The sequence below is a fragment of the Paramormyrops kingsleyae genome, chromosome 15, assembly GCF_048594095.1.
Source record: "Paramormyrops kingsleyae isolate MSU_618 chromosome 15, PKINGS_0.4, whole genome shotgun sequence".
Lineage (NCBI taxonomy): Eukaryota > Metazoa > Chordata > Actinopteri > Osteoglossiformes > Mormyridae > Paramormyrops > Paramormyrops kingsleyae.
The window spans coordinates 11,816,633-11,919,335 of NC_132811.1; the positions used below are offsets into that span (position 1 = coordinate 11,816,633).

The 102,703-nt window shown below is 42.5% G+C and overlaps 3 protein-coding genes and 1 pseudogene across 7 annotated transcripts; 2 read left to right on the top strand and 2 right to left on the bottom strand.

Moving 5' to 3' along the window:
• Positions 1-224: 224 nt before the first annotated feature.
• On the top strand, positions 225-64,291 carry LOC111854986 (aryl hydrocarbon receptor repressor-like). 3 transcript variants are annotated; one of them, XM_023833534.2, is made up of 10 exons: positions 225-706; positions 842-883; positions 1,298-1,389; positions 3,087-3,268; positions 46,174-46,286; positions 49,102-49,191; positions 54,047-54,182; positions 54,573-54,706; positions 56,651-56,850; positions 60,888-64,291. In XM_023833534.2, exons 3-10 carry the CDS (start codon positions 1,328-1,330, stop codon positions 61,972-61,974), a joined length of 2,004 nt encoding a protein of 667 aa, XP_023689302.2. In that variant the 5' UTR covers positions 225-706; positions 842-883; positions 1,298-1,327; the 3' UTR covers positions 61,975-64,291. The 3 variants fall into 3 exon arrangements, with proteins under 3 accessions (XP_023689302.2, XP_023689301.2, XP_023689300.2); XM_023833533.2 differs by having other exon boundaries at positions 225-883; XM_023833532.2 differs by lacking the exons at positions 225-706; positions 842-883 and adding an exon at positions 952-1,092.
• Positions 64,292-66,535: 2,244 nt separating this feature from the next.
• LOC111854988 (exocyst complex component 3-like) lies at positions 66,536-78,019 on the top strand. 2 transcript variants are annotated; one of them, XM_023833536.2, is made up of 13 exons: positions 66,536-66,639; positions 67,550-67,703; positions 69,267-69,486; positions 71,401-72,082; positions 72,332-72,449; positions 73,644-73,769; positions 73,865-73,965; positions 74,182-74,292; positions 74,490-74,631; positions 74,839-74,961; positions 75,068-75,229; positions 75,787-75,908; positions 76,484-78,019. In XM_023833536.2, exons 2-13 carry the CDS (start codon positions 67,563-67,565, stop codon positions 76,650-76,652), a joined length of 2,217 nt encoding a protein of 738 aa, XP_023689304.2. In that variant the 5' UTR covers positions 66,536-66,639; positions 67,550-67,562; the 3' UTR covers positions 76,653-78,019. The 2 variants fall into 2 exon arrangements, with proteins under 2 accessions (XP_023689304.2, XP_023689305.2); XM_023833537.2 differs by lacking the exon at positions 66,536-66,639 and adding an exon at positions 66,727-66,747.
• Positions 78,020-80,250: 2,231 nt separating this feature from the next.
• LOC111854989 (leukocyte elastase inhibitor-like) lies at positions 80,251-88,322 on the bottom strand (annotated as a pseudogene).
• Positions 88,323-93,071: 4,749 nt separating this feature from the next.
• Positions 93,072-99,823, bottom strand: LOC111854996 (serpin B6-like). 2 transcript variants are annotated; one of them, XM_023833558.2, is made up of 8 exons: positions 99,387-99,823; positions 98,642-98,816; positions 96,446-96,541; positions 95,348-95,488; positions 95,038-95,155; positions 94,470-94,612; positions 94,175-94,330; positions 93,072-93,847 (listed from the first exon to the last, which is right to left on the bottom strand). In XM_023833558.2, the coding sequence occupies exons 2-8, from the start codon at positions 98,804-98,806 to the stop codon at positions 93,434-93,436; spliced, it is 1,233 nt and encodes a 410-aa protein (XP_023689326.2). In that variant the 5' UTR covers positions 98,807-98,816; positions 99,387-99,823; the 3' UTR covers positions 93,072-93,433. The 2 variants fall into 2 exon arrangements, with proteins under 2 accessions (XP_023689326.2, XP_023689328.2); XM_023833560.2 differs by lacking the exon at positions 96,446-96,541 and having other exon boundaries at positions 99,387-99,822.
• Between the last annotated feature and the right edge of the window lie 2,880 nt (positions 99,824-102,703).

Consider the following 102,703-nt stretch of genomic DNA (forward strand, 5'->3'; position numbering starts at 1 on the left):
CAAAATGCAGCTGAAAAGTAGCCCTTTCCCTTTATAAACCTCAAACGTTTTTTAAAATGTAACCTTACAAGTTTAAAACATTAAACAGGACAGAAATCACGCAGTAAACCTATCACTTGCGTATTTCAGCTTGAACCCGACAAGTCATCTGGCCGGAGGATGTCGTGACCGCCCGCTGAACTCCTGAATTTACTCTGTTTTCATACGCCGTCTCCAGTCACCAAGTTCATTTTATTTTTGTCTTCAAATGCGAATTCATAACCGTTTCCATAGGCTATATATGCACTAATTGCGCATCGCTTAAGGCAAATCCACAATCTGGAAGCTCGTCTATAACAAGTTTTCCGGGCGCAAGGAAGACATTAAGGGGATGCATCGCTAAATGTCACGGATGGCAAATCCAGATCGCTCCCACACACGCATTTGGCTTGTCCGCTTGACGCTTTGAAATATCCGCTTTCGGACAATGAGAAAGAAACGCTCCGTGGGCAGCAGCTGCGGCGAAGATTTTTTTTAAGGGATTAAATTGCGTGTGATCCCTCCCATCGTCCCCGTAGATCCTTTCTTTAAACCGAAATGAGCGTGTATGTGTGTGAGTGTGTGTGCGCACGATCGTGTTTGCGAGGCATTGCGTGCGAAGAGCTCGCCCTGTCATTCAGAGGAATCCGCCACCTGAAACACAAGGAAGTAGAGGCGACTCAATTGGGTATAAAACATGAACCACATCTGCCTCTAGAATTGCTAACAGCTAAAAAACATCAATTAGGAGTCGGACAGGGAGTTGTTTTCTCTGGTTATTCTGAATGAATAAGCAGCCGCGTTTATTTCGAATTTATTGCAGCTGTTTTTCGGCTATATTGGAATAAAATATATTTGCAGCTCGGTAAGTCTCTACAGCCCACTTTTATATGCCACAGAAATTGTTTTTAGTTGACATTGATAAAGATGATGTCATTTTAAAGTTATTTGTCTTCTGTATTAAGTTTTAGTAGACGCCTGATGCTGGTTACAGCACTTGTTAACTTGTTTGTGTTATTGTTTTTTTCTGTGTATGCAATATCAGCAACAGAATGCATTTGCATGTATAAGCAGGTAACTTGCATATAATTTTTAAAATATGATTTTGAATTCATTTGCATTCGGGATATTTGCATCAGGATATGTAGTAAATGTCACGTGAATTTCTGTCTTATGTGATGTGGTTCGTAAATATTTTTTGTGTTTAGCACGCTGAAACACTTGGGGTAATTTAACTGTTTTCATGCCTTTTGTAATGTTTTTCTCTCTTTCTTGAAAGAGCACCTGCTACCTTAACGGTCGCTACATCATGATTCCGCCGGGGGACTGCATGTACGCCGGCAGAAAACGGAGAAAGCCCATCCAGAAACAGTTAAGTATCACCCTATTTTCTCTGATACTGTGCTTTACGAGGTCGTCAAATGCATGTTTACCGTGCCTCAAAGCTGGGGGGAGAAACATTTTGGAACTTGCACTCTCATACAACTTAACTTATTAAAGCTGTTAAAACAGTGTTTGGTTATGACTATGAGACGATGTCTGTGTCCATGACCAAGTGACGATGATTTAACTAATAATCAGTGTTTCGTCTTTCCGTCAATATGCGGTAAATTGTAGTGTTTTACCATTTGCAAGACTTGAGCCTATATCTTGTTTGAGTGACAATCTTTTTAAAGAGGCAAATAATATGAAAACTTCCTATAAATTACTTAAATGACAGCACGAGAATATTAAAACGTACAAATATATTTTAGTTAAAAGTGAGTGAGTGAGTGACTACCAGAATTAAAGTGTCACTGACACACATGGGCATACTGATTAATGTGGTTGATGTGGTAGGTATGCAAATTTTCAAAGCACCAAATGCAATAGCTCTTCCTAACTATGTCTCATGGAAATATATTCCTCAATCTGAGGGCCAAGTAGTTATTTTGTTCAGTTTCACAGTTAATAGTTCAAAACAAAAGAAAAGCATGTAAACATACCAAATAGTCCATGAACAAAAGAATTATGGTGAATTGGTTTCATTGGTTTCAACCTGTTAACTTAGTTTATTTTTTTCAAGGCTGGTTTCACGTCTTTAAACTCATGACTGGAAATGCGAAGAGATGAAACGGGATTTTTTTCCAAGCGGTCGCGGCAACTGAAATTTGTCTTTGGGGTGTATTTATAGGCAAGGCTCTTGGGTGCTGTTCTGGTGGCTATCTAGTCTGTGGGAGCAGTTGCCCTCGGGCAACTACAGGAAGTTCAGGTGGTGCCGGCGTAATGGCGGCAGAGGGGCTGCATTCTCGGAGTCGTAAAGCACCTGTTTTTTGTCCCAGGAAATCTGTCCTGCGCTTCACCCCTCTGACAGGGCGATACTGTGCAGCTGCAGGCATCAGAGCATTTGCATGGGCATCCGAGTGAGCATGGTGTGCGACAGTTGCCCGCTTGAATCCGAATCCCTCTAGTGGCATGTGCTTTTTGTGCCTGCTAGCTGCGCCACCGACTAATCGAAAGGCCTTTTATCGAAAGGCCGGCTGCGATGGGGCGGTGAGCCTGCTCTCGCTGAACATACAGGGCACCCGAAACGAGCGCTCAGTACAGGCTGCCGACAAACACAAAGTGAAAACAGAGCCCATGCTTTTTATTATCCGTCAGACTAAATGTAACATGTGTGTTTACTATTAGATTTCTGGACAACCACTTAACTACTCTAACTATGGAGCGAAACAGGGGAAATGTTTATATTACTTAATCGGTGCAATGATATCATCATTGCATTTTTTTTTACAGATTTTGAGGGAAAAGGGGATATGCTGTCTTAATGTGCATTGCACACAGTGGCCTTATTGGCAGTTTCTGCATGTGACCTGTCCAGAATCAGGACTAGACTTCCTGAAACAAGATTATAACTTTTCCAGACACGGATGTGCAGGATTGTTTCAAAAGTCATACACGCTGAATAATGGCATGTCTTGCCCTCGACCTGGACCTGGAACGGGATTATGTTATATTTCTCTTGTGGATGAGATGGATGACAGAGATGAGGTTGTAAGTGTTCCGAGCTTTCGCTGTCACTCTTTCAGGAAACCGGCGGCGGTGAACGAGAAGTCAAACCCGTCAAAACGGCACCGTGACCGGCTGAATGCCGAGCTGGACCGGCTGGCCAGCCTGCTTCCGTTCCCCCCGGACATCATCTCCAAGCTGGACAAGCTTTCGGTACTTCGGCTCAGTGTAAGCTACCTGAGGGTCAAGAGCTTCTTCCAAGGTAAGGCCCCCAAACAAGTTCCTCGCTATCCTAAAAAAAAAACCCAGTAGTTCCTTTTTCACGTGTGAATAAAATAAAGGGCTATTGAAAGTTCTGGAGACAGTAGCAAACCTTTAACTTGTGGCCTCGTTTCTCACAACTTGTTTATTCATTCGGCTCGCGATATATTTCACGCAAACTTAGTGGATGACGGTTACACAATAACCACTGTAGGACATTCGTGTGAAGTTGGGGAGATAAAAATAAATATCTCAGCATCCCCAAACAACTGTGGTTTGGTAATAAGTCATTTTCATGAGTAGAAGTATAAGTGATGAATGAGAGGTACGTTTTTTATCCATGTGGAAATTTAGGGAGAATTCACTAGTCCCACCCTGCTCTCGGGGAGAGACACAGACACACATATCTGCACAGGTGTGAGCACAAGGATCAGCCAGCATCCAGCACTCTGAAACAGTTGGGGTGATATGATTCCTGGAAACAGGCAGAGATCCTTAACCTGCTAAGCTACGCTCCACGCCCAGAAAAAATGTAGTTTGGAAATCATTTCAGAGAGTTGGCACCCCATGTTTAATACAGGAAATGCGTTTTTAGTTATTGTGTTGGTAATTATTCTCCATAGGCTCACAAATGGAAAGTGAGCTCACGGTGGACTCCTGTTCACACAAGTCTGCCCTGGTAGTATTGTTGTGAGGAAAGGATAGGAAGGTTTTAAACACAGTTTTGTTAGGGATGAAAGATTTTTACAGAATGCAGGTTATTTTTCTGATAATGCTTAAACACAGCTACAACAGATGATGGACAACAGTGCTTACATCAGGTATTTGTAGAAATATTTTCACTTAAAAAACTGTGCGCTACTAGTTACTGAAATCTATGTTCCGCCGTCTTCCTGTGTATTATTGTTGTATTGAAATGTGTTATGGGTAATCAAGCTTAAAACACCTCAGTGACATCATACTTCATGGAAAAGTGGTGCAGTCTTGGTTTAAATTGTTTTAAAAGAATGTGAAGAAATATTGGACGAGCTGGCCTTCCTGTTCTCGGCGATTTCTTCACCCGGCTCCCTTGTTGCACCAATTCCAAGTGTTTCGTGAGAAGCCGATGCATGATTTTTGAATTCAGTCGCCTTTCAGACAGCTCTGTAAAACCGAACAATGACACGTGGCTCTTCAAAGGCATCCTGCCTTTTGTTTGCGAAGCTCTCATAACTGGGTTTAATTATAAGGCATCAAAAAATCCACACCCCCCGCTACCAGCTAAATTCCAAAAAGTTTTATCCATCGGGGGAATAAAAAAAAAACTGGGAAAACAGCTTCCTGTTGTATATAAATATACAGTATAAGAGTCGAAATGGTCAATGGTTTAAATAAATTTAAAAATTAAATGCGTTTTCAAAGCACCACCATGTTACGTTCCGTTCTGTGTCCAGAAATTCTGTTTTCAGGGACACTCATTCATTTTTTTTGTGTAAACGTCGAATCTGATTACCCCATGTCCTGGACAGATTGAAGGTTTGCAAACAATGCCAGACATGGCTGAGCAGCATCTTGGAAAAACTCAGTAACCCACATCTTTGCGTTTCCATCCCTAATAAGATTCAGGCGTTACTGGCAATAATAGAAAACATATCTCGATAAAATTAGTATGCAGCCGCAGTGCAGCTTTTTCATTATTGGCTCCTTGTGAAGTGTGATAATTGACACATTGCGGCCCCTCCTTCAAGATCCCCCCCCACCAAAAATATTTTTTGTTACAATTTGTTTCCAGAGTTTTTATTTTCTTTATACCAATCTATATCCCTGACTCACACATTTAGCTGCTTACACATAGCAGTGCAGTAATGAAAGTGTTCATTTATGCAGTTGGACTTATTTTTCTGCTGGCTTATGAGTTTTAAGCAACTTGTTCGAATTACTACAAGGGGGCTCCAGTTCTGGAACTTGCAGGGACTCGAACTCTGGACTCCATGTCTTAAAGCACCACATTACATGTACTGTTTGTGTTTAGGTTGAAAGTAATCTAGGACTGAGACTAGGTTTCCATGACCTGGTTACTAGATATAGTCTTTTTTTCCTTAAAGATATTAAATCTTTTCTGAAAAAGAAACAAGTTTCATTGATATAGAAGCAATGCTGTTTAATTCCACTGGTGCTAATTGATGCTTTTGCCTCTGTTTTCCTTATTCTCGGGTTTCCCTGTTTGCTGCACGGAATGCCTTGGATCATGGATGCTATAGGAGAAGGTGACCATGAGGGTTTAAGGGGTTTCCGTGCTGAGAGACAGCACTGACTTCCCCGGGCTCATGTAGGAGAGACACAAGCTGACATTTAGGATTACCGGGTCAAAAATTCAGGCTCTGATTTCACTGAGGATCAAGATATGTGATAATGCAGCAAACGCATGCGTTACTGACTGCAAGGTTTCATTTTTCTGGGCCGTGTATCGCAGGCAGGGTTAACGCCGTTATACTCACTCTGAGGCATTTGATGTCCACATGTCATTTAGCCTGATCTTTGTTGGTCATCCTTCCATCTCCCATGAGGCCACAGAAACAGGAGGGGGCATTTCTGCATATCGGTGTTGGATTTGTTTAAGCAGTTCAAGACTGTAAATATTTGTTCTTGGTAAGTTTTATGCCCAAGTTGTGGGACAGAAGTTGCCAAACCTAAGTTGACCCATCAGCCTTGAAGGGTTACCTAAGTTGTGCTGCTACTCGTTCACGCTGCTTTCATCATAACCAGCAGTGTCGCCCGTGGTGCGGCGCTGGATTGGTGTGGAGTGGCAGAATTTGGAGGAGTTTGACTCCACAACTGATGGGAACCAAAGTGAACAGGTCTCCAAGGAACTCTGACACCGTGGTCCTATAGGAGCTTGTACCACAACTGTCAGGGCACTGGAACAAGATGCGTCTGCCCAAGGCAGCTTATGAACTTCTCAGAGAGAAATCTGTTTGTCATCAAAGTACAAGTACAGTATACAGTGGGACAAAATAACATTCCTCAAGGGCTATGATGCAACATACATACAAGATGAACTGCACAGATTACTACACAAAGTGCAATAAACTACAACAAGGGTGACAATGCAATAAATACACATGTTACATATATATAAATTATAATTACGAAAGAATCAACGGTGGAAGAGGTGGAAAATCATAGGCGTGGAATCTTAAATGAACATGGAGCATCTAGTATATATGTAACAGTGTGTCTGGATATATGTAAACAAGGGGTGCAGGTGGCCAGTGCAGTTGGGTGGGGGAGGGGGGTTCAGTTTTGTTAGGGTGGGGGTGGGGGGTGTTAAGGCAGGAGATGGGGGGGTGGGCCAGTAGGGTGTTGACGTGGGAGGTGACAGGGCATTAAGGCTGGCAGTGGGGGGGCAGTGCTGTGTTAAGGTGGGAAGTAGGGGGACAGTGCAGTGATAACCTCAGAGGTAGGGACAGCACTGTGTTAGGGTGGGAAGTAGGGGGACAGTGCAGTGATAACCTCAGAGGTAGGGACAGCACTGTGTTAGGGTGGGAGGTAGGAAGCTGATGCTGTGTTAAGGTGGGAAGTAGGGGGACAGTGCAGTGATAACCTCAGAGGTAGGGACAGCACTGTGTTAAGGTGGGAAGTAGGGGGACAGTGCAGTGATAACCTCAGAGGTAGGGACGGCACTGTGTTAGGGTGGGAGGTACTGTAGGAAGCTGATGCTGTGTTAAGGTGGGAAGTAGGGGGACACTGCAGTGATAACCTCAGAGGTAGGGACAGCACTGTGTTAAGGTGGGAAGTAGGGGGACAGTGCAGTGATAACCTCAGAGGTAGGGACGGCACTGTGTTAGGGTGGGAGGTAGGAAGCTGATGCTGTGTTAAGGTGGGAAGTAGGGGGACAGTGCAGTGATAACCTCAGAGGTAGGGACTGCACTGTGTTAGGGTGGGAGGTACTGTAGGAAGCTGATGCTGTGTTAAGGTGGGAAGTAGGGGGACAGTGCAGTGATAACCTCAGAGGTAGGGACAGCACTGTGTTAGGGTGGGAGGTGAGGGGGCGGCAACATATTAGAGTGGGACATGGGGGGGGAAGTAGGGTGTTCAGGTGAGGGGTGGCAGGGTATTAAGGCTGGCAGTGGGGAGGGGGCAGTATTGTGTTAGGGCGGGAGGTGGTGGTGGTGATGTGTTTAGGCAGGATATTTGGGGGGGGGGGTAGCTGGGTTTTGTGGAGCCTGACGGCCTGGGGGGGAGATGAAGTGCTGCTTCACACTTTCTTCTTTAAAGATCCAGATCCAGTATACTGTCATTAGACAACATTTAGCCGCCGTTAATGTAAGAAAACTTGCCATAAACACTGTAGATACTTGGAAGTGGAACTGATTATTTTGAGAAAAATCGTAGCTAAGCAGCAGCCTCTGTGGAAGGAAGGTGTGCCACACACTAACCGGTATTTCACTATGAGCAGTGGCTGATATGTAGACTTGCAGTTCCACTGATGGCCACAGTACCGAAGGGGGAGCTGTCTGGTAGCTTTTAACGAAACGGACGTCTAACTTCCAGGACTGGCCGTCGTCTTGTTGATATTGATCCTAGGATGTTCGTTAAGCGCTGGATGTCTTCTTCCAACAAATGTGTAATTATGCTGTATGTTTATCTTGCTGTCACGGTGTCTATTGTAATTGGTCAATTCTTTAAATATTTATGTTGCGGATGAGCTGCCTTCCCTCCTTTTGTGTTTCTGCTCCAGCTGTCACTGAAACCGAAGAATCAGTTTATTCATGTCCGTATAACTCGCCTGAAATGAAATAAAAGGATTTTTTCCCCATGTGAAATCAACCTGTAGAATTAATCAATCTGTAGTAGAGTAACCCTTCTTTGCAGGTTTTTAGTTTTAAAGTTTCAAAATCAGTAGAGTCAGTAATATTTATTACTTTTTAACCTGTTCTGTGTAGTAGAATTGAAGTTTTAGCTTCTCCTATCCTATGAAATTTATCTTGAGAGCAACGTGGCTTCATACTTTTATTTGCAGTCAGTTCCAGACGTGTCGTTCCAATAACATCTTAGTTATCTCTACTTTACACCACTAACACTGACATCATATAGCCGTATAAAGCAAATATTGGCACTTTCAATTACTTATCAAGATAGTCATACAAAATGGGATACCATAATCCCAGAATAGACAAAGAAAATTGTTATGTATGGACAGTTTGTTATATCTAAGCGTAGCATATTATTAAGCGTTTTCTTATGTAGCTATTAATTTATTTATGTTCCAAGAAGCTTTATTTATTATCGCGATTGTTTTGCTACATATAAGCAATAAAGCCGTATTAAATGTTCATATATTTGCCTGTTTTTTTTTTTTTAAATCGTGAACAAGCTGTGTTTGTTTTAAATTAGCCGAACACTGGATACATGTGACCTCGGGAATTCTAGCCAGATGGAAACATATGTACGTGAAACATGTTGAGAAATCGTACTAATGTGTTGGTACTGTTCCTCATATATCTTACGTTTGGGAAGCTAATACTTTGGCTTAGTGGGTAGCACAGTTGCATCACGCTGTTTCTCTGCCCAAAATGTAGGCTTGGTGCTGACTGATGGAGCATGTTGTCCACTGGCTGTTTGCTAGCTTTTGAACATCATATATTTTGGTGCTGGGATCCGGTACTAGCTCTGTACTCAGATTCGGCTTGACCACTGCAAGCCAGGGCCTCTCTGCTTCATCTCTGCAATGGCATGATGGAGTGTGTCCCAGTCTGCTTCTCTGAGACCTACCAGGAGCTGGGAGGGATCAAGAAAAATGGGCTGTCTAGGAAGGAGTAGAAATATGGACTTCCTGGAGGTCCCAGAGGACCAGATTGGGAAACACTGGTATGATAGATTTTCATACTGCATATTTGTGCATATGTGTATATGTGTTGTTTGTTTGTGGTAGTTTGAGTCTAAAGGTACTATGTTACCAGCTGGCCTCATATTAAGGTTCACCCCTGGTTCATATGTAATATAATTTCATAAAGTATATTATTTCCCCTCTAAAATACACATTTCCTCTGGGTACCCTGCTGAAAAAAGCAGTTTGACCAGCTTAAGCTAGTTGCCCAGCTTAAGGTATGTTTTCGCCTGATGGTTTGATGGTCATACAGTACCAGCTTATAATTGTCATTCTAGCTGGTTTAACTGTGACCCACCCAGCTAAACCATCAAAGAACACCAAGAGCCGGGAAATGACCAATTAAGACCATCTTAGATCAGCTAAAACCAGCTACCAGCATAGGCTGGGTTTTAGCTGTTACTCTCAGCAGGGTATTGTACCAGTCTTTAAACACCTTTTACTATTTTGACATTTATGCAGCTAAATATTTACTGAAATGAAGGAGATGAGGTCAGACACAATCAGATTAACGGAAATAACCATTAATTCCCTTCCGTAACCAATAATTACAATGAAATATAATGAGAATATTCTCCAGTTACTTGAGAGGAGAGCTATTTATTTTCCTTGAGGAGTTATTGCCGACTCTCCTGGTTTTTCGCTGAGTCTGGGGGCTGACCCGTCTCTGGCGAAGTGATGTAACCGATTGTTTTGACTTGGGTCTGTCACCGCCGCTGTTCTGCTGTCCACGCTTCCTGCCCCCTGCCGCCGCTCTGGCTTCCTCCTCGCCGCGACGGGCTGTGTCGGGGTAATGTGTGTGCCGGGGACTATCGGCCACACTCAGGTCCTGTCACGTCCCAACTGCTTTAAGCTAATGCGACGGGGGCCTGATCTGGAGCTGTTTATCAGCTAAGCAGTGGCCTCTCACCCTCTCTGCTTTCAGCTCTTTGAGAAGCAGCATGGCGTTCGAACATCTGAGTGCAGTCATGACACCCTACCCTACAGTAGAATGTTAATGTACACCTCAGTTGTGTTTTTTATATTTTGTTTTCCTGGTACAATTGCACAAATCTCTAATATTCTGCCCTTTTCTTGGATCTTTGAGATGCAAGAGAACCTTGGGTTTGTATACGGGCCATGAATTTGATGCATGCGTTTGTTCTTCTTCATTTCCCACAATGCAGTTCTCCACAGGGAGTGGGAGGTGCTTTCACATGAAAGGGATGTGTGGAATAAGCTCCTTTATTTTATTGCCGCATGTGTTTAGGGTGAAATAAGTGGGCGGACATAGTTTTGCCCCCCAGGGTGGTCTCTGAGTCAGAGGTACTGATGAGAGATATTGTAAGACAAACTTAAACCAAGCTTTTTTTCCCTCACTAAAACATCCTTTTTGGTGCATTGTATGCATTGCATCTTTAATTTCATTCAAGGATCCCAGTGGCAATTGATCAGGAGTAGAAGCAGCATGTTATAAATCAGAATACTTCAAAGTTTGCCGCCTTTTTTCCTGCAAATATCGCATTTCATGCTTGCCTGGTCCTCTGCCGCATTTCCCATTGATTAAATCCTGCTGGCGCAGTGGGAATGCAGCGATGCCCCGTGTTTTTATGGATGAGTGGATGGAGGCTGTTGTTTCATTTGGCGCATGAAAATGCTGCCGGGGGGGGGTTGTGCTGCGAAGAGGCTGAGGCGCATCGCGTGTGTATGCACTTTTTGACAAGAACACACACTTTTCTTGTAGGAGGACTAAAGATTTCTGAAAGTGTGTTATGGTTTCTAAAAGGATGCTGAAGTCAAACCGACGGGGAACCCCCCAAACGTGGATAAAGAAATATTAGTGCACCGACAGTCCACAGCCAATGAGGAGCACCGAAAACCTGGTTCAGGTGTGCTGGGAGCTGGGAGACTGCAGAAGTTTGTCTGGGGATCCCTGAGGACTGGTTTAGAGGTAGGAAGTAATGCTTAGTTGTAAGTGTCAATCTATGCTCTAAATATGGATTTTGAATGAGGGAAGACTCATATGGATTTTGAATGAAGGAAGACTCATATGGATTTTGAATGAGGGAAGACTCATATGGATTTTGAATGAGGGAAGACTCATATGGATTTTAAATGAGGGAAGACTCAGCAGCAGGAAGTCAAATATGCTACCCTGCACTATAATTTGAATGAGGGAAGACTCATATGGATTTTGAATGAAGGAAGACTCATATGGATTTTGAATGAGGGAAGACTCATATGGATTTTGAATGAGGGAAGACTCATATGGATTTTGAATGAGGGAAGACTCAGCAGCAGGAAGTCAAGGCCGCTCAGCCTCATCAGTGACTTGTCATACAGGCAGCTTGAGGTTTCATAGCCCATAAGGCTGTTTCTCTGCGGGAATTTTATCAGCATTACCCAGGGCCAGCAAAGGCGTCAATGTTGAGAATTGCTGCTAAAGTTGGCCGATAGGAAGCCTTTGTGATGTGAGTGGTATAGTGCAGGGTAGCATATTTGTTTAGCTAACACTTAGCTAACAGTGAAGAACTAAAACAAATAAATCTCACTCAGTTCGCAATGACTAGTTTTATTGCCTGACTGAACAAGATTGAACAAGACACAAACACAAACCACCCTGAACTGGATTGTTCCTCCCAATCTGCCAGGCTTTCTGCCCGATGGTCTGGACTGAACTCCACTGGAAAATGGTTATGGAGTCGGGGAGGTTCTAGAATGAGGTGTCCTGAAAGAGATGGTCAGTGTAGCCCAAGAACCAGATGAGAGAACCAAAAGTCTAAGAACTGACATAAGATAGACCAGGCAGGAGCAAAGACTGGGCACCAAGCAAGCTGCCTACTCTGTACATAATGAGCCTAGAATCACGTAGGCTTGTACTGTCAGAGTAAGAGATTATATAATGTAGCACAATATGGAAGACATCTTTTTGAAGTGGTTATCAGAGGTTCTGAAACGGCAGAAGCTCAGCAGCAGACGTCTAGCCGTTGCAGGAAGTGTTTATCTGTGGTATTCCTGTGGACTGGCATACAAATACTACCTGTTCAGCAGCGGCACCATCAGCCAAAGAGAAGTACCATGAATTGAGGTCATCCTAATTCAACCTGCTTCTCTGCAAGACCACCCCCCCCCCCACCAAAACCCGTAAACGCTTGGAATGCCCTGGTCTGCTTACGCCATATTTTATATCTTGTCATCAAAAAGAAAGTGAAAGATAAAATAAAAACAACAGCACATGAATCAGGAACTAGCAGGCCTAAAGATAAAAGAAAATGGTAAATTTAATTTTTGGGAACATTTTCATTAGGTTGCTTTTGATTCTTTTGAGTGTTATTACATCCGGAGGTGCAGCTAGACATTTTAGGCCCCCTGACAGCATGTCACATTGGGCCCCCAATCCAGACAAATCCAATTATGTCCCATTTTTTTAGGGCCCTTGTCACTAAAGCAACTCTAGGCTTTTCTCCCAGAGGGTGTAAGATGAGTGAGCTCAACCAGTAATTCATCCAGATAAATAAAAAAATGTATATTTCAGATGTCTTGAACCCATCTCCTCTGCAGTCTTATTGGTTATCGCCTTGAACCAATCGTTTTCCCTTCTGTCCTCGAAACATTTGTGTGTAAGTAAAACCGCGATGCATGGATAGATCGCTTTAGTTGAGCCTTGTGTAAAAGATGCAGCGTTCTGATTCTAAAACCTTGGACATGAAAAACAGCTGTAGCGGCGAAATGGGTGAAGAATTTCACTTCATCTTACGTTATTTGTTGGTGTCCTACATTTACGCTGTTTACTTTTCATCCCAACAAAACTTATCAATGCATTTGACTGATGCCATCACTATTTCTTACATGGTTGTGTGGCTCCATGGAAGGTGCCCTAAAGCTGACCCCCAGGATAGGGCCTGATGTGGGCAGGGGCATAATTAAACATTCAGGGCCCCTGGACAAAATGTCATCTCCCCCCCCCCCCCCCAATTTAACGTATAATTTTACACATTAAAGGACCCTGTCAAGTGCTGGGCCCTTGAATCTGCCAGGGTATCCATACCTTTCTGACAGCCATGATTTCATATCTGCTGTTTCATACATCTGAAAATCCAGTATTCCATCATTATACTCAAGGAAATAAATGCATGCTTGTAATATGTTTTCTTTTTATTTTTCTTGGCTTATTCGAGAGATAAAATCCTGTGTGGAAATGAAAGTGTTTTTTGTGACATGAGGAATTCCCTTTAATCTCCAAAATCATAACATAATCAGAAATTGCTTCTCAGAAAGGCTTATTCAGCCTGGATGGTTCACCTCATGACCTCTGGTGCATTTTCCTGACAAGTTTCCCTTGGAAATTGAGCACGGGCTGCCATAAGAAAATCGTCTGATCTGTATCTGATGCAGACACGGTATTTGCACGTGATAAGGCCGCAGAGAGCATTCTCCCTTTCAACCCAGGGAGAGGAACGTCACAGATCTGAGCTGCCCCTGTCCATGAGGATTAGTGAAAGGTAAGGAGTGCTGGCGAAGCAGTTTGTCTGGTGGGGGTGGATGTCATTGTGCGACTTTAGGAACAAGCTAGCAGCAAAAACGAAAATGATGAGATCAATGTTCTTGCAAAAACAAATGAAGATCAGCAAGTGAAGATAAGCAAGTGAAGATAAGTGATTTTATCTATCTGGGTAGGTTTCGTACAGGTTGCATAAAATAAACAATAATAAGTATTAGACAAATATTTCCTGCAGTCTGTATATACCCCAAATGCTTAGTTTTTCTTTGCTTAGTTACTAAAAGTAGGAAATTTGGACACGGGCAAAATCTCAGCTGTACAATCACAGGGTGTAGCGGGACCGAGGAGCCATTCTGGGCCCTGGTTCATACCCAGTCCGAAACAAAAGGTCTCAACTAACAACCTGTCATCGTTCCATCTGAAAGTGCCGTTTGCTGTTTTATTTCCTGGTAAACCGCCAGAGAACTGTGGCACTTTCAGTTTTGTGTCGCGCCGTACACTTCACCTCCTGCAGGATGGTACCTAGTCATCTGCTTCCGCCACGACGTCTGTTGTTTCTTTGAACATTTTTTTTTTTGGTTTGACATTTGCCCTAGTGGCCAATCAGCCTCTCCACATGCGGCATTCTGTCAGTATTCAGTCCAATTCAGGTAATACAGATGCTCCCTGATATTTTGACTTTACGATGGGTAAATGTTTTTCACTTTCAGTACATTATTCAGGTAGGCTAGGCTAAGCTATGATGTTTGTTAGGTTAGGTGTACTGTATTAAAATGCATTGTCGCCTTACCGGCGGAGAGGCTGTGCTTCTTTAGGTCCCAAACCAGCTGCCCCTGGTACTTAATAAGTCCAGCAGCAAGAACAGCATGCAGCCAGGCGGTTGCCCAACCCCAGGGCTGGCATGCTAGCAGAATGCAGGGCCTAAATCAATGTGTTAACAGAGCTAGAGTTTGAGCGCATCCGATAATACTAATCTCTGGTAGAGTTCCAGATTTCTTTCCTGACCCGTAACATTTAACATAACACTCGTCTGAATAAAGTTAGCAGCCTTTTTTCTTGGGAGACTTGGTATTTATTGGTGGCAGTGAGGGGCCGCTGCTTGATGTATGGCTTACGGTCATGTTGGCAGAATCGCTGACCTCTTGTTTGGGGAGCATTAGCTGGCTTTCGAAGCCGGGAAGAGAAGCAGACAGCTGGAAGGATCAGCACGAGGATTAATGTCAGTTTTCAGCTGCTGAGGTGTTGTCGAAAAATTTACACATTCTGTAGAAATAATGCTTTGCGTCTGCTCAAGATTGATCATGTAGAAACAAGTAAAACGAAAGCACTTAATTATTTCACAGACGTGGGCATCAGCTAAAACAACACAGCAGTTCTTTTAGAGGTATTAAAAAATGGTAAGTTCTCCTTGATATGGGGAATCCGTGTAAGGAACCTTTTTGACGGCAGTGTTTACAGAACTGCTGCCGCGATAAGAAGGGAGACCCGAGATGTGCCAGAAGAGCGACGTGCTACCAGCCATTCTGTCATCGCGTTCGCCCCGCATGACGATAGCCCTGGCAGGTGTGGGCCCCGTTATTACTACTATTATTTATTTATATTTTTATGGTCATGCAAACGGGCATGACGATCTGTATTTTCTGTCAACATTCATGAAATAGGAATATTTTGTGGGGGGGGGGGCAAAAAAAATGAAAGCAGTGAGAGTGATCATGGCAAGCCTATTGTTTCACACACATAAGAGAGTAATTGCCTCAAATGCGAAGTGGCATAGGACAATTATGGGTGATTTGCTAAAGGCTGTTTGTGTGACAAGTCCTTGGCAGGTTCCGTTAGCCCAAAGGCATGGGTATGTCTTAAATGTTCTATTGTAAATATTGCCACTGTGACCCTAATGCTGCAAGATTTGGGGGCTGATTTCTATAAGGTCACAATAATGGCACGTCATTCAGTTCAGGCTTGATGACCAGGAATGCTGTTGTAGCTGTAAGAGTTAAGAAGCAGCAATTAAATTTCAAATCCACATATCTTTCTTTATTCCCCAATTTCAAACAATGAGAGTTTTTTATTTTACTTTTTAAAATTTTCCTTTTGTTAGCTTTTATGTCTGTCGTAACCCCGAAACCAGTGGGGGGAAAAATCTGCATCGTTGTAGCACTTTGTATAGGTTTTATGGTAGTGTTTGGCATAGGTTTTGTGTATTGTAGGTTTTGTGTAGTATAATGCATACTTACATTTCTAGTCCAAAGTTGAGGGGAAGGTTGAGGTCCTGTGGTAAGTGAAGTGCCTTTTCCAGTTTACTGGGTCAAATATGGAATATGTGTATTCAGTAAAAGCAGGCGTAATTAAGAGATTAGCGATAAACTGTGAAGACACTGGAGATGCCTGTATGTTGTCTCGGTGATTATCCCGACGCAGACTCTACTCGGCCCTGCAGCGTATCAATAGCTCGCACTTTATTGGATGTTATTAATCTCCACAGTGTCTAAACCTTGGTCAGTAGGAGGCATTGATGGGGGGTGTGGTCCGTGTGTTTCTCATCTGCGTGGTTCAGGCCACTCCCTGCTAGTATCAACGAAATTATGGCTCCAAATTGCAGCTTTTACTTTTGGGGATTTGCGATCCCGGCAATGACCTTTGCAGACACAAAAACAAAGGCGTGCATTTGAGTGGAATGAAACCACAGACATTCACATGAATGTCCCATGCAGTCAATGAGTCAGTGTGCCGGCCTGCAAGAAAAAGACAAACTAAAATCAAGTCAAATCAAATCAAATACCCTGTAACAATCTTAGAAATGATAGATAGATAGATTCTGTCTATTACTATCTATCTATCTATCTATCTATCTATCTAGCTAACCTATCTATCTATCTATCTATCTAGCTTATCTATCTATCTATCTATCGATCCATTCCCAGTTAATACAGTAACTATTGGTTGATAAGAAACCATTGGAATGTGATTCCTTCATTTATTTCAACACTGTTTTTTAGGACTATTACTTGATAGTCAATAGTTCTGACCTGCTGGGAAATTCGCTTATTGTATCATACAGGAAGACAAACGCCATCGACATGGTGCATGAATTGAATGATTAGCAGAGTGAATGGGCTGTTGCTGTGCCTGAAGAGGCAGACGCGAGATGGTGATTCCTTCATTTATTCTAGAAGGGTACCTTCTGTATGGTTGGCAGCAATCAATACTGAGCTGATAGCATTTTAGTAATGATAATAAAACTGAGAAAATATGCTGGGGAAGCAAAACCTTATGTGGAAATATAAACAATGGTATTAATTTAAACGGGGATGTTGAGACTCCCTGACGTGTGATACAGGCCTCATACCTGTAGCTGTTTTTGGTTAGTGAGGCTCAATGAGCATTTTTTTCCAAGTTTAGGCTTTTAGTTCTCCTTCTTTTATATTTATTTCCATGTAATTTCCATCTACGTATCTCCCTAGACTGACCCCTGGTTATGGAGGAGGTCTGATTATTGTCTGGATGTGAATGCTTCAGTTGTTCCTCAAATAGGTTTAGCAGCTTTTTTTCTTCTTTTTTTAAATCTGCATAACATGGAAGCTTCGAGCGAGCGAGAAATTTAATGCCGAGCTCTGTTTACATGCCCAAAGTATCATGTTTAAATAGGACGTCAGTGGGGCCCTGAATAGGACTCGTGTGTTTGGCATCTGCTAGTGCTTCTCTGGCAGATCATTCTGGAGCTCGCGTGCCGAGCGACCAGATTCCATTTTCCCTGCTAATGCTGGAGTGTTTGATTTTATCACATGACATGCTTTAAATATGCAGCGTTCCAATAAGCATCAGGCAGATTTCTTTAATGAACTGCACAGCCTATGCGACTTCCGTTTCAGAAAATATGGTCTTTAAACGGGGGGGGGGGGGGGCGGTTGCTGCTGTTTTTCTGCTTTCTTCCATTAGTAGAATGCTTTCTTCTTCTGCTTTCTTAGACAGTAATGTCTTTAGTGCAATTAGTAATAAAATGTAGAAGACAGGTCATGCTGTGACAATGTCATCTGTGATAAAGTCCTTCCTCGGATGTGGCCTTTTTCATGAAAAACCCCAGCTCCAGACCACATACAGACACACACACTCACACGCACATGTCACACACATACACGTTTTCTTATATATGGTAATTACAGTATCAATTAATCTATGAACTTTCACAACAGCTGAAGCGTAAGGGTATAATGACACTATTCTAAAATCATAGGCTCGTTTGGTACAAATTCATCTCTATTTCTGGGGAAAAAAAATAACATGTCTGTTGTTTCATCCTGATCTGAAAGAAAACATTCATGGAGACTCTGCTTTTCTCTATGGACAATTGGATCCACAAGATACTGATATGTTTGCATGCAATATTGTGAAAACTCTGAGAAAATGACCCCAGCGTGTCATAAGGGAATTTAGCAGCAAGATCCATCCTGTCACACCTCATGCTGATGACTGTATTGTTCACTCTGAATGTTAGGCAAAAAAGCAGCATCTTTCTTTTATTAAAACCTTAGAGTAATCATTTATGGCTACTCTGTTGTCAAGCATGCTTACAACGGATGGAATTAACATCTTCGTGCCCAGTGGTGACTTACAGATAGGCAGACTTTTAATTTTGATGACTAACAGTAACTCTTCTACTGGTTGTAGTAGTTTCAAATTTACTTGCAGAGTCCTCAGCTAGATGTTAAGTGTTTTGGAGCAACCAACGTAAATGGCAGAAGGATGATTTAAAAAAAAAAAATTATTTGAATCGAAGAATTGAATGTCAATGCCACTGAACCTCGCCACTGTTTTCATTCGATAGCCCATCCGCTGAACAGAGCCATGGGTAATTGAACTTCTTTTTGTTTACGTGTGCAACCAATCATTTGCATGTAAGTAACCACAGCTTAGTTACAGACAGTCAGTATCTGTGGAGGCCATGGGCCTGTTTCACGAAGCAGGATTACTTGCTTAGCCAGATAACTTGCCAGATTTAAGGTAGTCTGGGCTAAATAGACCTTATTTTCATCAGCTTACATTTAGCTCAGACTACCTTAAATCTGGCAAGTTATCTGGCTAAGCAAGTAATCCTGCTTTGTGAAACAGGTCCCAGGCCCAGACAACAAGAATAGTAAACACCCTGAATAAACACCGACGCGAAATCGAACTGTTGACGTTATTATTAACCAGTATTTGCAATGTAAACTCTTGCTGAAGACACACAAGTCTAATGGATTATCTTTTTGCAAAGTAAACAGACATTTCTTTCTTAATATCGAGCAGTTACCAGGAGCTCAAATCTCTTAAAATGTATTTTCTTCACTGCCTAAGCACGGTATTAAGTATTTTGACGGCAATCTGCAGTGTAGCCATTGCAGTTTTGAAAGTGGAGGGATTCTATGGGACAGAATAAGACCATTTTACCTTTAATCTTGAGGTGCATAAGCTCCCTCCTTCCTACGTGCCCCCCCCCCCCCCCCATTTCCGCCCCTATTCCCTGCTTCTGATGTTCAAATAGGAGGGAGGCCAAACGGTTCATCCAAGTGACTATGGGCGATCCAAATGACTATGCCGAGGATATCTACCACTGTACACTGTGTACCTTCCTACAAAGTGCTTTATGCAACACATGAAACTTAATCTAATGCTTCATAGGGCTCCACTGAGATTTGCCCCCTAAGCTGTTCGACATAAAAATATACAACATTTTGACATCTGGAAATTTGAGCTTATAATTATCATGGACTACTATTCTCTTGTAATATTTTAAGTATTACTTCTTATTACTGTATATGCATTTAGAAGATTTAGTTTTTGTAATGTCAATATGTCATTCATGTAATATTACTGGAAATTGAAGGAAATTTAGGACAAATTGTTCTTAATATTGAAGGATCTCTTCCCCTTATTTCCTGTGTTTGGCTGGCTGGTCCTCAAATCCTACCCTTTGCATCTTTAAACTCTCACTTGCATTTGCAGTCTTACACTCCACTAATTCTTATTTTTGGCTTCATCTGGCCGCTATTTCATAGAAAGATCATCATTCTGTACCACAAAATTTAAACAGGATATGGCGCATAGGCCAAGACACACAGACCGTCCTGTGGATAAGTTTAGGATATACTTAGCTTCCCTAATTCATAATTACCTTAAACTGGGAGATTAATTGTGAATTACATTAAAATGCATTAATTGTGAATTACATTAAAGTTCAATACTCTCACTGATGTTTATATTTTATTATCAACCTATCAATAACCTCTGATTCATATCAGAATGCAAGAAGTATTTTCGCTTAAAATAAATAATTATCTTAATACTAAAGCTGGGCTCACGTCAAATCATAATCATATGCAGTGGAATGCCAGTTAGCGTAGCACCGAGCCAGCATACACTGCGATAGGTGGTTTAAATTATGAAATGTTTTATATTAGTGATGTTTCACATGCTTTCTGACAGGGCTTCAGATGTTCCAAAAGCCACCCAATGTCTCTACCATGCGGCACAACTCCGGCATAATCACTGGGGAAAGTGATTCATGAATCCTGTCACCCTCTGGGTCACGGCGCCAGAAGCAGTTTCCATGTTTATTTTCTGGTTTGCATGGGAATAAAATTTTTAAAAAAAACCATGTTGACTAATGGAGAACACACGTCTTTCCGGGTCTTCTCGAAGCTCTTCACCTTTGTCAGTAGCAGTCCAGTCAGAACAATGAAGAGTATGGCACAGTTGAGATCAGTGTGTTTGCGACACCACTTCTTTGTCTTGGAGGTCATGTGTGTCGCTCTTGCCTGAGAGATTTGGGATGATTATGCTCTCCGCATGAATCTTCAGTAGCCTTTTAGAGTCAAATAAAGTGAAGAAACCTTTTAAGGTAATATAAGACACTTCAAAGTCTTTTTTAAAATATTATTTTTGGTTTTATTTTTGTTTAACTTGAACAATTTGGGCTTGGTGTGGAGATATCGAGCTTGCCAGTAATAAGCAACCGGATTCAGCAAAGATGCAGATTGACATTTTAAAGCAGCCAGAACAGCATGTGGCAAAACCATTGAATTACAGTGTTTCTGAAAGCTGGGGAAATTAGCACACTAAGAGCAAACATTAGCCATCCCGTAGGCCTTTAAAGTTCCATTCGACGTTTTGATTCAATTAAGCGGTTTAATTCGACCACATGTGACAAATCTAGTCGGCCTCTGACACGCAAAGGGCTCGGAACTGGCACCAGAGTTCCAGCCCCCACTCTGGTACCCGGTTCGTTTCCTGTTGCCAGTGGTCATGATGGAACATTGCTTTGGGGACACACAGCAGAGACGGAACGTGGGGGTGAATTCTAGAATGAGAGCAGCCTAGGGGGTGGGCAGGGTCAGGAACATCATGTATCATTTCCAAAGCTGACCCAGCAAGGAGAAGCGAGCCAGGCCATGAAGCCCTGCTGCAGGTGCGAATGTGCTGGCATTTCCTTTGATACTCATTGCCTGCAACACTTCACCCTTGACCCATAAGCAATGCCACGTCTGAAGTGTTATGTGTGTGGTGGCCCACTAGCTGCCTTGAGGGTTTTTTCTTTATCGAATCTGAGCCTGCTTGCATCGCCGTGTACCCCCCCATCTCCGTCTGACTTCAGACCAGCAACACTGCGTCCCATTTGCAAGATCTGCAAGGCTTGCTTGAAAAGCGGTTAGATCTTCTCTTTTAAGCTCTCCGTCAGCGTCTAACCCATAAGCGACGTCGTGTTTGTTGGTGTCCATGCAAATATATTATAACACAATGAGCCATCTAAATCTACATAATACCTCTGTTATCCTCCGCTTTAAAATCTCACTCATCTTCCGTCTTGAGACTATTTTTTTTTTACTTGCAAGCCAAGATTAATGCTAATTTTTAAAAAAGTAATAAAGTTATAGAGGGGAAGCAGAATTCCTATCTTAGAACAGGTAGAGTTTAGCTGCCAGACTGCTCTCTTGTCCATAAGAAGGGGGGGAAAAAAAGAAGCGCTGTCCCTTTAAGAAGCTCTCGTGTAGTAGTGGTGTAGTAAAGCTCACCAGGCTGGGGATTGCGTGACTGCAGCAGACTGGGCCCTGACCTCAGAAAAGTGGTTATGAAAACGATCTGTCGATCAGAGGAGCTCAGGAGACCAGCCCTGCAGAAGTGAGCTGACTCTACACAGCTCTGTCCCACAAAGAGGAAATTTCTGCTGTGCTCAGTGCAGTCACACACACGCACGCACATACACACACACACACACACACACACACACACACTAGACGGGAGGCAGCCAGAGGATTGCAGTGGGAGATTTTGAAAACAAACCCTCTTGTACCATAAGTTTAACAGCATCTGGCCACTGCAGTAACCGAAATAAAGGAAAATATCAAAAGAAGAGTAGGCTAATAATAATATAGACGGCAAAAACACGGGATTCTATGGGACGGTGCCGTCCCTGTCTGCGTGGCCTGCGGAGGCGGCTGGCTTCCGGAACGCTGTGTGCCCCACTTGTTGCGGCTGCTTTATTTCAGTGGCCTGAGGGCGTGAACCTGAGGAGTCACACTTGAATAAAACAGGCTGGCATCAGGGCAAGCTGCCCCTGGGGCCGTCACCGTAGCAGCACTGCAGGCTAAAAGGCCTTGCCTGTGTTGGCAGTAAGTAAGTGACAGCAAACAGCCCCCCCCCACACACACACACACATACACACACATACTCACACACGCCTACACACGGGGCGCAAATTACACTTTTTTAAAAATACATAACCTACCTACCAGAGAAGGTAATATAGGTAAAGATTTTATTTCTCTAAAGAGATACTAAATATGAGCATTATCTTCTGTACTCCTTTTAACCTGATACAGAGGGGAGAGATGGGGGGGGGTGATTTCCCATAGTTGTGCTCTGCTCTGAATGACAATAACATTTACAGTTTGTCTTCCAAAAACAACATGCTCCTTCCCTAGGGGTTCTGTGCTGACCACCACAGACCCCCCCCCCCCACACACAAACTTTAATGTCCCCCACATCCATGGGCAGGTCTGCGTTACATGTGCATCTTCATCAAAGGTCATTCATTGTATATTGGCAGTCGTGGATTTCTCTGAAAATGACTAAAACAGTTGCCATTCAGCCTTGTTAGGAATACTATTTTTAACTTGATTTACATGATTTTAGAGTAATGGAGAAGTACACAGCGTCACATTGAACTAATTAGACTATTTAGGTGAGGATAATGCGCAGGAATGATAACAAGCAAGCACAGATGACTTGTAATTTTGATTTGACGTCTTTTTTAAACTGTACAGACCTAAGCTAGTTCATATGACCACAAGTGTTATATTTTCAAGGCTTAACATTCTATTCCAAATCAATTTATTGTTGCCTCATAGATTAATCTCACTATAAAAAAATCCTATCAGTACTAATACTAGAATAATTATAAGTATTGTTTTAATGTGTTTAGTTTTATTGCCTTGGGTATTACATTATAATGTTTAATTATATGAAGTATATTATTTTACTATGTACAGTATCTATAGCCTGTATTAAAGGTCTCAGACATTAAGGTTTCTTGGTGGAACGTTATATGATAATTGTTATAATTTCTCCTATAATGGAAATAGCTTCCCGATATTCGACATTCTTGCGTAAATTTACATACCGCTGTGGCGGCTGGAGGTGCGACGCCATCGTGTTCTCCACTCTGCCAGCCAGACTTAAGGTTTGTTCCTATTACCAACCGTGCCGTTATTGAAAATATACACAAAAAAACGCCATTTATGGCTAATGTATTCCGATGTATTTAAATAATTAGACTATTCCTGTGGTCTCTGTATTTGTGAAATTATGCCCCGACATTGTTTTTTTTTTGAATGTTGAAATTTATTGTGGAGACAAAAACACAACAATGTTGATTGCGTAACTACTCCAACCAATGGACTCGATATTTTGCGAAAGCACCTTTGACGGGAGTTACCAACTTTACCAGCTCTGCGCAGCCAGTGCAGTTTTCACTAAATCTCAGCTTGGAGGTCATTCTTCAGTGACAGTTTTGAGGTTTTCTCGTGATCCTCGGGGATATTGCTTTGCCGTTGCTACGCCCGCCTTGAGTTTTAGCCTGTTGTCCTGCTAATGGGTATCTCTTCCACACCAGCCATGAGATCTTTGGCACATTTACTGTACAAATACTGCAGCATTTATGTGAACTTTTACATTTGTCTTTAAATGAAATCTTACAGCTTCACCATATGTGTTTGCAGAAACTGTGTGAGAAAGGTGTAGCTGCGCACAGACATATATACTGTACCAATGCAGATATTTTTGTCTTTCTCTTGCTCGGTCACCACTGACTTCCTGTGAATACACTTTGTTTTTTTTTGGTTGAGTCTTTGCTTTAAATTTACAGCCTAGCTTGATGATGTCAGAGTGAAATATATCATTGTTCACCAAAAGAGGGTGCTCCAGTTTGGCGTGCAGCTAGTTTTAATGTAGTTCAATTAAACTTCCATCCGTCCGTCGATTCGTCTATCCATCAGCCTATTTTCTAGTATTCTGTCCCACACTGCTTTTATGAATTTGACTTTTTCACTACTTCTACATCTGGGTCGTATGGGGACCAGGAACCTGTTCCAGGCTGCTAAGGGCCAAAGGCTGGGATTAAAAACTAAATGGGATGTTTTTGTACATTTGTCTTCCTAATTATCCCCTGGGTGTTTGTAAATATTTTTATGGAACTTGGGATTATGGCTAAATTCAAATAAGAACAAGGAAAAAAAAAAAAAAGGTTAGCCCAGTCATATCAAATTGACCTCATAGTAAACAGCCATCCATGCTACCACAGCTCATCTCTCACCCTTAGATTTCGTTGTTGAGAGCAAGTCTGCAGTGGCAGAGCATGGAAAGATCACGACCAACACTTTCTGCTGCACACCACTCTGAAAATGAAGATATTACAGGAGCCGTATAAAATCCAGATCTTCCTTTAATTGGTAAATCGATGGCAGTACAAAAAAAGTACATAAATCCCACTTTACTGACACATACTCCATGGCTTGTCCTGCATGCTAATTTTGAACCTTTTCTCTGATGTAAAAATGTGAAAAATGCTGTTTTTCAAGTTTTACCTTTCTCTTATATTTTAGCATAAACCACTCCCATTTCTCCTTCAGTATCCCAGAAGTGTTGTCTAGGATCAGCCAATCGTCCATCTGGGGAAAAAAAAAATATCTATATTTCTTCTTCCTGCCCAAATAAATATGATGCATGCATGGAAAAATTATCTCAGAGAAATTTTACTTCAAAATGTTTTTAAATAACATAATATGTTGTGAGTATGAGATCAGCTGAAGGGATTGACCACAGAAAGGTTAAACTATGGGGAACCATCAGAGAAAAGCCAATGAAGAAGGCTTAGTTTCCATATACATGGTTTGCGTGCTAAGTTTTGTTTTGCGTGGAGGCCACATGTTTTGACATTGCGTAACTCCGGGCCAGTTTATAAATCATGATGTATTTTTGGTGCTCTGTTGAAGACCTCCGTGTTGCCCCTCTATAAACATTCTGCACGGGGCAGCCTGAGATCTTGGCCATGTACACCAATGGATTATATTCAAGATTTATCACTATTTAACAACACAATGTTTGACGAACTCGAAGAACTGGACTTATAGTATTTGATCAATTACACATATTACTGTAACACGTATTACAGGTTTATCTCAATCCAAACAGAACAGCTTGTGTACATGACATACGAATCAATATTACAGCACAACATTTACATAAAAACTGGAATTTGGCTGATTCATTTTGAACATTGACTTCTGAGGGACAATTAGGTGAAAAATATCTATGAGAACATGGTTTGCCCTCGCAGGCCCGTTTGTACAGGTGGCTCTCATCACAAGCTGTAATGGTGCCTAATTATCACTTCACTGTCATTGTGCCTTAACCATTTCCTAGTGAATTCGGATTAGTTGTGCCACTATCATCAACAGTCCTGTCAAACCAGGAACAGACTGCCAACTAAAAAGCAATTACAATCGTAATATGGCATTCAGCATCTCTGAGCAGTCAAGCCACCACTATGATCTGTCTAATCAGTCTGTTTTTTTCCTGGAATTTTTAGTTTCATTTTATTTTTTATTTTTCAATGTTCAAAGCTGTTTATCTGGTTAGTAAGTGCACATTTGAACAAAAAACACAATGTAATATTAGAACATATGAAAATTAAGAGTAACACAATAAAAACTAGCAAAAAGTTCTTCTGTTCTCCGAAAAGTTACAGATATCTAGTTGGATGGCTAAAAGAACGCTGTTTTAGTTCCCAAACCTCTCCTCAGGGGCACCTCAGCCATTTCACATATTTATGAAATTTCACCACCAGCTCGCATAATTAATTAACATAATTAGTTCTTAAAAAAAGTCAACGAGATATTGATTAACTAGTGTGCTAGTGGTCAAGTCAAAAAATGCAAATAGTGGGGTGATTTTAGCAGAGGTTTTGAAATGGCTAAGCTGACACACTTACTGACAACTACAGTATAATAGCATAGTTTTACACCAATATAAAGATCATTTAAACATAATTTTCTTTGGCTGCCTAAGACTTTTGCACAGTATGTTTTTTTTTTTATTTTTGTCCATCATTAAAAAACTGATTCTTTTGTATTTTGTACTGACTTGTGTTGATGTTTGATAACACTGTCCTCTCCCACTGAAAAGGTGTATAATGTTCTGGAGTAATCTTGTAGAATGTAGGCAGGGATGATCAGAAATTTGCGAAATACTTTCTTTGGCGAGTTCCAGCATAAAAACCAGAGACGCTAAGTTTGTTGGCGGTGTGTGCTTGGTGCTGTAGGCGTAGATCTATGTATTCTGGAGCTACAGACTAGCTGGGCTTTCTTTGATCTTCAAGCACCTGCTCCTTTTGTCTGTTTCCCCTTGGAAAGCTGGCCAGGGCTGATTCTATGCACCATCTTCATATCTTTTAGGTTTTTATTACTTTGTTGGATACCTTTGGGACAGGCACTTGTTAGGCCTGTGCATCTGTCAATGAAAGTGTGGACATGCCTTCTTCCACCTGCGGGAAGCCGTGTGGGTTCGATTTTGTCATTCCGTAACCTCATCACCTTTGACCTCTGTTCAGAGGGGGGAGCCTCTCATTGATAACAGCACTAATGTAAGTTTCCAGGTGTCTGGTGTTGATTAAAAGCATTTGCTCTACAGCTTCAACCTCATGGTCTTATGGAATTTATTTTTTGAACATCGGTATCATTTCAGGGCCCACCACTGATTGTCTCATGACTTTTAGATGATTCGCTTGGCAGTGGACAGGAGGTGCCTTAGTGTGTTGGAAATCTGCATTTTCCTTTCCTCCTGCTTTGTTCATTTCCTGTTTAATCGCGGGGCTCGTTGAAGTACTGTGTGCTTCTATAATTTGTTAAAAAAATAAACCCCAGTGAACCCCAGTGTTTTGGCAACAGATGTCTTCCAGTCTCTCCAGCTAAATATTTCCGAAAAAGATAACACACACACACACACGGCTGTAAATCCAACTGGAAGTGTCAGGCCAGTATCCCTTCTGCTTCTCATTTAAGGCAATTTTCACATTAAAACGGGCTTCGGCAATGAAATGCAAACGAATCACTTGGAACGCGTTATTGCCAGGAGGCCCCAGTGCATCGAGCAAAAGTAGCGCACACTTGTCCTTAAGATGGGAGGTTTTGGTAACAATGAAACCCATGGCATTGAACCCTACCTCCTTTGCTAGCATCCTTCGTCAGTGACACGATGGGGACAGCAGAATGTGGTGCTACAGGAGGGCAACCGCTTTAGATTGTGAAGCCAAGAGACTGGACCGCAATCTGATGTAGATTGTCCGCATTTCTCACCAAACACAGGGGCACAAATTTCTCCTAAACTTCGGCGAGGACACATTGCACTTACTTCTGCTTTTGTATTACTACATTAAGTGTGGCACGCATATAATGTAATATGTGGTGTCATTAAATTCAGATGCAGTAACCGTATTGTTTTGTTTGGAATATGTTAGTTGCTTTAGGCTTGGTAACAACAACTCAACCCGTTGACCTTTATGTATTCAGTTGCAGCCACATGATTGACCGTTTGGCTGTTTGTGTTAATGAGCAGATGGACCTATTAAATTGGCCACTGAGTGAATATAATGGTGACTAATCACTATATAGTAGTCATTATCATGTCATAGGTAAGGTATGAGTGTTTTCAAATCTGTAATTATGACAGTTCAGATGTAGGCTACCTTATTAAAGGTGTAATTAAGTTATTAATGGAGTATGTGGGTTAACCTGTTGCTTTTTGATTTGTTAGGCCCATATGGGTCATGGGTGTTTGTTTTGTTTATTGTCATGTACCATAACTGTGGGTTTTGCGTGAGTTAAATGTCTGTGAGGTTTGGTTTTCTTTACGGCCACATTATGATCCATTCCAGAGTGTTTTGTTGCTGAGTGTAATGGGTTTTTGTTTTTTTGTTTGTTGGGTAAAATGTCACCTTAAATGACATTAAATGAGTGATTAAGATGGATGTACTTGTTCATTTTAGATTTAAAACAGAATGACTACAGAAATGTCAAAACACATGTAGTTTGTTGACCTAACGAAACTCACTCTGATGATGCCCTTTCAGGACTTGCTTTGGCTTGGCTTTTGATAACATCTAGAGCTGTAACTCAAACAACAGATATTTAATTAAAATTCTTCTGTACTTATTTCATTTAGGCTTATTTTTTGCTAAATTTTTCCAGTTTCCATGATCCAGATTTTTGCCAGAAATTGGACCTAAAAAGACAGTACTAGTCTACGTTTAGACCAAGGTGCCAGCTGTTGTTGAATGCATATGGAGGTACTTTGCCCAGATACAGATACAGTCTCTGACTAGGAGGGGGTGGGGGGGCACATCTGGTTGTCAGGGCAACACGACCATTGGGGACGTCGTAAAGTGGGAATTGAGGCAGAGATACCGTAAGGGTTTGATAGCGTGAGCAGGAGGTCTCTGCGGGTTTTTTTTTTCATTACAATGAACCGGTTTGACTACATTCAATCGGGTGCAAATTGATGGTTTGAAAACAAGACCTTGAAGTGTACAATGGGAACGTCAATTAAAGTAATGTGGAAAAAGGTATGGGGCGCCTTGCAGAGGTGATGACGGAGGCAGACCGACTGAGAGTTCTTCAGAAGCGCGGGGGTGGCCTACACCGGGCTGGAAGTTGCACGTTTAACGTAGTTACACCTGTCACGTGGCGTACAATGATCCTCTAAGCACTTGGGCTGCCGGAGGGCAAGTCCAGCCAAGCGTGTCACGCAGGAGCTGGCCGGGATCCCGAGACACTCGCAGGCTTATGCGGGTCCAACGTTTGCTCGCTGTGTCCCGGGTGCCCTTTTTTCCTGCTGGACAAGCATTTTAGCCTGTTGCCTTTTTTTTCCCACCGAGCATATTTCTCATGCCTGGGTTTTGCTGCACGGTAAAGCCCCACTTACATAAATAGCCCTCACACCGCCAATTTCCACCCTTGAATAATCCCTCCGCAATCAGCAGGTTGTTTGTTTTTCTTTTGGTTTTCCTCATAAGTGACGCCCTCCGGTTTTATATCTCGAGGCCTTTACAGTACTGATGATATGGCACAAGAAAAAACATCTTCTAAGAGCCTAGAATCCATTGTACACCAGTTAATGTTAGGTAGCATGTACAGTACTGTGCAAAAGTCTTAGCCAGTCACAAAATAAATGTTTGAATGATCTAGGTGTCTGTCAAAGTGCGTCATCTTAGAAATTTCAAATCCTCTCTTAAAGTCACCTCAGTATTTACAGCAACCATCCAACACACCACACCATACATCCGATGTATTTTTTGATTCAACCTACTAGCGTGTCATGTTTGGTTAATTAATACCTCACTGAGTGATTTAATTGATTAATAAATGAATTAAGTGAGCTGGGGGTGAAATTTAAAGAATACATGAAATGGCTGAGGTGCCCCTGAGGAGAGGTTTGGGAACTGAAGCGATGTTCATCTAGCTGTCCAACAAGATATCAGTGACTTTTTGGGGAACAGTAGAAATCCTTGTTATTTTTTTTATTGTGTTGTGGTTCACTTGCATATGTTCTAAATGTAAAATTGTGTTTTTCTTCTGTGCGAATATGCCACTCACTACCCAGATAAATTGTTTTAAACGTTTTTGTTGACTTGCACAGTACTGTATGTGCAAAACTTGAACGTTCAGATGTTAAATAAGCTTTGCTGGTTTTTTTCTAATCTCACCTCTATTAATTATCAGTACTTAAGCAGTGGCTTCCATCTGCTGAATCTTGTGCCCATTATAGTTTCTAGCAGAATTGCTGCCCACTCACGCCGCTTTTTCACACCACTCCTCCCTGCAGTCGCCTTATCTGTCCTCATCGCCTGTTAGCCTGGACTGTCAGCTGTTATCTCACCCTGTTAGGCTTGCAGTAGTAAGTGTTTCACGACTGGCCCTGAGCTGCAACGTTGGCACGACGACAGCGGTCTTCCCTCGCAGACACACCTGAAAGGGCGTGTGAGCTTGTGCCTGGTTCCCAGCTCCCTTATGGAAAATGAAGATGTCCAGCCATGTTCCTCCCGAGAGCGTGTAAACACCCCAGGGCAACATCTGTGTATGGCTCTGCGGGTTAGGTGCCTGTGAGCAGAAGGTTGTCGGTTCAAATCCCATAGCTGGCAGTAGTGCTGAAAGTAGAAGTGTCAGAATACTTTAAAACAGCGTGCCTGTCCTATAGTTTTAATTAAAGAAAAACTAAGCATTAATATATTTATCTCACAATGGCTCAGAGGCAACTTTATGATTATTTGTTCAAAAAGACTACCATTGTTAGCTCGTATTGATAGCTACTGATGATACAAAAAAGAACTTGGGTAAAGTCCATTGGTCGTTTTTAATTTTCAGCATCTGAGATCATAACATATTCTCGTGATGTCACCACTGACCCCCTGAGTGGGGCCCTTAAACCAAATTGCTCCAGGGACAATCTGACCCCACTTTTTGAAACATACATCGCTAAGTGTCTGCTGAAGAAATCAAAATAAACACCACCTCCCCCCCACCCCAGACTGAGTGTATCTGGCTTCCTGTGGTGGTAAACCTCCAGCAATGTAGTTCAATAACCAGAATGATCTTGACCCAAGGTCGCAAACAGTTGAATGCAAACCCCTAACCCTTAACTCAGTAGGTCCATATGTGTGCCTCAAAGGCGCCGAGTACATTATGCTCCCATATTTAAAGAGCAATCAGAGCAAAGTGGAAACAAATCCAGCAGCTGTTAATAAGAGGACCACACGTGTGGACTATGGCAACCCACAAAGGGGCTGGAATATCCTGTAGTAATGGAATAAGTCACTTGGGAACATAAAGAAACTAAACTGCACATTTCCATCTGGTTTACTATTTGCTTAGATCCGTTGGAGGTATTAATGTGGAATCAGAGTTCCTCAAGTTGTCAAATGTGTGTAGAATCATTGCTTTTGAAGATCAACCATTGCTCTTTGTATAATGTTTACAGTTCGCCATTAAGAGCCTTTCATTGCTAAAGCAATATAACTTCTTTTCACTATTAAAACACTGCTTACACTGTGATTATTTCCTTTCCCCATCTCCCTTTGATGCATCACCGATTCTCAATTAACTAAAATGGGAAGTATGTAGTGAGGGTGGTGGTATTTGAAGCTTTACTTCCAAGGCATCCAGTTCCCTGGGGCAAAAATTACACAGCAAATCCCTCACTGACATATGAATAGGGGCAGTGGATATGACTTCAATATTAACTCCGGTCTAAGACTTACACTCTAAGTTTTAATTGTAGATGATTGAAGTCATGGTGGCTGAGTTTATTAGTAGGAGCTTCAGAAAATCAGTATCGTAAAGTGTCACCAGGTTCTGACCAGCCTGCTACAGTATGTGCTGAGATTCTGGAAAAGCTCCTCCAAGTTCTAGAATATCAGAGCGATGTTGTAAACCGCTGACCTCTAAATCAGAGACCTTTTATATGTCCCCATTGTGTTTGTTTCATCTCTGACAGAACTGTGTCAGGTTCTGCCCTTTCCAGCTTTCAGATGTTGAGAAGCATAAGGGCCGACCAGTCCGAGCTCAGTGCTGGAGAATCGCTGCTGCCTTCATTTCGTTCCATAGAAATGTCCGTCGTTACCCTCATTTCTGACTGCAGTCTTTCATGCATTGTAATGGAAAATTTCATTCATGCAATTAATATATGCAATTTAAGACAGACGCCTCACCCCCTGAGACTCATGCAGGCTTGGTGCTTCAGATTTGTTGATTGTGCCCAATGTGACCAGTTTGAGGTAAACATTCCATTAGTTCTTTGCACGCTATCCACGCCACCGAATTTCCAGCCCCCCCGACACACATAAAAACAATTTTGAGTCACAAAAGCACATCATTCCAGCCGTGTTCTGCCTGTTTTATGACCATCAAGGTAATCAGGTTATCCAAAAACTGGACTGAGTTGGCCACTCTGTCACTGTCACTGTACGTTCACAGCCAATGACATCATCATTATGAGAACCATCGAGGAGTTTGAGTATGTCTTCCCACGCACTACAAATTTGGCTTCGTTTCTGCTGATCGAGTTATTAGACATTGGATTTCTGCAACCGGAGAATGGAGGTGCCTGGTTCTAGGAGCACAACCTAAAGGAAGGAAGAACAAGCTCGCGTGAGCAGTCCAAAGTGACACAACATGTATTTTCAAACTGCTAATCCTTGCGAAATCTCCTACGTTCTGCACTTCAAAAGCATACGGAAGTCATTTGAGAGTGCTTCCTCTGGCCATATCATGAATCACACTTCCACTGCAGCGGCGTGGTATGGAGGACGTATAGAGTGAGATATGGGGCTCAGAATATCACGTTGTTTGTCATGCTTAAATCGTTTAATTCTTATCTATCTGAACAGAGTGACATAGTAGGTAGAGCTGTAGGCTCTGGGGTTGTGGGTACGGATTCCAGCACCAACTCATATATCACAGGCAAATTTCCAAACCTCACTCAGGCCCTTTTTTGTTGTTTTTCACGTGAGGCCAGCAGTTATCTAAAGTCAAGCTTCCTCGTCGTATGTTACAGTATCTGGAACCAAAACTCACTCAGTCCTCACAAAATCAAACATTTCCACAGAAGTTTTCTTGAAAACACACTGTGGACTGAGTGAGTTTAGGCAATTTGTGTGGTAACACTTTCTATCAATGCTATGTCTATATGAATCTATAAAAACATTCATAACACATTATAATGCGTTCATAAAGCTTGCGTGATCAGTCCAAAATGACACAACATTTCATTTTCAAATTGCTAGTCTTTGTGAAATCTCCTACGTCCTGCATCTATAATACATTGTAGATGAGAGCTTCATTGGAGCTAATGAAGTATTATAATCAACACTATTATGTCTTATGACTGTCAATACAAAATGCTGTATTGCTTCATTAATTCTTATACTGACCATTATAATGTATATGAATGTATATTGAGTAAAGTGTTACCATTTGTTCTCGCACAATGGGTCTGCAATACTTGGTTTCATTCCCATCCATCCATCCATCCATCCATTAACTTCCGCTTATCCGAGGTCGGGTCGCGGGGGCAGTAGCCTCAGCAGGGAAACCCAGACTTCCCTCTCCCCAGCCACTTCCTCCAGCTCCTCTGGGGGAATCCCGAGGCGTTCCCAGGCCAGCCGAGAGACATAGTCCCTCCAGCGTGTCCTGGGTCTTCCCCGGGGCCTAGGGTTTCATTCCCCAGTCCAAAAATTTGTAGCTATGTCTAAATTGCCTATTGTGTATGCCATGTTGAGTATGTTCCATGAATCTTGGTATACCCCGTTGTATTCTGGGATATGGGTTCAGCTCACCATTACCCTGAACTGGGTAAATGGGGATGGAAGATGTTAGCACGTCACAAATAGCTGGTTATGAAATCACAAACGTTAACTACTGTTACCAAAGAAATGGTATGCAAAACAGGCTTGATTATTCTATTCTTTAGGGAACGTTTTTTATAGTGGTCTATTCTATCAGAGTCTAGAATTCGACAGAAGGGATGGAGTGTCATTCTTCCATGACAAAGTCAATCGACTCAGAGTCACTTGATAGAGATGGAAAATGCAGCCTCAGGCCTCCTTCCAGAATATCCCATAATTTCTTGATTGAGTTCAGATCCAGTGACTGAGCAGATCATGGCATATGGGTAACATCAGCGTCATGCTCATCAAACCATTAGGCGACCACACACGCTCTGTAGATGGGGGCATTCGGATCCTGAAATGCACCCCCCCAGGGCAGGAAAGAAATGTTGCGACATAGAGTGAAGATGATCACTCAGTGTTCCTGAGAGCTGATTAACATGGACGTTGCCTTCAGAGGACACAGAAAGACCCACATCACATGATGAAAATGTTTTGCATTGGTGAAATCATGGCTGTACAGAAATTTCACTTGATTTTATGTGTTAGTCTTTGTGCTGAGACCAAAATCAAGAAATGATTCATCTGTCGGTATTATGCTTCTTCACTGCACAGTAATCTACTGCCCGTAGTCTCTGTTCTGTTGGACTCACAGACAGCCTTCTACAGCCCAAATATGATATGCCAGTTGGTTACCAGTATATCATTAATAATAATAAAAATGACACTTTACTGATCCTCTCTTTTTTACCTACCCCATCCTGGCCTGGATCACACACACATAGTAAGCTTGATAGTGAAGGGCAGCCACCTGCAGCGGTGCCCATGGACCTACAGATACAGTACGTGCCTTTATTTGCAAATCCAGGCTCAAACTGGCGACCTTCAGATCACGGGCACTGAGCCACATGCAAAGACTCGTATGTTTCGTATGTTTTCCTTCGCTTTTAAAATAAATGTGCGCTTCCACGCCAGTTACTGTGGGTCCCAGTAAACACACTCCTGCAAACTCAATTTCAAAGCCTCTGCGGTTCCTATATATCCTCCCGAGATAATTTTTGTCCTCTGTAGAAACCTTTTTTTCGGTCATATCTCTTACTATACTATACTATACTATACTATACTATGCTATGCTATGCTATACTATAAGTAAATTAAAAATCTGTTTCCTCCTAGATCTCCAGAGGATTTAGTTATACATATTTGGTCTGACTTTTAGCTAGCTAGGCCATGCAACAAATTAATTTGATACATATTACCACTTTAAACAGTTGATGATCAAATCTCTTCTGTGTGGTGCATCCTAACTTTCCATCATATTCCGAGGTGTGCACATTTTTGTCTGCTACCTGTATTTACATAAATAAAGACGAAAAGTTATATTTTCCAACCTGCATGTTGTATACCAGGATGACCTGCATGTTCTTAAAGTGATGTTTTGCAATTCAGCCTTTTTGGAAACTGAAATTTAATAGAGGTAATAAAAATGCTTTGCTTTTGTTAGGTGTAATTCAAAATTACTTTGGATCTTTCTAGAACTCACTAGTAACTGATGAAAAATTGGTATACAGATTTATATATAGTAAGTGTGTACAGCAATGACAGTTTGTGCCATTTCTCTTTTTCATATTAGATTGACATGGGGAGAGCCAGCAATGTAGACAGTAAAGACAGTCCATGATGAAGCTTAGTGCTGCTCATCCATATTATATTAAGATTGTGCAGGTGGAGACCCAACCACTTAGCTGTTTGTTTTATGAATGGCTGTCCCTTCAGGTGGAAAGGAGGTTAGGGTGTTTATTTAAAACGGGAAAAGTGACCTAATTTCACATGGCTGTGATGGGTTGGTGCCCCACCCTGGGTTATTCCGTCTTGTGCCTGTTGTTTCCAGAGCCCTGCATCCTGCATATGAATAAGCGGGTATGGATGGATGTATGGAATTTCATGTAGATACTGTAATTTTGATTTATGTATTTTTTATTTTATTTTTCATCGTGTAGTCTTTTGTATAAGCATTATTGGGTCAAAATCCAAAAACGTTTCAGTTTTTTCTGAGGTTTATTTTTTAGTTTTTAACCCTAACCTGGGTTTCTCCTTTACATCTTGGCGCTACGGGGCATGGTCCACGGCCTGGTGTCTCCCCGAGCCAAATTCCGTGGCTGAAAGCCACAGAGAGCAGCTCCCAGCAAAGCCACCAAGACCAGTTTATTTGTTGCGGATACCATAAGAACCTTGGTGCTGTGGCTGCGATAATTACTGCTGGGAAGCATAATGCTCTCTCTGGGTCTGTTCACACCACGCCATGTCATTCTTTCTGCCAGAATATTCCGGTGCGTGTTTTTGAGGGATCATACACCAAACCGGCAGAGAACATGCCAGAACTCCCATTTTCTGAGTAGTGCACCAAGGTCACAAATAACATGCAGAGGAACCAAGTAGTGCTGTGTTTTATCAATGCGAATAAGAATCAAATTTTCAGTCCATCTTTATTTGCGTTATCAATTTTGAGAACGTTGGCTTTTGACAGGAGGCAACTCATATTTTGGCTGCATGTTGTACTTGTATTTACACTTATAATCATATGAAATAAATTGCCACGAAACATATTTGTGCTGATTCATGCTAACCCATGCGTCACATAATCCCTGAGGAAATCAGTTAATAGAGGTCCATTCTTCTCACCCAACGTCGGGCCAAATCACCCTATCAACGTCCTTGCCCCCCCTCCCCATCGAAACAATGACTGAACACAAGGCGGATCCCCCCCCCACATTGATGCCGCTTGGCAAAAGTTGGGCAGTGCCGGTTGGCAGCTCGCGGTTCGCTTCATGTGGAAAATGTGAAGCGGGCCATTGTTTTAATTGGTCGTGGACAACACAAGGACACAGCGGGAAGATGGGAACAATAGACTCGGGGACAGATAGGAAACATCGCGTGAGTCGCACCCGCCTTGAACAGCTGCTGAAGGGCTGTTTTTAATCTGCGCGCTTGAGCTACGCTCTCGGGTCTCTGGCTTGGCCTCAGCTGTCTGTTGTTGTCAGCTGTGATTTCTGACGTCTGCAAAAGTCACATATCGACGCCTGGGAACATTCCGAAGAATACCTGTGCCACCTTGCCGTTAAAATGCCGTTAAAGCTCACAGCTCATTTGCGTTCAGGAAAATATTCAATATGTATAGAATTTTCAGTGTTTCTAAAGACATAGTGACATCTTCGTTTCCCCTTATCACTAAAGTTGACCCGCATGATGAAATTTAAATACCTCAAAATGAGATGCAGTCTTTATATATACTTATAATGTGGTGTTGCAGTAATTCTGTAAAACACGGCACCTAGATAAGCAGAGAGGTTTTGTGGAAGAAGGAAGTCACACAAAAGCCAAGTTCCAAGAAGCCATCACAAACGCTTGAAGTCTTATTTGCAAATTAGGACACTTGAGACACCTTCACAAGTCTGTTGATTGTGACTTTTGTGGTGAACCTCTGTATTAAAAAGGCAAATACACCTTTTGTGATGCCTGGAGGGTCATAGAGCTGCTGTAAAAATTATTATTATTTTGCAATGATTTAGTGTGCACCTGCATTAGACTACAGACGTAAACACATATATCTGTCAAACAAATAGTTGCTGTAAGCTCGCACTTGGGTTATGAACGGCTTCGCGTTGTGTTGAAATCGATTTAGGCAGCCCACCTTGCCAAAACGCAAAGGGTTTTTTTTTTTATTAGACACTAGATAATTACTCCAGTCACCGTTTGAATAAGAAAAACTGGACCCAATCCGCTGGAAACTGAGAGACCGCCAACTTTCTGCGGGTCATTCCGTGTCAGTGGTCATCTGGGGGTCAGTGGCTCAGCCCATAAAACGTTAGCTCTGTGCTGTACCGGGCCCAATTACGGACACATCATGAAGCTCCTGATGAGTCTGAATGCGCCATGAATGATTTGTCTGGCCCAGATGTTTTAACAGTCATACTTTCGGCTTGAGAATTCTATACATCACAACGGTCCTAGTCCATGGGTTGCCCCAAACCTTTGTAGTGATAACCGTAACTTCAGAGAAAGAGAATTAAATATAATGACAGATTAGAGGTGTGAGTCTCCGAAGCTCAGCCTTCAAGGTGTGCTGGTCCTAAGGCTGCAGTCTGGCCCTTGGAAATGTACTAACTATCTCCCCTAGTTGAAGTTGCATCAAAGGATATGCCAGGATGTCCCCAGAAGAAGACCGAGATGTCCTTTTCCGTTTACAACGATGCACTCCTGGGGTGTGCATTAGTGCACCATTGACATCGAACAGTTGAACATTCCATGGTGCGGTTAGTTTGCTCTCTTGAAGTCTTTAAAGGGTAATAGGAATGTATTGAAACAAAGCAGCTCCGTTCGTGGTTCCCCCAGAGATGAGCACAAAATAAGGGCATCTCCTTAAGCCATGATCCGGTTTGGTGACTCACACAAAACCTTGTTTTTACATGGGCTCACAAATACCTAAGCAAACATCTCCAGAGAAACACATATTATGTTAGGGTCTAGTTCTGCAGGTCCATTACAGGTTAGTCACTGCTGGCTTTCAGAGACGGTTGGGGGCAGATGTGAAACAGCTGGATGGCTTCTTGTTTTTCTCTCTCATTTTTTAGCTTATTATAAAATGTAAAAGCCTGAATTATGTATTTAAATATACACATTCACCTTTACATAAGCAGTTTTAGTTCTGTTTTGGTCTTCTGGTGAAACAGAAGATGAGCTCATGCATTTTCCCAGTTTTGGGCTCTTGTATCCTGCCACCAGCGAATCAGAATCCTCTGCCTGCTACACAACATTGTGTGTGTCTCTCTTTGAGAGGCCAGTGCTGCCTGCAGAGAGGGTGGTGTGACCTCAGATATGACATGGAAGACCCCGCCAACCACCCCCTCCCTCCAGGCTTTCGTGAGAAGGACTCACTCTTTTTTTTTTGTAACTGGATGGAAGGCCAAACCTCGATTCAGAGCATGTGGTAATGAGATCATCACATGGCCTAGAGGGGCTGGGACTGGGTAACACAATGCAGGATCTCTCATCCTCTGATCTCATGAGAAATGATTGGGATGCCGCAGTTCTCCATGGTAGCTAGAAGAAACATTGTGCCCTAGCTTCTGTCTGTTTAATAAATCAAATCGTGCACCTAATTCCGCTCAACGTTTATCTCATCCCCACTGGACAAGCAGGAAACGACACAAAGTATTCTGAATGAAACAAGGAAAACCGTGGTGGATCAAAAGGTATCCATAACAATGGACCTAGGTCTTCTCACAGGAGATCATCTGAAGGTCAGTGTGTCCTCCTACCGAAACTGCTATGGTTTGACAAGTAAATCATGGTACTAAACACAGTGGGACTCATCAGTTTCATTATACCATGCAGGCTAACATACAACAGCAAGAAATTAGGAAATAAAACCACGCTACTCCTTGCCATTCTTAACGACAGAGGAGCAACTGTCCCAGACAAGGGTATGGGTGTCTCCTTCAGCTTTGATGCTGACATTCATTGTGGGTGCGGCTTCAAAAGGAGTTTGTCTTTGTAGGGAAGGATGTCCCTCAATGTGCAGCAGTGGCAATGCTACAAAAGGTTTCTGTTGTTTCCAATGCAGAAGAAGAAATTAGGAACGCCTTGACCCATCTAATCTATAATTCACCATTGCTGGTAAAGTGTCAGTCATGGTACAAGCGAGTGTTGAGTAACAGGCAGATTGTCACCTCTGAGTTGGACAATGGGGCTTAGGGTGGGTGGTGGACCAACTTCCTGGACACCATCCAAACGGTGTGTGTTTCCTTTTGGCTGCAGCAGCGCTGTTAAACGTGATATCGGAGAGGGCCTACTGCTCACAAGGTTTACCTTCTTACATAACCATTCAGGTGAGCTACTGATATATTTAGCCGGCCAAACCGTTCCTGAAATATGACATGGGAAAGCCAAGTAGAGACAGGCAAGGAGACTCGTGTACGCTGAGCACGGATCGATTGTTTGTCTTTCTGCTAATATTAAACAGACATCCAGAATGAGATACACAAAACCGTACTGGCAAGGGTTTGCGGCAGAGGGATATAATTGCGTGTGTGAGATCCATTACGAGGGAAACACGGCTTTCCGATACGGAGTTTACCTTGCCGGACATCTGTGTGTCATTATTCCCTCCAATGGCCTGTAAAGGCTGATAATCTCTTTAACAGATTCCTTTGCTGGTTTTATGGATTGAAATACCAAAGGGCCATCAGAGTGAGGTGATAACATTCCTCGCGAGGCCCAATAATTCGGTGATATATACTGGGCGTAGGGGCTCCCGGGAAACTCGCAAATGAGGACGTGGGCCAGTGGGAACGGACTGAGCTGCAGCTGACCAATCAGAGGCCTTGTTTTCGGCTGACCAATCAGAGGCTTGAAAAGAGTGAGGAGTAAAGAGTGGGAGCCATGGAAAATCAGTCTGGGGGAAAAAAAAAAACGTAGGGCCAAATGTGTACATATATATCCTGTATTTTACATATCCTTTGACCTGAATATGATTTTCATTTTTAATGGGCTATGATGGTGATGAGTTTTATGTTTTATTGAAAACTATTAAAGCTGATTAATATTTGCAAGAAAGTCAAATCTGGATGGAAATTCTGCGTTATCATATCATATAAATGTACAATGAACCTGAAGGAAGATGTCCCATGCAATCGTTTTCCTTTCGTTTTGCCAATATTTGATTTGTTTTTATTGGAATTGGTATTGGTGCAGAGCAGCCAGATAATAACTCGTGTTCTCCTAACAAGGGAAAAAAGCTGTACAGGAGTCATAATTCATTTTCTGTCCCATCCGTCTCATCTGGGACGGTGTTTTCAGAATTATGTTGCATTTTACCATTTATAAATGGAATTTATTGATCCTTATCAGTTTCCTTTGGACTGAAAAAGGCCCCAAAGGCTTCTTTCTTTGCATTAGTCAGGGATTAGTTGTAATCATTATTATGGGTTATAAAGAGGTTATTACAAGTAACACAATAGTAAACGACACAGACTTGAGTGAACCAAAATGTTTCTGGTGAACATTCCAAACCTTGCAGTGTCCTTACTCATCCAAATCCATAGAGGTTTCATTGGATAAAATGCAATTGTACATCAAATACCTCATAACTGGGAGCAGTCAGATTGCAATACAGCGTTCAAGGATATCAAGGGTTTTCCAGAGAATACAGCACATGCTAGCCGCTAGCATCCACCACCTTAGTGGACCGTGCAGTGGCACTGCAAAGGATGATAGGAAGACAGGATGATTCCAAGGGCCCTGAAATGACAGGGGCCCTAAAAATTTGGAGCATAACTGGATTGGTCTGTGTTGAAGGCCGAATATGGTATGCTTTCATATGGTCCAAAAGCTCTCGCGGAGCCTCTGGGACTGTGTTTTGTGGCACTTTTACTGAAATTAGCCCCCAGCAACAACCATCATAGTTTGGTTACAACTTCATACATTCAGACACAGAACTTGCTTCTGAAGGTTAGGAAGGTTTTTGGCATGAACTCAGTCCAGATAACATAGCAGCGCAGTGCATCAATCCTTCCCTCACATCACTTTGGCCTTTCTCTCGTTTCCTTTCTGTCGCTGGAATGCTAAGTGTACATCAAAGCCTGCTGCCTGCTACTCAGACAGAAATAGCACAAACTCGGAGTAATTATTTCCATTGCTGTTTGTCTCAAGAAAAGCAGAATTTCTCTAAGTGAATAAGTAAATAAAAGGCAAGATTTATTGTCCACAGTTTGTTTGATTTACAGTGGAAATGTAAAGCATTTGTCAAGAAAATTCCAGTCGAAAAGGAACGCGGAACTCTTTACTGTAAGGACATTGTTTAAAAGCGAGCAGTAAGAGGAAAAATAATGATAAATAATAAATGCAATGTTACTGGTATTTTATTTAGTGAAATAAAACAGATGCTTTGTATGCAATGGTTTGTATATGTATGATATAAATCATTTAAAAAGGTTAGGTAAGGATACCACCTTGTAAGTCAGGGGTTTCTGTTTGTTGTCAGGCTTTAGTTATGGACAAAATGAATTTACTCCTGGGTTCACAGCCCAAGCAGCTGACTTACAATAACTCTGAGTGCCAGACAAGGAAAGACCACGTTACGGAAGGACCACATGTTTCCTCCAGCGATAGCTCACTACAGGAAACATGCATGAGTTCTGCACAGCAAAAGCACCCACTTTTGCACTGTGCTTGTTAACTGGAAATCACACCGATTAATCAATTGGCTTAATTAGTTACAGACAGAATGGTACGATATTGTGCATCCAAAATGAGATGTCGCACTTTTTGAGAATTCCATGCATAATGGTAAACATCTCTTTCGAATCTGAAAGTGTTTGCATGAAACAAACTTTTTGTTTCAGACAGTATTAACTGTTATAATTATTTTTGAAATATTAAAGTAATAATAATACTAATTTCACAGTGTGGAAATGATCTGTAAGGTTAATACATGAGAGAACAAAATGTTAATCTTACTTACTGACACAGTTCCTTGAAACTGTTGAAACTACCTTTAGCTGCATAACACTATCTGGCCAGTATGTGTGAAGACTCAGACGGGGGTGCTGCCAATTACCTCGTTCAGTTCTGTAGCTGTAGTAATGTATTATTATTATGTTGTTGACAACGGAATGGCGCGACAGTGGGTAAATTACTCAAAGTTAAACAGCAGTGAAATGACAGAAGTTTTTTTTTGCTCATGAAAAGGAAAAAAAGCAAAAAAAACTGCTTGCCTGCTGAAACCAGTATGTACCCAATTTCATGGCACATTACCTAAAAAAGAAAGTCCCAGACATATGACACAACATATAATGAAGAATTAGGCTCCATTACATGGCAAGCTTAACCTTTCATAGTGAGCATTCAGCCTTTGCCAACAGTCATCAATATTTAACAGCTGTTGTTATTGTGAAATTCTTTATAGGCTAACGTGGTTTGCCGGTTTGCACGCAAGGGCTTGAACGAGTGCCAGGGCTCTGTCAGGGACCAGAGGAGATTGACAGACGGTTGGCTTGCGTGACAACCAGACCTTGGTCAGCCAGCTTCGACTCTGCGCCGACGCTCGCTCTCCCTCTGCCTTGGATTTCCTGGGCAGGGTGGAGGGGTGAGGGGAAGCAAGGGGAAGGAATAGGCAAATGAGCTGGCTGTTGGCCAATCCCTGCCCCCGCACCTCTCAGTAGCGAGGCCTCTGCACGCGAGGCTGTAAAGCAATGGGGGTTAGGGTCAACAGGTGCTGGGGGTTGGGAGGGAGGATGCGGATCTGTTTACTCCTGCATCCTTGCCGAAGGACACCCCCCCCATGTTTGCTGGAACAGGAAGAGACGCACTTCCTTGAAACTGTTGTTTGCTAGAGTCTTACTGGACGACATTAGAATTTGTATAGAATACAAATAAACCCTAACTGTCAAGATGCTTATTTTCTGGGACCAAAAATGTTTGAATGTGATGCAGATTAGCATCTATGCATGGAGAGCAAGAAAGAGCACCGTAGACTCGTTTAGACAAATCGCAGAACTGGGAGAAACAACTCATGGTTCCTGGTCCCTTAATGGGAATTAACCTGCCTCTTTCCTCATAATAGCACTCAGCTTCTAATAGCAGTCCAATGGTTAGCTGCTAACGCTAACGGCTCCCTGCTAATTCCTTGCACTTCACTCATCAACACCACAGGAGCGTAATCCTGCCAAGACGACTGCTGTATCACGAAGGAGACAAGGCGAGATGAGTTAAAAAAAATATATAAACCCTTCGTAGCACCTTAAAAAAAATACTTCGAAATATGCATCTAGATGAGACTGATGGTGTAGCGAGGGAAAGTCTCTGGAGTATGAGCTTGCCATTTCAGTAGGTGTATTGCGTACTTGATACAGGTATTTGGCTGAGTCATCAGTGCACAGACAGGGCATCTCCTTCACAGGCATCAGAGAGGCTGGAAACAGAGGGATGGTAGTGCTTACAGCCGTAGCGGTAACTGTGAGGTAGTTGTTACTATTCATACTAGTCATACTATTTTTTCTGTTGACAAGGACGGTACCATATTCAGACGATCATGTATTATTTCAGTCTGTGAGATTATTACTGATTTATGCTTTGGAAAGTGGACATCTAGGCAGACCGTCACACTAGACATTTGTCCATTAAACTCTACCAGGGGCTATAACAGGGTCGAGGGCCATTCAGTCGAGGAAACACAGGGCTAGATAACCAGCAGGTTATCGCCCGTTTTCACAGCGCGAGGCACCTGAAAAATGATTCGCGAGTAGCTTGATTTCAGCCTCGCTAGATGCTGTTCGGTCGTGCCTGATCATCATGAAAACTCGCAGAAAAGTTCTCTCCTTCCACCAGCCATATATTCCTGTCCTGCACACTGTGCCTTTGTACCTATAACAAAAAATTAGACTTTATAATGATCAGGTCACCTATTTTTTTTTTTTTTTAAACATGAATAAAGCTTCTGTTGGCTTACGAAGCACAACTTCAGCCATAAATCATCACATTTGTTTGTTTTTCCTGGATGTTCATCCTGTCCAAAGTTTTCCTAAGGCATGAGCGGTAGTTTTTAATCGGGGAATAAACTATACCAGTGGTAAAGCCAGTGGTAATATTCCTATCCTGTACCAGTATCCACTAATTCATTGAAATTCACAGTGCATGATTATGAGATGTTATAATATAGGAGAAGCAGATATTTCCCCTTGTAGGAAAGTAAACAATTTGATATTTGTTGTAGGTTGGCCCAACTGTATTATAGGACCCATCCAAGGTCTGCATTGTGTTATAACTCCTAAAAAGGGCTGAGAAGAATTGCTGAAATAGCTCACATACTTTGCTCAAAATATTGTAGGGGAAAATTGATGATAGTCACGAAAGCCTGTAGCTGCCATTGTGGTGGAGCAGCCAGGGCTGTGTGAAAGGAGCGTCCGCTCTTGAAATTTGTCACAGCCGAGGGAGGGCAGTTGTTTTTTTTTTTTTTTCTGACCACCATTTTTACGAGGGCGTAAGGGGCCCACAGGAGAAGACGGGGGTGTGCTTGCCGTGACCAGGCTCTGTGTCCCGGGGTCAACTCAGCCGCTTGTGGCCGGCCTGTGGATCCGAAGCTCGCACATTTCGCCCGCCGTCCACCGTGCGGCGTGACACTGCCCCCCCCCCCTCACGTTTTCCGTTGAATGCGCCAATCTGAATGCACCACCCCCCCCCCTTCCCCTGGGACGCCGTTTGCTGTGGGAATCAAATGTCTCCAGAGCCGTAGTCTTTCTCTGGCTTCCGACCGCGGTCGCGTGCAGGTCTCATGCTGAGTTTGCATTGAATCCCACACGGAACGTCCGTACTCTCCCTGGAAATTCAATGCGAACATTAAATACGCAGCTTCACTATCCTCAGGTGACACAGCTACAATACCCGCAGTCAGATATGCAAGTGCTAGGGACACCTGTGATACAGGCAGACAAATGAATTATTTCTGCAAAGGTTTGGCACCTAGATATATCTATTTTTTCAGATGACACTGCAAAATACAGTTCTCAGTAATAAAAGTTACTATTCCTGTTGTTTTGTATTTACAATAACACTATAGAATGCAACATTTGAAATAAGTTGATCTGACCTTTATTTCTGCCCTCTCTTGAAATTGGGACATTATATATCAATATAAATAAATCAATATATCATAATTGTTTCTCATTCGTAATATAATAGACAGAAGCCTCGATATTAAAAAGGTGTTTAAGAAGCTTGAATAGGTTCATATCATTAAGATCAGATAATCAGGTGCTATAAATACCATTTTGAGTTTCATTCAGAGAAAATACATATAATATATGGTTGCCTTAGCTAAATTGTCTGAAAATATTTATTGGTTTTTATAATAGAGCCATTTTATTTATTATCGATGAGTTGCATTTACATTTGTGTTTTACAATGTGATGGTGAATTTTCCAGAAAGATAATCCCTTGAGGCATTAAACTGTACCTATATTCCCAGTTTTGTTTGTTTGTTTTTTATATTTTTTTAGCAGCATCACCAAAGATGATGATTATAGTTAACATTGAGGCAGGCTATTATTATTATCAATTTATAGTGCATAGTGATATTTGAACAATTCTGGCTCCAGAAGAAAAAAAGCCAGTTTTTTACTGATTTACTTTCTGTTAGTTGAAGCTGCTGTTTGTTTTTTGGAAGCTGACATTCCTCCTTATCATAAACATTAAATAAATCTACTGCGTGTTGTCTGATTGGAATGTGTTTCTGCTGAGTGCTGGTTTAAAAATGCTTCCAGCCAGTTTGCTGTAAATATGCCAAGATGTACTGATGCAGTAAGTGCATGTCAGGACAGTCAATTTGAATAAATTCTTTTAATTCACTTTCAAAAGTCACATCTCTTCAGAGTCCCATCAAATCCTGACTATGGCATTAACTGTATTGTTATTCAGAATCAGCCCCTGTAGAGGTTAATCCCAAATATGAGTGCAAAAGACAACGTTTGGGGCTTTCGCTAATCACACAGCCCACTGAAAACTTTTGTCATTCCTTCTTCCTGTTCCCATCTGCAGCCATTCAGGAGAAACCTTCCAGAACGCATGTCAGTCCATCCACCAATAGTGACCTGGGGAAGGAGAGTCTGCCGGGAGAAACGAGCATCACAGAGAGCGAACTCTTATTGGAGGTGAGAGCACAGAGAGAAGCTTTTGGGCTCAACTGGCAGCAGGTGTAACTGAACAAAGAAGTCAGCTAATTTTCTCGGTGAAATACCAAACTCAAGAATACTACAGCACACCTGTTTTTGGACAGTGGGGAGAGCCAAAAATAGGGCGTGCTAGTACTATTTTTAGGTGCGTCAAACAGGTGGAATCAGTGTGATTCGCTGTGATTCAGCATCCACAAAAGTCCAGAAATCAATTCACCAGTGATATTTCCAACTGAGCGACTCCCCCAGCCTGAGCATAACCAAGCCCCAGACTCCGGTTTACATCCAAAAATCGCTGTGGCCCTGGATAAATAACAACCCAATTGACCGTGGAAATGTGTTGCCCTCATTGCGTGACTTGAAAAGCTGCTCACGGCAAGGCATGACTTTGGGCCTCTGTAATTGTACTGGGGTCACCATGACGACCGGGTCTCAAGGGGCCCCGGAATGCCAGAAAATTTTCCTCTATTCTGCGGGAATTCCAAAATGTTTGGGACGCTTGTTTTTCAGTTAGCTTTGACCCTGACAAAATATCTTTGATGTCTTTGGGACACTGCTTTGTTCAAGTATGCGGGAAAACAGAGAGATCTATTAAATACTTCCAGCACTCGTCTTTGGTTCTGACTCTTTTGTAGTGGTTGTTTTTCAGTTCCCAGTTCTCCCAAATCGGTATCTACGTTTCCACAAAATGACTTTACCATCCTTTTTTGCTCAGACACGAGGGCGCTGCTCCTTGAAATGGATTGATTTTCGTTTCTCGTTGCTCTCAGTGTAAAACAGGTGGAAGTTTCCATGAGCTAGTTTCACGGGAATTCCAAGAGTCAGGAATGCCGCAGAGGGGTGCAAAATTCAGAAAGGATCCTATCCCTCTAAAAGTACAGAGTGAAAGACAGTAAAGGTGCGTTATTTTTACGAGTCAGTAGTGCTATTATCCGAAACACGGATCAAGTAGAAATGAGCTACATCGTGTCGGATAATCCCAGCGACATTCCGAGTACCACAAAATGTAGGATGGTGTGTGTCTGTCCTGATGGTTGTCTGTAATAATCCCATGACTGATAGAGTAATTGTATCACTGCCGGGCCCTTGAGCAAAGCCTTTAACCCCAAAAACTGCTCCAGTAATGCCAGATAAACAGCTGACCCAGTACTCTCACCTGTATATGTGTCTCACATGAACGTATATTTCAAAATCCTGGAATTTTGATGTACCTGTACTGATACTTACAAATAGCAAATAAAGAATCTAGAAAATTCCATACTTTGACAGTTATGTTGCCCTCACCCAATCGGGGACCTGGAATTGGAGGCACGCGTAGGCCTCGTCATGGTCACAGCCCATGCTTGTGATTGGTTACACACCCCAATGCGGGATGGAGATGGATATGGGGTCAATGACCCCTGGCAGTTCTGTCAATCAGAGGGCTTGTCAGCACTGCTGTAGGCATATGGAAACTCTCGCTATGCCCTCACGGTGCTGACAGGACCTGCCCGACTTCTGGAATCACATCTGTGCACAGAGGCATAGCTAGAAATTCTGGGCTTCCTGACAAAATGTCACCTTGGGCCCCCCGGGCCAATTTTACATAGAATTTTATATATTCAAGGGCCCCTGTAAAGTGCTGGACCCCCTGAATCCGCCAGGTATCCATGCCTCTTTGACACCTCTGGGTGTGCATAATGTAGCATCTTTCCACATGTAGCATAATAAATATCTATTTCTAAAATTACTTTTGATGTTCTTTTCTTTAGTTGCCCTTATTTCACTTTTTATGTCCTTTGAAGAAGTTTTTTATTATCTATGTGCGTAATTCCAGTGAGGAAAACGAGAAACAGTTTCAGGGAAATGAGTATTTTCTCTATCATGTCCCTCTCTGAGTGCATAAGTGCCAGCAGGGTACAGGAAACGGGTGTGAATAAGCCCCCACCCCCCCAATCCACCCCACCCCCAGCCACGAAAGCTCAAAAACATCTCCCTGTGGGCACAGCTACCGGAATGCCCCGTCCAATTGGGCTGAGCCGGGGCTCGAGAGCGCGCAGAGACGGGGCCGCCTGACCTGGGCTGACTCACTTTAAAGTGGGGGCGACAGGGTCTGGCAGCGAGGGGGCCGCAGTCACGCGATCGTCGGGGACTTGGCCGCGGAACAGAGACCCTGCAAACACGAGCCCTGGAAAGTTAATAAACCGCAGCTTTGTGGAACCGACTGCCCCCCCCCCTCCCTCCCCCCCACTTCCCTGGGCCTCAGACGCAGAGACGCTGTATGATTTCAATTTATCCATGGGTGCCGGTACCGCTACAGGTGAACATACAATGTAACGTATACTCTACGTATTTCCACATGTCTGGAGGCTCCCGGAATGAAGGAAAGTCTTGTTGTGTATGCCGACTGATTTCTGAGGTTGGCTAATGCTGACTTTTTAAACGTATGTAATTTTAAAATACAATCGTTATTCCACGTACTTGCTTGCAGCAGAGATCATAACTCGCACCGTACGTGCGCTGTAAGTTCTTTGTGCATAACACCAAACAAACCTGATGAGATTTCTGGTACATGCACAGCCAGAGGCATAGACAGAAATTCTGGGCCCCCTGACAAAATGTCATCTTGGGCCCCCCTCCCATGCTCAATTTTATGTTTAATTTTATGTATTCAAGGGCCCCTGTAAAGTTATAGACCCCTTGAATCTGCCAGGGTATCCATGCCCCTACTGCGCCCCTGGTGAATGAAGCCAATTCTAAAATTCGGGACGTGCTTTCTTCTGAAGTGAACTATGTTTTTTTCCTTTTCTTCTAGTCCCTGACCGGCTTCGCACTGGTGGTGAGCACAGAGGGGATGGTCTTCTACGCTTCCTCTACCATTGTTGACTACTTGGGCTTCCATCAGGTAGGTTTTCTCCCACCATACCGTCAAAGAAAGCTCCCTGAACCAGCAGACAGATGTGGAAACTTCAGTGCAGGAATAGGCAGCTCCATTGCCTTAGAGATACATCTCACACTGGTTGACTATCTGCTTGAGCTCTTGAATTTCTTCTCTGCTGTGTATTTATGAAACTTTTAAGACTGCGGCTCTGAATGATTAGCAGAAGCCGTCGGGGATCCATCCCAAGCTTCTACATTAAGTCGGCAGCGTATCTATATCAACATTTCCCAACCTGGGCCTTGGGGACCCACAGACAGTCCACATTTTTGCTCCCAGTAGGGAGCTGGGAGGGAGCAAAAACATAGACAGTCACAGGTCCCCGAGGACCGGATTGGGAAACACTGGTCTATGGTGTCATCTAAAGCACAAATTGCTTGACTTGAAATCAGAAAGCAGAGGTACTCTACTAATGTAGCCCCTTCCCAAGGAACACAGACACCATATTTAACAGCATATTTTAAATGGGTAAAACAGTCAGTTAGGTGCCATCAATACAATGTTAACACTTAGCAATCATATTGACGGCCTTACTCCAGAAAGCCATGTCTGTTATTTGGGTCTTCAGGCTCCATGTTCATTGTTGTGATGATTGAATGGACTGCATTTGCTTCTTTCCAAGCATTACATCCATGATCTCATAATATGCCCAATATAAGACACTTCAGTCTGGTCATTTGTGCTACAAGGGATGGTTAATGCTTGTTTAGAAGGAGAGATTTTGGGCCCCATAAAAACACAACGTAGCCCCCAACCCAGACCAAACCAATCAGTTCTCAAATTTAGGGCCCCTGTCACTCAGGGGCCCTTAGAATCATCCTATCTTTTTGCCCTTGTCCACAGTATTCTTAAGTCATCGCCTACACCAAAATTCAAATGCATCAGCACTCCTCCCATTCCATTCATCGCCCAGCTTTCACTTCCAAGTCCTGAATGTAGAGCCCCCCCGCCGTCCCGCCATTGACCACAGAATTAGGCATTGAGAGAAGAGACATCCAATGGCACGGCTCTGTATTGACACAGGTTGTGCGGTGTGACTTGAGGGGTCCCGGCAGTAGGAAAGATCTTCTGGAATAGTGGCCTACTGCCGCAGGGAGCTATTTCTCCCCCCCCACTCAGTCTCCCCCGGCCCCGGCAGACACCCGAGGCCCATTGAAGGAAAGGGGGGACACCCTGAAGGGTTCAGATACATTTCAGCGATGACAGGCTGAGCCAAAGACATCATGAACAACCCAGTTAATCTGGACCCAGTTCATTACTGACCGTACCGCCTGGGCCCACCTTGCCAACTTAAATCGTCTTGCAGTCCTGTAAACAAGGACCTGAATATTACAGCTTCTGGACAAGGCAGGTGCTTCATGTCTGGCCAGTGTAACAGTGCAGATCTCACTTTCACTAACTATTGCCCAATATGTGTGGTCCTCTACTGCACTGCCTGCTGGTGGCGGTTACATTTCACAGGAAGTAACGTCTTTCTCAAGCCTGTGGATTTGATGGTCGTGGGAAAAAAACAGAAAGCATCTCAGGGAGTCCCCCCCCCCCCCATACTTAACTGGTTAGCATATTAAATATTTTATTTGCACTTCTAGCAAACTCACCTCCCACTTAATATGCAAAATCTTTTCTAGTATATTGTCCTGTGGAGCCTGGAACCTCTCGAGCAGGATGGGGTTCCTATCCATCATGAAGCACATTCATACTCTTTTAGAGACAAGTTAGCCTGACTGCATGTCTCTGGATTGCGGGGAGGAAAGCAGAGAACCACGAGGAAACCCAGTGCAACATGAGAAAAATATCCACACAAACCCTGGAGGTTTGAGACAACAGTGGTTACCATTGAGCCACTATGTTGTATGCAAAATGCATATGTTTTTATGATTTTTAACAGAGATCCCTGGGCAAAAATTCATGCTTAATAAATCAAGGTTTCAAGTTGATGTTAATATATACATTTTATCTGCAAAACCATACAGGTAGTACACAAAAAAGGAATGGTGTTTGGCCCTGGGGCTTTGAACTGTACCCAGGATCAGAAGGTCACTGGGACAAATCCCTGGCAGAGTGATGTCACCATTTGGTCTCTGAGCAATACTCAATTGTTCCAGGGACCCGGAGTTGACCATGCAGTCAGATACTCATTTGTACTTCGATTTGGACAAAAGCATCCGCTTATAATAAAACGCAATGAAAAGACAAAACTCTGACAAGTGCTCCCACTTACTTAGCTGTGGGAATACAGCACCTTCACAAGCTTGCATCCTCACACGGCCCAACAGCGGCAATGTCTTCATTTTCAGATAGTCTTACGCAGGCCTGGCCAATTATTTTCAGTTTGCCGCCAAATCCAAGCTTCACCGTGTCAGCAGGGGCTGTTTTTATGATTATTTTCATATTCCATAAAAGCTACAATAGAAGATTTGTAAAAATTTTTGACATCTATTTTTTAAACATTTCTACATTCGGAATGAGTTTTTATTCATTTTGTTGGAGAGGCTCATTTTCGTCTGCCGGTATGAAAACAGCACTTGTACAGCACTGTGCAAAAGTCTTAGGCAGTCTAAGAGAATGATATTTAAATGATCTTCATATTGGTACAAAAGTGTGATTCTATGGCTATCGAAGTGTTAACCATTTTTAAACCTCTCCAGTATCTAGTATCACCCCAGCATTTGCAGCAACCATCCAACACACCCATGTGATTTGTTACTCGACCGCTTACATATCTTGTATGTGACCTATCAATACCTCATTGACTTTTTAAAACAGTTAATTGAGTGGGTGGTGAAATTAAACAAATGCATAGAACGGCTGGGGTGCCCAAGATTGGAAGTGAAGCTGTGTTCATCTAGCCGTCCAGCTAGATATCAGCAACTTTTTGGAGAACAGAAGAAATTCTCGTTAGTTTTTATTGTGTTGCTCTCAATCTACATATGTTCTAATGGCAAATTTTGGTCTGTTTTTCTCAGCAAATTTAAAACTTGTGCACCTATGGTTATGTATGCCAGTAAAAATAGCCCCTCTGTGGGCTGGATATGCCACACAGGTTGGCTCTTGCCCCTTTCTGGTCCCACAGGAGATACTGGTGGCTCTGCACCCAGCACTATGGGCACCACCCCCCCCCGCCACCCCCCCACAGCAATGCCAAGTGTCCAGTGACTGTCCTAGACACTGCAGCGTGTTGCCATCTGGGAATTCACTGGAATGCTGAATTATGGGGTGGACATGCTTACACAGGGTCTTAAACACTGCCTTCTGAAATGAATGGTGCAAACTGACCTTGGAGGAATACGCCTGATATCATTACATTCATCATTATAATTATTCAGTGTTAAAACCAGCTATTTATGTGTCATCCCTGTGCTCCTTATGCCAGAGGACCTCCAGACAGACGCAGGCAGGTGTTATAACAGACTGAAGTCTCCAGCCTTAGGGCCCCTTCTGCTGATGCATGGTACTCCCTTCCCACCTTAAGCTTTGCCCACAATTAGTCTGAAGTTAGTAACTTGAGTCCCCATCACTGAAATGGCCACATATCACTGAACACTGTCCAAATTCAGTAATGCAATGCTAGTAGCAAATACTGAATTTAGGGGAAATCTGACTCTATAAGTACAAAATAGTAGAATTGACTCTTGGTATCAGACCCCCAGACATGTTCTTGAGACTTACAGAAATATTAAAAACCTAGGTATACATTCTAAACATTTTTTGAGGCCCTCTGTGAGAATTTTTCTGACAAGCAAAGAGGGTAAATTAGATTGCACAAAGACACAAGACTACCCCGCATCACAGGAGACAGCAAAACATGTATAATTTTAAAGGATTCCTACCACAATAAAGTGGAGAAATTGCGCGCTAGCAGTGCCTCGCTTTGATCTGATCTGTTACTTTGTAATTATGCTTTGACGAACAGGATTCCTAGTCCAAGAAAAACACTGCTGTGTGTGTGTGTGTGTGTGTGTGTGTTTGTTTCTTTACAAGGGGATCTCACACCATTGCCACCCGATCCGTCCGCTGACGGGGTTTCACGGCGCCGTTTCCGGGTGCGTCCGGCCGGGGGCGTGCTTTTGCGAGGCGCGCTCAGACTGCTTTGCGTGCCACAGACGTGGAAATTAAAGCGGGGCTGAATATTTCAGAAAGGGATCTGTCATTCATGACAGAAAGCAAAAGCTATTGCTGGAAAGAAAGGGGAATTACAAATGCGAGCCCACTTGCGGGATTTTTTTTCACCAAGGCTGGGCTGCGGTGCCTCTTGCCAGCTGGCTTCACGCAATGCTTTGTGTTTTCTTTCTTTCTTATATATATTTTTAATTTTACCACCAAGAATATTATTACCGTTCTAAGTTTGAGTTTCTGTGGTTTTTGTGTCGTGGTGTGATTTAAGACCGTCGACTAGTTTAAAATGAGCACTGCTGGTTATTTAACATGCGTAAATAACGTATATAAAATAATAACTCGTAAGCCATGGATACTCAAATGGCGCATCCGGACAGAGACACAATGTCCGTACCACGTGATCCACTCCCCCTACACAGACCTTAGATTTGTGGACATCGTGAGGAAATAACTGAGTACTGGGCGGTAGGTGGTCACACTGCCAGACTCAAAACACTGTATTCACCTTCAGTGTGAAGTTCTAAGCCAAGTTACTCGAGATTATCTAGGTCAGGGATCTGGGTCAAGGCTAGTCCCAGTCAAGTCCTGCATGGATTAAGCATGGCCACCTGGCCTGTTTGCACACATACCAGCGGGAACTGTTAATCCGGGGGGAGGGGGTATATTGGCTCAGGTCCTGACGTTTTCCCCCCATTGTTGTGCACAGACTGATGTGATGCACCAGAACATCTTCGACTACATCCATGTGGACGACCGGCAGGAGTTCAGAAGACAGCTCCACTGGGCCATGAACCCCAGCCAGCAGCTTCCAGCTCCAGATCACCCCCTAGTGGCAGGGAGCGGTAGGTGCACGATCACCAACAACAGGGAGGTGCAGGGTAACTGGACCAAGCAAGGGGAAAACAACCCAGGATATGACCGCTTCTGTAATTATACATGTTAAAAAACATTGCTTTGTTACATCACCAGTTTGCCTAATAAGTTCAGAGAAAGTGTTGCTAAGGCGATGCGTGTTTTATTTTTGCAGCAGTGTTTGTCATGAAACATTTTGCAGATTAAATATCGTTTGAATGATGCATTCAGTGGGAGCGACTTTGTTTACCCTCGCCAAACAATTACACGTGTCTCCACACTAAGGGTCTGAGGTAATCTTGCACAAGGAGACAGAGAGTAAGGCTCAGTGGCTTTGGTATGTCAGCACCTGAGGGAACGTTCCGGCACTCCTTTCTCAGGTGAGGACTTTGCGGTGAGCAGCCTCTTCAGCTGTGACGAGTCGGGCAACATCCCGGGGCAATTCTCCTCCTTCCTGAACCGCTGCTTTATCTCTCGCGTCCGCTGCCTGCTGGACAGCACGTCCGGGTTCCTGGTGAGTGACCGTCGGCACGCGCCTCCCGTCTTACCACGTAATTATGCTGGCCAGGGTCACCAGATGGGCAGCTGAGGCCTATCCCAGGCAGCGTAGCCCAGGTGGAGAGCTGGTCCATCACAGGGCCCCCACTCACACTCTAGGCCAGAGATGGGGACCCTGTTCCACGGGGAGCTGGTGTGGGTGTGGGTTTTTGGGATGACCTCTCAATCAGCCAATAACAGAGGGTCCCCAGAAGTTGAGAGCCACTGCTTTATTATTGGCTGATTATGAGGTCATCCCAAAAACCCGCACCCTCACCGGCCCTCCATGGAACAGCTTCCCCACCCCTGCTCGGCCTCCTTTAAAAGGGGTCTCAACCAGCCTTATTTATTAAAATATTACACCCCCTGCCCCACCTCCCAGGCAACAGTTTTTACCGTCGCCAAACCCCCCCCCCCCCTCAAAAGAGTAGGGGGGTCTGTGACAACTGAAATAACCCGGGGCCCAGGCCCACGTGACACAGAGAGAATGTACAAACTCCACACACAGTGGGGGAGGGATTTGAACCCCGAACCCTCTAGATGTTCGGGACCAAGGGGGGCCTCTAGAGATTTCCATTCTTTTTACCTGAATATCTTTCCAGTAATCCTCACTCAAACTCCATCATTATCATTATTATATTAATAACGGTCTTAACAAATTTCTTGGTCTATAAAACAAACATTCTTTGAAATGGATTTAAAAATGAGTCGAGGAGTGATTTACTAATTTCTCATGGTCATATGGAAGGTCACCATAAAGATCATAGTTGTCATATAATCTTGGTTAATGGTCATTTCATTCAAATGTTTGGTATAACTTAACCAATTCGAAGTAAAATTTCAGTGGAGATTTTCAAAAATGTCTATAAATAGAGCATCCCCTCAGCCCGGAAATGCCATTGGTTAGATATTTGGAGAAAGACACATTTACAGCATGTTACCACCTCCTAAACGTTTGACCAAAGTGGTTTGGACGCTTCGTCGGAAACACAGAGGGCACGTCACTCGGTGTCGGTATGGAAAACGGTCGGCTTGGAACGCTCACTTCCCGAGAGGTCAAGAAGGGTTGTTGGCCGTTTTTCGTCCCGGTTTGGCCGGCGAGTGGACAGGTTGTGCATTCCATAATTGTCTCATGGGGTTCGGGATGTGAGAGGCCCTGCTCTCTCAGAGAAACCAAAAGCCACTAATCGCACGGGGGCCACCACTTTTTTTTGTTTTAAGGGGAAGTGAAGAGTGATTTCTCATTACGGCTGCTGCAGTTATGACCTGTCGTGGAAAGCTTTCAAAACCATGATTCTGCCGATAACCTGCCTCGTGTGTCACAGTGACCACTGCTCTTTTCACAATTAACACCCTTTACAAAACTCGCCCGCTGTCAGATAAGGTCCCTCTGCAGTGTCACACATGCTGAGAGAGTGTTTTTATAGCTAGACATTAAATGGGTTTATACCAATAATTCATCGATTACCACAAGTATCACCGATTACCACAAGTTCCCAAAGTGTATTTATTGAATTTATTAAATGCAAACTTGGATCAAACACGTTGCTTCCAGGACTATTTTCTTTGTACAGCTCTCACTGTAAATAAGGTTGGAGACCCCTGGCATACTGCATTTATGGTATAAGTTATGGTATTATGTTTATTTTTGCATACTGTGTTTGTGGGAGAATATTTTTTCAAGAGAATATTACTTTAAATTAATTTGTTACAAAAGCAAGATTGGCTGTTTGAAGTTTTTAAGTTAAATTAATAGTGCATAAATAACGCTAATTAATCACCGTCTTTGCAATTAGTTGAAACCCTGACCTGTTTACTCAACCCCGAAGTTGTGTTTTAGTTGTGACTTGTCGTGCTCGCTGTGACTCAGAGTCAGAGTGCTCAGCCTGCACTGCCTCTCCCCCCCCATCCCTCTCCTCAGACCATGCAGTTTCAGGGCCGCCTCAAGTTCCTGCACGGACAGAAGAAGAAGACGCCGTCGGGGTCGCCGCTGCCCCCGCAGCTGGCGTTCTTCTGCGTCGCCATACCATTGCTGCTGCCCAGTATCACCGAGATGAAGATGAAGAGCGTGGCCATGAGGGGGAAGCAGAGGGGCGGCCTCCTCACCGCTCTGGATCACAAGTAAGGCTCCGCCCACCATCACGGGACGATGGGTACTCGATCAGTCAAGACTAATGAAGATTGTTATCGCACGGATTTATTAATTCATTGATAACATAAATATTTGGCAAAGAATGGGTTAGCTAGAGCAGTGGTCAATAATACTTTGCTCACGAGCAACTAGTATCTCACAGGAAGCCAGTAGATCCCATAACATTAGGAAAGAGGACAAATTATTTTAACTTCCTTACTTTTTGTTTTGTGTCAAACACATAGCTTCCCAGACTATTTAATTTGGGAAGTAGCTCTCACTGTAATTCAGGTTGCAGACCCCTGAGATAGTGGCCTTTCTGGACAGTGGCTGAACACTGTTTAATTGCAAAAAAGAAAATACAGATTTTTTTTTATTAAAGAAACCACACACTATCAGAAAAAAGTACCAATTTGTACCATTTAGGGTACAATTACCTATTACTGGGATTGTACCCTCAAGGCTCTGCCAGTTGTACAATAGTTGTAGGTAAATGTATCTTTTATTCTAAGGTACAGAAATGGATTCTGAGGAACATTTTTGTACCATTGGGGGTACATTAATGTTGTTTGTACCTTGGGGAACAATACTGTACCAGGGCTGTACCCTTTTTTCTGACAGTGCAGTAACATTGAATCACAGCATAGCTCTTCTGTTTCAGCGCAGAAAAAATAAAACTGTTAAATGTACATGTATGAAGAGCTTTATAACCTCTATCTTACCTTGAAGCAGTATAACTGTAAGAGTAACTGTAAAAAGCAGAGCTCGAGAGGCTGTAAGAACGTAAGAGACGTCCCGGCCAGGATTGGCATGGACCTGTAGCTCTGATTAAATCCTCTGTGCGTGGTGTTCACATGGAGGGTTCAGCCAGGGGACCAGCGCCTTCCTGGCGGAGATACCCACAGCAGGCCACGCGCGGTCAGTCAGCCAGCAGGGCCCTGCCATGCCTCACGCCGGCGATGCCTCTTCCACATGCCTATATCCAATCTCTGCTTCCGCCCGCCTCTTTCTCTACCCCCATCTCTCTCTTTTTCCCCTCATTTTTCTGCATATAAATTAGATATAAAAGACCTTTTGAACGCAATTGGGGTTTCCGTATCCTTTTCTCGGGTTCATGGGATTCAGTCATTAGTGGGTGAAACTACCATCGTGGGGGGGGGGGGGCTGGAGTTCAAGGAGAACGAGAAAAACCTGGAGCGCCGTGACTCCCTCTGGTGTCTGCAGAACTTCACACCAAGCTCCAGGATGGAGGTCACTGTGCAGAACTTCCCCGTCTTCTGGGGTTTTTTACCATTGCTGAAATTACGGAGTTCATGATTTTAAGACAATAAAAGTCCTTTTAAAAAGTGACACGAAAAGAATAAAAAAAAAAACTTGTGTTACTTTAGTATGCAAGGGAACATTTTTTCGGAGCAGGTCTCTGCAGTAACAGTAGCGTTGTACAATTGTACTGTTTCGATGCTCTGAAGGAGATTTCTGAGGGATTACACGGCTACGAGGAGAACAGATTCATGGCTGGCAAGACAGAAGACTGCGGTGGACTGACGATTTGATGTTACCTGATGTTATCCCTCTTCTTTATGACCCCGAAGGCAGCGCCGGAGTTCACAGCAGGAAGCATTTTTATGTTTCTGCACGTAATTCTGCCAACCCCGTTCTCCAGAAACCTTGGTACCTTGTATGGGGTGAGAAAGAAAAGCAACTGACCCATAAGTGACTGTAACTGACAGCCTTGACAAATCAGAAGATGCGTTAGGATAAATACTCGCACTTTGCTTCAAAGGACATTTGTCTGCATCCTCATCCGGCTAAAAGAAAACTAAACAAGAACATATTACCAGTAGAAAAGACAATTACAGTTTCTATAATTTCCAGTAAACATTTAAACTCAACCTGTGGACAGGTGTGCAGGAATCATGGTGGGGGGGGGGGGCTGGTACCCTTCAGATTCATCCATCTCACCAAATAAATAGACTTTTCTATTTAAATGATTGAATTTAAATTATTGTATTTAAATTATTTTTGTGCCAATACTATTGCAAAAAAAAAAAAAAAACTGAATTTAGATGTTGTCCCCCCCAGATCAAACTCTCTCCTTAGTTGCCAGACAACTTTGTTATGGTCTATTTCATATTTATGGACAATACGTAAAGTATCATTGGACATTGATGTTAGAAATTTTTGAATTGCTATTGCTTCATTATTTAAAGGGACCCTGTTTCACATCCTGCCTCCTTCTGTGCCATTGGCTATTGCCAGCTTGTCACATGACCAAGGCTAATATATCTACCACTACAATCGCTTTGGTTCCAGGTCAGTCAGGTGACTCAGATGCTTCACAGTCAGATAAAGCTTGATGGCCAAATAAAACAGACACTGAGTTTGTTTTGATGACTGAACAGGAAAGTACAGTAATGATTTATTTTGCTCATGTAAAATTTCAGACTATAATATGTTCTTGCAGAATAAGCTTTTCTTTTCAGTCTTTTATTCTGTTCCAGGTCATCTTTTACACTTTTATGATCCAACATATTGTAAATAAAAATGTTTTAAGGTACAGCAGGGAATTTTCTCAGCGGTTCTGAGTGTAGGGAAGAGATATTATAAAGAGAGAGTTGGAGAACATGACCAAACCCGGGACCAGGTTTTGAAGACCCCGAAGTTTTAAAGAGGAGCCCTCGCATATTAATCGCAGATGTGAACATGAAGGGAAACGCTTCTTCTCGTTCTTGTCTGGAAACCTGGCAGAAAGGCTCAATGTCTCAAAAACAGAAACTCCTAGCTTGATGGAACATCAGCCGGTATAGGAAGCACCAGCAGGTTGGCTTCCTACCTGGGTGACAGTGTCCGAATAGCTTGATAAACTGTGAGAAAGCATGTTAAAGTAATTCACAGGCCCTGTGTCGCCTCATTCAAGCTGAAGGGGGCTAGAAGGGAGATTTCGGGGATGCTGACCCCACTCGTCCCGCCAGGCGTCAAGGAATAAAGCGGAGAGAGAGGAACTTCTCATGGCATAGCGCGTGTAAGCGATGACCGGTGTGGGGCAAGCGGACAGCTTCCGGCCAGAATATGTCTTTGTGACCAAAGTTCTGTGGAGCGTGCATTTTTTCCCCGACCATTTTGGAGAAAAATGGAAAAGCGCTTTTTTTTCTGCTGATGGGTCAAAAAAAAATGGCCTTTTACGTCAAGCAGATGTCCAGACTTATTTTTGTTTTCCATCCTGCTTTGCAGTGGGATATAACTTTACAAGATTTTCATGACTTGAAAAGGCAAGGAGACTTTTTATTTAGTCACATTATATTAAGAAAAGGAGTTGGTAGGGAATATTTAAGAAATATTTCAAGTCAAAGTCTACTGTACATAGTTAAGAGCTGCAATGTCTGAAGCAGGTAACAGACAGCTGTTTTCACATAAACGTCAGTGATTTAACACTTACGTTTGCAGTTCTTTTGGTGAGAACTGATAAAAGTCTATTTTGAGTTTTTAATAAGTGTCTGCATCGATGAAATGCAAAGGGTGTAAACAGTCTGATACGTCAGAAAGTGCACGCTGGTCATCAGGCATGTCATGCAAAAGCTGAAGTAATTTCTTGGAATCAAAGCCACATTTCTCTTGAATTTCTGTTTCCAAGACATCTGAACAGCAGGTCTGAGTTACTCAACTCACCCTTTAGTCAGTAACCAAGCAGCCAGGGGCAACTGAGGAACTTATCAAGTGTTTGTCCAAAGAATTTACAGATAATTAAGAAATGAATGTGATTAGCTGAGAATTTGGCAACACTTATTTTCTTGTTGCACTTACAAAAAGCTTTAACATGATGCCTAGATATTGGGAAATAGAGATCAAAATGATCTGCTGTCTCATTTAAGATAGTTAAATGATAGTTTATGAAATCAGCTTGATGAAGTGTTGAATCGCGTGACACCAGGCTTTCATCGATGTGTAGCCATGTGGTGGGCGCCCCCTGCTGGCGGGATCCTCATGAGTAAGGGGAATCTGACCTGTCTTCCTTGACTGTCTCCTGCAGTGAGAGAGAGGAGCAATTGCGAAAGACTTCCAGTGGGGGCACAATGAGCCACGGAGGTGACGTTCTGCTGCTGAGCTGCTCCGGGAACCCGGCGGGGGGGTCACGTCACCACGCCACGCCCTGGATGGCTCTCGCCAAGGATGCCAAGCACAAGAGCGAGGCCTACTTTGCCCAAGAGGAGCCCCTGAACTTTTGCAAGTCCCCCGCGGCTGGCCAGAGGGGCCCGGGTCTGGAGCACAGTGCGTGGGCGGTGCGGGTGGGCCAAGGCGTGGCCTTCCCCCCGGGGCGGCTAGGGAGGCTCGGCCAGTACGGGAGGCCCGGGGTCTACAGAACGTCCTCCGGTTGCCATGGCAACCGGAACGACTACCTGTCCAAGCCGTACGGCGACGGTTCCCTGAATGCCGAGATGGAGAGCTACTGCGTGGAGGGCATCAAGAGCGAGAACGGGTACCTGGCTGCCGAGGAGGGCTACAGCGGCCGGGTCCTTCTGGAGATGCCCATCAAGGTGGAGCAGGACTCCGACTCTGAGAACGGCTGCGACGCGTACGGGTTTTCACACGGCCGCTCGTGGCCGTGCAAAGACCACGTGGAGAGGCGCTACGCCACGACCTACGACGGCCTTCAGCTCAAGACGGAGGCGGACTACTTTGAGCAGTACTCACCCTGCCAAAAGGGCAAGGTTGGTGCGGGGCCCGCCTTCAACGGGCACTACCAGAACGCATGCGTGCAGGAAAACCGGCCCCTGAAATGTGTCCTGAACAAAGAGCTGACACAATTCTGCCAGCAGCGCCTGTCCCACTCCGACCCCCTGTGCAGCAACCAGAGCGCAAACTGCATGGAAAGTCACATGTTCACCGGAGGGGCCGATTCCCTAGATCACAAGGGCTACGCAAATCAGGACTACAAGTTCGGCTACGACTTCAAGGGGCATGGTCTGCTCCACTCCATCAAACGTGAGCCTATGGACTCACCACCCTGGTCCGACAGCGGCCATGACCTCGACCATGTGGCCGTACACAGGAACATCATGTCCAACTGCGTCATGACTGCAGCGCACAAATCAAACCCATATATATATATGCAATAAGCCCGAGAGCTAAAAGTCCTCACAGTAACAAATGACACAGGAGAGAGTGCTGATTACGTGATCAAGTGAACCTCTTAGGTTTAAGAGTACGTCATTGCCAGGGGCCCGTAAGGTGGGGGAAAGGTAGGATGACTCCAAGGGCCCCTGAGTGACAGGGGGCCTAGAAAATTTGGAAAATGATTGAATTGGTCTGGACTGGGGGGCCCAATATGATATGCCTTCTTGGGGCCTATAATCTCTAGCAACACCCCTGGTCATATCATTGTCACTAAAGAGTTATCAGTTCGCTCATTGAAGATTGTTAGACAAATTTATATTTAAAAAATAATGTTTTTAGTATAAGCACTTTTGGAGGAAATAACGAAACATATTTTTCGATTTATGTGATGTTTGTGTTCAGATTAATTGACCATATTTGAGTGTTTATTGTACAAAGGAAAATATGTCAGACTGTTATGTTTATGTCTGAAAAGTAAAAAATATATATATATGAATTGTACATAGCAAAACAAAGCAATAGTTTTTTTTTTCTTTAACCTCAACCTTGAAGGTCAGGCAAAAAATAAACATACATAAAAATATGTAAGTGTTACTTTCAGCACAATGGTTCCAGATCTGTAGCAAAATCCTGTGAAGGAATAACTTCATTTTGTATATGTTTCCAAAACTACAATTTATAAGACATGAGCCATATTGGGGGGGGGGGGTATTTTTGAAAAATTAGTGTGAAAAAAGTTTTTTCTGCTTGTCTTTCAAGTTTTTCAACTGATCACTAACCATGCTTTTATTTAAAAATTCTAAAATTATATTTTTTAAATATGCAGTCCAAAATCGTGTGTTTTGCCTTGAATTGAAATAAGTAAAATGATTTACTTATAGCTTCTAAACTGTTTATATTTGATTGTTCTTTTAGTTAAGTCATCTATTTGACAATTATTTCGGAGGTCCGGCAATGAAGAAATTGTAAAGGTTGTACCGTGTGTTGACATTCAGGAATTGAACAATGGCACTGAAAAAAACAACAAATACTTTTAGGCAGACCTAGCTGGTTGAGTGTTGGAATAAGAAAGTTGGCTTCAGATTCAAGAAATGTGATTGCTACCAGTTTTCTGGTGATTTGTAGGACTGTAATAATGTATTATGTAAAATATTTCATGAAAATAATACATGCTACTGCTATAGTTTTTGTAGCAATACTATTGCAAAAAACAAAAAAAACAAATTGAATGTTGAGTGTGGGTGAACTGGCTTATAAACGAGTTAATTTCAATTTTGTTGCTGCCGCATGAATACTGCATTTTTTTAAATCTAGGAGAGTATATTTGTTTTCTTTTGTATATAAAAGTCTGAATCATATAAAATAGTTCTGTATGAATTCTGTTATGTTCCTTACCAGTTCTGTTAAGGTTATTGTTTCTTTTAGTTTAATTAAATGTTTTTTTTCCATTATACAGAATAATACTTTGCAGCCATTGTTAAACTCAAACGAACTAAAAAAAGACTCCTGAAAGACTGTAAATTTACATCAACTGATACACTTTTTCCACTTCATCTCTCGCTAAATTCTCTGCTAAAAACATGCCTTAAAATGTATTTTGATATTTATGTTTATATAGAAATTCACTGAATCCACTGCCTTTAGTGTGTAAGATCTTTCAACATTGTGGCATAGTGGTTAAAGTTCTTACATGGACTTACACAAGGAAGTACGTGCAGATATTTGCGAATATCCATTCATCTTCTAACCACTTACCCTGGTTGCGGTAATGGAGGATTTTAAAATTTCACATCGCTGAAATGTATTAATAGGCCAACCCAACTCTGTATAGATTTTGACACAATGTCTTTATTTTATCATTTTAGTGTATATTGCAAAGGTGTTTGTGAGTGATCATTTCAGAATGAAAGTCACTGTGTGCTACTGCTATCATGTTTTTGACTTGCACTATGGGACTTGGTTCTTAATCATACTGCTACCTAGACGTAATGTCCAGTTGACATGCAGAACTGTAAATGTTGTTTTTGTCATTTAAGTTGTTTTACTATTGTCTTTGTAAAGGAAAAAAAAGTGATGAGTTTACGTCCTGTGTTTTGTATTTATTGTCTAAGTAGACATGTTAATTTAAAATAACTGAATGCAAGCTTAACGCTCATTCACTGTAGACAGATATATCGTTTCTGTCTTAAAAACACACGTTTAACAAGCTCTTCAGCTAACTTCGTAGCTGCAAGGCAGCGACTATGTATTGCATTTTTTTCCTCAATATTTTAAATTCTTTTTTCAAGATAAGTCAATAAAAAATCATAATGGAACTCATTATATATGTTACTTATTTTTATTTTCAGTAGTCTATTTCAGAAGGTACTGACATCTGCAGTTTCACTCGCCTTCAGCCCAAAGCCTCATGGGATACACTACAGGTATTTAGTCATGGAAAAAAGATGGATCAATGGTTAGATGGATAATTGTGTGGATGGATGCGATGTCTGAGAAGGTGAAGGTGACACTGCCCATAGTGTACCGTGGTGCCATACGTGGTTAGATACCTGAAATCCATGATGAGCTCCGAACCAAAAAAAAAATCCCTTCAGTCACCCCTGGTCAGCAAAATCTAAGAAGGGAGACCCACCCCCAACTGGCAAAGTCTAACCATGGGGAATCCCCCTGCCCCCTTTAGGTCGGAAAAAATCCACTAAGGAGGACCTATTGGTAGGGTTGCTGGACCCCTTGAAGACATTTATTTCTGGTTACGGGTGAAACACCAGAGCCAGTACAGCAGAAACAGTCTGCTGTACTGATATGAGGCTCCGTATGACGCATCTCGGGAGAAAACAGCGGTTTTATGAGTTCCGAGATGGAGAAACCAGAATGATTCCTTTTATAACTGTATGTAAAATGATGTAAATCATTCAGCCTTCTGAACAATCATTCTAAATTATTTAACCAAAGTCTTTCATTCACCAGAATTAAAACCAGCAGCAACAACACTTTGAACTGCAGCGCGTTTTATATTAAGAGCAAGGATCTCCAAAAAATAAGATATAAATTAGGTTTTAACTAGAGTTCATAAAGAATGAAGATCTACATGCATTTCGTCCTCTTCTCATCCTTGTGCAGTGCTAAGACTCTGTTTCCTGTCCTAACGGTGCAAGACTGGCGTAGAATTTGACAAAGAGGGGTCAGAATTTGGAGTTTGTCTTAATCTTTGGGTTCTGCAGCAAATTTGTTCAGCGGCTCATAATTCCTCGGATGACAACATGCATTTCAGGACCAACACAGACAGACATGGCTGCACTGTGTCAGTCGAACAGATACAATCCCCTTAAGGCAATTACTGGCAGATTTTGACCCATAGATAAACAAAGACATCACAGGCCTTCAATGCCTGATTTTTTTCCCATAGTTCCACAAAATTTAACTTTTCAGGCTTAAGTATACAGACTCAGCAATTAAGAGCCTTATAAGAGCAGATTCAGCTTTATAAACTCTGGGTGGCACGGTGGCTTAGTGGTTAACACAGTTACCTCACACCTGCAGGGTTTGTGGTTGAATTTCACCCCTTCCAGTGTCACACTGTATTTCAACATCCTCTCCCAGTCCAAAGACAGACAGTTAGCCTACCTGGAGACTAAATTACCTGTAGAGTAGAAGTGACATAAGCTCCACCCCTGTGGCCCTTTATTGGAGGATGATATAATATTTAATTTTACTTCATTTTTGAATGACAGATAAAGTCAAATAAAATTAAAAAACAATTTCTGCTAGTACCCCATCCTGGACGTTTGCCTGCTTTGTGCCCTAACCATAATCCATGCTTAAAAACTGTGAAGCATCCCATAGTAACATCAACGTTAGCTTCTTTTCGTCATTGCCGCGTTGCTAAAGGAAACGCCAATACTACATGCGATTACAATGCCCTATAGAGGGTAAATGGCATGTCATGGCCACCATATAATATTTAGTCTTTGTGGGTCAGGCTTGTTCCTTATGTACAATGAACATTTGGCCTGTAAAACAAGGGAAGCGAATGGCAGCTACTCCGGGAAGGGGGGGGTTTCCTGCTTTCGTGATAAATGTGGCGTAAATTTCATTAGACGGTCCCTTCGCACGACCTCGGTAATTGAAAACCGATTTCTCGATGGGAAGTATCTTAACAGGGACGCACCTTCTTAATCAGATGCAGTACGTGCAAAAGCGGGGCGTATCGCATGAATCAAAGCCAGGCCATCAGAATAAGTTTATTGGCACTCAGCGTCTGAAAACATGTTGGCGAGCCTCCTAAAGTTTTTCTTTTAACACAAAAGTGCAATCCGGGGGAAATCAGGTCGCTCACTATACCAGATACGTGCATAGAAAAATTCACATGCTTTTACAGGTGATAAAAAAAACAGCTCGGACAAAATAGTGCGTTTCTGGTTATTAATGAAGGCCAAGGGGTGAAAGAAAAATTGGCTTGTCCACAATGAACCAGCTGCTTAAACACGTGGAATTCCAAACACTCTCTGACTGAACTACAATTCCCAGCATAAAACGCTTCGACTTCCCGAAGTTCCGGAAGTGTGTTTTAACTTTTTTGGGTGGTGCCCAAATCCGCCTCCCGGAAGAATAGTACATTTCAATATGTAGGTGACCCGGTTATATCAAAATATAGTGGGTGATTTCAGGTAGGCATGCCCCCTATAATAGTTTTGTTTAGTATGTCTTATCTGCGTAGCAAAAAAGACTCATGGGTACCTTTGAGTTGTTTGGTCAGCTAGTGCTTAATCTTTTGGGTAGGTGGCGTTGTTCTCTGCTACTAGCTACGAAGTTTAGCGATTATTGGCGATTTTCAAGATTGACAAATACGATTGTTGTGAATAGTTGTAAAAATGTGTACCGATCTGTTGGCTGCACAGTGTAGAGGTTGCACGGTCAGTTGCTGTTTAAAAGAGCCATGGTGATGATCACTGGATATTTTACCTGTTCAGGTCTTTGAAGTTAATGCTTAAGCTCAGGTCGAAGATTTCACACAAGGTTACGGCGGATCGGAGCATTTCCGCATTTTCAGTACGTTACAGTCGCAGTCAACGAGCAACTGCAATCTGCTGAATAGTGACGACTGCATGAGACTCTCTGACTTAATGGGAAGTGCAAACGTGTCACTACCTGTTAGACACCAGCCAAAGCTGTATATGCCGAATCCGGGAGTATTTTCAGTGGGTAGTTAATTCTGCTCTGTATAACAAACAACGAATATAACATTTTTGCTTAATGTTTTACAATAGTTAAAAAAAATCTTAATCATTTCATGATTGAACTTAAAGAATAAAACGTAGAAAGAAAATTTTAGTGTTCCTAGCAGTTCATAGACAGAATGCATTAAACATAAATATATAGCTTATAGTGTGTGTGTGTGTGTGTGTGTGTGTGTGTGTGTGGTTGTCTGTGTGTGTGTGTGTGGTTATCTGTGTGTATTTACTGTGCAGAATCTACATCCAGTCGTATATGTTTTGATAACCAAAATTTAAATTTGCATACTTTTGTATATTTCGTGATTTAATAAATTGCTAGTTTTGTTTTTGTCTGGATCTGAAGGTCTGTGGTTGCCATGGAGACGGATAGAGAGGTTGTTGCCATGGCGGTGCAGAGAGTCGCCAGCATGCTGCAGCGGCCCGACCAATTAGACAAAGTGGAGCAGTATCGCAGGAGAGAAGCCCGCAAGAAGGCTTCTGTGGAAGCTAGGCTGAAGGTAACCGAGCCAACGTATGCGCACATGGCCGTCGCAGTACATAAGAGCAGTCACCATTTGGCAGGGCAGCTTCCTAGGACCAGTTTGAAGTGTGTGACTCAGCCCCTGTCTTTTGTCCTGTTTTTAATGTGAAAATCCCAGGCTTTGCGGCTCAGCTCTGCCCCAGGGGGGGATGGAGTTTCAGTTCGCGTGACAAGGGCTCTGGCGTAGCCTCCTCCACCCTTTTGTTTTTCAAACCAAAGATATCCGTGGTAAACACACAAAACCGCACTCTGTCTGTTGGGATGTCTATTTTATAGCTTTGCCTGAAACGAGAATGTCTGTCTGGGCCGTAAACAGGAATACGGCTATTGGTCATGAGACTTGACAAAGCTGTGTGCTGTCCAGTGGCACCCACACAAAAGACTGCCCCCGTGTATCAAGGGATACTTTTAAGCCTGAGGGTGCCAGAGCGCCACATCGTTTTGACTGCTTTAGAGCACTTTTCAGAGCTCTCAGATTGCTTTTTCCCTTAAATCGCAATAAAAAACAGACCACGGGAGTCATTAACCTCCATGTCAAGTCTGAATAATCGAGCTTGGACATGGCTTCAGAGTGTAAAGTTCTATATTCAAGACTATAAGTATTCATAGCTGACAAACAGGGCTGATCTTTTTAAGAGCTATCGGGACCTGCAAAAAAGTAACATCTGAAGTTAACAGAATTATTTAATTTTTTTTACTTCAGCTGTCCGATTGCATACGAATATTTTTTCAATGTCTTTTTACTCATAACTCATAACGTTATATACTCATAACTTTTACATAATTTGTAGCCATTAAGGCATTTTCTTTACTATTAAGAATGAATCGTTTAACTCTGACGTGAAGCAAGCTGGCTGGTAAATTCCACATTGGACGTTTTTAAAAGTAACCATATGTCCCAAAACCTGTTTTTGTCACATTCATTCAGCTTCTTATTTCAGGCTGGGTTTTCTTTGCAATGCTATATTCAGGATGACGTGTCTAAATATGGATGAACTGAATTACAAATGAATGGAAATTAGATATGGAATTTAGTATATTAATCTGGGGCTGCTTGTCTCATTCCTTAGTATGCTGAATTGTTGACGCAATGCCAATTTTTGCTGTGGAGTATGATTATCAGATAACAAACAAGACATATTTTGTTCTCCGGTCAGATCCTGAGAATTAACGTAAAGCTTTAAAATGAAGCTTCACCTTGCAATTAGCATCTCATATGGAAAAGTATTGATTGCCTGTTGTCTTGGAAGTATCTGAAAAAATTTCTGTTAGACCAGTGCCACTGTGCAGGGGTTCCAGGCCATACAGGGAATTGATTGCTAAATTTGCTAAAGTGCTGCTAATGTGTGTCCGAGAGATTTTAGCTTTTTACACACCAGTGACTCAACCCAACATTTGATTGGCTGAAAGTGCCTCCCATGGTCTTACTTTTAGGCCTATATCCTGCAAGGAGAATAGAGGTGGATGCAGGCCGCACACCTAGTTTGTTGAGATGCACATTGTTGTTGTTTTTTCTGTCTACCACCCACCCCCACCCCAGGCAGCCATCCAGTCTCAGCTGGACGGGGTGCGTACCGGCCTCTACCAGCTCCACAATGCCCTGGGGGACGTTAAGGACATCCAAGGCTCTCTGGCGGATGTCAGTAAAGACTGGAGGCAGAGCATCGACACGATCACCAGCCTGAAGGACGTCAAGGATGTGGTGGTGCAGCACAGCCAGCTGGCATCGGCCGTCGAGAACCTCAAGAACATCTTCTCCGGTAGGAATGCAGGCTTCTGGCCATCCGCGTCCACCCATGAAATTTTGTGGCCATTGGGATGCTTTCCTGAATTGAGGATTGTGGGAGGTTAATCGTATAGTAGATTTGGCTTTATCTAGGAGATAGCTAGCAGAAAGCATGGAGTAAATCCGTCTTTTAAACAGCCTGAATCGGATGTAACAGGATTGACAGTCTGTGTAGAGTTAAATGTATGTGTCTTCATATCCTCCATACCTGCCATCTCTATTGCAAATTAACCTTTTTAATTCAGTTTATTGTATTGTTTTGATACTGTAAAAAACAAACAAAAAATTGGGTCGCTCCCTTACGTATCCCCAGGTCCTAATCCTCAGTTTCCCATGAATTGCTTTTGCCAGATAAAGAGGTAAAGGTTAGTAGGTTAGATCAGGATTTGTGCGGAAATGCCAAGTGCAGGTTGCAACTCACAAAAACGTTTATTACTTGCGGTAATAAAATGAATACGATTTGGATTCACTTCCAAATCCTGTAATATGAACTATGTGTAAAGCTATCTTTTTACACATAGTAATTTGCTTCATGTTTCAGTTATCGTTAGAAATGCTTCCACAACATGATGGATACCACCCAGCTAAAGAAGGCTCGTTTCGGTGCTTTGTGGTCCAGAAGCAGGTTAAATTAAGCGAGTCAGCCAGAGCTGATCCATCTGGGGCCTCATATATATAGTCCAGCATTTGGGTTAAAACCAGGCAGAGTTTTGGATTCCACTAATGCTTTCAATGAGGTCTGCACTGTGCAAGGTGCAAGACCAGGGGTGGGGAACCTGTTCCCTGGTGAGCTGGTGTGGTCTTTTGGGATGACTTCTCAAAAAAATAAAGCTGTGGTTCTCAACTCCTGTCCTAGGGAGCCACTGTGATTGGCTAATTGAGAGGCCATCCCAAAAACCCGCACCCTCACCAGCCCTCCATGGATCAGCTTCCCCATCCGTGATCTAGACTCTCACCAGAATGTTTACATGTCCAGAAACTGATGTATGTAATTCTTCACTTTGGTTGAGGAGCTGTTTACTGGGCTATCAGTGACATGTTGGATGGCTGTTCATACATGAGGATGGAAATGAGTGGTTTACATTTACTGCCTGTATTGGGTTGAAAGAAATGTGTACATGCGTGTGCAAATATACGTGTTACTAAGCAACAGCATTAAATTCCTTTTTTTTTTTTTTTTTTTTTTTTTTTAATGAGACTGACGTCCATTTACCTTTGTTGGCAGATATCATCTGAAAAGCCAACAAGACACTTATTAATTAAACATTAAAGGATCCTCTTTTTATTGAAAGAGTGGATTATCCTCTTCAGGTTCACATTTGTACTGATGTGTATGTACTGTTTGATTATTTCTCTTTTTAAATATGTAATACTCAATTTTGGCATGAAGTTAAAGACCGTTTCAGGCTGACTGACAGGATGATTTTGATTGGTTAATGATGTTGTTGTTGTTGACTTCAAGTAAAATAATCAGGTAAACTACAGTTTGCCCTAGACCAGGGTTTCTCAACCCGGTCCTCGGGGACCACCAGACGGTCCATGTTTTTGCTCTCTCCCAATTCCCTGCCAATTGGGAGAGAACAAAAACGTGGACCGTCTCGTGGTCCCCGAGGACTGGGTTGAGAAACCTTGCCCTAGACTAGTGTTTCTCAACTCATTCCGCGAGGACTCGAAAGACATTTCACATTCTTGCTCCTTCCCAGCTTGATGCACAGCTGAACAATCCAGAATGCCTGCTTCACGTGGGCTGGGAGCTGAGAAGGAGCAAAAATGTGGCCTGGCTGGGGGCCCTGAGGACTGGGTTGAGAAACTCATCCCTAGAGGTTCCTCTCGGAAGTGTCCTGCTATATTTCATCTCTCTGACCGCGTCCGCACTCTTGTCCCTCAGTGCCGGAGATTGTTAAGGAGACCTGTGAGATGATCGAGCAGGCTGAGCTGCTTCAGGCCCACCGCAGGCTCATGGACCTGGAATGTTCTCGTGATGACCTCATGTACGAGCAGTTCCGGCTGGACAGCAAGAATGCGCACGACATGAACCTGATCCGCAACTACTTTGGCGAGGTGCAGGGCCTCTCTGAGGAGCTGGCCAAGCAGCTATGGATGCTGGCGGAACGCGGACTGGTCACTGTGCGGCGCGACCCCACCATGCTGGTGTCGGTGGTGCGCATCATCGAGCGGGAGGAGAAGATCGACCGACGCATGCTGGACCGCCAGAAGCAGACGGGCTTCATCCCGCCGGGCCGGCCCAAGCGCTGGAGGGCGCGCCTCTTCCAGGTGCTGGAGGCCACGGTGAATGCACGCATCGAGGGCTCCCAGCCAGAAACGCGCGAATCTGACAAGATGTGGCTGGTGAAGCTTCTGGAGATCACCAGGAGGAACGTGCTGGATGACCTGCTGGTGGTGAAAACCCTGATGGTACAGTGCTTCCCATCAAACTACAACATCTTCAGCGTCTTCTTCAACCTCTACCACCGCGGTGTGTCAGCCTGCGTGCAGGAGCTGGCCGCTGAGGAACTGGAGTCCAACGAGATCGTCTCTCTCCTCACCTGGGTGCTTAACACCTACAAAAGGTACTCGGCGTCTGACTGACGGAGGGATGGATGGATGGATGGACGGACAGAGAGGGGGAGGGAAGGAAAGAAGGAGGGGTGATTGATGTGATGTGTGCCTGCAACCATATGGTTCAAGATTCAGCAGATCATGTAGCTAGAATAAAACATGGTTTTTCAAGAGTAAAGTCTGAGTTCCAGTGGGACTAAGATTGGAAGAATCCCAGAATGTGACCTCCGTATCCGTCTGGCGTGACTCCCGTCTTTTAGCGCCGAGATGATGGGTCACCCCGAGCTCCGTTCCGAGTGCGACGTCGAAACGCTGGAGCCCCTCCTGCCTCAGGATGTGGTCAGCAGGTTGCTAAGCAAGTACATCCAGACCTTCACGGTGAGTCGCGCCGCCATCCGCCGACCACCCCGATCCCCAGCCTCCCAGAAACCCCTGAGCTGTTGCTTGATGTCTCGCACCCAAGCTCCGATTCTTACTCCCCATCTGCTGCCTGAGGGTCCCGCAGACTGGCATGTAGGAGCAGACGGGCTTAGCGTAAGCTCCTGCATTAAAGCAGCCACACCTCAGCCGGCGATAAGCACACGGCCAGGCTCCCGTCCAGCAGTAAATGCCCATATAATCCTCTAGGGGGCAGCCTCTTACCTAAGCACATTTTCAGCTTGCATATAATACATTCCGGTACTTCAAAGGTGCATTTCTTCAAAAATAAATTTAAACACCTATACCATTACTGGCCAGCCATTTTCTGGCACGGCACACGGTGTCTTACCCAGGACACGCTTCCTTCCTGTACTCTTAATCTTAAGCCGCTATGCTGTATTTTTTTATATCTGTATTCTCAGATGTTTTTCAAGGAACAAGAAGTCCATCTGAACAGATACTTACTGATAGTTACTGAACATTAACTGCTAAGGTTCCTGGACAGTTTAAGAGCAATGATTGTACAGTCATGAATAATGTATGTAAGAAGATATATTTTGCTAGGGCTGCAAACAATAATAATTTGATTTCATGATCAACTAGTCAATTAGCTGGGCCAAAAACACAAGATTTAAAGAAAAGTGCAACTCCTTTACTTAAAAAAATATATATATATATATATATATATATATATATATATATATATATATATATCCAGAGGTATTTTTTTAATCACAGTTCTGTTAAAAACTTGACAATGTGTAGAAAATATCGATTTAAAGTGACAAAGTTGCATAGAAATAATGATCCGCTGTCATATATTTCAAAATATCACGATATACCATATTATCCAAGCCTAAGTAACAACTTTAAAATTGTTCATAAAAGTTTACCCATTTCAATAGACTGCTTGTATTTGTGTTTGTTGCCAAACATCTGCCCTCTGCTGGTCTGGTGGATTATCACGGCTGTTTGCACGTGGAGACTTGTGCAGCCAGAACAACTGTAACAGCATGTGGAAAAGTGAAGCATGACCTAAGCTTAACACACCAGTGTTAATGTTGCTTGGTGGTGATGTGATATATGCAATTTGCAAGCCTGTAAAAACTAGCTGAGGGAACATGCTCTGTCCCTTATGTTTGTGCGCCTCAGTCCAACATCACCGGCTGGCTTCGCAAAGCCCTGGACACGGACAAGAAGGACTGGCAGAAGAGCACTGAACCAGAGGCAGACCAAGACGGATACTATCAGACCACACTTCCCGCCATCGTTTTCCAGGTACTACCCACCTCCCCCCAGGCTCGCCATAACCAAAGGAGGTGAAGTTGCAGGAGGAACGTTTTGCGAAGCTAATTAGTTGACTCCATGCGTAGATGTTTGAGCAGAACCTGCAGGTGGCAGCACAGATTGACGAGGCTTTTAAGGAGGAGGTGCTACGACTTTGTCTGAAGCAGATGAACTCGTTCCTGCGCAGGTAAGATAAACGGCGTGGGGAGGATGTTGCATCTTGGTCCCAGTGTCATCGGCTTTTTCCACCCTGCTCTGGTCTCGACACCTTCAGTCTTCAGACAGACTAAATTTACTCTGTGCTTCGCCATTCGGGTTCAATGCCATTCTTTCGTCTTGGCGTCATGCCCGCCCGACGCCAGCCTCTCTACAGAGATCCTCACAGCCACACGTTCTCATTCAGGTACCGAGACGAGGCCGTCACCTACAAGGAAGAGCACCTGAAAGATCGACAGGTTCCCCAGTGCTACGTTCAGTACATGATTGCCATCATCAACAACTGCCAGACATTTAAGTAAGCCTGTCATTACTGATGGATCTGAGATCATAGTTGGCTTCAAGGAAACAAGGCGTAACAGTTGTAATCAGACATAAAGATGTAAATTGAAGGAATCAAAAAAATTGCTGATAAAAGACATGCCCACCCAGCTGTGATAGATACTGTGTACAACACGCACACGCACATATAATTTTTTTATATTTAATTTCCAGAGACTCTATAAACAGTCTCAGAATGAAATACTCCAGAACGAAAGAGGCCACGCAGAATGACGCTGCGATTGAGAATTCACTCAACGAGGTGGCCAGAGAGGGCTGTCAATTCCTGCTGGATGAAGTCTTCCTGGACTTGGAGGTGAGGCGGTACAGCGAAGTGGCCAGCAGAGGGCAGGAGGCCAGTCCGTGTCTCCAAACCAGATGCCTAAACTGAAGCGGGATTGGCGGCAGGCTGCTTTAGCAGGAAGACATGCAACATTGTGCTGTTTAGGGAGCATGGGGGGGCAGTTTTCCACACTTCATTCCTTTACCATCGTACTTCATCTTCCACATTTTCTTTTTGTAGAAACTCCTCAGCGATCTGCTGACGAAGAACTGGTTGGCGGGTTCCAATACGACAGATGCCATTTGTCTGACTGTAGAGGACTATTTCAACGACTTCGCCAAAATCAAGAAGCCATACAGTGAGGTGAGCTTAAAAAGAGGAGGGGGAAAAATTTCAGAGGGGCCGGTGACAATACAGAAATGCGTTATAGCACGGCTGAGAGCTTTTTGTTTCTGCATCTGCGTTTCAGGAGATGACACGTAACGCCCAACGCCGCGTGGTGGTGGAGTACCTCCAGGCTATAATGCAGAAGCGTATATCCTTCAGGAACGCCGAAGAGCGGAAGAAGGGAGCCGAACGGATGATTAAGGAAGCTACGCAATTCCGGGCTCTCTTCCAGAAGCTATCTTCTGTACGTGTTGTCCCTCCCTAGCCACCATTTACCACTCAGCTCTTACAGTTCATTTTATGAATACATCCACTCCTCATTTAGCGACCGCGTTCCATTTTAATTTAGCAAAATGGTCGGTAAGTGAAAATCACGGTAGCCTAGGCGTGACCGCGACTGCTTCGCGCTGCGGAGACCACTGGTCGCTGGCGTCTCATTCCGATAAAGTTCTCGGACAGCCATGCCTTATTCTCACGCTGACGTGTGTTGTCGGGCACAGGAAATTTGGTCATGAATGTGCACATTGGTCAGAAAATTAATTTATTACCGTCATATTTGTGAACGGTCGCTAACCGAGGAGGTCGCTAAAGGAGGAGTGGGTGTAGACATGGTAAGAATGTGTGTGGTTTTTTTTTTTTTAATAGTGCTAGTGAATACTATTTGAAACCATATTGAAGAACCATGGTCAGTATAATGTATTAGTGCCTGTATGAATCCATGTCGCATTCTGCAATTGCCCATTTTAAGCTGATCGTTCTTGCCTTTAGCGCATGCTAACCACACCCTGCTGTGTCCTTCAGAGTCACGACAGTGACCATTTGTGTGACGCCATCGCTGCCATAGCTGAGGTGTTCAACCTGACCGACCCATCGCTGCTCTACCTAGAGGTGTCCACTTTGGTCTCAAAGTACCCCGATATCAGGTGAGATGTTTGCTTTTGTTGTGATTAATCTTTGGAATGTACCTCACTGTCCCCAAAGTATCCTACAGAGTGTCTCTTAACGTGTACGAAGTTTGATAGATCATTGAGGTAGAATAGTCTTGATTTTGGACTCCCTGACATTTCTAAACCATCTCGCATTTCCATAAACATTCTCAGGGTGGTTTTTTTGACCTCCAGTGTATTGTCGTCTCACTCCCAACCCTTCTGCTTCGGGGTGATTATGATGGGAAGAATACTATGTAAATTACTTTTAATTGATATGAAGTGGTTACATTTTTTGATAAATGACATGCACCTCTTCCCATTAATGCAACGGATTGGCGGTAAATACCTCAGTGTAAAGGTAAGCTAAGTATCAGGTGGGTAAGTGAATCAGTCAACCTTTTTCAGCGTGGATAAGCTTTGAGTCTTAATAATACACCATCGGCGGTTTGTCCTGGGCTGCCGTCGGCGTCGACCTGCGCTTTGCGTGTCGCATGGTTAACCGCATCTGTCGCGAAGCGAACAAAATGTGACCAAGCTTCTCTCCCCACCCCACCCCACCCCCACCGAAGGGAGGAGCACATCATGACCCTGCTGGCCGTCAGGGGGGACGCCAGTCGCGACATGAAGCAGATGATCATAGAGACGCTGAGCCAGAACAAGCCGTCGGCCGCAGCCAGCATCCCGCCGGTGTTCAGGGACATCGCCGTGACGTCCACTGTGCCAAAACTGTTGAAATAGGGTCGATCACCACCCAACCCTCAATACAGAGTCGTGAGCTCCATCACTCAGCTGTACTTTCTTATGCACTTTCAGGCGTGAAATCAAGTTTTTGGGCTGATTGCCACTTATGGGGCTGAGTTAGAATAGAGTTGAAATTCTAATATTTTTTTAATTGAATTTTTTTTAAGCTTTGTTATTCGTAGATGAAACTGCCTTTGTCCATTCGCCTCCTTTTATACATGAACATCTCTTTGGCCCTGTCTGTCATTTGATCGATTTATCTCTTACACTTTTGTAACATTTCACAAAAAAATTATTAAAATTCCTTTTAGGCACTGCTTCTGTCTTTGCACGTAGAGACATTACCCAGCCAGAAAACTCATCTATTCGTCCAGTGCCTTGTAAGTTTAACCGTGAAGATGAAATGAATCCGTTACTGATTTGCTGATCTAGTTGACAATGTGATAATTGTTCCTTTTCTTGGTTAAGAATTGAGGTAGATTTACATTTGTCCCAAAGGTCAGCTGACATAAACATTGAAGCCCTTGCCCTGTGCAAAGGTCATGCCAGTGGACTTGTTAAACCCCTGGATTTCATGGCCAACGAGAGGCCGGGTCCCATTTTCATTGTTGTCATAGTTGCTCTGGGTTTCTATTAGCTATAATATGCTGTAAAGTCTGCGCAGACTTTTGTGCACCTTATGCAGTAATTGCGCTACTATGATGCAGCTTTGGACAACAAGCCAATTTTGATACTAGGAAATGTTTCCCTTTCGAGAGAATTACATTAACTTCATTAAAAAAATCAGGGTGCATCTGGTTTCACATACAGCGTCTATTTTCTGCACCCTGTGCACTACAGTGAGAAGAAATGCAATGCTGTAAGGGGCAATTTGACAAAAAGATATGTCTGGTGCCCCAGAATGAGGTACCCAATACACCTCTCTTGTAATATGCATTGCAATGCATGTGATATGCGTTGCGATATGTATTGATTTGTAAAAGAGAGGGATGGGTAACTCTTCAACCTTCATAAAAATTTAATCTACATGTTCCGATATCATAAATGAAAAAATCAATGGTAAAAAACTCAGTTTGTCTATTCACTTGATGTATGCTGTCACCTACTGGAAATTACAGATATATACACATTTGTTTGTATACATTTTGTGTCATTTTCATGATAGGGTTAGATAAAGCATTGCAGTCAAACATTTTCCCACCAACGGGACAGACAATAATGGCAGCTGTTCTAAGATCAGGCATACAATAAGATTTAATGTTATTAAAGAAGTGTAAACACCACCAGTAATGATGTGAATACTGTCAGTGTCGTTGAGCTGATAAATATTTGTATGAGTATATAAAAGGAGAAAATAATAGGAAGCTCCTGTATTGTTATTATTATTATTTGTAGTAGTATTAGTAATTATTATTATAATATAAATATAATAAAGAAAGACCAATGGGAGAATGGTATTAGTAAAGATTTTTAATAGAGACTTGTAGCACTGACAAGCGAGCTGAAAAAGAAATTGAAAATAACTATCTAGATTTAATGCATTGCTAAAGCGGAAGGGGGGGGGACAAGAATGTGAGAATCAGAAAATTTTGAATAGCTGAATTGGATGAGCAGGGATAAAGTATAAAACGTCGTTTTAAAATTACTTAACCAACGTGATACTATGTGCTTTATGTGCCTGCCTTCACTTTGAATCCCATAAATTCTTGATCTGATTGAAATCTGGGGAATTTGAATGACTTGCAAACAGCAGATACTCCTAGGAATCAGTAGACATGGTGATCATCATGTGTTTTTCATGATCTGGTGATATTATTGCTTCTGTAAAACGCAATTGTACAAAGTGGTTCAAGTGATGGAATGATCACTGGACAAGACAGAATATAAATGTCACCTGTAACCAGTGAAATTTATAGCACAGCGAACTGAAGCGCTCCCCAAACGTCCCAGTAGTCCCAGGAATGTTCCTTAGCATGTTGGAGAAGCAGGACAGGGTATATGTCAGTATTGCTGGTTAAGGGTAAGGCCTGTGAGAGGACACGTTGTGGGTATATGCTGGGACGGACCCTTCAGTTTGGCAAATCGGGCCATGTGGTGCCTTATTGTAGAGGTTTACACTAGTAGGTAAGCAATGTAGTATTTCTCACATCCAAATACATATACAACACATACCAAAGGTCTACAACACACTCAATGGACATTTTAGCTCCTGTTATTTTCAATGAGAAATCACACCAGATGTTTTTAAACAATACCCAATAGAAGTCTAGAATTGATATTTGCTATGTATTTCACAGCTGAAGATTAGCTTGGATTGACTAGTTATTTGTTTGCAAGTGATGCTAGTTAGCAGCTGTGTCAAACTGCACAGAGAGGCATCTGTGCTTGTGGCCTGTGGTAGCCTGTGGTGTCCTGTACCGTGTGTGATGTACACTCCGGGATGCTGATCAGGGCAGGGCGGCTCCTGCACACAGCAGTCACCTGGGGAGCTGTGTAAGTGTTGTCTCGATGGCATCAGGGTCACCGCATTTCCCGGGTTTGCCTTATAAACACTTTTGGGGATCTGAAAGGGCCAGCAGGGGTAGTCACATGACACTGGTAACTAGACAACATATGCAACCACACGAGCCAGGTCACATGACCCACCAAGAAGTTATAAGAGTTTGCCAAGGTGGAATCTCATTCTCTTGCTGCTGCGTTTCAATTCTGGACTTGGGTTGCCCCCCCCCCCCTCCTTTGGGTAAGGAAAGTGAGGGTAGGGTTTCTTTATTTTAGGAAACCTGAACTCTTCTGTATGATTTTAATTTTACCGGGGTGATTGCTAGAAGTGTGTGACTCTTCATGGAGGACGCAGAGGTGACTGTCTGGAATTTTATCATTTGACGTGATCCCCTATGAGCCGCTGGGCAACAGACACTGATGCTAACTTGGGTTTTGTTTGTAGGATTTAGAAAAAATGTTTTATGTTTGTTTTTAAAGTGTTGACTATGTTTCTTCCTACCTCTAGCATTGGAACGCTCCATTCCTATCCTGGTGTTACTGAGCTAAGGGGGTATTAAGCGTTCTTGCAAAGCACCAGGCCAGCCACTGTTTTATGGTTATTTGATTAGTTTTTTGAGTTTGTTTCTCTTTTATTGGTTGTCCTGGTTTGCTGCTATGGGTCAAGTTGTATGACACTGAGGGGGCACTGTATTGGTGGGCGTTTGTAACTTCCACACAGAGCTATATACTGCAGTGGTATTTATGTATCTTATGTGTGCCGTGTTTGTCGTGTTGCATGCGCGTGTGGTGTTGGGTTTTGCTGTCTTCCTTTCCCACCAGGGACCTCCTGAGCTGAGAGCTGTTTGTGCCGATCTGACCTTACTATTTGGAGGAGATTCCGCCGGTCACCCTTTGCCGTATTTTTCCTTTTCTATCTGTTTTATTGATTTTAGTTATTTGTACTAAATTGCACTGGTTTGATATCCATATGCCTCTTTGTTACTGTTCCATCGCGGGGAGGGCTTAAAATCAGCCACATTACAGGAAGGAACACTAGTTGTCAGATAGCAAAGCAGGTATCCTGTGCCTCAGACTCCACACACTGAGGCGCAGATCTTGTTAAACATGCATTTTAATTTTTACAAATTTTTCATACAACACTTGTTCTCAGTTTAACAACAATATTTTGTGTTCAGTTCAGAACATATTAAAAGGTAGACAGACAAAATCCTCACACTGGTTTAGAGCAGTATTTTGACAAGCAGGTAGAAATGATAAAAGATCATTTTAAAAACTAAAATTTAGTTAATTCTGCAAGGCACACTGTGATCTTTTAGTTGGATGCCCATTGTCATTCACAAACACCCAGGGGAACAGAAGCGGCCATAGAAGAGGATGCTCTTAGTGGGATTGTGCCTGATGAAGAATAGGAAAGGGTGGTCTGCAGTGAAGATGAGTGGCCGGGGTTTGAACATGATGATACTCCTCGTACACCTGAAGAGACCTGCAGTGGCAGCGGCTGCCTCCGTGCTTTCCTCATTCACCTCCACGAAGGCCTTGTGCACCACTTTGGAGAGCAGCAGGTCATTATCGGGAGACATGCCGGAGAAGTCACACTTCTGTTCATCAAAGACGTCCACCATACCCATGCTGCTCAGGACCTGCTTCATATCATAGGTCTCCTCCAACTTAAACTTGGGCAATTTCACAATCACCTCCTGAAAACGCATCCTGTTTGGTCTCGTCCAGTCCGTAAAGTTCTCATATGTGAGCTTTTGTTCCAGCTTTGGGAGAAAACCAGGTAGAGTCATTAGCTCCTTATTAAAAGTCTAACACTAAAGCATCATTAAATAGCGTAGGATCCCCAGCATATTGTATTGTAACCTTCTAACCTGATTGAAACAAGTATGCAGAGTTTTAAAAGAGACAACAAGCCTGGGTTTAGGTCTTAACATCTGTGGTCATGGCCTGGGATTCAGAAGTAGAGTTTGGTTTGTTTCACATCATATTGACTTGGGTAGCCGTTTCTTAATACTCCTCTAAATGTTCCTAAGTCTATAATTACCACCTATATAACCTGCACTTATAAGACAGAAGGCAATGCCAAGAGACCCCTACTCTGATTTAGAGGTCGACACTTTTTCATAGCAACTTCTGTCATTCAGACCTACCTCCTCCAGCCCATTGACCTCATTTGGTAGCATGATGAGCATGCTGAGCATGCTGAGCTCATTATCCACATAGGGCATCTCCAGAACCTTACACTTGGCCTCTGGAATGTCAGATAAACCAAAGCTGTCTTTTTGGCACATCATCATCACTGGCACACTCTTCTTCCAGAGCAAAAACTGAGGGGATGAAGCAGATTGGGTCAATTTAAATGCAAAAGAACAACCTGAAACTTCATCAATATTTGCGATTGTTGTGCGCAGCAATCACTGTGTTCTGTCACATCCATCCATCTATCTATCTATCTATCTATCTATCTATCTTTTTATTATCTTTTTCTTCTTTAGTTTACCTTGTTTATTTTAAAGGGCATTTCCCTTGTTTTTGCAGGATCAAATCTTCTCTGCCAGTTACCCTTGAAATAGATGGCATTTACCAGCACAAGTCTAGTCGAGGGGTCAAGCATCCCTGGAGTCAGCAAGTTCTTGATTTTTTCTACAAAAAAAGGGGAAGGAGAAAGGGATGTTTCATAAATAGCATATTGATAAATTATTCAAATAACAACGACATCAGTTCCTAGATTTAATCCACTGTCAGGGTCAGCTCCTGTTGTTTCGCTCTGTGTCTCTTCCCCCGCTGTCCTACTCTGTAGTGTTTCCCCTGCGCCCTGTCGGCCCTTCTGTTGTGTGTTTGAATCCCACCGCCTCTGTTTTTGGATTTTGTCCCCAAGTGTTTCATTTGAGTTTTCTAGGTCCTGTGTCTTGTGATTTGTACTTGGTTTTGTTATCATGCTTTGTGCCCCTGCTTGTGTTTTTACCTGTCTGCAATTCCCCAGTGTTAGATTCTGTTTTCCCTGTTTCTTGGTCAGTTCTTAGTTTCCCTGTTTAGTTCCTTTGAGTTAATTAGTTTCACCTGCCCCTTGTTAGTCTTGTTACCCTTCTGTATTTAAGTCCCTGCCTCTGTTTAGTTCACCAGTGGTTTGTCGTGATTGTTTGTTTGTTGCAGATGTTCTTGCTGTTGTGGATTCCGCTATTTTTGATTCCCTGCCTATAGTTAGTTTCCCTTTGTAGATCGTTTAGTTTTGGTAGTTGTCTTATACCCTTTTTATCTTAAATGACTGGGTCATGATTTCTGGTAAGAGACATTGCTGTTGGATTTTTCTGGCGCTTTAATCACCACAGAAAGAATGCCACTCACTCCCAATATATTTGAGAAAAGCCCAACATTTCATGTCTGGTATCTCTAAAACTAGGCAACTCCCAGCAGAACAACCTAGGGGGATAGATAACACTCACGTCCCTCTAATGCATATATATTTATTGTTTCAGTTTTGGGGTGACCTGCCCCTTTAATATTATGCAAAATATACTGGATATATTGTTTTTCCTCCCTGAACAACAATAAAATTTAATATACATCACAGGAGATGGACCACTCATGTGATTCATTAGCTGTAGCTAGGAATGCACTGTAATCCCACTTTGTCTGTCCGGATACCGATACCTGGGCTTTGGGTGTTAGCTGATACCGAGTACCGACCCGATACCAGTGTTTGATAAGCGGTAGGTCTAACTGTGATCATTCTTTTATGTGTAAGGCAACATCAGGCTTAATTTAAACCTTAAACAAAGCTGTCCCAACTTTGTAAAACAAAATGTAACACGTGCATTATATATGTGTTACATTTATCATTTTGTATGATATATACAATGACAATTTAGTAAATTTATATATATGAATTTATTTACCTTACTTGAAACTCAGTTTTCAAATCGGTCATTTATATCAGGTTCTCAATTCTCAATCTGAACAGTACTTAGAGAGGAACAAAATCTTGGGTGTAATGGCTGATTTATACTGCAAATATGCCATAGCCTCTCCAGAAATGCAACGCACGACGCAGACCACAAGAACTGCGATTCGTCCGTTTGGTAGCGTTCTTTTTTTAATAGGAGAGAAGAAAGGGTGATTGAACCTGAAGCATTAGTTATATCTAACATTTTTAATGTTAGATATCGCTAATGCTTCAGTTTTGTGTTCTCTCGCTTCTCCAGAATTTGCGCTAAAATTTGCTGTTGCGGTCTTTCTCTGTTAGCATTAGCAAACTCCGTGTACTCTAGCTGCACTGTGGTGCGTCTTTAGATATTTGATCAAATTGCGTGCTGTCCTTTCCTCCTCTTGACACTAGTAGAACAATGCTTATAGTCTGTTATACTTGTAGCATTATCTTAAAATATGTCCAAACTGCTGACATCCTCCGCGTACAATCGCCAATTTGCCAATGTCAGTGTTCTCTGTATTTATCCCTAAATAATGTTTCACGTTGAAAATCTCTCGCTGGATACCAAAATCTGATTGGGCAGCAATAAATAAATAAATAAAATAAGAAGAAAAAATGTCAAAGCTGTGAGTTTTAATGTAAAGCTGCAATTAAGTGGTATTGGTTCTTGGTACAGGACATATGAATATGAGCGCAGTAACGGCCCGATACCCGATGCTGGTATCAGTGCATCCCCAGTTGTAGCCACGGACGCACCGTTTGTCTGCTTCTCCACCCAGGTGTTAATGTTCACCCTGGCTGCCTCGACGTCTGATTGGAAGTTAACAGGCTCCAGTTCACCCTTTTACTGTCAGTAAGGAATTTCTGTGGAGTCATAAAACACAGGAAGTGGGTCTTTCACAATCACCTAACCTTTAGAGGATCTTAATAATTTAGCGGTCAGGCACATGAAAAAGGCAGGAAAAAAGCAGGAAAGCTTTAAATATAAGTATTTTTAAATACAACTTCTCATGAATCTTTACCCAGTCCACAGTAAGGATGTTTCGTAGAATAATATTATGGGGGGAGACGGAATTAAAATAATAAAGATCTCACCTCAACAAACTGATAAGACTCGTCTCCAAACAAGCGGTTGGCAATGCTCAGTGAATAAGGGGCCCCAGGTTTGTTAAGCAAGGACAATAGCTGGCTGAATCCAACATGAACATCTTCCTCAGCTTTGTGAAAATGCAGAGTCTGCAGGTAGATGACAAATAAGCATGTGTGGCCTTCTGGGTGAGAAGATGTAACTCAGACATTCCCGCCATCCCAAAGGAAACTTACCTCCTGTTGTAATGACAACAACGTACCCAAATTAAAATGTATTTATCAAGTGCACAACAGTACAGCAAACAGCAGTACAGCAAACAGCAGTACAGCAAACAGCAGTACAGTACATGCAGACAATGAACTGAGATTCTCAGAGAGCTCAATATAGCTCAATATATTCGCCTCTTCTCACGTCATGTAATTCTGTTTTCTCTGTTCTTCCTATGACCGGGTCGCTGCTCGTGCGGTCGACCGGTTGGCTTGTAGAGCGGCTGTCTTCCTGACCTGTCTTCCCCCACTGTGATGTCTGTATATGTATGGTCGGGTTGATCTTAACACTGCTCTATGTGCCATCAAATTGCCCCTCGGGGACAAATAAAGTTCTGATTGATTGATAGTAATTGATATACAAGAGAAATTAGTAAAAAAGTAAATGGTGAGAAGAACCATCAGTTTCTTTTTAGGCTATCATGCCCAGAAGGTAAAATATCTTCCGTTTGTCACCCTTTGTTGACACTATGCGGGCTGCTTCAACTTTGGCTCAATTTTTCTCAAATTTTGTGCAGTTTCCAGTTTCACTTTTTGTGTTGTCATGGTAATGGGATCAAGTGTCTGAGGCTGCCCTTCTCTTTGCTACCACTATGTGGCGGTGTTTCAATATCACTTTTGTCAAAATACCATTTTCAAGCAAAAACCAGCCAGCTCTGCTTATTTAAGCTCAGTATTTCTTACAACCTCAGTTCAGCCATCAAACCTCTGCTCACATATATCTGTCCACATGTGGACTCTAGGCATATTTCTTGCCTTTTTGTGTTTATGAGTCTATCCTGTGTTGTAACTCTGCTGGGAATGACATCAACAAGACACTTTCTGGGTACAAACCTGCGCCATCTGAGCGGCCGTGTCACCCCGAGCCCCCAAGTACACCATGGCCAGGGCGGAGGAAAGGCTGAACGGTGAAAAGATGACATTGTCCTTGTTACCGCTACTAATCTTCGTAAAGAGATCCAGCGAGAAGCGGGTGTTTGCGGCAGTCAGAGACTCCATTGCGAGTGTCCTGGAATGACATGTTTCAGAGCAGATAATCACTGTTGGTTTAATGTATTTATTCAGTCTGTACTGACACAAAGTTATAAATGAGCAAGTTATCTTGGGTGGCTATATAAATAAATTTGCGCTACTCTCAGGAAAAGACAATGGCACTGTTTTCTACAGTCTTTGTACAAAGCAATTGTTCCTGATTTTGCAGAGTCTCGATTAATTGCACATCATATTGTATCCAGACCCTCTCCCTCTTCTACTTTCAACTACGCCACTCACTCTTGATTGAGCAGGAAATGAAGACACCTAACTGGCCCCTACTATAAGGGACCACCCTGCACTGGTAAAGTTCAAGTAAATGAACAGTTGAAGGCTGAGGTGCAAAAGCTATATAAACAATACTTTATTTACAGAGTTGTCACAAAGACAGTTAAAAGGCTGGATCCATAAGTTTGCACACACCACTAAAATAGTAACATTGAAAGCACTCTCCGGTCCATAAAAACGAACAATTAGAAACAGGCGAATCCACCTTACAGAGTCCTGGGTGGTATCCCAACCCTCAGCATTACCACGTGCTCCTCTGCAAATTCAAACCTAGATCAATCCACACCAATACCACACCATTATAACAAATGCAGCAATCACAAACGTGCTATATCATTTAAATGAGCACTCTCAATTTTAAGATGTTACCGAAGTGCAAGTGGTTAAACATGCCAAGTGTGTGCCCACCATACACGCTTAATTAATAATGAACAATATTACAACATATCAACAAAGGAACTCTCAAGCACATAAAACAGTAACAAAGCCAGGGATAAGAGAGAAGATAAGAGGAATTTTACAGGCTTAGCTTTTTCGTTTTTATACTGAACTAAAGTTGTGCCGTACTGCTTAATTTCATCTAAAAAATTGGGGGAAAATTGGGTTTAGGTCTTAAAACCTTTTTCTTATGAATGTGGAATTTTCCGTATGCAATACTGAATCACATAAATAATGTCTGCTTGTTATGGATTGGACCGGGGAAGCAGGAGCAGGGAGACGGAGAATTGGGGAACGAGGGATTTATTGCAGGAACCATCACTGAACACGAGGAAAACAAGCAGCAACATCACAATGTTAATGACCGGACTGGGGAAACATACTTAAACGCGACTTAAATACATTGGATTAATCAATGGGCTAAGCCTGCGTGCATGCTTGTAATCAGAAAGTCGCCGGTTCAAACCCAGCCACAGCACGTCTGCGGGTCCTTGAATTAGTTCCTTAACCCCCAGCTCCCTGGGCGCTACTACGCGTGGCTGCCCTTCGCGGACAACTTACTCAACAAAGAGCAAGCTGAGGAAATGAGCAAATGAGCAAATGAGCAAATTTCCCATGGGGAAATTTTACAATAAAGTAAAATTATTATAACAACATGAAGAAACAGCTGGTAAACACGGGGATTCCACACCAGGTAGATGAGGAAGCGTGGCACACAGGAGGAGCAGACGAGTGGGGCATGACACTGCTCTTAACCATCCAGCCATCCATCCATCCATTTTCCAACCTGCTTATCCTACTGGGTTGTGGGGGGTCTGGAGCCTATTCTGTATGCAATGGGCACGAGGCAGGGAGGCCAGCCCATCAGGGGGCACACTCACACACCATTCACTCACACATGCACACCTATGGGCAATCTAGTAACTCCAATTAGCCTCAGCATGTCTTTGGACTGTGGGGGGAAACCGGAGTCCCCACGACAACACGGGGAGAACATGCAAACTCCACACACATATAACCCAGGTCCCAGAGGTGTGAGGCAACAGTGCTAACCACTGCACCACCAAGTCGCCCCACTGCTCGGAACCCCTCATTTTAAAAATAAAGACGTCAAACATTTCAATTGTCACTTTCCTTCCAATCTTATTACTAATAAAATTAGATAAATCTATTCAAAACATTCTTGTATAGATACATTTGAAAACAAATGAATAGTGGACTCTGTTTCCATGCCACAAAAACCACAATTGTAATCTACCGTGTTTCCCCAAAAATAAGCCCTAATACGATTTTTCAGGATGCTCGTAACATAAGGCCTACTCCAAAAATAAGCCCTAGTTACTATCCCATGGATTGTACGCAGTGTTACCAACATTTCGCGAGTATTTAGACCCTTCTAGCTACTCCTTTTTTTAAAAAAAAAAAAAAAAAAAAAAAAGCTACTAGCGAAAAATCTAGTGACTTTTTCTGGTGTTACTGGAGACTTTTGGAGACTCTGACGTGAAAGTACGTATCGTTCTTACTTTTCTCACGGAGCGACGGGGGCTGCCGTGGGCTCCTCTCCCGTCCCAAAGCACTCACAGGCGGACAGTCCGCGCGCAGCAGGCCCGCCCAGCTACAGTCAGAGTAGGAGATGTGCATCATTTTCTCACACTTCCATTGACGGTTCTTTTCTATTGTTCTTTTTTTTGGTCCGTTTAGATTGTTAGTGTAGATTTTATACAAAAATGTCATGGTTAAAAACGTTCACTGTTAAATTGTTTACTGTGACTTATACACTTAAGCAAACTTAAAAAAAAAAAAAAAAGTAACTCCGCCAGGGTTTCTCTTTGGGGTCACTTTTGCCGGTCCCAAGCCCGGATAAAGGAGAGGGTTGGAATTGTGATATATAAAGAAACAAGAATCGAAAGAAGAAATTTCATTTGTAGTTCTAAACGTATTCGGCTGTTTTTTAAACTACTTTTCGTCTCTTCCAATACATTATTCTTCTCTCTTACACCGTCCACTACATTTACATGCGCATTATCCAAATGAAGTGACGGCGTCATTTAGCGACTTTTGGGACAGTCAACAGCTACTTTTCTTCCAGAGGAGCTGGCAACAGTGACTGCGGTAACTAGAATGAGATGCGATTATACGTAAACAGGAAATAATATTTTGACCCCCAGACAAGACGAGCGCTAAAAGAGCGTGGTAAAGTTGGTTTTATATTTGATATTTGTTTGGTATTCGGATTTGCCTCCCCTATATCTTTGAAACGACACCACCAAAAATCCCAAATGTCAGATTTTCTTTTTCAGAAGAATATACAAATTGTACTGCAACATTGCATAGTGATTGATATATTCATTAATTATTGTAGTGATGAGGCATTTTCCGCGAAACCAATAATCCAGCGCTGGAAGCGCAGCCTTTTGCTAGAGACCGTCCACAAAGTGCATTCGGGGGAACCAAGCATTGCTACTGGAGCATTATTGCTAAGATTTTCATAAAAACATCTGTGAAATTGCAATAATTTCACATTCATAGTAAACCAATTTGTTACACGTCAAAGGTTGTAGTAGTTGCCAGATGTGATCATTGACTTACTACAAGTGGAATTTCACAGAAATATCCAGCCATGAGTTTACTGACTTACTACAAGTACCCCTAAAGGGACCAAAGGAACTAAACAGGGGACACAATGGAACTCAGAGCACAGCACCACCTGGGGGAAACAAATTCTGGTTCTAAAGAAAGGGAGTTGCGAGATATTCAGGATGGAATTTGGAGCTTGGGGATTTACGACGATGTTCCAGAAGAAGATGACGACTATATTTAAATAAATATATACGCAGTAGGTTTTTGTTCATGAATAAATCCGTTACATTGTATACAATGAAAGAAACGGTTAGAAGATGACATGATGTCTGTATTTGAATAAATGTGGATTTTTGTTCATGAATATCGGTAAATGTACTGTAGTTTGCTGTACATGGGAAAATAAGACTTCCCCTGAAAATGAGCCCTAACGCGAATTCTGGAGCAAAAATTCATATAAGACCCTGTGTTATTTTCGGGGAAACACGGTAGACAGTGCGTCAAAGACCACAGCATGTTCTTTAGGTATTTTAAATGAAACTCCGCATATGTCATTAGAAGGTCATTGGCATTCAGTAGCTGCCCAATAATCAAAATACCATTGTCAAACCATGATTTATAAAACAAAGTCTTATTTTTATATACAGCTGAATCAAGACGCCTTCCTTTGATCGACCGGAGATACCGTCATACATACTCTCCTCGATCACTCCTGGGTCCTAATTAAGGTCCCACTGGTTACATAAATTGCACACTAATTTCATACTATAGTCATGCCAGTAGAAATGCTGGATTCAAATTTACAAGACTTTAATACTTACTGCTTAAGCTGCAGTTATGAATTTTCGCTTTCAGCTCTAGAAACTTACAGCGGGCTATGAATCACATCTCTTCCGGCAATTGTTCACAGAAACAATGCCACTTTTAAAGTGAAATAGATCATTAATATGATATAAATATAGCAAAAATTAATAAGGTCATATTGCGTTATAAAAGGAAGAATTTTCTCCCTTCGGCTCTTACATAAACTTAAAATCAATATTGCCGTGTAAATTACTGCAGTCGAATAGTTTCCTAATTATTATTACGCAAACCAATTATAAGACTTTTGAACATTTCCAAACTGGCGCTTTGGTTTCTCACAAAACTCTACTTATATACCTATTATTATTATTATAAAAAAATACGTTGTCTGGGTCCCTGAAATTCTTGCCCATTATTCCCCATTATGGGCAGCCCTGTGGTATTCGTGCATATCCATCCACAATCATTACTGCTGGGAAAACAGAGAACCCGACGGAAACGCCCCGACAGAGTAGATCATGCAAACTAGACCCATGGAGGAGACTCCAACCCCAGTCACAGAGGTGAGAGGATATGGCGCTATAGCCACTACACAATATATCCATTAAAATCGGTATCTTAACGATAGAATCAATTCTCAAAATGAAACATTGTAATGGAATATAATCTGTATTTAAAGTATCGATCTGCATATCTTCATCAGACATTATCACTTGCAGATCAAGATTGCATTACACGAGGAAGAAGGTCGGTGTGTTTTACCCGCTTGTCCGAAAGAAAAAAACTTATACGCCGACAGTGTACAACCGAGGCACGGCAGCAGGAGCGCTAATACTTTGCTTCCGGGTTTTAGACCTTTTAGCTGTGCGCCCCAGCAGACAGACTAATATCTAATGAAGTAATATGCTGTCAATGTAATGCAGTGACAAAACGCGATTTAATACGAAAATGAAAGAAAACGAAACAAATAACCGGTTCTGCTGCAGTACAGAAAACACGTTTATGGTTTATTAAATTTTTTCCGCTTCTCTAATACTCCCAGGGAAGCAGAATGGACTGGATGACCGTCGTGCGATTTTTTCTCTGGTTAACCAGCAGGGGACGTTATACGTGAATTATGCAGTAATGGAGAAGCGTGATCTGATAGTATCGTTCATTACTCTCTTGGTTAAACACTTGCGTAAAACAATGAATGCAGGATTGCCGAGAATAACGTTTTGCAGATTTTAATGCGGACTGTGCAAGTAAGCATAAACATGGCGTAACATACACGGGGACTGACGTTGTCTGCCCGTTAGGACCCCTAACAACCCAAATAATACTATGCGGCACATAAACGCATGATGGCAAATAAAATAAATTCAGTGCTTTGGCCTGAATGTTACAGTCACCTCCGTCAAGATATCAGTGCAGTTATACGAAGTGATTCGAGTGAAGGTACAACACCAGAACAAGCCAGAATACATTCCATTTGTAACCAATGAAAGATCTTATCCATTTGCTTGTAAAAGTTACATCTCTGGCACAGTCATCAGAAACTATATAACAAACTATTCAATAAGCTAAGCTGATGAGTAATGCAGTTACTGTTCAGCAAAGAGTGGGGCAGTGTGTACTTGTGTGAATTTGGACTGTGACTGGAAGGTTGCTAGTTGAAATCCCATGGGCAGAGTCATGTCCCAGTTGGGCTTTTAAGCAAGACCCTTAAGCCCCAATCACTCCTGCACCAAGACGTTAAGCAGCAGATCCTTCAAGTCCTCTATGTTGCGAGGTTGGGCCGCCATGGATCGGAATTGTTTGTCCAGCACAGATCTTCTTTCATTGCTCCAAGGTCCAGGTTGATGCTCTTCTGTGAACTGTAGGTGTAACTGTCCCAATGACAGTGTGTTCTGAAAGTTCATTTTTGTTATAAATTGAGATACCTAAATCTGTTGTGATCTTTACAATTTATTTAAAATATGTTTATTGAATAATTAAAAATTCTATGTAAATTGACGCAAAGCGTAATGGGTCACATGACTGACGTTTGGCATGGTTTTGGCGCGGTGGCACTGGGGAAGAGGTAGTTGCACAGTGCTGTAAGGGATTTAACGCTGCATGTGTTCAAAGAGGCGCACACGGTAATTGTTATTTTTTTTTGTGTTGTATGTGATTATAATTAAGTGTGTATTTATATGTACGATGTATCTTTGTTTCGGTTAATTGTGAGTGTGATGTATTTTGGACGAGCTTGCGTGTTTGTGACGGGGCTGCTAAGGAAGAGACTTGTATGGACTGTGATGTAAATTTTTGTCTTAATTTTGTTATAGTTTTCACGGTGTCTGCTGAGAGGAGAGAGAGAGAGAGATACAAATAAACCCTCAAAGACATCTGTATGAAGCGTGGCAATTGTTTAATTGGACCCGTGTAGCTACAGTAGGTGCTTTTGAGGGTGGACAGGGGTGAGCATGGACACTCTGCTCGGTCTGTGGCTACACAGCCCCATGTGCAGCAGGCTGCGATGCACCATGTGCTGTGACTCTCGTCCATAACTATCATTAACATTTTCTGTGAATTGTGTCACAACAGCCCATCTGTCTGTTTGTGGACTGCTGTGCTATGCTGATTTCAGGCGGCTTGAAAAAGCATTTTATTTAGACTGGTGGGTGACACAAGTCAAAATCTGTACTATGAGGTAGACAGTAAGCAACAGTTTCACATTATTCCAGTCTTTAGTCTTTATATACCTGGGGTGGGGCGATAGTATCCAAACACAGCAGCAATGCAATCGGTCTGGCTCAAGAGACACTAGGGTCCTGCAACCAGCTCAACCCCCAAACCAAAGAAACACAGGCCTTAGTTTCAAGCAATGTCCTCAGTGTCATCAAAGGCTTACTTTGTCTCAGGAGATAATGATGTGTGTGATCTAAAATATAAAATGGCTCTAGTCCCAGGAATGTTCCTCAGCATATGAGACACAGGACAGTATATATCAGTCTTGCTGGCTAAGGGTAAGGCCTGTGAGAGGACACGTTGTGGGTATATGCTGGGAAGGAACCTTCAGTTTGGCAAGTGGGACCATGTGGTGACTTATTGTAGAGGTTTATACTAGTAGGTAAGCAATGTAGTATTTCGCACATCCAAATACATAAACAGCAGATATGAAAAGTCTACAACACGCTCAATGAACATTTTAGCTTCTGTTACTTTCAATGAGAAATCACACGAGATGTTTTTAAACAATATCCAATAGAAGTCTAGACTTGATATTTGCTATGTATTTCACAACTGAAGATTTGCTGCAAGTTTGCAGTGGTTTAAAACTCCAGAGAGGCGTTTGTAGCCTGTGGTGTCCTGTACCGGGTGTGATGTACACTCCGGGATGCTGATCAGGGCAGGGCGGCTCCTGCACACAGCAGTCACCTGGGGAGCTGTGTACGTGTTGTCTTGATGGCTTCAGGGTCACCGCATTTCCCAGGTTTGCCTTATAGACACCGAAGAGACTTAGATCATGTTACATATGCATTTTTATTTCCACTCATTTTTCGTACAGCACTTGTTCTCAGTTTAAGGGCAAAATTTGGTGTATGCTGGTCAAATACATTAAAAGGAAAACAGAGAAAGTCTTCAACATGGTTAATGATAAAACATTTTCAAGGATTTTACTTATTCTCACTTTCAGGATAATCTTTGGTGTTTTGTTCAAAATACATTGTAAAGGTCCACAGAAAAAGTCCTCAAATTGTTTAAGGTGCACTTTGATAAGCAGGAGTAAAAACGCCATTTTTAAAGTAATTTAGTATCACAGCGAAGCACACAGTATTCGGTTATCTTTGTTATATTTACCCATCATGTTCCACCTGAGAAATGCTCAGGCTTTGGGGGAACAGAAGCGGCCATAGAAGAGGATGCTCTTAGTGGGATTGTGCCTGATGAAGAACAGGAAGGGGTGGTCTGCAATGAACCGAGGGGGAATCATTGCTGCACAGCGCAGCATCATGATAGCTGCAGTGGCAGCGGCCGCCTCTGTGCCTTCCTCATTCACCTCTACGAAGGCCTTGTGCACCACTTTGGAGAGCACCAGGTCGTTATCGGGAGACATGCCGGAGAAGTCACACTTCTGTTCATCAAAGGCGTCCACAATACCCATGCTGCTCAGGACCTGCTTCATATCATAGGTCTCCTCCAACTTAAACTTGGGCAAACACACAATCACCTCCTGAACGTGCATCATGTTTGGTCTCGTCCAGTCCGTAAAGTTCTCATATGTGAGCTTTTGTTCCAGCTTCGGGAGAAAACCAGGTAGAGTCATTAGCTCCTTATTAAAAGTCTAACACTAAAGCATCATTAAATAGCGTAGGGGATCCCCAATATATTTTATTGTAACATTCTAGTCTGATTGAAATTGAAACACAAGTATGCAGTTTTTTTAAAAGAGATATCAAGCCTGAGTTTAGGCCTCAACATCTGTGGTCATGGCCTGGGATTCAGAAGCAGAGTCTGGTTTGCAGCTTGTCTTACTGACTTGGGTAATCATTTCTTAAAACTCTGATTTAGAGGTTACTGTAGGTCACAAACATGTTTTATAGCAACTTCTGTCATTCAGACCTACCTCCTCCAGCCCATTGACCTCATTTGGTAGCATGATGAGCATGCTGAGCTCTTCATCAACATAGGGCATCTCCAGAACCTGACACTTGGCCTCTGGAATGAAGGTAAAACCAAACTTGGCTTTTTTCTCCATCATCATCACTGACACACTGTGATTCTGGAGTAAAGAAAAAATGAGGGGAAGAAGCATAGTGTGTCAATTTATATACAGAAGCACAACGTGAACTAGCATCAATCTTTAGCATATCAGATACACATACAAATTTGCAGTCAATCCAGTGAAACACCAAGTTTACCTTGTTCATTTTAAAGGGCATTTCCCTTGTGTTTGCAGGATCAAATTTTTTCTGCCAGTTACCCTTGAAATAGATGGCATTTACCAGCACAAGTCTAGTTAAGGGGTCAAGCATTCCTGGAGTCAGCAAGTTCTTGATTTTTGCTACAAAAGATGACAGAGGAGAAAGACAAAGGCATGTTTCTTAAATAGCATAACGTTTTTCAAATACAACAATTTCAATACTATATAAAAAAATGTTGGTAGTATTCTCCCTCAAACAACAGTATTTATCTAGAATAGATTATTGGTTTTGCAAATACTTGACCAGAGGAGCAAGGTCTAGATTTCCCAAATGTGGTCTGAGCCGAAAACCATGGATACTGATAAATTTGCAGGTAACCAGATGCTGTAGAACGCTTCTCTGCATGTCTACATTTCTGCACAACTATTAAGTACTTAACTCTTTTGAGCGACCAGTCATTGAATCACTGTGGAGATCTTGCCTCTACCCAGCTTGTGAAATTTCATCTGACATTAACACGCCTCACTGGAGACTTGTGAATAATCGGTTATAGCAATGAACGCACCGTTTGTCTGCTTCTCCACCCAGGTGTTAATGTTCACCCTGGCTGCCTCGGCGTCTGATCGGAAGTTAACAGGCTCCAGTTCAGCCTTGTAGTGTTTCTTACTGTCAGTAAGGAATTTCTGTGGGGTCATAAGACACAGGAAGTGGGTCTATTGTGATTATGTAATATTTAGAGGATTTTAAAATTTTAGATGTCAGAAGGAATGAAAATGCAGAAGTTAAGAATCCTTATGCAATTCATAGTTAAAAGCATACTTTTGTAGATTAAAGGGGGTGGTATAGGTTTTTTTTTTTTAAAATAATAATCTCACCTCAACAAACTGATAAGACTCGTCTCCATACAAGCGGTTGGCAATGCTCAGTGAATAAGGGGCCCCAGGTTTGTTAAGCATGGACAACAGCTGGCTGAATCCAACGTGAACATCTTCCTCAGCTTTGTGAAAATGATGAGTCTGCATGGTTGATGACAAATAAGCATGTGTGGCTTATATAACTCAAACACCCAGGCATCCCAAAGGAAATCGTTAGGGGGAAAGAAACACCTTAACGTTACCCTTTGACATGCATTGTATTTAGATTCTCCATAGTCAATGTGTGTCTCTGTATATAAAAACACATAACAGATGGGATTTGAATATTGCTGATTATAATTTAAATACATTAATGAGTTTATGTTAAAACTTAGCTGGACATGCATGTACAGGGTTAGGTTAAGGTTTTTGCTTATGTTAAGTAGCAGACATATAGAACTTATAGCAGAGAATAGTAGCTAATGCTGATAACTTTTGATATTGATAAAATTTAAATAAATACCAGCCAAAAATTTCAGTATATTAACCGATATACCACGCACCTCTTGCTACATGTTGATACATATTGTATTTGAAGATGGAAGTAACACAAAACAATAATATTAAGGAAAGAAATATATATTGATCATGAACTAAGAGAAAATTACGATCTGGATTCGACGGGAGAAAAAAAAAAGTAATGCGATTCATATTTTACCCAAAATCGTGCAGCCCTAGTCAGGTGTGCACCACTGAGTATGCTTTTAAGGCTAGTATTGATAGTCATAGAGAATGTATTCGAGTAAAAAGTTATTTGGCTCGAAAAAGTAGTGAAGTAAAAGTTAAAGTTGCAACAATGTAAAATACTCCAGCAAAGCACAACACCCCCCCCCCCAAAAAAAAGAAAGAAAAACACCACTTAAGTACAAAGAATTTGTACTTTGTACCCCTGGGACAAACAAACTCTTCAGAAAGCCCTCACGATAAGCACCTGTAAACGTTACAAGCCAAAGCAGTGTGCCCACACATCTCCCACGTATTAGTGGTCCGCCACCATGTCATTGACCAAGCCCCAACTCCTCCCCATTGGTTAGTTACGTTTTTTCCAGAACATTTTACCCCAGTCTTCATCCCCACTGGAAGCTGTGACTTTTGTTTTTGCTGAAGCATTCCATGGTCAGATTTTGGTTTCCCCGCTTTAGTGGAGTGGAGTACCTAGCATCACAATTTAGCAATACAACACTGGTGAATAACATGACAATTCCTGAAGTTGCCCATATTTAGTGATTATATGAATACCATGCTGTGGGTTTTTGAAGGACTTGCATGCAAATATGCATTTTTACAAAAGGGTGTCAGCTTTCAACACAGAAGAATAGTCTGTTTAACAGACAAACAGTTCATTGGTGATAATAGTTAAGTGGTGAGTAGCTAATGACAGTCATAAATCCAGACAGTTCAATGACTTCAGCTATAAGTTGCCCAATTTAGACCTGGACACTCCTCATGTCAAGAACTACTGTATTTTTTATTTCAGTACAAGCCAAGTGTCCAAAGCAGGATTCTTTAAAAGCATAGAGTCAATATATAAATGGCAAAAGTTTCCTAGAGAATAAAGATACAGCAGATCTAACACGCACTTACAGCATGAAGCAAAATCATAATCCACAGGAAAGCAAGATGCTGTTCAGTGATGGTGCATCATCTCACTCAGTCTTATCACTACCTTTTGTCAGTATTAGTCACATAACTCAAGTAATTGCCTCCTGAGAAACAACTCTGCAGGAATGTTTTCATACTCCAAGTAAACACAGTAATTTCAGCTCTTAATCAGAGTAACCAAATAATCCATGTCAGGGAGGACACTTTGAGCTACTTCAGGTTTTATAAACTACTTTCAAACTGAAAGGCTCGTGTGCTCGGCTAAAAATAGTTCAGTTCTTCTTGTGCTTTGGCTGGTTTATTTCCTTGATCAAAACACTATTCCGGCTGCTTCACATTAACATAATTGACACATGCATGAATACGAGACTGACCAATCAGCACACAGCAAAAACTCAGAAATACAGGTCCTTTTCATTTATATGGTAGTTTACAAATCCTGTCATTGCTCAACTTGTCCTGCCTGACATGGATTATCTGGTCACCCTATTATTAATGGCTTATGAGTTTATATACATTTAGCATAAAAGCATCTTTACTGATACAGAGGAAAAAAAAATCAACACAAGAACTGGCAGTCAAAGAAAGCTCATCCCAGGCCAGGTAGAACAGGACTTCAACATATACAGTAAAAACCCAACTCAACAATGCACAACTCGTTACTGATACTGTGAGTGGCATTCTAGCAATCAGGAGACATTCATGATAAGGTTAACTTGCGTACCTATGGCATAGAATGTAGCTGGAACTCATGAAAGGATTGGTGACGAAACCTTCATGAAGAACTGAAAAAAGCAGCTGATAAAAGCTGCATTGTAGAACAAATCACCACACCCTGACGTTACATAAGCAGACAGTATGTGCCACACCTCTCTGCTCTAAATATAGGACTGTACACCCATAAACCAAGAGAGCATGGAAACTCAGGGTTTACATCATGTATTTCTCAAAATGGAGGCATCCAGAGCATGAGCGTAAAGTATGGGTGGGATGGGGGGGTTGTAGCCCCCCCAATAAATCAAAACCAGGTAATACAACCCTCCAAATAATCATGTTTCCCTCGTAATGGGTGGAGACCTCAGCCCCCCAATGTTCCACCCAAAGTTACGCCCTTGGTCCAGAGTGGAGAATCTGAGTGAATGAACCAAACGGGCATACAAACACCTGTAATTGTACATTAACCGGTGATATGGCTCTAGAAAAACATTTTCATCTGGTAAACACAACATGATGAAACACATTGATCTAGGCCTGTCAAGACACATAATGCAAACAACCAGCTGCTTTTTAAAGACACTTGGCTAGGCAACCAATATGTTTTGTGAAATGTCTTTCATACATCTAAAGTGTGGGAACAGAGGGTTGTTTTGTTCTCAGTTTTTCAGGTTGACTAAAGGGAGAGAAACTCAAGATCAACTGGTGCAGTCGCAATAAGGACTGTGTGTGGCATACACCTGAAAATGCAATAGTGATATCTGTACTATGCTGCTCTTTTACACAAGCTTTTGGAAGAATCAGACTAACACTAAATTAAAACATAAAGCAATACAGTAAAACTAAACAAAAAACCGGGCTATCTGCATCGTGTGCATATTTATTTATTAAGTAACTCTGCTGGGAATGACATCAACAAGACACTTTCTGGATACAAACCTGCGCCATCTGAGCGGCCGTGTCACCCCGAGCCCCCAAGTACACCATGGCCAGGGCGGAGGAAAGGCTGAACGGTGAAAAGATGACATTGCCCTCGTTACCGCTACTAATCTTCGTAAAGAGATCCAGGGAGAAGCGGGTGTTTGCGGCAGTCAGAGACTCCATTGCGAGTGTCCTGGAATGACATGTTTCAGAGCAACAATTCACCTATGATTTATTTGTTCAGTCCGTAGATTTAAATGCCCATATCAAGTTATGATGGGTGGTATGCAGATTAATTATCACTGCAACTACATATGCGGTTACTGGTTAGTGTAACAATCTTCGAACATGACTCAACCTGACTGGGTGAGCTCTGGATTCATGTCAAACTTTGAACATATTTCCAATCCTCCGAAATAACTAAACAGACAACATAAATAATTCAAATAAAGAAATTCCGAACAAGAAAGGAGAACAAAAAAATCACCCCAGAGCGAACAAACCCGGAACGAGCTATAGTTACGCGACATCACACAACTACACCTCTGAACGTCGAACGAAATCAGCTCAAATAGGAGTAGCGCTTCATCACTTCTTAGTCTTATTCATGTCAATAATTTGAGGTTATATCATATTACCAAACAGCAATTTTATTATGCTAGGCGGGGTGTAAGGAATAATCTCTCATAAATTGTAAGTTACACGGTGCATGAATTTATCTTTACGGCAGTCAGTATGTTGTATGTAAAACGTTAATACTTACGGGTCGGCGTGCGGTGAAAGGTCTTTACTTCTGTGATGCACAGCTGGGTATGTATCTTATCCGTTCCAGGTATATTTTACCAACCATCCGTTTGACACGCCCAAAACCTATCATCGCGTGTACGCAGTATCCAACCCAGTTCCAGCAAACCACGCCTTTTTGAATAGCAATCTTTTCATTGGCTAACCCTGTGCCGCTCGGCTTTTGTTAAGTTGATAGTTGTGTTAAGTCTTGCCAACTTAGTGACTTTGTCTATATATTTAGCGAGTTTTTAAAACCCCTCTAGCGACTCGTTTTCAAAAAAGCGACTAGCGACAAATCTAACTACTTTTTCTGGTGTTATTGGAGACTCTGACGTGAAAGCACGTATCATTACTCTTCTCACCGAGCAGCGGGTGCTGCTGTCGGCTCCTCTCCCGTCCCAAAGCACTCACAGGCGGACAGTCCTCGTGCAGCAGCCCCGCCCAGCTGCAATCAGAGCAGGAGATGTGCATCATTTTCTCACATTGCCATTGAGTTTTTTTTCTATTGTCATTTTTTGGTCCGTTTAGATTGTTAATGTAGATTTTATACAAAAAAAATGTTATGGTTAAAATGTTAACTGTTCACTTGTTTACTGTGACTTGTACACTTAAGCAAACTTAATAAAAGTAACTCCGCCAGAGTGTCTCTGCAAGGAGAATGGTTGTTATTGTGATATAAAATAAAACAAAAATCGACAGAGGAAAGTTCATTTGTAGTTCTAAACGAATTTAGGGTGTTTTAATCACTTTTTGTCTCTCCCACGACATTTTATTGCTCTCTCCTACAGCGTCCATTACAATTACACACTTATGCAAATGAGGCGATGGCGACTTTTGGGACAGCCAATAGCTACTTTCCTTGCTGAGGAGTTGGCAACAGTGCTGTTAACTTCTCTCTGGTAATTTTGCCAAGAGGTAAGGAGCATGCACTGATTACAGTGCGTTGCCGCACCCACCACACGACAAACCACCGGAGGGATGAGAACCGGAGTGCAGCCATGTGACGGTTGATACCTCAGCACCACACTAGTCCTAATGCCCAATCCTGTCACCAACGTCTGTAAATTGGAGTACCTACTTGCAGGGCTGGATGTAGATTAACGTCATACCCAAGTCTACTTTAGATTAACTTTTTGTAGAAGTTCCCTATTCTATTACTATTATTATTAATAAACTTTTCTTCTCCTGTTGTTTAGTGTAACATTGCTTATGCCTCACATTCGTCTTGAACGTGTCTTCCATCCGACACACCTTGTTTACTGGAGCTGAGTTGGAAATTGCGTACATCCTCTGTCATCTCATCTACTTCCGTGTTTGAATAAGGATACCGAGCCAGGACAAATAGAATGAGAGTCACAAATGCGTAAATGCCTAAGAGGTGAGCAGCTGCGGAAAATCCCTAGTTTCGGTCGTGGAGAGCCAGAATCCACACAATTTGCAGATTTCCCTACTCAAACACATCTTGATCAGCTAACTACCAGGTTTAGTAGGTGTGTCTAAGCAGGGAAAGTTGTTAACTGTTGCAAACAGGTCCCGCGTGACCTTGCCTTAAAAAATTAAGTAATCCTTACGTCTCTCCAGCTTTCATGTTTTTATTGCCAACCACACCTTATGACTAGGCATTCATATTACAGATTTAAACATAACGCAACAAATGATTCAGCCGGAAAATAAACTTTATATTAATATGGGGGGTAGGGTTGCCAACCATCCCGAATTGTCCGGGACATCCCGAAATATGGGTGATTTTGATTCGTCCCTTCACTGAAGGGACGAATCAAAATCCTAATGGGGGGTGAAAATCGGGGTCAGACGTGTGACGTCACGTTCAAATATAGGTCGATTCCAGGGTTGGGCATTTCAAAGTCCAGTAGCTACATATCCAGACCAGGATTTTGTTTCTACCAACCAGCTGAGCATAAAGAACCACAGTCACAGAATACTCAGCTGGTTGGTAGAAACGAAATCTTGGTCTGGATTTGTAGCTTCTGGACCTACTTTAGTTACGCTGTATATAGTGCGTTTTGTTCTTCATTCGTACACTAGTAATATTCATCTTTCCATTTTTACTGATATCCATCTTCACTAATATGGCAGTTTAAGTCCGGTAATGTGCCGCATCATGTAGGCTACGCCGAATTTGCGGGATTATTGACATTATGCACAAATCGCGAGATTCCGCCACAAATGTCAGCCATGCACTGTGGAAAAACGACCTCAACTCAGGGTCCACTATGATGCCCCTGTCACTCTCCTGTACCCTGTCTTCTCTCACAAATATCTTAAATTTGCGGAAAAAATCACTTGCACAAACACAACACATAAAATAGCGACTAGCACGTCTTCTCCTAGAGACCCATAGAAAGAAATAGTAATTGAATAAAAGGGATTTTCTGACAGCACTGTTTATGAACTGAATGATTGAGTTACTGGTAACTGAGTAACTTACTCTGTGGCGTTTTCCAAATAAACGCCATAATTGGCTTCGTTTTTTGACGGGCTTCTTACCCATTCGTATGCCCTGATAGCAAACAGTGGGATGACATTTCTGACTGACACTAATGCTATTTTACCACTGCGTTATTAGCGTTGCTTTTTTGTGTTGTGCTGTTAACCAACAAGTTTAGTTGCAGTTTGCACAAACAGATAAGATAATCTTTATAAAAACTGATCGACATGCATGACACGATTAAATCCCACCATTTCACATAGTTATTTATTAACTGTTGGTTATGATAGGTCTTCAATGAGTTAAATTTACATACAAAGCCGTACCGTGTTTTCTGCTCGCCGCTGGTTGTTTCTTTTGCTTGCAGGTCTGCGAAGGGTAGGGATTCTCAAGGTAAAAACTGTCAGAAATAAACTTTAAATGATTAGATGAGATAATCGTATGTTGTTTGTAAAATAAGTATTATATTACATATATTATTGAGGGTGGATGACCCCCCCCCATCTCAACCCTGCAGGGACATGTTCCCCCCGTCCCCCCTTCAATCTACGCCTATGATGTCATCGATCATTTCACACTTGAATGACTGCACGTAGAAACACGGGTCATCACGCCGTTCTGCGTTGTTGAGATAGTTCAAACCGCAGCGTCATTTCTAATCCTAATTACCCCAACTTCACGTAAAAAAAGTTCTCAAAAAGCAACCTTCCAGGTCTACACTTCCAAATCTTTATATTATATCAAAACGCAGCAAAAGTCAGCATTTTGACACGTACAACAAAATTTCGTTAAACATGACATAACATGTTTAACAACCATTTACCTTTAGTAATTTAATACCAAAC

What these genes read in the sequence shown, in the direction of transcription:
- LOC111854986 (XM_023833532.2), top strand. Translation starts at nt 1,000, where the DNA reads ATGCTGGTTACAGCACTTGTTAACTTGTTTGTGTTATTGTTTTTTTCT. An exon ending in GGTCAAGAGCTTCTTCCAAG is followed by an intron (nt 3,269 to 46,173) that starts GTAAGGCCCCCA and finishes TCCCATCTGCAG; the next exon opens with CCATTCAGGAGAAACCTTCC. An exon ending in CCCCCTAGTGGCAGGGAGCG is followed by an intron (nt 54,183 to 54,572) that starts GTAGGTGCACGA and finishes CTCCTTTCTCAG; the next exon opens with GTGAGGACTTTGCGGTGAGC.
- LOC111854988 (XM_023833536.2), top strand. Translation starts at nt 67,563, where the DNA reads ATGGAGACGGATAGAGAGGTTGTTGCCATGGCGGTGCAGAGAGTCGCC. An exon ending in AGTACATCCAGACCTTCACG is followed by an intron (nt 72,450 to 73,643) that starts GTGAGTCGCGCC and finishes TGTGCGCCTCAG; the next exon opens with TCCAACATCACCGGCTGGCT. An exon ending in AACAACTGCCAGACATTTAA is followed by an intron (nt 74,293 to 74,489) that starts GTAAGCCTGTCA and finishes TTTAATTTCCAG; the next exon opens with AGACTCTATAAACAGTCTCA.
- LOC111854996 (XM_023833558.2), bottom strand. Translation starts at nt 98,806, where the DNA reads ATGGAGTCTCTGACTGCCGCAAACACCCGCTTCTCCCTGGATCTCTTT. An exon ending in CGGCCGCTCAGATGGCGCAG is followed by an intron (nt 96,542 to 98,641) that starts GTTTGTATCCAG and finishes TTGTGATGCTAG; the next exon opens with GTACTCCACTCCACTAAAGC. An exon ending in TGCCCTTTAAAATGAACAAG is followed by an intron (nt 94,331 to 94,469) that starts GTAAACTTGGTG and finishes TCTTTACTCCAG; the next exon opens with AATCACAGTGTGTCAGTGAT.